Source organism: Symphalangus syndactylus, chromosome 15, assembly GCF_028878055.3.
Source record: "Symphalangus syndactylus isolate Jambi chromosome 15, NHGRI_mSymSyn1-v2.1_pri, whole genome shotgun sequence".
Taxonomy (NCBI): domain Eukaryota; kingdom Metazoa; phylum Chordata; class Mammalia; order Primates; family Hylobatidae; genus Symphalangus; species Symphalangus syndactylus.
The window spans coordinates 74,929,999-75,074,177 of NC_072437.2; the positions used below are offsets into that span (position 1 = coordinate 74,929,999).

General features: G+C 42.3%; 2 protein-coding genes, 4 long non-coding RNA genes and 1 pseudogene across 7 annotated transcripts in view; 4 read left to right on the plus strand and 3 right to left on the minus strand.

Annotated features, from left to right (window-relative positions):
* LOC129464003 (uncharacterized) overlaps positions 1 to 72 on the plus strand; it is a 4,184-nt gene extending 4,112 nt beyond the window's left edge. Inside the window, exon 3 of the long non-coding RNA XR_008651385.2 lies at positions 1 to 72. This exon is cut by the window's left edge and continues 47 nt beyond it. This is a non-coding gene — a long non-coding RNA (uncharacterized lncRNA).
* Positions 73 to 1,439: 1,367 nt separating this feature from the next.
* On the plus strand, positions 1,440 to 20,780 carry LOC129464001 (uncharacterized). The gene is made up of 4 exons (XR_010116002.1): positions 1,440 to 1,632; positions 3,432 to 3,496; positions 17,279 to 17,403; positions 18,299 to 20,780. It is a non-coding gene; the product is annotated as an uncharacterized lncRNA (long non-coding RNA).
* A 2,035-nt stretch (positions 20,781 to 22,815) lies between these two features.
* On the minus strand, positions 22,816 to 26,972 carry LOC129463994 (uncharacterized; annotated as a pseudogene).
* A 22,806-nt stretch (positions 26,973 to 49,778) lies between these two features.
* LOC129463987 (coxsackievirus and adenovirus receptor-like) lies at positions 49,779 to 88,801 on the plus strand. The gene is made up of 5 exons (XM_055244767.2): positions 49,779 to 49,925; positions 50,259 to 50,360; positions 64,036 to 64,168; positions 74,108 to 74,163; positions 87,256 to 88,801. Exon 5 carries the CDS (start codon positions 87,463 to 87,465, stop codon positions 88,459 to 88,461), a length of 999 nt encoding a protein of 332 aa, XP_055100742.1. The 5' UTR covers positions 49,779 to 49,925; positions 50,259 to 50,360; positions 64,036 to 64,168; positions 74,108 to 74,163; positions 87,256 to 87,462; the 3' UTR covers positions 88,462 to 88,801.
* Positions 88,802 to 90,901: 2,100 nt separating this feature from the next.
* LOC134732583 (uncharacterized) lies at positions 90,902 to 91,883 on the minus strand. Its single transcript, XM_063618510.1, has 2 exons — positions 91,535 to 91,883; positions 90,902 to 91,477 (listed from the first exon to the last, which is right to left on the minus strand). The coding sequence occupies exons 1-2, from the start codon at positions 91,881 to 91,883 to the stop codon at positions 90,954 to 90,956; spliced, it is 873 nt and encodes a 290-aa protein (XP_063474580.1). The 3' UTR covers positions 90,902 to 90,953.
* Positions 91,884 to 117,202: 25,319 nt separating this feature from the next.
* LOC129463997 (uncharacterized) lies at positions 117,203 to 123,987 on the plus strand. 2 transcript variants are annotated; one of them, XR_008651374.2, is made up of 5 exons: positions 117,203 to 117,374; positions 120,856 to 121,004; positions 121,125 to 121,236; positions 122,962 to 123,101; positions 123,318 to 123,987. It is a non-coding gene; the product is annotated as an uncharacterized lncRNA (long non-coding RNA). The 2 variants fall into 2 exon arrangements; XR_010115943.1 differs by having other exon boundaries at positions 117,208 to 117,374; positions 121,096 to 121,236.
* Positions 123,988 to 143,849: 19,862 nt separating this feature from the next.
* Positions 143,850 to 144,179, minus strand: part of LOC134732616 (uncharacterized) — a 744-nt gene continuing 414 nt past the window's right edge. Inside the window, exon 2 of the long non-coding RNA XR_010115944.1 lies at positions 143,850 to 144,163. This is a non-coding gene — a long non-coding RNA (uncharacterized lncRNA). The remainder of the gene's footprint in view (positions 144,164 to 144,179) is intronic.

A 144,179-nucleotide genomic window follows, 5' to 3' on the forward strand; every position in this document is an offset into this window, starting at 1 on the left:
ATGGCTCATTGGAGCCTCAAACCCCCAGGCTAGCATTCCTACCTCTGCCTTTCGAGTAGCTGGGACTACAGGTGAGCACCATGACACTCAGTGAATTTTGAATTTTTCGGTAGAGATGGGGCCTGGCTGTGTTGCCAGGGCTGGCCTTGAACTCCTGCACTCAAGGGATTTTCCTGCCTGGGGCTCCCAAAGTATTGATATTACAAACATAAGCTGTTGTGCCCACCCTCTCCGGTTCTTAACTTCCTGCCTCCCTCTTCCATATTTAAAGAACCCTTGTAATTACATGGGCTCACCCAGATACTCCAGGATAAGCTTGTTTCAAGGACAGCTGATAAGTAACATTAATTCCATCTGCACTCTTAATATCCGCCTTCCTCTGAAACTGCACAGTGTAACACAGGACATGAGCAATTGGGAGGGCGGGCATTACATTGGCCACCACAGTGACCAAAGTGATTGGTGGGGGACAGGTTAAAGATACAGGGAGGCCGGAGGAAGAACTGACAAGGGAGGTTCCAGAGAGGGCAGGAGAAGAGGAGATTCCCACAGGGGGATTAGGTTAGCACTTTCTTTTCTTTTTTTTCTAAGACAGGGTCTTGGTCTGTCACCCCTGTTGGAGTGCGGTGGCATGATCTTGGCTCACTGCAGCCTAGACTTCCCAGGCTTAAGGGATCCTCTCACCCCAGACTCCCAAGTAGCTGGAACTACAGCTCTGCACCACCACCTTTCCTGGCAAATTTTTTTCTTTTTTGGTAGACACAGGGTTTCACCATGTTCCCCAGGCTGGTCTCCCAACTCCTGGTCTCAAGTGATCCTCCTGCTTCTGCTTCCAAAATTGCTGGGATTATAGGCCTGGGTCACCATGCCTGGCCTCTGCTAGTTGTATATTCTCTAGAGTTGTCTTTATTTGTGCTCCTGTGTCCCTCATCATGCTGATCCCCTGTTACAATTAATACTTCTTTATGTTAAATTTTACATATGTATATATTTTTAATGAATTAATTTTTTTTGAGACTGGGTCTCACTCTGTTACCCAAGCTGGAGTGCAGAGGCACAATCTCAGCTCACTGCAACCTCTACTTCCTAGGTTCAAGCAATTCTCCTGTGTCAGCCTCCCAAGTAGCTGGGATTACAGATATGTCCCACCATGCCCGGCTAATTTTTGTGTTTTTTGTAGAGACGGTGGGGGGCGGGGGGGTTTGTCATGTTCTCCAGGCTGGTCTCAAACTCCTGAGCTCAAAGGGATCCACCCACCTTGGCCTCCCAAAGTGCTAGAATTACAGGTATGAGCCACTGCACCCATTCCAGTTTAAGCATTTGAGGGGTTTGTGTCTCCTGATTGGATTTGGGTGTAGGTTTGGTTATCCAAGGAGCAGTGCCCAGCTCCTTGCCAGTGGGACATGGAATGTTGGTGATTTCCAGGAAGTGACCTCACAGTGACTCAAGCTACCACATGTTGATTGTGATGAAATGCTAGCTGAGGCATATTCCCTGGGAGCTAAGGGGTGCTACACTTCACCACTGTGGCAGTAAAGATGACTCCGAAGAATGGCTTGGGATGGATCCTTTCAAATGAACTTAAGCAGGGGTCTCCAACCACAGGGCCACAGAGCTGGAGGTGAGCAGCAGGTGAGTGAGGGGAAACGTCATCTGTATTTACAGCCCCTCCCCATCACTCATACGACCACCTGAGCTCCATGTCCCGTCAGATCATCAGAGGCATCAGATTCTCATAGAAGCACGGACCCTGTCGTGATCTGCACGTGCAAGGAATCTAGGTTGCACACTCTTGATGAGAATCCAATGCCTGATGATCTGTCACTGTCTCCCATCACCCCTAGATGGGACAGTCTAGTTGCAGGAGAACAAGCTCAGGGATCCCACTGATTATACGTTGTGATGAGTTCTATAATTATATCATTATGTATTACAATGTAATAATAATAGAAATAGTGTATAATCTAGGTAATGCACTTGAATCATCCTGAAGCCATTCGCTCCGCCCCCAGTCTGTGGAAAAATTGTCTTCCACAAATTCACTCTGTTTTTTTTTTTTTTTGGTAGAGACATGGTGTTAATGTTGCCTAGGCTGATCTGAAATTGCTGGCTTCGAGCAATCCACCCTTCTGTGTTGGGATTCACTCAGGATGGTGGCAGAAGTATTAAAGGGAAATATTAGGGAGAGTTATGGGAAATAGTCACAAAACTTTTGGAAGGCCGAAGGGTTACAACCTAGCTTGTAATAATTGAACAGGCTGAAGGCAGCCAGTTCTTTTTTTTTGAGACGGAGTCTCGCTCTGTCGCCCAGGCTGGAGTGCAGTGGCGCAATCTCGGCTCACTGCAAGCTCCGCCTCCCAGGTTCACGCCATTCTCCTGCCTCAACCTCTCTGAGTAGCTGGGACTACAGGCGCCCGCCACCACGCCCGGCTAATTTTTTTTTTGTATTTTTTAGTAGAGACGGGGTTTCACCGTAGTCTCGATCTCCTGACCTCGTGATCCCACCCGCCTTGGCCTCCCGAAGTGCTGGGATTACAAGTGTGAGTCACTGCGCCCGGCCGAAGGCAGCCAGTTCTTACCTTAGAGCATTAGGTCATAGGGTAAATACTAGGGACAACAGAGGCTTCCTCAGTTAAGTCTGTTTACCCTACTTCCAGTAACTAACCTCTGAGCCAAATAGCTCTCTCAGTGGGAGGTCGACCAAGGATATTGCCCCCTAATGGTATTTACTTTGAACCGCTCTGCCTGAGCTTTAATCATTCTTAAAACTACTCTCTTCACCATGTTAATTATCCACAAGTGTGTTGACTCAGAGCTTCTGTTGTTAACTGTATACTAAATAAATGACTGGAGTGCAAGCTGCTCAAGGCCAGCCGCAGTGACAAACCTCTCGGTGTGCAGGTGGTCACACTCAGCTGGACTGGCAAAACAGAGTATCTGTGTTAGTGTACATTTTATTCATCTGTGGTTTGGGTCAGGGTTTGTGGGCAGACGCCCACAGCTAAGGCCCTCTTCTGAGGAGCCTTACCTCAATTGGTGCCCCGTGTGAGGAGAAATACACCACTTCTCAGCCTCCCAAAGTGCTGAAATGACAGGGATGAGCCACCTCACTCAACCAAGGCTGAGTTTCTTAAACCAAATAAAAATTAGGTGAGATTACTTGAGCCCAGGAGATCAAGGCTGCAGTGAGCCCTGATTGCACCGCTGCACTCCAGCCTAGGAGACAAAATGAGACTGTGTCAAAAAATAAAATAAAATAAAAATTAACCCTTTATCACATTCTAAGGAGCTCTTTCCCTTTTAAGTGTTCCCCAGCAGCCTTTGAATTTTGTTTCATTTTTACATACCCGTAAAAACTTTTAAGTACTGATGTCTGTCTGTGTCATTCCTCTTTTTTTTCTTTTTTTAAAATGTCTTTTTGTCCCTTCCAGCTGGATCTACCATGAAATACTTCAGAATCCAGGAAGAGAGACTGACTGGGCAACGTGTTATTCAGGTATTAAAAGACTTGGACAATAACTCAAAAATGATCAAATAATGGTGCATGCGTCAAGTGCAATGGGAAGCTCTTCTGGAGAGTGAGAGAAGCTTCCAGATAAGGTGACATTGAAGCTGAGTCCTGAAAGATGAGGAAGAGTTGTAATTTGAGAGTGGGGAGGGAAGGTGGTGGTAAAGGGTGGGGAATGGGCTGGGATGGAGTGAGCTGCCCAGGCAAGGAAACCAGCACTGGAAAGACCTGGACAATCAAGATGGCACATTTTGTTCAGGGAATGGTGAATTAACTGTGGCAGGAACGCTTTGCAGAGATACTAATTTGCTTGTACGGAATTTCTCCCTAGACCTCATTACAGTTTCTAATCTTTTGATGTTGTCATCCATCAATAGTTTGAAACAGTTATGATAATCAGAATAACAAGTGTAATATTTCACTAATCCTCACAAAAACACAGGTAGGTATCACAGTTATCTCCATTTATGAATGAAGTGATGAAGACTTGGGAATAAAGAGTGATTTGCCCAAGCTCACATGGATATTAAGACTGAGTCAGATGTTGGGTCTGGTCTCACTTTAAAGTGTTCATGAGCGCCATGTATTGTTTCTCCTATGCAGTTAAGCAGGTAGACAGGTAGAAGAAAAGCCTGTATATCTCTCTGCTCGCACACTTCCAACTGAATGTGCGTGTGGAGTTTCTACACCAAATTCTCCAATGCTCTGGATATTAACTAGGTATCCCCCAATTTTATTCTGATGCTACCTGGAGTTAGTGCAGACCGCACAGGTCAGGGGCTCAGTCCCACGAGGCTACCCTCACTTCAGATGCCAAAGGCAAGTCCTAGGTTTTCACCTGTACTTTTGACCAACCGGTTACAGATCAGGGGTTCCCATGACTCCCTTCATGGGTTTCATCATTTGCTAGAACAGCTTATGGAACTCAGAAGGACAGTTTATTTTCTTTTTTTCTGAGGGACAGAGTCTCATTTTGTTGCCAAGGTTGGTGTGCAGTGGTGCAATGATAGCTCACTGCAGCCTCGGCTGCCTGGGTTGAAGTGGTCCTCCCACCTCAGCCTCCCTGGTAGCTGAGACTATATGCTTGCACCAACATATCTGGCTAATTTATTTTATTTTTTGTGGAGATGAGGTCTTGTTATGTTGCCCAAGTTGGCCTCAGATTCCTGGGCTCAAGGGATCCTCCCACCTCAGCCTCCCAAAGTGCTAGGATTACAGATGTGAGTTCCTGCATCTGGCCAGTTCATTTCCTATTACTGGTTCGTGGTAAAGGATGTATCTCAGAAACAGCCAATGAAAGAGATGTATATGCTGGATGCAGTCGCTCATGCCTGTAGTCCCACCACTTTGGGAGGCCGAGGCGGGAGGATCCCTTACCTCAGGAGTTTGAGACCAGCCTGGGCAACATGGTGAAACCCTGTCTCTACAAAAATTTTTTTAAAAAATCAATGGGAGCAGTGGTGTGCACCTGTATTTCCAGCTACTAGGGAGGCCGAGGTGAGAGGATGCCTTGAGCTGGGGACGCTTAGGTTGCGTGAGCTGAGATTGTGCCATTGCACTCTAGCCTGCACAACAGAGCCAGATCCTGTCTTGAAAAAAAGAAAATAAAGATGCACAGGGCAAGGTATGTGGGGAGGGGCACAGAGCTTCCATGCCCTCTGTTGGGCACACCACCCTCCCAGCACCTCCTTGTGTTCAGTAACCCAGAAGCTCTGCAAACTGTTGGTTAGGGTGTTTATGGAGGAACAAATACACATGACCTTTTCAAGAGAACTTCAGCATCTCTCAGTTGGACTACAGATGATCCCACTGTAGGCATCAGATCTTGAAAACCCTATGCAAGAGGCTGTATTTTATGTCTTTATCCTGGTGCACCCAGCAGGAATGGGTGGCGTAGCATGGTGGGACAGCAAGAAATGGTCTGGAGGCACCGTTTCTCTCTCTAGAAAACTATTTCACACTACATTTTACTATAATCAAACTGATATACTGGGAGAGCTTGTTACTGAAATAACTCATGATGGATTTGGTAAAAATAAATATCTTACTCCTAAAATACTGGGAATCCAAGTGTATTTTCATGTGTACAATTCACTTAAAGTGATATTTACCCGTAAACGAATTGGCTTATATTAAATGTTAGGACGAGAACTACCTCCTTTCATTTGCTGTGGATATGCTTTCCACTTGGTTTTTCCTTTGGTTTAGTTTTTTAGGTCTATAGAAAAGCATCCCATAGAGCTATAGTGACAATATGCCTGTGTTGTGGGAATTTTAAGGAATCAGACCAATGGGGTTCAGGAGGATATTTATTATTTAGGTGCACCGGCCCAGTCAGATTAACATCCAAAAGACTGAGCTGCAAACAAAGAGCCAAGCTACCTTTTAAGTGTTTTGTGGTGGGAGATACGTGCAGGGGGAAGCGTGCTGCAGAAGCGAGAAACAAAGGCAGTTAATCAATTGAGGCATGCATCACATCACTTCTTATTTTCCAAGGAAAACATGTTTCACCACTTAGGCTTATCTGTCTTGTGACCTTGTAGCTGCATAGCAAGGGAAACAGGGTCCTCACAGAATGCCTGGGAAGGGAGGAGAGATAAGGTTCACTAACTACAGAAAAACAGGCAGTTAATTTTTAAAAGACTTTAGCTCTGTCTCTCAGGGGATTGGTTTCAACATGTAACTGAGTTTCTGCTGAATTTTTGATTTATAGACTTTTTAATTTCTTTTAATTTCCTATTTCACCTTTGGTGGAGATCTTAATTCTCTTCCTCTACTGTTTCTATTCCTCTGTTTCCCAGTACCTTCCACCAGTGGATATGGTATGTAAAGGTCAGTGTGTGGGGGCTGGGGATGCTGGTGTGACTTCATATGTGAATGCTGTCTCCCAGCAGCTGCCTGTGCAACCCTGGCTCCCTGGAGAAATTTCCTTCATCTGTCCTGTTTGGTATGATAGATAATATATGTCTTGCCTGAAAATCATTTTATGCTTTTTAATTGCTTTCAGAATTGGCTAAAACTAGCCATAACTAGAGGCAATTTAGTAGCTTCTGAAATCTATATAGATGTCTTGTTCATAGTCACACTTTTTTTTATTTTTTTATTTTATTTTATTTTAAATTTTATTATTATACTTTAAGTTTTAGGGTACATGTGCACAACGTGCAGGTTTGTTACATATGTATCCATGTGCCATGTTGGTGTGCTGCACCCATTAACTCGTCATTTAACATTAGGTATATCTCCTAATGCTATCCCTCCCCCCACCCCCCACCCCACAACAGTCCCCGGTGTGTGATGTTCCCCTTCTTGTGTCCATGAGTTCTCATTGTTCAATTCCCACCTGTGAGTGAGAACATGTGATGTTTGGTTTTTTGTCCTTGCGATAGTTTGCTGAGAATGATGGTTTCCAGCTTCATCCATGTCCCTACGAAGGACATGAACTCATCCTTTTTATGGCTGCATAGTATTCCATGGTGTATATGTGCCACATTTTCTTAATCCAGTCTATCATTGTTGGACATTGAGGTTGGTTCCAAGTCTTTGCTATTGTGAATAGTGCCACAATAAACATATGTGTGCATGTGTCTTTATAGCAGCATGTTTTATAATCCTTTGGGTATATACCCAGTAATGGGATGGCTGGGTCAAATGGTATTTCTAGTTCTAGATCCCTGAGGAATCGCCACACTGACTTCCACAATGGTTGAACTAGTTTACAGTCCCACCAACAGTGTAAAAGTGTTCCTATTTCTCCACATCCTCTCCAGCACCTGTTGTTTCCTGACTTTTTAATGATGGCCATTCTAACTGGTGTGAGATGGTATTTCATTGTGGTTTTGATTTGCATTTCTCTGATGGCCAGTGATGATGAGCATTTTTTCATATGTTTTTTGGCTGCATAAATGTCTTCTTTTGAGAGGCGTCTGTTCATATCCTTCGCCCACTTTTTGGTGGGGTTGTTTTTTTCTTGTAAATTTGTTTGAGTTCATTGTAGATTCTGGATATTAGCCCTTTGTCAGACGAGTAGGTTGCAAAAATTTTCTCCCATTCTGTAGGTTGCCTGTTCACTCTGATGGTAGTTTCTTTTGCTGTGCAGAAGCTCTTTAGTTTAATTAGATCCCATTTGTCAATTTTGGCTTTTGTTGCCATTGCTTTTGGTGTTTTAGACATGAAGTACTTGTCCATGCCTATGTCCTGAATGGTATTGCCTAGGTTTTCTTCTAGGGTTTTTATGGTTTTAGGTCTAACATTTAAGTCTTTAATCCATCTTGAATTAATTTTTGTATAAGGTGTAAGGAAGGGATCCAGTTTCAGCTTTCTACATATGGCTAGCCAGTTCTCCCAGCATCATTTATTAAATAGGAATCCTTTCCCCATTGCTTGTTTTTGTCAGGTTTGTCAAAGATCAGATAGTTGTAGATATGCGGCATTATTTCTCAGGGCTCTGTTCTGTTCCATTGGTCTATATCTCTGTTTTGGTACCAGTACCACACTGGTTTGGTTACTGTAGCCTTGTAGTATAGTTTGAAGTCAGGTAGCGTGATGCCTCCTGCTTTGTTCTTTTGGCTTAGGATTGACTTGGCAATGTGGGATCTTTTTTGGTTCCATATGAACTTTAAAGTAGTTTTTTCCAATTCTGTGAAGAAAGTCATTGGTAGCTTGATGGGGATGGCATTGAATCTATAAATTCCATTTTCACAATATTGATTCTACCTACCCATGAGCATGGAATGTTCTTCCATTTGTTTGTGTCCTCTTTTATGTCATTGAACAGTGGTTTGTAGTTCTTGAAGAGGTCCTTCATATCCCTTGTAAGCTGGATTCCTACGTATTTTATTCTCATAGTCACACATTTTAATAAATCTTCTGTTGTAGTAAGATGCCTGTATTAGAGATAGATTTGACCTAATGTGATTATTGAACTCCACAGTTAATCTCAAATTACATTGTATAAAGTTGCTAACATATTCAGTATTTTAGAAATATGTTCCAGCCTGGGCAACACACTGAGACCTCATCTCTACAAAAAATTTAAAAATTAGCCAGGCATGGTTGCAGGTACCTGTAGTCCAAGCTACTCTGGAGGCTGAGGCAGGAGGATTGTTTGAGCCCAGAAATTCGGGTCTGAAGTGAGTAGGGATCGTGCCACTGCACTCCAGCTTGGGTGACAGAGCGACACCCTGTCTCCAAAATACATGTATGCTCTATCTCAGAATTTCATAATAATAATGTGATAGTGGCTTATAATATGGCAGTAATTTTGAGAGTATTCCATGTATATGTTGTACTCATTTGTTGTAGAGATCCTGGTATTGCTAGGCCAGTTTTTCATAATCAGTCAGGTTTAAAGAGGTGATTTGTTCATAGTTACACAAGCAAGAAAGTATTAAAGCTGATTATCTGCAGAACTGTAGCCATGTTCACACACACAGAGTATTCTAAAAAAGCATTGTACATAAGGTGGTCATATGTATATCCGTCAAGGTTTCTGTGAAGCAGTGAAATGTTTTTAACAGTGTGTTTCTTTTCCTTCAGTACCATGCTCTTTTGGTTACTGTAGCCTTGTGTTATAGTTTCAAGTTGAATAACATGATACCTCCAGCTTTGTTCTTTTTGCTTAGGATTGTCTTGGCTGTACGGGATCTTTTTTGGTTCCACAGGAATTTTAGAGGTTTGTTATTTTTTTTCGAATTCTGTGAAGAGCAGTTTAATGGAAACAGCATTAAATCTATAAATTACTTTGGGCAGTAGGGCCACTCTCAGGGAAATGTCACTTCTGGGCATGGAGTTTCAGAGGCTGTATATTTGTGTGTTTGGATTGAAGACTGAGAGTACTTCTAAGGAAGGATACTTCAGAGTATGGCCACTATGTTTCCACTAGTATTTAATGTCATGTTTGTGATTGGATGTGAGCTCTGACTCTGTAGTGACCAAATGCGGTAGCAGCAGCTGAGGAGTTAATCCTGAATTTTAGGTGAGGTTGAAATTTCACATCCGACCATTGACAGTGCCTTGCAAGGAGTGCACTGTTGCTCTGCATGTATAGAGAGCCAATTTATGCTTTACCTCTGGCACTTTAAAGAGCACAAATGTCTAAAATCCGTTCACATTCTTAGAAGAAGCAAATTCACCATCATTGCTGAACATTTCTAGTAGCCTTTGCCCAAGTATTCAAAGTGGAGTGAGATAGTATTGACCTAGTCAGAATGCCGAGTACTGCTTATAAGACAGCCACCAGGCCGGGCGCAGTGGCTCACGCCTGTAATCCCAGCACTTTGGGAGGCCAAGGCGGGTGGATCACGAGGTCAGGAGATTGAGACCATTGTGGCTACCACAGTGAAACCCTGTCTCTACTAAAAATACAAAAAATTAGCCGGACATGGTGGCGGGTGCCTGTAGTCCCAGCTACTCGGGAGGCTGAGGCAGGAGAATGACGTGAACCCGGGAGGCAGAGCTTGAAGTGAGCAGAGATTGCGCCACTGCACTCCAGCCTGGGCGACAGAGTGAGACTCCGTCTCAAAAAAAAAAAAAAAAGAAAAAAAAAAAAGACAGCCACCATATCTTACCCACAGCAGGAGTTCCTGATGGGAACTGATTTTTGAAATTGAATTAGGAGGACCCTTGTCAAAGAGTGCTCTGTGCTTGAGCTACAATTCTTTAGGCAAAGCACAGCGTGGCTTCCCATTCAGTCTGTGCACTGTCTTCATACGATATGATGAATCACTTAGCATTTATTGGCCTCTGAAGCTCCATGCCCAGAAGTGGCATTTCTCTGGATTCAGAGCCTTTAAAAGCTTAGCAGAGTGCTAGATGAAGATGGGTCAGTAATTTATTAGACTTCTGGGCTATTTGGAGTTTCTTTGACTGTGGAGCAAATGTTGCTTAGAGCCCTGGACGATGATAAATGATGGTCTGATAGGAGCTTAATCTCAGAGAAAGTCTCTCTCACTTTGCTGAGCTGTATAATTTCTTTGGTGTAGGGCAAAGTTCTTAATATTTTATTTTTTGAGAGAGAGTCGAACTCTTGAAAATTTGATAAAAGCTTTGGACTACTGCAGTAGAAAAATGCACTTGCACATAATTTTTCATATGGTCCCTCATAAACCCTTCAGTCCATGGGCTCCAGATTAATAATTGCTACCATCGAATATGGATAATGCATATTGGAGGAACAGGTAGGCATCCTATGCCTAAGAGGCTTGTTGAATGATGCAGTTTCATGCCCTGCTTTTGGCTTTTCAGAGTGTACATTCCACTGATACTGGAGAGGTGGCAAAGGCTGTGTATTCATGGTCAAAGCAAGTCAAAGTTTGTGCTCGGGCAAAAGGCCTGAGAATTTTTCTCGTCTGTGGCATAGCCACATGGGTGATGTCTGGTGTTTTTCTATTTTATTACAAACATTGCCATGTAGCTTCTCTTTCTGTCACTGCATAGAAACCAGTCTTGTCAAGTTTATCCACAACCTCAATCTTTCCAAAGCTGACATTTTATTCTTCCTCTTCCGTGGCAGCTTAGCAGCATCTGACATAGTTCCTTCCCTGAAAGTCTTCTCAGTCTTGGCTTCCAGTAGGGTTTCCTGCTGCTTCTCTGCCCCTCTTCTCCTCAATCCTCTTTGTAGGCTTCTCCTAAACTGCCTGCATCATAAAGGTGGGGGTGTCTCAGGCCTTTGATCTGAGATCTTACTTCATCTCTATCTTCATTTATTCTTTAAATGGTTCCATTGCTGTGAAAATCTCCTGGATGCTGCTAATTCCAGTCCTGACCACTAAACTGAATTTTGACTCATACATCCAGCCACTTACTTGCAAACACCACTTGAGTGAATAAGCATCTCAAAATTGATTTGTCCAAATGAAGTTCATGGGTGCCATTTTTCTGAAGTGCCATTTGGGGTTCAAGTAGAGAGGTGACAAGTTACCATCTAAACATTTACAGAACACCCTTAACTTGATATATTTACCTTACTTTGACCATCGGATTTATCTGAAAATGCAGTCAGAGCTTCATCTCCAACATAGATCACCTTTGCATTGGCTTTCTCTGTTTTTGTTATTGTAGAGCGCATTGCGTTTTGCTTTTTTTTTTATCTGGTGTAAGGCAATAGCTTCCTCAAGGGTCTCTCTGCTTCCTCTTTCACCCATTCCTGTCATTCTTCCACTGGCAACTACAGTGACTTTTCAAGCTTTCATTTGCCTCCTAAAACCTATCGAGGGATTCTGACTGTTAGAATGAATAGGCTTCTTGCCATCTGTGGCCCTTCATTGGCTCCCTGCCTCCTACCCTAAGCTTCTGCACTATGTTGTAGCCAGGCTCAGTGATTTTCTTTCTGCTTTCTAAATATGTGAGGCTCTTCTCCTTCTTTGGGAGTAGAGGAGGATTATAGAGAAAATATGACACAAATTAATTAATTTTTACATGTGTGATTCGTTATCTGAATCAGATTACAAGCTCCTTGAGAGCAGAGACCCAGTTTAATGCTTTTTGTCTCCAACATCCGTGCCTTTGCCTCCAGCCTCCTCCTTTGCTGTGCGTGGGACAGTAACTTGTACTAATTCATTTGACACTTTCTTTTTTATCTTCTCCTTTACTCTCCTCCCCCCCTTTCCTCCCCTCCCCTCCCCTTCCCTCCCCTTCCTTCCCTTTCCCTCCTCTTCCCTCCTCTCCTCTGTTTCCCTCCTCCTTCCCCCTCCCTGCCCTCTCCTTTCCTCCCCTCCTCTTCAGTTTTCTTTTCTTTTGAGATGGAGTCTCTGTTGCCCAGGCTGGAGTTCAGTGGCATAATTTCAGTTCACTGCAAACTCCACCTCCTAGGTTCCAGTGATTCTCCTGCTTCAGCCTCCTGAGTAGCTGGGACTACAGGTGCAAGTCACCAGGCCTGGCTGATTTTTGTATTTTTAGTAGAGGCAAGGCTTCATGTTGGCTAGGTTGCTCTTGTACCTGTTAGGTAACATGGGCACAGTAAGATGGTGCCGGTTCCGGGTTCTTCACCCCCAGTTCCCGGTTCTCCACCCCGCGAGCCCACCAAGAGAAGGCCAATCAGGGAAGAACACCTCCTGCCTTTTACTCAAACCCCACCCCAAGCCAATCACCGATGCCCGCGTAGCCCCACTGAGTATAAAAACCCAGCACCTAAGCAGCTCACCCCTTCTTCCTTCCTTCTCCTCCTCCGTGTGGTGTCGCCTTGGTGCCTCCAGTAAAATCTCTTGACTGCGACCAGCGTGCCTTTGGTTTGAGCCCGATCTGGTCCGACTCTTTGAGTCGGTCCAACTCTTTCAGTACCAAGCTAGTGATCCGCCTACCTTGGCCTCCCAAAGTGCTAGGATTACAGGTATGAACCACCGCACCTGGCCTGACTTTTTGTTCTCCGAGCTGTCTATGTGTCAGGTTATGATTAAGTGCTCAGAGTTTAGTAGATATTAGATTTTGAGGTTGTTTCTCTCTTAGTTTAGAATACAAGCCATTGCAGGATGAGGATGGGAGTAAGGAGACACCTGTGGTGATAAATGAGAGGTGTATCTGTGCAGATTTCAACTTGGGTAGAACTTCATTGTTCTGATGAATTTTGGAAAGTATTATGAGCTAACATTATTGCTTTGGATTAGTAATTGACTAAGTAGTGCCTTAGTTGCTTGTGAGAGTAAATCTAATTTCCCAGAGTGCTAAATTCAGTCCTAGGCTGTAGCTGAGAGAATCAAACTTAATGGGAACTAGTGATATTCCTAATAGAGTAGGCAGCAAGCAAGGTAAACCTGTGCTTATCTTCCTCTCCCCCAATAAACATCGTCTACTAAGAGTTTTGTCTGAAATGCAGTAGAACAGTAAATCAAAGCACATTAAAGAGGGAAATATTACCCTTTTAGCAACAGATTGCTTTCAGATTTAAACACAACTACTGCAAAGTGTTAGGTGTGAGGTCACGTCTGTTCAGGTGTTAAACTTAGATGTGGAGAATATACTGTTAATCTTTGTTTCAAGGCTTTGTCCTCCCAAAAAACAAAACAAAACAAAACAAAAAACGCCATTTAAAGCAAGTCTTGCTAGGTCATCACCAAAAGCTAATGGGAGTGGAATTAGCTACCAGATATAAACATTGCATAGAAGCTTGGCTCTCAGAGTTTAGTAAGCAAGCTTAAGCATTTCCTGTAAATTTTAAGCGATTAATTATAAAAGAGCAGAGCAACTTGGCATCTTAGGTGGAGAGAAGATAATTGTATTCTGGTTAAAAATTGTAAGGGGCAGGCCGGGCGCGGTGGCTCCCGCTTGTAATCCCAGCACTTTGGGAGGCTGAGGCAGGTGGATCACGAGGTCAGGAGATCGAGACCACGGTGAAACCCCGTCTCTACTAAAAAATACAAAAAATTAGCTGGGCGTGGTGGCGGTCGCCTGTAGTCCCAGCTACTCGGAGAGGCTGAGGCAGGAGAATGGCATGAACCCGGGAGGCGGAGCTTGCAGTGAGCCGAGATCGCGCCACTGCACTCCGGGCTGGGCGACAGAGCAAGTCTCCATCTCAAAAAAAAAAAAAAAAAAAATTGTAAGGGGCTTATGGAAATGAGTGACATGGTGTTAGTTATTTTGAAAAGTAAAAGTGTATGTTCTCATTTTCTGCTAAAAAAATGTAATCAGAGGAGAAAAATATTCAATAAACAGGAGTTTTGTTTTTGTTTTTTGTTTTTTTTTTTTTTTCCTGTTAGAAGAGTGAAGACTGTGTACCCAGGACCTTTCCCCCCCACTACAATTTTTTAATTGTGGTAAAAATATATATAACATAAAATGTATTATCTTAGCCATTTTTAGTTTACCATTCAGTGGCAATAAATACATGTATAATGTTGCACAGCCATCACCATCATCTATCTCCATATCTCTTTTCATTTTGCAAAACTGAAATTCTGTACCCGTTAAACAATAACTTTCCATTCCCTTCTCCCCCAGCCTCTTTCTGTCTCTGATTTTGACTGTTTTAAGTATCTAATATAAATGGAATCATAAAGCATTTGTTTTTAGTGGTTGGCTTCTTGTACTCAGCATAATGTCTTCAAGTTTCATCCATGTGGTAGATGTGATGGGGTTTTCTTTCTTTTTAGGACAGTCCATTGTCTGTGTAGACCACATTTTGCTTATCCATTCATCTGTCCATGAATGCTTGGATTGCGTCCACATTTTAGATATTTGGAGTAATACAGCTATATATGAGGTGTACAAATAATCTCTTGAAGACCCTGCTTTCAGTTCTTTTGAGTATATACTGAGAAGTGCAATTGCTGGATCACATGGTAATTCTATTTTTAATTTGTTCAGGAAACAACATACTGTTTTCTGCAGTAGCTGTACCATTTTACATTCCCACTAACCATGCAGAAGGGTTCCAGTTTCTCCACATGCTTGCCAACACTTGTTATTTTCTATTTTTATTTTATTTTATAGATGCCATCCTAATGGGTGCGGAGTGGTATCTCAATGCAGTTTTGATTCGCATTTCCCTAATGACTAGTGATAATATCTTCTCGTGCTTATTGGTCATTTTCTATCTTCTCTGAAGAAATGCTTCTTTAAGTCCTTTGCTTATTTTTGAATTAAATTGTTGTTTGTTGTTGAGTTTTAGAAGTTCTTTATATATTCTGGATATTAATCACTTTATTTGCAAATATTTTCTCCCATTCTGTGGGTTGCATTTTTACTTTGTTGATAATGTATTTAGATGCACAAAATTTGTAATTTTCATGAAGTCCAGTTGTCTATTTTTAAAATTTTGTTGCCTGTGTTTTTGGTGTCAAATTCAAGAAATCATTGCCAAATGCAATGTTGTGAAGTTTTTGCCTTATCTTTTCTTCTAAGAGTTTCATACTTACAGGTTTTATATTTAAGTCTTTGATCGATTTTAACTTTGTATATGGTATTAGGTAAAGATCCAGTTTTATTCTTTTTCATGTTGATATTTAGTTTTCCCAATGCCATATGTTGAAAAAATGACTTTTTCCCTATTATATGGTCTTGGTGTTCTTGTTGAAAGTCATTTGACCATACATGTAAGCATACATTTCTAGGCTTTCTGTTCTATTTCATTCGTCTATATGTCTGTCTTTATGCCAGTATCACACTGTTTCGATTATTATAAGTCTAGTAAGCTTTGAAATCAGGAAGTGTGAATCTTCCAGCTTTGTTTTTTTTTTGCAAGATTGTTGCGGTTATTTGGGGTTCCTTGAGATCCCTTATGAATTTTGGAATAGATATTTCTATTTCTGCAAAAAATCATTGTGATTTTGATGGGAATTGTGTAAATCTGTAGATTGCTTTGGGTAGTATTGACATCGCAACAATATTGTCTTCCAATCCGTGAATGTGGGTTATGTCTCCATTTACTCATGTCTTCTTTATAGTGTTCATTATACAAGTCTTTCACCTCCTTGGTCAAATTAATTCCTAAATATTTTATTCTTTTTTTGGGAAACACTGTGGTGAGTAGCGAGCCAGGACTAGAGATCAGATTTCCCAACTATTCATTCCCACACCTTGACTGTTGCTTAGCCCAGCTGATTCACTAGACTCCAGTCACTAACCCCAAGTTTCTATCAGATGGGTCAATTTTAAATTATAGGGAAAAAAAACAGAAAAGAAAATTGGATAACTACTTTGTAGCAAGCTGGATTTTATTCATAGTTAGATTTATCTTTTCTTTGTATTTGCTTGTGTCTGTGAATTCTGTTTCGGTGGAAAGGACCTGTATTAAGTTTTGATCTAGTATCTTAGTAATCGACGTAATGAGATTTGGATTTGACTGGGAGATTAGCTGCTCCAGTAAATATGATGAACAAATAAAGGTAACTTTTCTCCTTCTGAAATTTCTAAAAACAATTTCCTCACTCAATTATTTTTTCAGTTTTCATGTTTCATTCACCATGTGAAAGGCTGTGGCCCCAGTGTTATGAGGAGCCCTTGTCTGAAGCAACTGCTGCTCATGGAACAGGCAGATCTCTGTACAGGAGCACTCATTTATAGAGAGCAGCCTTGTCATTGCTGTGAAGGAAAATGCTCAAACAAGGGGCTACTTAGGCTTTCCCAGAATTGCCCTTTCTTCGATTTTGTAATTAAATGGAAGAGGCAGTTACTCTGGGCTTAAACTAGAAAATCACGTCGTCTGAATTCTGTCTAACTTAACTGAGTCCTGCTGTGTTACTAATCCACATTAATATGGTCTTTTTCCATTAACATAGTTTCCCTGGATGCTGAACATGGAGCCTTACAGTTTCTAGAATGGCTTGGCAGAATTTCTCTCTGGGAATTGGTGAAGAAGTGTGAAGTATAGATCCAGGAAGGTGGAGGGTCCCCACACACAAAAAAAAAGTGCCCTCACAGAAGACTGTGCACTTAGTGTCATCATATACAATGGGCAGCACACACAGGCCCCTGCTATTCCTTTATGAAGGACAGGTTGGGAGGGTCCCTGGAGGTGGTGCTCGCTCACTGGCCACCAGCCTCTCCCCTGCTCTCTCTGCCTCCCTTATCATCCACACTCACCTTCATGGCGCAGGACACGTTGGCTTTGTTCTTTGACCTCATTTCATTCTGAATTTTTAAAGCTTGATATAACTAGTTTTACCCCTTCAATTTGAAAAGTTATTTTAGAAATTGATATAATTATTGCCACATTTTTCTTAGATGTTTAAGATCGTGGTCACCTGCTTTATTTGTAGACATTGCATAGAGATAAATGCTGGGGACGAGGGTGTTTGTTTTTAACCTTAATGTGTTTGTCTGATCTGTGAGTTCTAGGGGTTGTGGAAAAGGAAAGTGGTATAAAGTAAATGACACAGTGACAGAAGAATTCGACCTAAATAATGAGTTCCTGGAGTGTGAATGCTTCGGTGAAGAATATAGACCAAAAATTTATGATCAAGGTAAGGATATACAAATGGATAGTTTCCATTAGTTTTGGTTTTTAATTTAGTTTTCTACAAAATTGGAAGTAGGATTCTTTAAATTAAAAACAGAATAGACTTTTTCTAGTACTGTTGCTCTAGCTATAGAACCATGAGTAGGTAGGGGAGGGGAGGTATCCTGGAAGGGTATGAAATGAATATCAAAGAGACACTAATAAAGAAATCTAACCTTAAAAATAGTTTCAGAAGTGGTTGTCCACTAAAATTTTCAAACGTCCTTTTCACTTATATAGGAGCATAATTAATTAGAGAACATATTTTTAGCTCCTGTACTTTTAACACCATATTCATTAGTGTGGCAAAGCAGTCTTTACCTCCAATCCCCCGACTCCCGGGACAAAAAAAAAAATGTATCAGGGAAAGCACATCAAAAAACCCAACCACAATTAGCTATCTGAAAGCCATTTTGCAGAGATCTTAGCATTTCTTAGCAAATAATTTTGAGTTATTCTAGGGGCATTTAGAAATATCTACCTGTATTAGATTCACTATATTAGAATTCTATATTACGCCACTGTAGTCATGTATTCAATGCTAAGTTTTAAGGGTTAAATAAAGTATCATTGCCAGAATTCACCCTAATATCAACCTCCAAATGAGGGATTGATTTTATTGCCAGAACTGAGGTCCCCTAACTTCCACTCTAAGCAGTAACCTAAAAAGACCCTCATTTTACTTACACTTTGCATTTCACACATTTACAGAGTAGTTACTTGCTGGATTCGTGGACCCTTTGTTTTAGATTGTCAAGACAAGAAAACCTTTTTCATTAGACTTCTTAATGTTGTGCTGTAAAGCAAACACCTACACCTGTGTATGTCAATGATATAATGCCCACATGCTCTTCCACCAGGGGGGTCTGATGAGAATGCTGGGGATCACCAAAGAAGACTCGAGTCAGCTTTGTACAGCAGGAAGCTGAGGACTTCTTTCCGTAAGTTTCTTTTCACTTGTGAGTACAAAATATCTGAGACAGGTCCTCAATGTTTGGAAAGTTTATTTTGCCAAGGTTATGGACATGACAGCCTATGGAGTTCCTGAGGACATGCTCCCAAGATGGTTGGGGTACAGTTTGCTTTTATACATTGTTGCGAATTGTGAGACATCAATCAATATGTTTAAGATGTACATTGGTTTTGTCCAGAAAGGTGGGACAACTGGAAGCATGGGAGGGGGCTTCCAGGTCATAAGTAGATTAAGACAAATGGTTGCATTCTCTTGAGTCTCTGATTAGCCTTTTTCTGAATACACAATTTACATGTGAGAAGAGGGTAAAAGAATCTTCACTCATGCCTTAGTCTGGCTTAGTGAAATGATAGAGCAGAAGAAACAGTGAGATGTGCATTTGTCTCAGGTGAGCAGAGAGATGGCATTGTGCTCTGTTCATCCTTTGCCCACAAGGAAATTCCCTAAGGGCAAATGGTGAAGGAGGTATGTAGTTCCTTATCTTTGTAGCCATCTTATTTAGTAATAAATTGGGAGCAAGTTTGCTTGATGCAGTTCCCAGCTGTCTTCCCTTTGGATTAGTGAAGATTTATTTTATTTCCTTCTATAAACTTGCTCTGTGATTTAGTTAGTGTTAGTGTGATATTTGAGAATACAGTATTTGGGATTTGAAGATAATTAGCTAAGCTAGATAGAAATTCCTAAAATAAGTCTAAAATTAAACAAATACCTTTTCTTTATTATTGCTTCCTGGTCATTATTTCCTTGGCAATAACTTACTTTGTATTTAGAAACATGCACATAAGTTAGTTCCTTCTAGAATCGAGATTTTAAAAAAGTTTACACTTGAGGTTCTTTTAAACATGTTGGCATCATTTATTGAATTACACTTCATGTCCAAAACATAGCACTATATCAACACTCTCAGAACGCTGTTGCTTTTTAAAGACCCTGTTGTCAGTGAATTTACCTTTCAATAAATTGAATCAGGAAAGTATATAATTTACTTTTTCATGTAAAACTGTGTTTAAGTCTGGTTTATCAAGTTTGAAAACTTTGCTCAATAATTATTATAAGACTTTGAATGTGTGGCTCTAAAATGAGTTTATTTCACTGCTCTTGAATGGTCATAATGGCTGGAAAAGATACCTCACAGTAACATGTAGGAAGAATTTATTTTCCTGCTTCATAAGTTACGGTACTCAGTTTTAAATCCCATATGCCAGTTAAGTTAAAATTTGTCCTGCAAATTTTTAATTTTTTATAATGTCACTCAGTTCTCCAAACTAATTGAAAGATACTAACTTTTTAATTATTTAATGAAAACATTATAATTCTATATACTTGATGAGGTACAGTTTGATGTTTTGATACACATACACATTGTATCATGATCAAACAATTTAAGTGTAATGCCCTGTTCATGTGAGTTTGGCAAGTTTTAAAACTACTAAAACAATAGCCACTTTCTGCTAGACAAAGTTTTCTAATCCTGTCTAGTCCCATCTTCACCAGCAATTTTGTGTCAGTCATCTCCTTGGTCCCATGGGCCTAATTATGCCTGGATGTCTGTTCTAACCAAGCTGATTTTAAAAGGCAAGAAGAACGACTATCTGGAGAAAATGCCTGTTGGAATATACCAGGTAAGAATCATTTGAAAAATTCTAAAGGGGAGAATTCAGGTAGATGTCAGAGTGTACCTGGTAGATCCAGAGGCACTCCCGCTGGTCTTTATCTGGATGAGTTATAGGCTGCAGAGATAGCTGTAGAGCTAGTGCCAGGGAGTACTAAGGACACAGATGTGAATGCACACTCGAGATTGGCCAGCACAATCACTGAGCTGCTGTGTGGTGTGAGATGACAGCAATAAACAGAGGCATGGGGAGTAGGCAGTCAGGAAATACATTGATGAAATTAACTTATCTGGCGAGAAGAACAAGTGAACGCTTGTAATCATTGGGTAATGATTATGACAGACATTATTTATTGTATACCTCCTCTGAGCTACATGCTTTAAGCAAATCTTCAATTCTTAAAAGACTCATGGAGTGGTGGGTTGTTATTTCCATTTTTCGGATGGAAAAACTGCAGTTCAGAAAAGAAGCAAAAAGCCAGTGTCATAGAGCATGCATTTAAATTCAGAACTATATACCCAGCCTAGACTTTATATACTAAACAAAGCTCAAAAGCAAGATGCAAGGAATATGAATATATATATATATATATATGGCTGAGTGCAGTGGCTCACACCTGTAATCCCACCACTTTGGGAGGCTGAAGTTGAGGCGGAAAGACTGCTAGAGGCCAGGAGTTGGAGATGGAGTTGGGAAAAAGATAGCCAGTTTTGGTGGTGTGTGCCTACAGTGCCAGCTACTCCAGAGGCTTAGGTGGGCAAGAGTTCAAGGCTGCAGGGAGCTGTGATCACACCACTGCAATCCAGCCTGAGTGACGGAGTGACACCTCATCTCAAAAATAATTTAGATAAATAAATAGAGATGCAAGTGGAAAGGTGGAGGGGAGTATGGGGTGAATCCAGGCAGAAACCAGAGTCAGACCTAAAGGTGCCGTATGTGCTGATTTAAGCTCAGGAGCTGTGAGGGTCTCGGAAAGATCTTACATGGGGATTGACATGATCTAGTTGACCTACTAACAAAGCCCTAACTAGCAGGGATGGAGGGGATGGGCGGAAGGGAAAGAGAATAGTTGAAAAGCCCATCAGACAAATCCAGGGAGGAGAGAGCAGGGCCTTGCTGAGGCTTTGGGAGTGAGGATGGGGAGAGAGGCAGGTTAGGGTGAAATGACGTGAAACCATGTGGGTGGAGGTGTAGATGCTTCCACGTGCATAGTGGAGTCTTACACTGAGGGAGGAACAGGTGAGAGAAATGTGAAGGAATCAACAGGACTTGTGCCTCCCTGCATGTGTGGAGTGAGGGAGAGACCTTGGGGATGACTCCTGGGCTTCTAATGTGGGAGAGAGGATGTAGGGAACAGCCCTACAGGGTCTGTGGGTCTTTTTCTCCGTGTGCGGAGACAAGAGATCATAGAAATAAAGACACACGACAGAGATAGAAGAAAAGACAGCTGGGCCCGGGACCACTAGCACCAAGATGCGGAGACCGGTAGTGGCCCCGAATGCCTGGCTGCGCTGTTATTTATTGGATACAAAGCAAAAGGGGCAGGGTAAAGAGTGTGAGTCATCTCCAGTGATTGATAAGGTCACGTGAGTCACGTGTCCACCGGACAGGGGGCCCTTCCCTGTTAGGTAGCCGAGGTGGGGAGAGAGGACAGCTTACGTCATTATTTCTTGTATGCTCTCTTCAGAAAGATCAAAGACTTTAATACTTTCAGTAATTTTGCTACTACTGTCTAGAGGGCAGAGCCAGGTGTACAGAGTGGAACATGAAAGTGAAACAGGAGGGTGACCGCTGAAGCACAGCTTTACAGGGACACAGGCCTTCGGATAACTGCGGGTGGGCCTGACTGATATCAGGCCCTCCACAAGAGGTGGTGGAGTAGAGTCTTCTCTAACTCCTCTGGGGAAAGGGAGACTCCCTTTCCCGGTCTGCTAAGTAGTGGGTGCTTTTCCTTGGCACTGACGCTACCGCTAGACCACAGTCTGCTAGGTAATGGGCGCCTTCCCAGGCGCTGACGTTACCACTAGACCAAGGAGCCCTTTGATGGCCCTGTCTGGGCATAACGGAAGGCTCACACTCTTGTCTTCTGGTCACTTGTCACCGTGTCCCTTCAGTTCTTATCTCTGTATGGCCTGGTTTTTCCTAGGTTATGATTGTAGAGTGAAGATTATTATAATATTGGAATAAAGAGTAATTGCTACAAACTAATCATAATGATATTCATATATAATCGTATCTATGATCTACATCTAGTATAACTATTCTTATTTTATATATTTTCTTTATTATACTGGAATAGCTCGTGCCCTCGGTCTCTTGCCTGGGCACCTGGGTGGCTTGCTGCCCACAAGAGGATGACTGTGGTGCCTTGTGCTGAGACACAAGACCTTCTAGAATAGCAGAGGGTGCAGAAGAAGGTACAGGGTAACCTGGCTTTCCACCTAGTGAGTGTGAGGTGCCTGTGGGTTGTCCAGGGAAGGGATATGGGAGGTGGTTTTGTGCGTGGTTCTGAAGCTTCATTTAAGGAGCTGATGTGACCACCCATGGTGCATGCGCAGTGATGAGAAAGGAGGGCAGGGCTGCCTCATCAGGGGAACAGCATGGGCCCAAGGCTTCTACAACCCTGAGCTTTCCAAAGGTCTACGAGATCAGAAGCCTAAGTAGAAACCTTCAGCTTGTTAGAAAGAAACCAAAATACCAAGAAAACCATAACAATCCTGCAAAATACAGTTACATTTCAAAAGCAAAATTAGAAAGTGGTATTCAACCTCTCATTTCTACAGTGAAAATGTTTCATGAGATGTGAATGCTTTTTAATATACTTAATACGTCTGATGTGATGTAGGTGAGGCCCCCTCCAAAGACGTTGCTCCTAAAGTCTATGAAAGGAGGTAGGGTGTGAGAAGGTATCTTCTCCTTTAATGAGCTCCACACCCCACTTTCCACGGTCCCCAGGGCTCTCCTTTTTTTCAGGGTGCATTCCCCCTCTCTGGTATTTGCTCCATCCTGCCAGGCCCCTCACCCTTGCAGAGGGCATTCATGTGATGTTGCATGTAGTGTTTGTGGGTTTGCAGCACTTTGAAGTGCAGTTCCCTCAAGATCTGGTTCTGATGGACCTCATCTGGGGTTGTCCTCTTCGGTTCCCACAAGATCTGTTCCTGATGAGACTCATCTGCGTTCGCCTTTTCCCTCAGGTGTCTCACCGTGGCCTCCGTGCTGCTTGGTCTGGTCAGGCAGTTCTCACAAGATCTAGTTCTGATGAACCTCACCCTGGGGTCACCTCCCTGGGGTGTCCCTCTGTGGCCTCCATGCTTCTTGGTCTGGTGTGACAGTTCCCACAATATCTGGTTCCGATGAACCTCATCTGGGGTCACCTTTTCCCTCTGGTGTCCCACTGTGGACTCCGTGCAGCACTCTGGGTGCCCTCTCGCTGCCTGGGTGCCCTCTCGCTGCCTGCCTGCTCCTGGTCCTTCTGCCAACTCTAGGCAATGGCATCCCACGCTGTCTCCTGGCAAGTGTCCCCTCATCCTGCTGGAGTAGATCTCGGTGTTGTCACCCATTCGCCTGCCTCCACCCACCCTGCCCACTCCCCTCCCACCTCTCAGGATCTTATTTCACACCCCACCTCCTTCCAGTGCTTAACTCACCTGCCTGTGCTTCTCAGCACCTGCCTGGTCACTGGAACCGCCCCTGGACACCACCCAGAAAGGACTCACAGCCAAGTGGCAGGCCAAGAGGTAGTAGACATAAGATTGAAGCTCATCTTGGCCAATCATTCCCTAAAAGAGATTTTGTAAGGGGTCAGAAACCTCTCCCCACTTAAAAGCAGATGTCCAGAATCCAAACTCTGTGTGTATCTCAGAAAACTGGAGGTTTTCTATATCAGAGAAGATTCTGGCCAATGTGGCAGATATCACCAGTGTGATAATATAGGTGGAATAGCTCTCTCCCATTCTAAGTAACATAGTGACTTTAGAGTTTTTAAAAGTTTGGTGTAAACTACACATAAAATGTACCCTCTTAGGCATTCTTAAGTATATAGTACACTAGTGTTAAGTATATTCATGCTGTGTGAAACCAGTCTCCAGAACGTTTTCTTTCACACACATTGAACAACTCTCCATTTCCCTGTCTCTCCAGCCCCTGGCAGCCACCATTTTACCTTTTGTTCCTATGAATGACTCTTCTAGATGCTTAATGTAATACAGTTTACTTTAAAGGAACCAAAAGTATGCCTAGCGTTGAGAAATCAGCCACCCCCTGGATTTAGCAAGTACCTAAACACTGACTTTAAAGCCTGTGCTCTTCCCCACCATGTGTTCATTCGTTCATTTGGGACACAGGGTGCTTCCGGATGCGTTTGGGTGTCTGGGAGACAGTGTTGAATGTGTTTTACTATTGACTGGGTGTCTGTTCTCTATTAGTTTGTTGGAGTTTATTATTTTGAGAATTGTGTGTGCTACAAACATCTTTTCTCTCTTTGTGGCTTGCCTTTTTAGTCTCTTAATGCTGTCTCTTTGAGACCAAAAATTTAAATGCAGTCTAATGTATTAGCCTTTCCCTTTATGGTTACTGTTTCATAAATGCCATTCATGACCTCTTTTCCTAATTTGATGTCCTGAAGATATATTTCTGTGTTATCTTCTAGATCACTGCCATCCAATAAAAATCATGAAGTGAGACACATATTACCTAGACTAAATATTATCTAGTATCCACATAGAGAAAAGGGAATCCAATAAAGCTAAGTTTAATAATGTTTTATTTAACTCAGTATATACAAATTATTATAATTTCAAACTTTAAATTTAAAAGTTACCGAGATACCTAACATTGGTTTTTCCTGCTGTTTGACATTCCAATGCAAGTTTTACGCTTATTGGCGCATCTCAAGTATTCAGTAACCATGCATGGGCAGAGCAGTCATAGAATATTTATTGCTTTTACTGTATCATAGTAGACCTGTGTTCTACCTGATTTTTGAGTGTAGTGTGAAGTGGGAATCTCGCTTGATTTCTTTCTTTCTTTTTTTTTTTGAGTATCCAATGGACCCAGCACCAACTGCTTGAAGAGACAATCCTGTCCCCACTGTTCTGTCTGCTGCAGGAGTCTTAAAGGAAGTGTCCACGTGTGTGAGTCTCTTTCTGGTCCCAGTTCTGTGCCATTTGTCTACTTGTCTATGCTTTCACCACTCCTATCTTACTATAATTTTCATGATAAGTTCTGATTATCTGGAGGGAAAAATGTCTTTTTAGGAGAGTGTTGGCTAGCCTTGGCTTTTTGCATTTCCATATAAATTTCAGTTGTCAAGTTCCCAAAATATAGTGGGATTTTGATTGAGATTCTAGATGTTGCATCTAGATAACCAATGGAAGAGGGGCCTTTTTTAAGCATCATGAGTTCATGTGCTGCAGGCATCTGAGTGGGATCCGGACATGCTCTTGATTTGCAGACTCTGCTCCCCTCCCCATTGTGAGGTAGAAGCAGCTGATGAAAGAGGCTCAGCCCTTAGTGCTGTGATAAGAGCACAGTGGAGGGCCCCACCCCCTACTGCAGGAGACATTGCCCAAGGACAGAACATCCCTACCATGGTTCTAGAATCCTAGGGTGAAGACAAATAAATTCTGGGATAAGCCAGGCAGCAAAAACATAAACAAAACCCAAACTGAGTTTCCACCGATAGTGGGGGCCTTGTGCCCTGTGAGCTCTCAGGGGTCATTGTTCTTGCACTCACTTGAACCCAGGGCAGGACTTACCCTCCTTGAGAACAGGTTAGGTGCTTCCCACTCCTCACTCCCCTCTGCCTTCTCTGTCACTGGCCCTGTGGTTTGCTTTGTGGCTATAGACCGAGTTCCGTGGTGAAGCCAGGAACAAATGTAGAGGCTCATGCAGGCTGGCTGATGAGGCAGGGGAGGAAAGGAGCAGACTGTTTAGAGACAGAAAATTGTTAGAGGCATCTCTGTTCTCTGAAGAGGATTAACAGGATGGGAATAAAGGCAAAATACAGATGACAGTAGGGTGACCAGGACCTGGCTGTGGAAAAGAGCTCTTGTGACTTACTGAGGCTGAATGCTGTTTTGCCATCGTCTTGCATTTCCTTTGTCCACCAGGTCAGACTGCTGGGAATCCATAGTCCTGGCCATCCTGAACTGTACCAGAACTGCCCCAGGAGCAGGGAAACCATCTCCAAGATGAGATTTGTGAACCGTCAGGTCTGGTTGGGGATGGCAGGGCTGGGGGCTGGGGACTAGAGTACAGGTTACTAGAAAGAAGTAGGGCTAAGGAGGAGGGGTAGAGGCATAGGTAGAGGAGTCCCAGGAAACAGCTCTGGGACGACAGCATTTGCAAGCAGGGCTAGGAGGAGGAGTAGGGGGACAGACAGGAGAGTCACAGAAAAGAGTTCTGGGACCAGAGCGTTGGCAAGGAGGGCTAAGGGGAGGAATAGGGGAACAGATACGGGAATCACAGGGAAGAGTTCTGGGACCCAAGCGTTGACCAGTAGGGCTAGGAGGAGGGCTACGGTGATCGATAAGGGAGTTACCAGAAAGAGTTCTGGGCCCAGAGCTTTGACAAATGGATGGTTTGTAACGAATAGCAGAAGAGCAGGGCAGGTAGAGTATTAGGGTAGGGTAGTGGGGAGGGCAGGTATGAGCCACAGTGGGATAACAGGGCAGAAAACTGAAAAATCCACGTACTTCTGGAGAGGAGGAAGGGGCTTGGCAGATTGAAGAAGAGGGAGGGATTCGCGGGCACGAGAGTGGGATGGCTTACGAGATTGGGATGTATTAGGGCAGCATGGATTAGGAGGGTGTGGAATCATAAAACCAGGTGCTGGGTGGGGTGGAAATTGAGATATTGGAGGGAGCTTTCCTGTCATTTCTTCCAATGAGAATTCTAGTGAATCACTTCTCCCAGTGAGTCCAAATGAGTAAGTGGGATGTGCCCAGACCTACCCCAGCATTTATAACATGCCCACCCCTTGCATCATACCATGTCTGAATGCCCATTATGATGCCTATGTGCCCTTGTCTTTTGGTCTACGGAGAGGGTCCCACCAACCAGAGAAAGGATCCCAGTTTCTAGATGTAAGTGATCATGGGAAATAGCAAAGAGAAGAAATAGGGGCTGTAATATTCGTCTCTTTCCTGGGGATACTGTGTAGTTATGCCCCTCAGTAGGCAAAGTTTGATCAAAGGGCCAAGATGGAGTTAAGGGCTGGGGGCCTAGGACAGTGGTTCTGAAGCAGGACTTGGGAAAATAGGAAGAAGTCAGTGCCCCAGTCTTTCACTTACTGCGATTTTCAAAGCCCTTTCACATCATTTACACTGCTGCATGAATATATGTGATTAGAGGAGCGATGCTGTATTCATTGGATCAGTGAGGACACTGAAGACCAGAGAGGAGGCTGCCATAAACAGGCAGTGGGTGACAAAGCAAGTGGGATTAGAACTTGGGCCAAAAGGAGGGGCAGGTGGGAGGGAACCAAAAATAGCCCAGAATGCTGACCAGTGGCCTCCCCTCCTTCTGGCTGTCTCGACAGGATCCTACCTGCAGGGGGTGCTTCAGAGCACAGCTTTATTTTTCGTAGTAACCTCTTGATCCCTGTGCCCCTGTGGTTTTATGCCTTACTCTAAATGGGAACCATAAACATAGTTCTAAGGAGGCTGGGAGATCTGGACTGGGCGGAATTCACCCCAGTATGGCAAAGCGGCTGTGGCCAGACTACTTCTCTAGATTCCTCCTCACTGGACAGGGCATGTCTGAGGGAAAGGCCCCAGTCAGGGGCTTACAGGTAAAACCCATCTTCCTACCACAGAGCATCTGGGGGATGGAGCAGCTGTGGGCGCAGCTTCAGTGGATTTAAACTTTCCTGCCTGCCAGCTCTGAAGAGAGCAGCTGATCCTGACAAGTGGGATTCTTCCAGCACAGCGCACCAGCTCTGCTATGGGACAGACTGCCTCCTCAAGTGGGTCCCTGACCCCCAAGCCTCCAGACTGGGAGAGACCTCCCAACAGGGGTCAACAGACACCTCATACAGGAGAGCTCTGGCTGGCATCAGGCCAGTGCCCCTCTGAGATGAAGCATCCAGGGAAGGAGCAGGCAGCAATCTTTGCTGTTCTGCAGCCTCCACTGTTGATACCCAGGTGGACAGGGTCTAGAGTGGACCTCCAGCAAACTGCAGCAGACCTGCAGAAGAGGGGCCTGTTAGAAGAAAAATTAAGAAACAGAAAGCAACAATATCAACATCAACAACGACAACAAAAAAACCCCACACAGAAAACTCATCCAAAGGCCATCAGCATCAAAGATCAAAGGTAGATAAATCCATGAAGATGAGGATAAAACAGCGCAAAAACGCTGAAAATTCCAAAACCAAAGTGCCTCTTCTCCTCAAATGATCGCAGTTCCTCTCCAGCAAAGGCACAAAACTGGACAGAGAATGAGATTGACTAATTGACAGAAGTAGGCTTCAGAAGGTGGGAAATAACAGACTCCTCTGTGCTAAAGGAGCATGTACTAACCAAATGCAAGGAAGCTAAGAACCTGATGAAAGGTTACAAGAACTGCAATCTAGAATCACCAGTTTATAGAGGAATATAAATGACCTGGTGGAGCTGAAAAAACCCAGCAGAGGAACGTCATGAAGCATACACAAGTACCAATAGCCGAATCGATCAAGCGGAAGAAAGGATATCAGTGACTGAATATCACCTTACTGAAATAAGGCGTGAAGACAAGATTAGAGAAAAAAGAATGAAAAGGAATGAACAAAGTCTCCAAGAAATATGGGACTAAGTGAAAAGGCCAAACCTACGATTGATTGGTGTACCTGAAAGTGATGGGGAGAATGGAACCAAGTTGGAAAACACACTTCAGGATATTATACTGGAGAACTTCCCCAACCTAGCCAGACAGGCTAACATTTAAATTCAGGAAATAGAACCACTACTAAGATACTCCTTGAGAAGAGCAACCCCAAGTCACATAATCATCAGATTCTCCAAAGTTGAAATGAAGGATAAAATGTTAAGGGCAGCCAGAGAGAAAGGTCAGATTACCTACAAAGGGAAGTCCATCAGACTAACAGCAGATCTCTTTGCAGAAACACTACAAGCCAGAAGAGAATAGGGGCCAATATTCAACATTCTTAAAGAAAAGAATTTTCATCCTAGAATTTCACATCCAGCCAAACTAAGCTTCATAAGGAAAGGAGAAATGAAATCCTCTTTAAACAAGCAAGTGCTGAGGGATTTCGTCACCACCAGACCTGCCTTACAAGAACTTTTGAAGGAAGCACTAAATATAGAAAGGAAAAACTGGTACCAGCCACTGCAAAAACACACCAAAATATAAAGACCAAGGAGACTATGAAGAAACTACATCAACTAATGTTCAAAATAACCAGCTAGCATCATGATGACAGGATCAGATTCACACATAACAATATTAACCTTAAGTGTAAATGTGCTAAATGCCCCAATTAAAAGATACAGACTGGCAAATTGGGTAAAGGGTCAAGACCCATCGGTGTGTTGTATTCATTCAGGAGACCATCTCATGTACAAAGACAAACATAGGCTCAAAAGAAAGGGATCGGGGAATATTTACCAAGCAAATGGAAAGCAAAAAAAAGCAGGAGTTGCAATCCTAGTCTCTGCTAAAACAGACTTTAAACCAACAAAGATCAAAAAAGACAAAGTCATTACATAATTGTAAAGAGAAGAATGAAACAAGAAGAGGTAGCTGTCCTAAATATATATGCACCCACCCAATACAGGAGCACTCAGCTTCATAAAAGAAGTTTTTAGAGACCTACAAAGAGACTTAGACTCCCACACAGTAACAGTGGGAGGCTTTAACACCCCACTGTCAATATTAGGCAGATCAAGGAGACAGAATGTTAACAAGGATATTCAGGACTTGAACTCAGCTCTGAACCAAGCAGACCTAATAGACATCTACAGAACTCTCCACCCCAGATCAACAGAATATACATTCTTCTCAGAGCCGCATAAACTTATTCTAAAATTGACCACATAATTGGAAGTAAAACACTCTTCAGCAAATGAACAGAAATCATACACAGTCTCTCAGACCACAGTGCAATCAAATTAGAACTCACGGTTAAGAAACTCACTCAAAACCACAACCTGCTCCTGAATGACTACTGGGTAAATAACAAAATTAAGACAGAAATAAAGAAGTTATTTGAAACCAGTGAGAACAGACAATGTACCAGAATCTCTGGGACACAACTAAAGCAGTGTTAAGAGGGAAATCAGAAAGCTGGAAGATCAGATATTGACACCCTAACATCACAAATAAAAGAACTGGAGAAGCAAGAGCAAACAAATTCAAAAGCTAGCAGAAGACAAGAAATAACTAAGATCAGAGCAGAACTGAAGGAGACAGAGACACGAAAAACCCTTCAAAAAAAATCTGTGAATCCAGGAACTGGTATGTTGAAAAGATTAACAAAATAGACTGCTAGCTAGACTAATAAGAAAAGAGAGATGAATCAAATAGACACAAGAAAAAAATGATAAAGGGGATATCACCACTGATCCCATAGAAATACAAACTACCATCAGAGAATAAACACCTCAGGTGCAAATAAACTAGAAAATCTGGAAGAAATGGATAAATTCCTGTACAAATACACCCTCTCAAGACATGACCAGGGAGAAGTCGAATCCCTGAATAGACCAATAACAAGTTCTGAAATTGAGGCTGTAATTAATAGCCTAGAAACGAAAAAAAGCCCAGGACCAGTCAGATTTACAGCCAAATTCTACCAGAGGTACAAAGAGGAGCTGGTACCATTCCTTGTGAAACTATTCCAAACAGTGGAAAAAGAAAGACTCCTCCCTAACTCATTTTATGGGGCCAGCATCATCCTGATACCAAAACCTGTCAGACACAACAAAAAAAGAAAATCTCAGGCTGATATCCCTGATGAACACTGATGCAAAAATTGTCAATAAAATACTGCCAAAAAGAATCCAGCAGCACATCAAAAAGCTTATCCACCATGATGAAGTTGGCTGCATACCTGGGGTGCAAGGCTGGTTCAGTATATGCAAATCAATAAGCATAATCCATCACATAAACAGAACCAATGACAAAAACCACATGATTATCTCAATAGATGCAGAAAAGGCCTTTGATAAAACTCAACATTCCCTTGTGAAAAACTCTCAGTAAACTAGGTATTGATGAAACATACCTCAAAATAACAAGAGCTATTTAAAACAAACCCATAGCCAATATCACGAAGAATGGGCAAATGCTGGAAGCATTCCCTTTGAAAACTGGCACAAGACAAGGATGCCCTCTCTCATCATCCCTATTCACCATAGAATTGGAAGTTCTGGCCAGGGCAGTCAGGCAAGAGAAAGAAATAAAGGGTATTCAAATAGGAGAAGAGGAAGTCAAATTGTCTCTGTTTGCAGATGACATGATTATATATTTAGAAAACTTCATCATCTCAGCCCAAAAACTCCTTAAGCTGATAAGTAACGTCAGCAAAGTCTCACAAAATCAATATACAAAAATCTCAAGCATTCCTATGCCCCAATAATAGCAGAGAGCCAAATTATGAGTGAACTCCCATTCGCAATTGGTACAAAGAGAATAGAATACCTAGGAATACAACTTACAAGGGACATGAAGCACCTCTTCAAGGAGAATTACAAACAACTGCTCAAGTAAATAAAAGAGGACATAAACAAATGGAAAAACATTCCATGCTCATGGATAGGAAGAATCAATGTCGTGAAAATGGCCATACTGCCTAAAGTAATTTATAAATTCAATGCTATTCCCATTAAGCTACCATTGAGTCTCTTTGAAGAATTAGAGAAAAACTACTTTAAATTTCATATGGAACCAAAAAAGAGCTCTTATAGCCAAGACAGTCCTAAATAAAAAGAACAAAGCTGAAGGCATTGCACTACCTGACTTCAAACAATACTACAAGGCTACGGTAACCAAAGCAGCATGGTACTGGTACCAAAACAGATACATAGACCAATGGAACAAAACAGAGACCTCAGAAATAACACCACACATCTATAACCATCTGATCTTCAATAAACCTGACAAAAACAAGCAATGTGGAAAGAATTCCCTATTTAATAAATGGTGGTGGGAAAACTGGTTAGCCATAGGCAGAAAACAGAAACTGGACCGCTTCCTTACACCTTATACAGAAATGAACTCAAGATGGATTAAAGACTTAAATGTAAGATCCAAAACCAAAAAAAAAAAGAACCCTAGAGGTAAACCTAGGCAATACCATTCAGGGCATAGGCATGAGCAAAGACTTCATGACTAAAACAACAAAAGCAATTGCAACAAAAGCCAAAATTGGCAAATGGGAGCTCTCATCAGAGTGAACAGACAGCCTACAGAATGGGGGAAAGTTTTTTGCAATCTCCCTATCTGACAAAGGCCTAGTATCCAGAATCTACAAGGAACTTCAAATTTACAAGTAAAAACAAAAGCCCTATCAAAAAGTGAGTGAAGGATATCAACAGACACTTCTCAAAAGAAGACATTTATGTGGCCAACAAATGTGAAAAAAAGCTCATCATCACTGGTCATTAGAGAAATGCAAATCAAAACCACAATGAGATACCATCTCACACCAGTTAGAATAGCGATCATTAAAAAAAGTCAGGAAACAACAGATGCCGATGAGGCTGCAGAGATACAGGAACGCTTTTACACTGTTGGTGGGAGTGTAAATTAGTTCAACCATTGTGGAAGACAGTGGGGCGATTCCTCAAGGATATAGAACCACAAATACCATTTGACTCAGCAGTCCCATTACTGGGTTTATACCCAAAGGATTGTAAGTCGTTCTTCTACAAAAGATACATGCACACATATGTTTATTGCAGCACTATTTACAATAGCAAAGACTTGGAACCAACCAAATACCCATCCATGATAGACTGGATAAATAACATGGCATATATACACCATGGAATACTGCGCAGCCATAAAAAAGAATGAATTCACATCCTCAAGAAACTAACACAGGAACAGAAAACCAAACACTGCACGTCCTCACTCATAAGTGGGAGTTGAAGAATGAGAACACATGGACACGGAGGGGATCATCACACACCGGGGCCTGTTGCGGGTTGCGGGGCAAGGGGAGGGAGAGCATTAGGACAAATACCTAGTGAATGCGGGGCTTAGAACCCAGATGACAGGTTGGTAGGTTCAGCAAATCACCATGGCACATGTATACTTATGTAACAAACCTGCATGTTCTGCGCAGTATAAAAAAAAAAAGTATTCTGTATTCTTAAGGTTGCTTTTAATTGATATGTAATAATTGTGCATATTTATAGGATACAGTGTGATGTTTCCTTACATGTGTGCATTGCACGATAGATCAGCTATTTAGCAGATCTCTCACCTCAGTGTTTCCTTGTAGTGAAAACATAAAGTCTTTTCTTTGAGTTATTGTGAAATTTTTCTCATATATTTGGAGCATTATTCCTCTTTGTTATATGCATGGTTTGCATTTTGTCACCAAAGTTCATCACCTACATTCTAGTCCTTTTCATTCCTCAAGAATTAGCCCACTTCTGAAATCATTGGTGCAGACGTGCTCTTCTCTGACCCTCACCTCATGTCCTTAGAGTATAATCACTTAACTGCTCTCGCTTCACTGGGACCTCCAACTCACTGAACATTTTTGTTTTTTGAGACAGGGTTTCACTTTGTCACCCAGGCTGGAGTCAAGAATTGAGGTTTGGGAATCTCCCCCTAGGTTTTAGAGGATGTATGGAAACACCTGGTTGTCTAGGCAGAGGTTTGCTGCCGGGGCAGGGCCCTCGTTGAGAACCTCTGCTAGGGCAGTGTGGAAGGGAAATACGGGGTTGAAGCACCCACAAATAGTCCCCACTGGGGCACTGCTTAGTGGAGCTGTGAGAAGGCCACCATCCTCCAGAGCCCCGAATGGTACATCTCCCAACAGCATGCCCTGTGTGCCTGGAAAAGCTGCACACACTCAGCACTAACCCATAAAAGCAGCTGGGAGGGAGGCTGTACCGTGCAAAGCCACAGGGGCAGAGCTTCCCAAGACCATGGCAACTCTTGCATCAGTGTGACGTGGATGTGACACATGCAGTCAAAGGATATCATTTTGAATCTTTAAGATTTGAATGCCCCACTGGATTTTGGACTTGCATGGGGCCTGTAGCCCCTTGTTTTGGCCAATTTTTCCCATTTGGAATGGGGATATTTTCCCAATGCCTATACCCCCATTGTATCTAGGAAGTAACTAACTTGCTTTTGATTTTACAAGCTCACAGGTGGAAGGGACTTGCCTTGTCTCATAAAACTTTGGACTGTGGACTTCTGAGTTAATACTAAAATGAGTTAAGACTTTGGGGGACTGTTGGGAAGGCATGATTAGTTTTGACATGTGAGGACATGATATTTGGGAAGGGCCAGGGGTGAAATGATATGGTTTGGCTGTGTCCCCACCCAAATCTCATCTTGAATTGTAGCTTCCATGATTCCCATGTGTTGTGGGAGTGACCCGGTGGGAGATAATTGAATCATGGGGGTGGTTTTTTCCATACTGTTCTGGTAGTAAATAAGTCTCATGAGATTGATGGTTTTATAAGCGGTTTCCCCTTTTGCTTTGCTCCCGTGCTCTCTTGCCTGCTGCCATGTAAGAAGTGCCTTTCATGGCCAGGTGCAGTAGCTCACGCCTGTAATTCCAGCACTTTGGGAGGCCAAGGCAGGTGGATCACGAGGTCAGGAGATCGAGACCATGCCGGCTAACATGGTGAAACCCCGTCTCTACTAAAAATACAAAAAATTAGCTGGGCGTGGTGGCGGGCGCCTGTAGTCCCAGCTACTCGGAGAGGCTGAGGCAGGAGAATGGCGTGAACCTGGGAGGCAGAGCTTGCAGTGAGCCGAGATCGTGCCACTGCACTCCAGCCTGGGTGACAAAGCGAGACTCCGTCTCAAAAAAAGAGAATTTGAGACCAGCCTAGCCAACATGATGAAATCCTGTCTCTACTAAAAACAAAAAATTAGCCGAGCATGGTGGTGGGCGCCTGTAATCCCAGGTACTCAGGAGCCTGAGGCAGGAGAATTGCTTGAACCCTGGAGGTGGAGGTTGCAGTGAGCCAAGATTCTGCCACTCTGCTCGATCCTGGGTGAGAGAATAAGACTCCATCTTAAAAAAAAAAAAAAAAAAAAAGTGCCTTTCACCTTCCACCATGATTGTCAGGCCTTCTAAGCCGTGTGGAAATGTGAGTCCATTAAACCTCTTTTTCTTTATAAATTACCCAGTCTCAGGTATGTCTTTATTAGCAGAGCATGAGAACAGACTAATACAAGTTGTTAAACCATTTCACTGATGAGAATGGAGAGATTCATATCGGGATAATTTGCCCATCACCACAGTGGATAAGTGGCAGAACATGGGTGTTCCTTCCATTGGTTAGCCTGTAGATTTCATTAACATTGGAGGGGAGTAGAATTTATTTATAAATTTCCTAGTACAAATTTTATGGTCACTCTGAAGTTGAATTGGTACTTTATTGTGGAGTTGCCAGGTTATTTCACGCTACGCCTCCTGTGGCATGACCTTATAATGAAGTTGTTATTTATAAGAGTGTATCTCTGGATGTATGGAAAAGACATTTCTCAAGTCAGCCCAGAGGAAACAAACCATGGCCTGGTCTCTGACAGGGTTTGACATTTTCTCTTATCTCATCTCATATCTCATCTCATCATCTCATCTCATCTCATCTCATCTCAATCTCATCTCATATCTCTTCTTGTCTCTTTCCTTTTTTTTCCTCCTCTCCGTCTCCTTTTCCCTGTCCCCGTCCCTACCCCTGTCCCTCGAATCTGCTTCTGTCACATAGGCTGGAGTGCAGTGGTGCAGTCATGGCTCACTGCAACCTCTGCCTCCCAGGCTCAAGCCATCCTCCCACCTCAGCCTCCTGAGTAGCTGGGACTACAGATGCCCGCCACCACACCAAGCTATTTTATTTTTTGTATTTTTTGAGAGATGGGGGTTTCACTATGTTGCCCAGGCTAGATTTGAACTTCTGAGCTCAAGCAATTCACTTTCCTCAGCCTCCCAAAGTTTGAGGATTATAGGCTTGAGCCACTGTGCCCAGTCAGTTTGAGTTTTTCATACACGCTTTCTGAGGGATGTCATCCTTGACTGTGCAGCCTGTGGATGCTGATGGGGAGTAGCACAGTCTGAAACATGGTGTCCTTCAAAAAGTCGGTGCCCTTCAAGGATCTGGCTGTGAACATCACCAGGGAGGAGTGGGCCCTGCTGGACACAGCCATGAGGAAGCACAGAGACATGATGCTGGAGATCTTGTGTCCTATGGCATCTGTGGCTGAATCTGTCAACATTCATTTACTTCATCAAATACTACCCAGAATAGCTTCCCCACCTTCCACTCCCATCTCTGCCCTGGCTCCTTTGCAGTAGTCCCCACCTTACCTGCTTTAAATATGTTCCCAGATCCTCAGTGGATGCCTGAAATGAGAGAGTATCAAATCTTTTCTATGCTGTTTTTTCCTGTACATTCATACCTATGATAAGGTTTAAGTTAGGCACATGCAAGAGATTAACAATAAAAGTTAATAATACAATCAAATAATACAAAAATACACTGTAATAAAAGTTATGTAAATGTCTCAAAATATCTTATTGCATGATACTTAATTTTCAGACCACAGTTGTCCACAGGTAACTGAAGCCACAAAAGCAAAACCTTAGCTGAGGGAGGACCACTTTCCACCCCGATAGCACTTAGAGCTAACTGGACAGAATTTGCATATTTATTTACTTATGTGTAGTTTGTCATCTCATGAGAATGCCCGTTTCCTGACCACGAATTTATGTTTTTTTTTGCTACTCCATATCTAACACCCAGAACCATGCTGGACACTCAATGGATATTTGTTAAAAGGAGGAAAAACTTAAGTATTTACTAACAACTGTTTTGCTCTGTGAACCGTGGTGGAGTTTGACACCCCAGTAGTAAACATAGCAGAGACTGTTCCTCTAAAACAGACCTCTCGGGGTTCTGGTTGAGCTTATGCCTATTGGACATCTTTTGAAATTAAGATCCAATCCACTGTGGAAACAATCGCATCCTGGTTGTAGAAAAGAGAAGGTTTAACAGCCTGTCAGAGACAGTGTCCCAGGCTGGAGTACAGTGGCACAATCAGCTCACTGCAGCCTCAAATTTCTGGGCTCAAGTGATCCTCCTGCCTCAGCTTCCTGAGTAGCTGGGACTACAGACATACACCACTAGGCCTAACTAATTTTTTATTCTTTTAGAGACAAGGTCTCTATGTTGCCCAGACAGGCCTTGAACTCCTGGCCTCAAGTCACAGTCTCCCAAAGTGCTGCAGTTACAGGCAGGGGCCACCATGCCTGGCCATGCAGTCTGTCTTTAGCCCTGGGCGTGGGCATCAGCAAACAGCCCTCCAGTCTCTGAGCTCAAGGCCAGGTGCCCTTCCTGCTCTGGGAGGGGCCACCCATGTCTCTGGTATTCAGGGCGCTCTTCCTGGCATTGCCCTTTCATGTGTGCTGTGCCCCTCCCCTCCCTGCCCTTGAAGCTCAGGCACAGATCTCAACACAGAACGAAACATTCAGGCACATGTTTTCTGCAAACAGGTTGTCAGCTCTCCAGATCAGACGTGAGTGCCCAGAGCCAGGAGAGGAGAAGCGGAGGGAAGGAGGAGGCTGCCCCCATCCCGAGTGCAGGTGAGCTCCAGGTCCTGTGAGCTGGCGTGAAGAGCTGTCCAGGAGGGACAGGACTGGGGCCATGTCAACCTCAGGTGTCCTTGAGGGAGTGGCTTTTCCAACGTCATATTGAGGCCAATGTAAAAATGCCTGTCCAGTAGTGTCATAATTCTTCAAACATTTCCCTCTCTCTTCATCGAACCTTCAGCACGTTCCTTGGCCTCAGAGGGAGGCATGTTTGTTCTATGACTGGAGTTAAAGTTTACACAGTGCCCTTTGTTTATGGCCCTCCCTTTGTTGATTTTCCCTGTCTTAATCTCCCCAACATCTATCTTTTAGTTTTCCTTCTCATTTTAGTCTTAATAATATTCTCTAATTGTTGATGTCCTATAATGTTCTTCTGATCGCTGGTATATTCCTTTATTTCATGTCTTTACTCTTTGTTAAAGATCAGTATTTGAAACATACCCATGCATGTCTTGCTTGCTTTTATAAAATTTTCCTTCCTCTAATGTCTTCTGGCCTTGTTCCCTGGTCTTCTACCTTCTGGCCATGTGGCCTGGCCTTCTGCCCTCTGGTCTTCTGGCCTGGCCTTCTTCCTTCTGGTCTTCTGTTTTCTTGCCTGGTCTTCTGTTTTCTGTCCTTCTGCCTTCTGTCGTTTTGCCTTCTGGCCCTCTGCCTTCTGGCCTTCTGGCTTTTGTCCTTCCGGCCTTCTGCTCTTTTGTCGTTTGCCCTTCTGCACCTGACCTGGCCTTCTGCATTCTGGCCTCCTGGTTTATGGCCTTCTGCCCTCTGGTCTTCTTTTTTGGGGCCTTGTAGCCTTCTGCCTTCTGGCCTGGCCTGGCTTTCTGGCCTTCTGCCTTCCTCTCATCTGGCCTGGCCTTCTGGCTTTCTGGCTCTCCGGCCTGACCATCTACTATCTTTCGTTTGTGTTCTGGCTTCTTGCCTCGTCTTCTGTATTCTTGCCTGGTCTTCTGTATTTTGTTGCTGGCTACTGACCTTCTGGCCTTCATCCCTGGCTTTCTGGCCTTTTGCCTTCTGACCTTGTGGCCTGGCCTTCTGGCCTCTGGCCTTCTGCCTTTTGGCCTTCTCTCCTGGTCTTTGCCTTCTGAGATCTGGCCTTCCGCCTTCTGGATATCTGGCCGAGACTTTGGGCTTCTGCCTTCTTGCCCGGCCTTTGCTTGCTGGCCGTCTGGCCTTGTGCCTTCAGGAATTCTGACCTTTGGGACTGGCCTTATGTTTTCTGGCCCTCTTCTCTCTGGCCTTCTGCCCTCTGGCCTTCTGCCTATCTGGCCTGGCCTTTTGCCTTCTTGTCTTTTGTTTTCTGGCCTCTGACCTGCTGTCTTCTGACCTTCTGGCCTTCTGTCTTGGCCTCCTGGATTTCTTCCTTTGTCTTCTTTCTTCTGGCCTTCCTCCTCCTAACTTTCTGGCTTTCTGGTTTTTTGGCACTCTGGCTTGGCCTTCTTCCTTTTGGTATTCTCTCTTGTGGTCTGGTTTTCTGCCTTCTTGCCTCGCTTTCTGTTTTCTGGCTTTCTTCCTTTGTCTACTGTTTTCTGGCCTTCTTCCCTGGCCTTCTGCGTTCTTTCCTGGTGTTCTGTTTTCTGGCCTTCTGGCCTGCTGCCTACTGACCTTCTGCCATTCTTCCCTGGCCTTCTGCCTTCTGGCCTTCTGGCCTGATATTTTGCCTTCTGGCTATCTGGCCAGGCCTCCAGCCTGCTCACCTTCTTGCTTCCTTTCTACCCTTCTGCTTGCTGGTCTTCTAGCTTTCTACTTTCTGGCCTTCTGGCATGACCTTTCCTTTTCTGGACCTGTTCCTTCTGGCCTGGCCTTCTGGCTTTCTGCCTTCTGGCCATCTGGCCTGGCATGGCTTTCTGCCATCTGCCATTCTGGCCTGTGTCTTCTCTCCTGGTCTTCTGCCTTCTTGCCCTTTTCTGCCTTCTTGGCCTTCTGCCTTCTGGCCTTTTGGCCTGGCCTTCTGCCTTCTTGCCTTCTTGCCTTCTTGCCTTCTGGCTTTCTGCCTCGTGGCCTTTGGCCTTTTGTTCTGGTCCTCTTCTCTCTGGCCTGGCCTCTGGCCTTCTGGTTTCTGGCCTTCTGCTCATGTGGCCTGGCCTTCTGGCCTTCTGGCTTTGGCTTTCTTCTGTTTATGACTTTCTTCTGTATTTGGCTTTTTTCTGTCTTTGGTCTTCTTCTCTTTCTGGCCATCTGGCCTGATCTTCTGCCTCCTGGCCTTCTGCTTTCTTCCTTTTGGCCTCTGGCTTAATAGTGCTCTGGCCTGGCCTCCTCCCCTTGTTCTTCTGCCTTCTTGCCTTGTCTTTTGCTTTCTAGTCATCTGGCCTGCTGTTTTCTGGCCTTCTGTTTTTTGGCCTGGCCCTCTGTTTTCTGGCCTTCTGGTTCTGGCCTTCTGCCTTCTTTTGTTCTTCTGTCCTTCTTTCTTCTGGCCTTCAGGCTTTGGCACTGCAGCTTGGCCTTCTTCCTTTCAGCGTTTTGTTTTTTTGCCGGGCTTTCACCCTTCTTGCCTGGCCTTCTGCTTTCTGGCCTTCTGGTGTTCTTCCCTGGTCTTCTGCCTCTGGCCATCTGGCCTTCTGCCTTCTGGCTATCTGGCCAGGCCTTTGGCCTTCTTACTTCCTTCCTTCCTGGTCTCTGCTTCCTGGTCATCTGGCCTCCTGCCTTCTGGCCTGTTTCTCTGGCCTGGGCTTCTGTCCTCTGGCCATCTGACTTTTGCCTTCTGGACTTCTATCTTCTTGCCTTTGCCTCTCTGGTTCTCTGGCCTGGCCTTCTTTCTTCTGATCATCTGCTTTCTGGGCATCTGGCCTGCTGCCTTCTGGCCTTGTGTCCTGGCCTTCTGCCTTATTCCCTGGTCCTCTGCCTTCTTATTATTTGCCTTTCTGCTTTCTGACCTGGCCTCCTGCATTCTGGCCTTCTGCCCATTTGGCCCAGCCTTCTGACTTTGGCGTCCTGGCCTTCTGTCTTCCTGCCTCTGGCTTTCCGGCTCTGGCCTGTTCTTCTTTCTTCTGGCCTTCTGCCTTCTGGCCTCCTGGCTTTCTGGAACTCCGGGCATTCTTTTGTTCGGTGTTCTGTCCTCTTTCTGCTTTCTGTTCTGGCCTGACTTTCTGCTTTCTTGTCTTGCCTTACTTTCTGCTTTCTTGTCTTGTCTTCTGTTTTCTGGCCTTCTGGCCCACTGTCTTCTGGCCTTCTGGCCATATGGCCTGGCCTTCTGCCCTCTTGCCTTCTGGCTTGGCCTTCTGCTTTCTGGCGTTCTGTCCTGGTCTTCTGCCTTCTGGCCATCTGGCCTTCCGCCTTCATTTTTCTGGCTATCTAGCCAGGCCTTTGGCGTTTTCACTTCTTTCCTTCCTTCCTGGCCTTCTGCTTGCTTGTCTTCTGGCCTTCTGGCTTCTGGTTTGGCCTTCTGGCATTCTGGCCTTCTGGTCTGACCTGTTGTTTTCTGGCCCTCTTCCTTCTGGCCTGGCCTCCTGGCTTTCTGCCTTCTGGCCTTCTTGCCAAGCCTTCTGGCCTGGCCTTGTGCCTTCTGGCCATCTGGCCTAGCATTCTGCCTTCTAGCATGGCTCTCTGCCATCTGGCCTTCTGCCTTCTATTCTCGTCTTCTGCCATCTGGCCTTCTGCACTTGCTGCCTTCTGTCCTCTGGCCTGGTCTTCTGCCTTCTTTCCTGCTGGCCTTCTGTCTTTTGGCCTTCTGCATTCTGGCTTATCCCTCTGGCCTTCTGGCTTTCTGGTGCTCTGGCCTGGCCTTCTTTTTTTCTGGTATTCTGCCTTCTGATCTGGCCTTCTGCTTTCTGTCCATCTGTTCTTTCTCTCTGCCCTTCTGGCCTCAGGCCTTCTTCTTTCTGACCTTTCTAGACTGAGTCAGGGCTAGAGAGGGCTGTGGCATTACCTTTAAAGGTACATCATCCATGAATGTGCCCCCATACCCCATCCCCAGGCTATATCCCTTTGGGGAGAAAGAACGCTAAGCCCTCTCTATGAGGCTGCCCCAAGTCTTTCCTGGCTGAGCTCTCTCTGACTCCACTTCACCCCACTTTCTAGCCTTCCGTTCTGCCTTCTGGCCTTGCCTTCTGGTCACTGCTTTTTCTCCCTTTGGCTTTCTGCTTTTTTTGCCTCTGCCTTTCTGGCTTTCTTCCTTCTGGACTTCTGGCCTTCTCCCTTCTGGCCTGGACTTCTCCCTTCTGGCCTCTGGCCTGCCCTTCTGGTTTTCTGTGTTTTGGCCTTGTCTTCTCCCTTTGGGCCTTCTGCCTTTTGGCCTTCTGCCCCTCTACCTTCTGGCCTTCTGTCTTGGGCTTTTGCATTCTGGCTTTCATCCTGGTCTTTTCCCTTCTGGCCTCTGTCTTCTGTTCCTCTGGCCATCTGCCTTTCTGTTTTTTGCCTTCTGCCTTCTCTCCTTGCCTTCTGCCTTCTAGCCTTCTGCCTTCTGTCCTCTGGCCTTCTCCCTCCAGGCCTTCTATTTTTTTCCTTCTGGCCCTCTCTCTGGTGTTCTGGCATTCTGTCTTTTTGGTGTTCGGCCCTCTGGCCTGGCCTTTTGCCTCCTAACATTCTGGCCTTCTGGCCTGGCCTTCCCGCTCTTTCTTTTGGTGCAGTACCTGTTCAGGTCTTTTGCCTATTTTTTTTTTCACATTGGGTACTCTACACTTTTCTTACTGGTTAGTAGGTGTTCTTTATATATTCTGGATATTAGTTCTTTTTTTTTTTGAGATGGAGTCTTTCTCAGTTGCCCAGGCTGGAGTGCAGTGGCGTGATCTTGGCTCACTGCAAGCTCCGCCTCCCGGGTTCACGCCATTCTCCTGCCTCAGCCTCTCCGAGTAGCTGGGACTACAGGCGGCCACCACCATGCTCGGCTAATTTTTTTGTATTTTTAGTAGAGACGGGGTTTCACCATGGTCTCAATCTCCTGACCTCATGATCCACCCGCCTCGGCCTCCCAAAGTGCTGGGATTACAAGCATGAGCCACCTCGCCCAGCCTGGATATTAGTTCTTGATTGAAGATACTATTGCTAATATCTTCTCCATTCTGTGGGTGGCTCTGTCATTCTCTTAAGGGTGATATTTGTTGGACAGATATTCTCATTTGTAATATCATATATTTTATCTCTTTTTTCTTACAACAGAGTAGAATTTTCTCAAGGATATTTAAATGAAGAAAGCAGCATTTTCCACTGGATGAAGGGGTTTGAGCAGAGGAGGTGGGAATGTCAGGACCTTGGAGGACACAGGTCTCACCTGACCCTCAGGGATGTGTAAGAATCTGGGAACAGTGGGGAGGCTGCGGGAGTTTTGGGTGGGATAATCATGGAGGCTTTCTAAAGCCATGCTGTGGAGTTGGTCTTCCTTCCTGAAGTCCACAGAGAGCTGAAGTTTTGAGCAAGGGCTGTGAAGACCAGAGCTAGGGTTAGGAATATTAATTCAACAGCAAATGTCTGATGAGGTGAAGTGGATTCAGAGAGAGCCCAGCCTGGAAAGACTTGGGGCAGCCTCATAGATAGGGCTTGGCATTCTTTCTCCCCAAAGGGATAGCCTGGGGATGGGGTGTGGAGATGCATTCATGGATGATGTGTCTTTAAGGATAATGCCACAGCCCTCTAGCCTGACTCAGTCTAGAGCTGTCTTTCTGCTCTTATGTAAAAACTCATAGAACAAGCAGATGAGTCAGAGGTTCACAGGGCAGTCCTTCATCCACCAGTGCTCTGAGAGCATTGGAGGAGATGGGGCAAGCGTGCCAAACTCTTCTTGCTGATATCTAAACATCCCAAAACCCAGATAGGGACATGGAAATCATACATTTTATTTTGAAATATATTCTCACTCTTCTAAAAATATTTAAGGTGACTAACAAAATAATAAGAATAACATCTCTACTGTATCCTTAGGTCAGACACCACACTGGTCATTATGGTAGGAGACACACTTGGAGCTGTGCACAGAGAGGATGCCAAAAGCAGAGGCATGTGATGGAGAATAATGCAGGAGCTCAAAGAGCCTGTGGTGGGGAGTTGTATGTGTCCACCTGGCTAGGATGTAGCACCCAGTTACTCAATCCAACACTAATCTAAGTGTTGCTCTGAAGGGAATTTGTAGGTTGGGCTTACAACTACTATCAGTTGACTTAAGATGAGATTACCTTCAATAATCTGAATAGGCCTCATTTGATCAGTTAAAGGCCTAAAGAGTGGAATTGAGGTTTCTCTGAGGAAGAAGAAATTCTTCCCCCAGACTGCAGCATCATCAGCTCCTGTCTGAGCGCTTGCAACCTGCTGACCTGCCTGAAGATTTCAGAATTCGCCAACCCCACAATTTCATGAGCAGATACCTTAAAGTGAGTCTTTTTTTTTATTTCTATCTCTATCTCTATGTCTGTCTCTCTCTGTCTCCCTCTACCTCTACTACTACCTCTTCATCTCCATCTCTACCTCCATCTTCATCACCATCTCTATCATCTCTGTCTCCATGTGTATCTCTAAGTGTGCATCCATATCTCTGTCTACATATCTTGTTGGTCCTGTTTCTCTGGAGACCGCAAATGAGTACTTAAAGCCAAAGTCAGTGGGAGCAGCAAACAATGAGGACCAGCTCTCTGACCTTAGTGTCTTCTGTAGTTTCTCTCTCTTAGTCTGCTGTAGCTACAAAGACCCTCTTTCTAGTCTTCAAACATTCCAAGCATGTTGTAGCTGCCAGACCTTGACATTTGTTCCCTTCACTTGGAGAGCTCTTCCTGACAGTCTCAGCATCCACTTCATCTAGAGGTCTGCATAGAAGCCACCTCAGGGAGAAGTCTTCCCTGACGGCTCTAACCTCCAATATCCATCACCATCATCCTGTCTTTACTCAGTTTTCTTCCCAGTGCTTATCACTGCTGGCTAGTAGATAGCATTTATTTATTTATTTATTTATTTATAACCAGGCTGGAGTGCAGTGGCATTTTCTTGGCTCACCGCAGTCTCCCTTTCCCGAGTTCAAGTAATTCTCCTGCCTCAGCCTCCTGAGTAGCTGGGATTATAGGTGAGTGCCAACATGCCCAGCTAATTTATTTATTTATGTTTTTATTTTTGTTATACTTTAAGTTCTAGGGTACATGTGCACAACGTGCAGGTTTGTTACATATGTATACATGTGCCATGTTGGTGTGCTGCACCCATTAAGTCATCGTTTACATTAGGTATATCTCCTAATGCTTTCCCTCCACCCTACCCCCACCCCACCACTGGCCCTAGTGTGTGATGTTCCCCACCGTGTGTGCAAGTGTTCTCATTGTTCAATTCCAACCTATGAATGAGAACATGCAGTGTTTGGTTTTCTGTCCTTGTGATAGTTTGCTCAGAATGATGGTTTCCAGCTTCATCCGTGTCCCTACAAAGGACATGAACTCATCCTTTTTTATGGCTGCATAGTATTCCATGGTGTATATGTGCCACATTTTCTTAATCCAGTCTATCATTGTTGGACATTTGGGTTGGTTCCAAGTCTTTACTATTGTGAATAGCGCCGCAATAAACATACAAGTGCATATGTCTTTATAGCAGCATGATTTATAATCCTTTGGGTATATATACCCAGTAATGGGATGGCTGGGTCAAATGGTATTTCTGGTTCTAGATCCTTGAGGAATTGCCACACTGTCTTCCACAATGGTTGAACTAGTTTACAGACCCATCAACAGCGTAAAAGTGTTCCTATTTCTCCACATCCTCTCCAGCACCTGTTGTTTCCTGACTTTTTAATGATCGCCTTGCTAACTGGTGTGAGATGGTATCTCACTGTAGTTTTGATTTGCATTTCTCTGATGGCCAGTGATGATGAGCAGTTTTTCAAGTGTCTGCTGGCTACATAAATGTCTTCTTTTGAGAAGTGTCTGTTCATATCCTTTGTTCACTTTTTGATGGGGTGGTTTGATTTTTTCTTATAAATTTGTTTAAGTTCTTTGTAGATTCTGGGTTTTAGCCTTTTATCAGATGGGTAGATTGTAAAAATTTTCTCCCATTCTGTAGGTTGCCTGTTCACTCTGATGGTAGTTTCTTTTGCTGTGCAGAAGCTCTTTAGCTTAATTAGATCCCATTTGTCTATATTGGCTTTAGTTGCCATTGCTTTTGGTGTTTTAGTAATGAAGTACTTGCCCCTGCCTATGTCCTAAATGGTATTATCTAGGTTTTCTTCTAGAGTTTTTATGGTTTTAGGTCTAACATTTAAGTCCTTAATCCATCTTGAATTAATTTTTATATAAGGTGCAAGGAAGGCATCCAGTTTCAGCTTTCTACATATGGCTAGCCAGTTTTCCCAGCACTATTAAATAGGGAATCCTTTCCCCATTTCTTGTTTTTGTCAGGTTTGTCAAAGATCAAATGGTTGTAGATGTGTGGTATTATTTCTGAGGGCTCTGTTCTGTTCCATTGGTCTATATCTCTGTTTTGGTAGCAGTACCATGCTGTTTTGGTTACTGTAGCCTTGTAGTATAGTTTGAAGTCAGATAGCATCATGCCTCCAGCCTTTTTCTTTTGGCCTGTAGTTGTCTTGGCAATGAGGGCTCTCTTTTGGTTCCATATGAACTTTAAAGTAGTCTTTTCCAATTCTGCGAAGAAAGTTATTGGTAGCTTGATGGGGATAGCAATGAATCTATAAATTACCTTGGGCAGTATGGCCATTTTCACGGTATTGATTCTTCCTATCTATGAGCATGGAAAGTTTTTCCATTTGTTTGTGTCCTCTTTTATTTCATTGAGCAATGGTTTGTAGTTCTCCTTGAAGAGGTCCTTCACATCCTTTGTAAGTTGGATTCCTAGGTATTTTATTCTCTTTGAAGTAATTGTCAATGGGAATTCACTCATGATTTGGCTCTCTGTCTGTTCTTGGTGTTTAAGAATGCTTGTGATTTTTGCACATTGATTTTGTATCCTGAGACTTTGCTGAAGTTGCCTATCAGCTTAAGGAGATTTCGGGCTGAGACGATGGGGTTTTCTAAATATGTAATCATGTCATCTGCAAACAGGGACAATTTGACTTCCTCTTTTCCTAATTGAATGCCCTTTATTTCTTTCTCTTGCCTGATTTCCCTGGCCAGAACTTCCAACACATGTTGAATAGGAGTGGTGAGAGAGGGCATCCCTGTCTTGTGCCAGTTTTCAAAGGGAATGCTTCCAGTTTTTGCCCATTCAGTATGATATTGGCTGTGAGTTTGTCATAAATAGCTCTTAGTATTTTGAGATACATCCCATCAATACTTGTTTATTGAAAATTTTAAGCATGAAGGGTTGTTGAATTTTGTCAAAGGCCTTTTCTGCATATATTGAGATAATCGTGTGGGTTTTGTCTTTGATTCTGTTTATATGATGGATTACGTATATTTATTTGTGTATGTTGAACCAGACTTGCATCCCAGGAATGAAGCAAATGTGATCGTGGTGGATAAGCTTTTTGATGTGCTGCTGGATTCCATTTGCCAGTATTTTATTGAGGAGTTTTGCATCGATGTTCATCAGGGATATTGGTCTAAAATTCTCTTTTTTTGTTGTGTCTCTGCTAGGCTTTGATATCAGGATGATGCTGGCCTCATAAAATGAGTTAGAGAGGATTCCCTCTTTTTCTGTTGATTGGAATACTTTCAGAAGGAATGGTACCAGCTCCTCTTTGTACCTCAGGTAGAATTCGGCTGTGAATCTGTCTTGTCCTGGACTTTTTTTGGTTGGTAAGCTATTACTTATTGCTTCAATTTTAGAGCCTGTTATTGGTCTATTCAGGGATTCAACTTCTTCCTGGTTTCCTCCATGCTCTTCTCGTGATAGTTCTCACAAGAGCAGATAATTCTATAATGGGCTCTTTCCCTTTCACTTCTCTCTCTCCTGCCGCCTTTTGAAGAAGGTGCCTGCTTCCCTTTTTCCTTCTGCCATGATTGTAAGTTTCCTGAGGCCTCCCCAGCCATGTGTAACTGTGAATCAATTAAACCTCTTTACTTTATGAATTACCGAATCTCAGGTATACATATATATACATAAAATTTTCTTTATTCCACTCATCAGTTGGTGCACACTGGCTGATACCATATCTTTGCATATGTGAATTGTGCTGCAGTAAACAGGTATGTAGGTATCTTTTTGAGAGTACGATTTCTTGTATTTTGGGTAGGTATCCAGAAATGAGAATGCTGGATAGAATGGTAAGATCTACTTTAACAGAACTCTCCATAATGTTTTCCATAGACTTGTACTAATTTGTATCCCCACCAACAGTGTATAACTGTTCTTTTTTCACCACATCCACACCAACATCTGTTGTTTTTTTATTTTTAGTAGTGACCATTCTGGCTGAAGTGAGGTGATATCTCACTGTTGTTTTATTGTACATTTCCCTGATGATTAGTAATATTTAGCATGTTTTTATATTCTTGTTCACCATTTGTACATCTTCTTCTGAGAAATGTCTATTCATGTCATGTGCCCACTTTTTAATTATTTGTAATTTTCCTGCTGATTTGTTTGAGTTTCTGGTAGGTTATGGACAATTAATGCTTTGTTAGATTCATAATTTGCCCATATTTTCCCCATTGTATAGGTTGTTGGCTTACTTTGATGATTATTTCTTTTGCTGTGCTGAAGCTTTTTAGTTTCATTAGGTCTTATTTATTTTTATTTTTGTTGGTTTTGCTTTTAGGGCTCTCATCATAAATTATTTGCCTAGGCTAATATCTTCAGGTCTTAGGTTTAGGCCATTAATCCATCTTGAATTAATTTTTTTATATGGTGAGCGATAGAGATCCAGTTTTATTCTTCTATATGTGGCTATCTTTTTCTCCCAGCACCATTTATTGAATAACGTGTACCTTCTCCAGTGTATGTTTTTGTATCCTTTCTCAGAGATCATTTGGTTGTAAGTGGCTTTTTTTCTGAGTTGTCTATTCTGTTCCATTGATCTGTGTTATCTACTTTTATACCAGTACCATGATGTTTGTTACTGTGGCCTTAGAGTATAATTTGAAGTCAGGTAATGTGATGCCAACATGTTTGTTCCTTTTGCTTGGTATGTCTGTTGCTACTCAGGCTCTTTTGTGGTTCTACATGAATGGCAACTTTTTAAAATAACTCTGTGAAGAATGACATTGGTACTTTGGTAGAAATTGTATTGACTCTGTAGACTGCTTTGGGCACTATGGCATTTTCACAATATCAATGCTTTCGGTCCAGGAACATAGGATGTATGTTCATTTATTTGTATCATCTGTGATTTTCTTCAGTGGCGTTTTCCAGTTATCCTTTTATAGATCACTCACCTCCTTCATTAAGTATATTCCTAGGTATTTTACTGTTTCGCAGCCATTGTAAAAGGGATTGGATTCTTGATATGACTCTCAGCTTGGTTGTAGTTGGTGTATAGTGGTACTATACCTTAGTATTTGTATATTTTGTAACCTCTGAGACTTTACTAAATTTATTTATCAAATATAGGAGTGTTTAGGGTTTTCTAAGCATAAGATCATGTCATTGGTGAAGAGATAGTTTGACTTTCTCTTTTCCAGTTTGGATGCCCTTTATTTCTCTTGCCCAGTTGCTCTGCCTAGGACTTCCAAGTTTTATTCTTAATATGCATGAAAGTAAAATTAAAAGCGATTAATGATCAGTTTATTTCACATCTTTCTCTCATACAGAGATTAAATTAATTCAAAGTTCTATGTTAAAAACACAATATTAGACCCTGTCTTGTTCCAAAGGGAATTTCTAAGTTGTCTATAAATTATAGACGAATCAAGAATATAAGTGGAAAGTGTTTCCAAAAAATAAACATAAAAAGTATCGGTTAACACAGGGGTTTCCAATCCCCAGGTGACAGACCAGTACCAGTCCCTGGCCTGTTAGGACCTGGGCCACACAGGTTAGTGGTAGGTGAGCAAGTGAAGCTTCATCTGTTTACAGCCACTCTCTGTCACTCACATTACCACCGGAGCTCCTCCTTCTGTCAGATCAGTGGTGGCATTAGATTGTCATAAGAGTGTGACTTGAACCCTGTTGTAAGCTGCTTATGCAGGGGATCTAGATTGCTCACTCCTTATGAGAATCTAATGCTTTATGATCTGTCACCATCTCCTGTCACCCCCAAATCAGACCATCTAGTTGCAGGAAAACAAGCTGAGATCTCCCACTGATTCTACATTGTGGTGAGTTATATAATTATTTAATTATATATTAGTAATAATAGAAATGAAGTGCACAATGTATGTAATGTGCTTGAATCATGCTGGAACCATCCCCCACCTCAGGTCCACAGAAAAATTATCTTCCACAAAACCAGTCCCTTGTGCCAACATGACTGGAGAGAGCTGGGTTAACAGATGTGAGACCCCTTTGCCTTGTCTTGGATTAATGTGCCGATATACATTGTGTGAATGACATCTGATGGCGCCATCTTGCCCTGTAGATCATTTTAGGGACACCTCCAGTATTTCATGAAAATTAAAATTTTTTCTAGTGATGAACAAAATGATACCCAGAAACAGCTTTCTGAAGAGCAGAACACTGGAATATCACAAGATGAGATTCTGACTAATAAACAAAAGCAGACAGAAGTGGCTGAAAAGAAAATGAATTCTGAGGTATTTTCTTTAGTCATTTTCAAATGTTTTATATGTGTATGTATTTAAAAAAGCTTTATTTTGGAAAGTATAAAGGACTTTTAAATCACATATATCCATATATATGTGTGTGTGTATATATATATATATGTATACACACACACACACACACAAACACACCCTATATATCCTTGGTCATATATCTACATATGTACATATAGGATAAGGCCATGTTCTTAATTCAACTGCATTTGCCTGCAACAGTCGAGTAGTGACCTTCACAATGGTCTCAATCCAAAGGAAAAGCATTTGATATTTTTCGTAAGAATTGATGATCTTTCCTATATCAAAAATAAGTTTTGCTACTAACAACAGATTTGCTAGTTTTTGGACATTAGTTCTTCTTTTTAAAATATTAATAGAGAAGTCAGTTTGTTATTTTCACTAATAGGAAAGTAGGAAATGTATAGCTGGGTCAGAGGCCACATGGTGGATGTCATTATCCTTGCTTTTGAGGAGTGGAAGAGTTTGCTCGAAGTAGTTTCTCATTTCAATGCAAAGAGCTTTGAAAACAATGACATGCCATGATACACATTTAGTGATAATTTATTGATAAGTATTTTGTTCCCAGATGAATAGTTCAGTATGTTTCCCCTATTTCACACTTACTACTGTTTCAAATATTATAAAGAGGAAAGAAAAGTTATTGCAATGGCAAATAATCTCATGATTTCTAAGAAAAGCCTTGTAAGTTGTATCTTATTTACCATTTGTATTTTGAAATAAAAGGCTTCTTTTATATCTATATATTTACACCACAGAAGTAACTGTGATTTTATGGAGGATCACTAGCAGTAGCATCAGAAGACCTGGCAAAAATCCTGCACGTTGCATATATACGTGTGTGCGTGTGTGTGTATTCTAGATGGAGTCTTGCACTGTCACCCATGCTGGAGTGCAATGGCACAATCTCAGTTCACTGCAACTTCTGCCTCCCAGGTTCACATGATTCTCCTGCCTCAGCCTCCTGAAGTGCTGAGATTACAGGTGTGAGCCACTGATCCTGGCTGCATACATTTTTTGACTTCTCCTTGTAAGAATCATGATCTTAAATGAGTTCAGTGTTGTATGTAGAAGTGCAATGCTTAGATGCAGATGTGTACATTGTAGAAGGGTACAATGCTTAGATTTAACAGTTATGAATAAATGTAATTCTTATAACTGACTGTAAAAATATTAGAAAAGTAGTATATTGATAAAACATTCCTCAGAAAAAGGAACTTAAAGAACTTTGAGAAATTGCTTCTGTTCAAATATATGCATAGCTAAGGCTCTTACGATGGTGTGGTTTATAAGTTAGATATCAGAGTGTAAACCCAATTTAAAACATGTAGCCAAATGTGTTAATCTTCTATTTTATGCCTCTGGGTTTTTTGTAATTCAGAGAAAGGCTTTTCCAATTCTGAAATTCTTAAAAATCCTCTAGTGATTTATTTTTCATGGTCTTTAGATAAACATTTCAACTTTTTGCAATGTACACCCTTTTAGATTTGAAGTTTTGTCCAACTTTTTTCCAGTTAAATATCCACTATGGGAATTATTTCATTATACAAATATAAATGTCATTCTTTAATTTTAGAAGAAATCATGATATGTCATTCTATTGAGTGCTAACTAAAAGTTCACTTTGTTTACTTAGCTTTCTCTTAGTCATAAGGAAGAAAAAGATCTCTTGCATGAAAATAGCATGTTGGAGGAAGAAATTGCCATGCTAAGACTGGAACTAGATGAAATAAAACATCAGCATCAGCTAAGGGAAAATAAATTTTGGGAGGAAATTGAAAGTGTGAAAGAAAAGAATGATAAACTTCTAAAGGCTGTAAAATTGAATAAAGAAGCATTAAGAAAAATCAATAAGTACAGTGGACAGCTTAGCATTTTGAGAACTGGGAATGTCAGTTCTGAACTGAAGAATATAAGACACAGCTAGGAAACACTGGAAATGGAAATTCAATTATGTTATTGTAGACTGACTACTGCTCTACATGATTGTGATCAAAGTCAGATAGCTGAAAGGGACTTCTTTCCAGAGAACAAACATGAACAGTTTTATTTACAGGAGAAAATGAATTCTCATATATCTAACCTAAAAGATAACAGTGAGATTCTTTCTGAACAACTCTAATGCTGACAGTAAAATTAATAGCCTAAAAATTAAGCTCCATCCCACGGGATAAATTCTGAGAGAAAAGATGATGCAGGCCACCATCTTTTTTGTTCGGGCAACTTAGTCATTCCAGCGTGCGGGCTTTGGAGAGTACAAACGCAGCAGGGGTGGAAGAGATCCTGTGGCATAGCACAGCTGCTTTACCAAATCATGGCCAGACTGCTTCTGTAAGCAGGCCCCTGATCCTGTTCCTCGTCACTGGACAGGACCTCCCACCTGAGGCCTCCAGCTACCCCCATCAGTGTTCCCTGGCCAATGGAGATTTAAAACCTTCCTGGGACAGAGTTCCCAGAGAGAGGGGTGGGCCACCACCTTTGCTGTTTGGGCAAATAGCCCTTCTGGCCTGTGGGCTTTGGAGATCCCAGGCTGACCAGGGGTGGAAGTGGTACCTCAGCACAGCACAGCCACCCTGTGAAAACGTGGCCAGGCTCTTGTTTAAGTCAGTCCCCGACCACATTTCTAATCACTGGGTGGAGCCTTTCAACCAGGGTCTCCGGCCATCTTCACTGCTGTTCTCTGGCTGACAGAGGTTTCAGGCCTCCCTGAGTCAGGGCTCCCAGGGGGAGGACCAGACTGTCATCTTTGCTGTTTGGGCGACTCAGCCAGTTCAGTTTTAGAGTTTCAGAGTGTCTGAGGCGACCAGGGGCTGAAGTGAACCCCCAGCACAGCATAGCCACTTTACAAAAATGTGGCCAGACTTCTTTTTTAAGCAATTCCCTGTTCCTGTTCCTCCTGACTAGGCAAGACTTCTCAGCTTGCCTCCAGCCGCATCATACAGGGGTGTTCAGATTGGCAACAGGTTCATACCTCAGAGGTACAGAGCTCTCAGAGGAAAGGGCAGGCTATCATCTTTGCTTTTTCGCAGGCTTCACTGCTGATACCTTCAGCCACTGGAAAATACGAGGCAATTGGGGACTGGAGTGGACCCCCAGCATACCACAGCAGCCCCACAGAAAAGTGGCCAGACTGTTATGTGGGTGCCCGTTTCCATATCTCCTTGATGGGCAGGTCCTCGTGGCCTGGGTCTCCAGCCAGCCCCCAACTTGAGCTATCAAGCCAGTAGCAACTCAGCAATTCCCTGGACAGAGCTTCCAGGAGCAACAGAAATCCTCTCTGCCACTGCCTCTGCAGTGGAACTGCCCTTGCTACCCTCAGAATATCAAGGGAGCAAAGACCATAAGTGCCATATTGACACCTCCAACAAGCTGCAGTTGATGCAAGGAACAAGCCAGTCCATCTTCCACAGGTACAACACACCCCCTACTGCTCATCACCAGACAAGGAACCCTGGCTTGGGCCCACAGCACAGACCCTCCATCCTGGGGTGATTACATTAAATAACTGCTAACTTACACCTCTCTGGGGTGGAGCCCCCAGGAGAAAAGGAAAGTGGTGGAGCAGCAAGTCAGCTGATGTGGAGCCCAGAGGGCAGGGACAGCTATCTCTCTAGGCTCCACTTGCTCTTATGAGACACTTTATCCCAGCACTTAAGGAGTGCTGAGGTCAGACCAGCTCCATCTCATGTGTAAGATTGCCCAGCGCAGATCAGGTCTAACAGTACCCTTCTTAAAAAAGGGGACTTGCTTAAAAAAGAAGTCTGGCCACGTTTGTGTAGAGCAGTTGTGCTGTGCTGAGGATTCACTTTCGAGAGAGTTCTCCTCTGAGACCTGATCTCTGCTGGGCAGTTTTGCACATGAGATGCGGCTGGTCTGACCCTGGTACCCCTTAGTCTGCTTGCCTCTCCCAGGACCCCAGCCAGGCCACACCTGCTTATAGGGCACTCTCAGGTGCCCATAACATAGCTTCTGTACCAGTGGACCATGCCTGATCAGTGGAGAGCTGCAGCAAGGTGGCCTCTACAGCCACGCACCAGCCTGCACATTACGTCTCCATACTGCAGCCCTTTATATGGAAACCTCCTACATCACTTTGCTGTGTGTGTTTACAAAGGTGGTTTTTGTTGTACTTGCCCTAACAGCATATGAGAATGCAGCACACACCCCAACCCACACAAACTGCCACTGAAGACAAAGCCGTGGCAGGCACAGAACCAAAAACCCCACCCCTGCCAGCATCTCACCCTTGAGGTAATGCTATGCAGAGGAAAAGTGACCTTCTTATACCCTGAGCGACCACTGTTTCTTGGGGGGACTCAGAGAAGGCACCCAGACCTTCACTGGCCAGCCACCTACCCCAAACCAGCACTGCCTCCCGTGCAACAGCACATAGAGTCAGCAGGGGTCCCCTGGCCCACACCCCAGCTGTTTTGCCTCCACCACTGGGTGAACGCCCACAGGGAGGCAGGGACTTTTGCATCTGCTAGCATTCTGCCACAGCTGCTGCACTTTGGTCTCCTCAGTGCAGTGGACTCCAAACCTCGAGGAGCCAGAGAACAAAGTTGTGGCCCAATACAAGTTCCCCAGAGTTAAAGCACACAGTCCAGGAATTAGGAGCTGCACACTGGCCCCTTAAAATCCTCCAAAAACAAAGCCAGTTAGCTGAATCCACCTTACACCACAATCAAACCTTCAAGGTCATCAGATATAATAAAAGAAAAATACCCTGTCCAAAGGTCAGCAACCTCAAAGATTGAAGGTAGATAAGCCCATAAAGATGAGAAAAAGAATCTGTGCAAGAACACTGAAAACTCAAAAAGTCAGCATGCCTTCTTTTCTCCAAATGACTGCATCAACTCTCCAGCAAGTGTTCAGAACTGGGCTGAGGCTGAGATGTCTGAAATGATACAAGCAGAGTTCAGGATATGGGTAGGAACAAAGTTCACTGAGTGAAAGAAATTTGTTGTAATCCAATACAAGGAAGGTAAAAATCATTGTAAAACATTGCAGGAGCTAACAGACAAAATAGCGAGTATAGAGAAGAACATAACTGACCTGAGAGAGCTCTAAAGCACACTAGAAGAATTTTCATAATGCATTCACATAGTGATTATGTGTGATTGCATTATGAAAATTATTGTAGTATGTGTGGGCACCTGAGAGTGCCCTGTACGCTGGTGTGGCCAGGCTGGGAGAGGCAAGCAGACTAAGGAGGGCTGAGGTCAGACCAGCTCCATCTCATGTGCAAGACCACCCAACAGAATAGACCAAGAAGAGGAAAGAATCCCAGTCTTGAAAACTGGCTTTCTGAAATAAAAAAGGTAGATAAGAATGGGGGGAAAAAGAATGAAAAGGAATGAACAAAACATCCGAGAAATATGGGATTATATAAACGACCAAATCTATGACTGATTAATGTACCTGAAAGAGATGAGGAGAATGGAACCAACTTGGAAAACACATTTCAGAATATCATTCGTGAGAATGTCCCCAACCTAGCCAGACAGGCCAACATTCAACTTCAGGAAATCCAGAGAACCTCAGTAAGATATGCCACGAGAAGATCATCCCCAAGACACACAATCATCAGATTCTCCAAGGTCAAAATGTAAGAAAAAATGTTAAAGGCAGCTAGGGAGAAAGGCAATGTCACCTGCAAAGGGAAGTCCATCAGACTTAGCAGACCTCTCAGCTGAAACTATACAAGCCAGAAAAGATATTCAACATCTTAAATAAAACAAATTTCAACCCAGAATTTCATTTCCAGCAAAATTAAGCATCGTAAGTGAAGGAGAAACAAGATCCTTTTCAGACAAGCAAATGCTGAGGGAATTCATTATCACCAGATCTACCTTACAAGAGCTCCTGGAGGAAGCACTAAATATGGAAAGACCATCACCAGCCACTACAAAAACGCACTAAAGTACACAGACCAGTGATGCTAAAAACCAACCACATACACAAGTCTGCAAAATAACCAGCTGACAGCATGACGACAGGATCAAATCCACACATACCATTACTAACCTTAAATGGAAATGGGCTAAATGCTCCAGTTGAAAGACACGGGGTGGGGGCAAGCTGCATAAAGAACCAAGACCCACTGGAGTATGCCATCTTCAAGAAACCCATCTCACATGCAGTTCCATACATGGGCTCAAAATAAAGGAATGGAGAAAAATATTTCAAGGAAATGGAAAACAGAAAAGAGCAGGTGTTGCACTCCTAGTTTCTGACAAACAGACTATACCAATAAAGATAAAAAAAAAAAAAATAAGACAGAGGGCCGGGCGCGGTGGCTCACGCCTGTAATCCCAGCACTTTTGGAGGCCGAGACGGGTGGATCACAAGATCAGGAGATCTAGACCATCCTGGCTAACACGGTGAAACACCGTCTCTACTAAAAGAATACAAAAAATTAGCCAGGCGTGGTGGCGGGCACCTGTAGTCCCAGCTACTTAGGAGGCTGAGGCAGGAGAATGGCATGATCCCAGGAGATGGAGCTTGCAGTGAGCCAAGATCACACCATTGCACTGCAGCCTGGGTGAGACAGTGAGAATCCGTCTCAAAAAAAAAAAAAAAAAAAAAAAAAGCAATACAGAGAAGGAGATTACAAAGGTGGTCCTGACTTTTGATAAATCTCATTATTGCTTGATACCAACCTGGGCTATCTTTATTGCCCAAGCCAATAGGATAATGTGCTGAGGTTAGGGAGCTTCTCCCCTGCAGAGAATCCCTGATCTCCCAAAATTTGGTTGAGATGTAAGGTTGATTTTGCTATACAACTCCTTTTCTGAAGTTTTACTTATTTCCAACAAGGAAGGCAAGTTTTCCTGCTTCCATGACGATGGAGAGCAGGCACCTCCTTTCCTGAGTTTCAGCTTGCTTCTGACAGGGAAGGTGAGTGTAAGTTTTTTCCAGCTTCTAAGATGGCAGAGAACACTCACCAGCCTGAGCCTTGTTTCCAGGTAAGTAGCTGAATTAGAGTTTTGTCTTAAAATTTTTCCTTAATGACTAAAATTTAAGATTACTCACCAGCTGCTTTTAATTTCTCCTTACCATTAGAACACTCAGTAATCATATGAATTGTGCATTTGTTTGTCTTGCTTAACTCTTTTTGTTTGTTTATGTTTGGGGTTTTGTTGTTGCTGTTTCACTTTTCTCCCATCTCTTCCTGACTTGGTCAAATCCAAAGAATGCTCCAAATTGTGGGGAACAAGTCTTCTGAATTGGCTAAAACTCATGTGGCTGCAAAAACAAAACAAAATGAAACAAAAAATTCCAGTTAGCAGAAATGATTTTTTTAACTTTTTTTTTTCTTTATATAAGTTGTCGCATCTTTTGCTAGCCAAGGCCAAACTGAAGGAGTAGTTGTGGCGACCCAATGTTAAGACTCTGCCCTGTTCACTACAGAAACCTGAATTTGGTTCCTAAGTCTAGTTCTTTCTGTTTGATATTTGTGTTACTGTTAAAATATCAGCAGTTTGTCCCAGCTATGATGTGGTAGTAAAAGATTCAAAAGGATTTTCTTTACAAGTTCTATGATTAAAAGCTTAATTAAAAGCAAATTTCTTTTTTTAAAATTATACTTTAAGTTCTGGGGTACATGTGCAGAACATGCAGGTTTGTTACATACGTATACACATGCCATGGTGGCTTGCTGCATCTACCAACCCATGATCTAATGCCATCCCTTTTCTAGCCCCCCACCCCGACAGGCCCCTGTGTGTGATGTTTCCCTTCCTGTGTCCGTGTGTTCTCATTGTTCAGCTCCTACTTATGAGTGAGAACATGTGGTGTTTGGTTTTCTGTTCTTGTGTTAGTTTGCTGAGAATGATGGTTTCCAGCTTCATCCATGTCCCTGCAAAGGATATGAACTCATCCTTTTTTATGACTGCATAGTATTCCATGGTGTATATATGCCACATTTTCTTTATCCAGTCTATCATTGGTTGGCATTTGGGTTGGTTCCAAGTCTTTGCTGTTGTGAACACTGCTGCAATAAACATACGTGTGCATGTGTCTTTATATTAGAATGATTTATATTTTTTTGAGTATATACACTGTAATGGGATTGCTGGGTCAAATGGTATTTCTAGTTGTAGATCCCTGAGAAATCATCACACTGTCTTCCATGATGGTTGAACTGATTTATACTCCCACCAACAGTGTAAAAGTTTCCTATTTCTCCCCATCCTCTCCAGCATCTGTTGTTTCCTGATTTTTTAATGATGGCCATTCTAAGTGGCGTAAGATTGTATCTCATTGTGGTTTTGAATTCCATTTCGCTAATGACCAGTGTTTTGCTTCACGTGTTCGTTGGCTGCATAAATGTCTCCTTTGGGAAGTTTCTGTTCATATCTTTTGCCCACTTCTTGATGGGGTTGTTTGTTTTTTTCTTGTAAATTTGTTTAAGTTTTTATAGATCCTGCATATTAGCCCTTTGTCAGATGGATAGACTGCAACAATTTTCTCCCATTCTCAGGGTTGCCTGTTCACTCTGATGATAGTTTCTTTTGCTCTGCAGACACTCTTTAGTTTAATTAGATCCCATTTGTGAATTTTGGCTTTTGTTGCCATTGCTTTTGGTGTTCTAGTGATGAAGTCTTTGCCCATGCCTATGTCCTGAATGGTAGTGCCTAATGCAATGATATTTCTGTGCCTGAATGCCATATCTCCCAAAGTAATTTATAGAATCAGTGCTATCTCCATCAAGCTACCATTGACTTTCTTCCCACAATTAGAAACACTACTTTAAATTTCATATGGAACCAAAAAAGAGCTCACATAGCCAAGACAATATTAAGCAAAAAGAACAAAGCTGGAGGCATCACAGTACCTAACTTCAAACTATTCCACAAGGCTACAGTAACCAAAACAGCATGGTACTGGTACCAAACCAGATATATAGACAAATGGAACAGAACAGAGGCCTCAGAAATGACACCGCACATCTAAAACCATCTGATATTTGACAAACCTGACAAAAACAAGCAATGGGGAAAGGATCCCTTATTCAATAAATGGTGTTGGGAAAAGTGGCTAGCCATATTCAGAAAACTGAAACTGGGCCACTTCCTTACACTTTATACCAAAATTAACTTAAGATGGATTGAAGAGTTAAACTTAAGACCTAAAGCCATAAAAAACCTAGAAGAAAACCTAGGCCACCAACCTCAGGGGAAATGTACTTGTAGTGAAATGCATGGTACAAACACATATTCCCTGCTTCCTTAAGTGGGTGAGGTTGGTGGCTGGTCCACCTGCTCCAGGCTGATCCTTGCAGACATGGCTCGTTGCTCTTTGAGCCAGCTTGGCCTTGCCCGACATGCACAAGCCTCAGTGCAACAACTGTGCTACAAATGGAGCCACACAGAAAATGACCAGCAGGCTCAGAAGCAGGGTGTGTGCTGCCTTTGGGGCTCCAGTCCATGCCTCAGGGCTCATATGGCACTGTGGGCTTCTTGGTTGCTAAGAGGCAGACCACAGGCCATCTTGACAAGGACTTTATGTTCAAGTGCAGAAAGCAGCCAGGATTACAACCTAGGGGACTCAGCCTTCTGTGACCCTGGCCAGACTTAGAATTTGGCCCCAGGCATGACAAGCTCACTTGGAGCAGCATGTCAGTACCTGGGGCCTGTGCATGCCAGGCAAAGCCAAGATGGCTCAAGGAGCAACCAGCCACCTCTGCAAGGGTGCGCCTAGAGCAGCTGGACCAGCCACCAATCTCACCCACTCAACGAAGCCGGGATGGCCAGGTTCCCACAGCCTGAGTTGCTGCCACCTGATGGCTGATGCAGCAGAGGCCTGAGGAAAAGCAGATGGCACTGTGGCCCTACCTTTAGGGTAGAAGAACTGATGTACCATGTCCAGCAGCGAGTGATGTTGGTGGCTGGTCCACCTGCTCCTGGCACACCCTTGCAGAGGTGGCTGGTTGCTCTTTGAGCCAGCTTGGCCTTGCCCAGCATGCACAAGTATCAGTGCAACAACTGTGCTACAAATGGAACCACACAGAGGACATTAGAGGCAGGCTCAGAAGCAGGGTGTGCGCTGCATTTGGGGCTCCAGTCCATGCCTCAGGGCTCGTGTGGCACTGTGGGCTTCTTGGTTGCAAAGAGGCAGACCACAGGCCATCTTGAGGGGGACTTTATGTTCAAGTGCAGAAAGCAGTCAGGATTACCACCCAGGGGACTCTGCCTTCTGTGGCCCTGACCGGACATAGAATTTGTCCTAACGCAGGACAAGCTCACTCAGAGCAGCTTGTCAGTAGCTGGAGCCTATGCATGAAAGGCAAAGCCAAGCTGGCTCAAAGAGCAACCAGCCACCTCTGCAAGGGTGTGTCTGTAGCAGGTGGACCAGCCACCAACCTCACCCACTCAAGGAAGCAGGGATGGCCAGATTCCAACAACCTGAGTGGCTGCCTCCTGATGGCTGATGGGACAGAGGCCTGAGGAAAAGCAGATGGCACTGGGACCCTACCTCTAGGGTAGAAGAACTGATGTACCCTGACCAGCAGCGAGAGATGGTGGCTTGTCCACCTGCTCCTGGCACACCCTTGCAGAGGTGGCTGGTTGCTCTTTGAGCCAGCTTGGCCTTGCCGAGCGTGCACAAGCCTCAGAGCGACAACATTCCTACAAATGAAGCCATATAGAGGAAACGAGCAGCAGGATCAGGAGCAGGGTGTGCGCTGCCTTTCGGGCTCCAGTCCATGCCTCAGGGCTCGTGTGGCACTATGGGCTTCTTGGTTGCAAAGAGGCAGACCACAGACCATCTTGAGGAGGACTTTATGTTCAAGTGCAGAAAGCAGTCAGGATTACCACCCAGGGGACTCTGCCTTCTGTGGCCCTGACCGGACTTAGAATTTGACCTAACACAGGACAAGCTCACTCACAGCAGCCTGTCAGTAGCTGGAGCCTATGCATGAAAGGCAAGGCCAAGCTGGCTCAAAGAGCAACTGGCCACCTCTGCAAGCATGCTCCGGGAACAGATGGAGCAGCCAGCAACCTCAGCTACTTGAGGGAAGCAGGGATGGCCAGATTCCCACAGCCTGTGTGGCTGCCTCCTGATGGCTGCTGGAGCAGAGGCCTGAGGAAAAGCAGAAGGCACTGGGACCCTACCTCTAGGGTAGAAGAACTGATGTACCCTTACCAGCAGCAAGTGAGGTTGGTGGCTGGTCCACCAGCTCCCGGCACAGCCTTGCAGAGTTGGTTGGTTTCTCTTTGAGCCAGCTTGGCCTTGCCTGGCATGCACAAGCTTCAGTGCAACATCTGTGCTACGTATGGAGCCACAGAGAGGAAATGAGCAGCAGGATCAGGAGCAGAGTGTTCGCTGCCTTTGGGGCTCCAGTCCACACCTCAGGGCTCGTGTGGCACTGCGGGCTTCTTGGTTGCCAAGAGGCCGACCACAGGCCGTCTTGAGGAGGACTTTATGTTCAAGTGCAGAAAGCAGTCAGGATTACCACCCAGGGGACTCGGCCTTCTGTGGCCCTGGTGAGACTTAGAATTTGGCCCCAGGCAGGACAAGCTCACTGGGAGCAGCGTGTCAGCAGCTGGGGCCTGTGCATGCCAGGCAAGGCCAAGCTGACTCAAAGAGCAAGCAGCCACCTCTGCAAGCATGCTCCTGGTGCAGTTGGACCAGCCTTTAACCTCACCCACTCAAAGAAGCATGGATGGCCAGGTTCCCACAGCCTGAGTGGCTGCCTCCTGATGGCTGATGGAGCAGAGTCCTGAGGAAAAGCAGATGGCACTGCTTTGTAATGCCCTTCTTTGTCTCTTTTGATCTTTTCCATTTAAAGTCTGTTTTATCAGAGACTAGGATTGCAACCCATGCCTTTTGTTTGTTTGTTTGTTTTTGTTTTTGTTTTTGCTTGGTAAATATTCCTCCATCCCTTTATTTTGAGCCGGTGTGTGTCTTTGCACGTGAGGTGGGTCTCCTGAATACAGCACACCAATGGGTCTCGAGTCTTTTTCCAACTTGCCAGTCTGTGTCTTTAAACTGGGGCATTTAGCCCATTTACATTTAAGGTTAATATTGTTACATGTGAAATTTATCCTGTCATGATGTTGCTAGCTGTTTATTTTTCCCATTAGTTAATGCAGTTTCTTTATAGTGTCGATGGTCTCTACAATTTGGTATGTTTTTGTGGTGGCTCATACTGTTTGTCCGTTTCCATGTTTAGTGCTTCCTTCAGGAGCTATTGTAAGGCAAGAATGTAGATTTATTTCTTGTAAGGCAAATATGTGGATTTCTATCTGGGTGCTGTATTCTATGGCCTCTACCCCAAGAATCATTACTTTTTAAAATGCAATTCAAATTAGCATAAAACATTTACAGCCTAGGTAAAGGCTTATGGCATTAGAATCCTTATTTATAGGATTATTTTGTGTTTTTTTGAGATATGGTCTTTGTCTGTCATCCAGGCAGAAGTGCAGTGGCTTGGTCATAATTCACTGCAGCCCTGAACTCTGAGTCTAAGCCATCCTTGTGCCTTAGTCTCCCAACCAGTTGGATCTACAAGCATAAGTCACCATACCTGGCTAATTTTTAATTTTTTTTTTTGGTCGAGATTATGTTATCACTATGTTGCTCTGGCTGGTTTCAAATTCCTGGCCTCAAGTAATCTTTCTGCCACAGCCTCCTAAAGTGCTAGGATTACAGGCATGAGCCACCATGTCTAGCAGAGAGTATTACATTATTTTCAAAGTCTTATTCTAAGAGCCATTTATTGACTTTGGCCTAAATAACTCAATATTATATCTCTGAAACTTTTTTTGACAAATTTTGGGGCATGATGATGAGAGAAAGGGGTTTGAAACTTTCTAATAAGAGTTAACTTAGAGCCATTTAAGGAGGAACAAACAAATTATCAGAAAAATAAAAGAAAGATCAAGTGCAAAATTTCTGTGGCAAAGATGATAGTAAAGAATATATGTTTGTGACTTGTGGTGACTTTTACTTTGTTCTTGAATTTCTGAGTAATTTAAGGGTTACCATTTAAAGAATCTACATTATAGATAACATTTTATTGCAAGTAAATGTATTTCAAAATTTGTTATTGGTTTTGTATAAGATTATTCTCAGCCTACTTTATTTTCAAGCTATATTATTTTATTAATGTAGTTTGACGGTCTTACAGCAGAGCTGGAAGCTGTATCTTCAAAATATGTCTGTTTGACTCAAAACAATCAAGGTATTCAACAGGAGTTATTATGTATGAAAAAAATACAACAGGAATGTAAAAAACTTGAGGAGGCTAAAAAGATGTTGGAAGAAGTAATATTAAATCTTAAAAAACATATGGAAAGTACACATTAGTGAAGACACATTAGTGAAGACACATTGGTGAAGTACAAAAATATAAATTGGATCTAGAAGAAAGGGCAATGCAGGCAATGGAAAAATTAGTAGAAATCCCTTTACAGGTTAGTTTGCAAAATCAGGTAAGTTTATTTATAATGTGCTTTCATTTATTTTACTGCAAATTATAATTTGGAGATATATATATATATATATAATGTTTCATCTGCTTCTCTTATAGTAGTTTGCCTTGTAGAGTTCTAGCAAAAAGGTGGCATCTGTTTTTACTTTCATACATTTAAATTTCCATCATTATAACAAAATTGATTTTTCACAGTAATGATTCTCAGTGTGGAGTCATTTGATTATTAAGACCCATTGGCATAAGATTACATCCTTTGCCTATAAAAATCCTGGAAGAAACCTAGGAAATATTCATCTGGACACTGCACTTGGCAATGAATTTATGGGTAAGTCCTCAAAAGCAATTGCCAGAAAAATGAAAATTAAAAAGTATGATTTAATTAAACTAAAGAGCTTCATCTGCACAGCATGAGAAACTCTCAAGGGATTGAACAGACAGCCTACAGAATGGAAGAAAATATTCACACACTATGCATACAGCAAAGGCCTATTATCCAGAATCCATAAGAGACTTAGACAAATCAATAAGCAAAAAATAAATAACCCCATTAAAAATGGGCAAAAACATGAACAGTTGGGCTGGGCGCGGTGGCTCACGCTTGTAATCCCAGCACTTTGGGAGGCCGAGGCGTGTGGATCACGAGGTCAGGAGATCGAGACCACGGTGAAACCCCGTCTCTACTAAAAATACAAAAAAATTAGCCGGGCGTGGTGGCGGGCGCCTGTAGTCCCAGCTACTCGGAGAGGCTGAGGCAGGAGAATGGCGTGAACCCGGGAGGCGGAGCTTGCAGTGAGCCGAGACTGCGCCACTGCACTCCAGCCTGGGCGACAGAGCGAGACTCCGTTTCAAAAAAAAAAAAAAAAAACATGAACAGTTTTCAAAAGAACACATATGTGGCCAACAAACATGTTAACACATGCATACCATCACTAATCATCAGAGAAATGCAAAACAAAACATCAGTGAAATACCATCTCACACCAGTTAGAATGACTTCTGTTAAAAAGGAAAAATAATAAAAATATTTAAATATTTGATATTAAAATGTCATTTAGATTGAGATAAATTAATTTGTCATTATCATTAATTCTCAAAACACGGATATTTAAGAATAACCTTACTTCACATGTAATAACACAACAAATACCTTAAAAACTAAAAGCTGGGGCCTGGCACGGTGTCTTAAGTCTGTAATCCTAGCACTTTGGGAAGCTGAGGTGGGCCTATCATGAGGTCAGGAGTTTGAGACAAGATTGGCCAACATGGTTAAACCCCGTCTCTACTAAAAATACAAAAATTAGTTGGGCAAGGTGGTGGGCACCTGTAATCCCAGCTACTCAGGAGGCTGAGGCAGGAGAATCATTGGAATCTGGGAGGCAGAGGTGGCTGCAGTGAGCTGAGATCATGCCATTGCACTCCAGCCTGGGCAACAGAGCAAAAGTCCATCTCAAAAAATAAATAAATAAATAAAATTAAATGAATAAAAACAAATAAATAGAAGCTGGAAGTTCTATGAAAACGTTAATTCATATACCATTTAAAAAAAATGTTCATGGTTTCCCTAGAGATTTCAATACCTATTCTAGCTTATTACAGTAACCCATAATTTGTATTATACCAACTATGCTACAAAAACCTTAAAATGTATATTTCTGTTTCCTCTCTCCTTTATACTATTTATTTCATGCATTATAGTCTCAAATATTATGAATTCCATAATATAAAGTTACTTTTTTAAAAAAATTAGACAATTGTCTTTAGAGCAATGTAAAATAATTGGGTTATATATCTTTATATCTTCTCTGGCACTATTTATTTCTTTGTGTAGTTTCAACCTTCATCTGCCTCCATATTCCTTTTGCCTCAAGAAATGATTTTGACATTTATTTTAGTGCAGACCTGTTAGCAAGGGAATCTTCCAGTGTTAATCTGAAAATGTCATTTAATTGTTATTTTTGCTGTATTACAGTTAATGGGTATAAGATTGGGGGTTGACTTTTCTTCAGTTATTTAAGAATTTGTATCATTGGTTTCTGACTTGTAGAATTGCTGACAAGCAGTTCATTATAATGTTTGTTTCTGTTTATCTCTCTACACAGTGTTTCTATTTTTTCTGTGACTGAATTCAAGATTTATGCTAATCGATTTTCAGCAGTTTGACTAGTGTGATTATTCTAGCATTCTTTAAATTTTGTATTAATCTTGCTTGGAGATTTTGAGGTTATTTGGTCTCCTTAGTCATCTTTTTCAAACTTGTCTTCTCTCACATTCTGTTTTTACTCTCCTTCTGGAATTCCAATTAATTGTATTTTAGTTAATTTCATTTTACCAGAGAATTCTTGGATTCACTGGAGTATTTTATTTGCTTGGTTCATTGGTTTATTTGGTTTTTCTCTTTCCTCCCTTTGTGCTACCATTCAAATAATTTGTATTGACCTAGGATAAAATTTACTGCTTCTTTCTTTAACTCTGATGACCAGTCTGCTGATCAGCTTGCTGATGTAATTCTTCATCTCTGTTCTCATGCTTTCACTTATTTCTAGCTTTTGCCTTTTACTGTTCCCATCTTTGCTGAAATTCCTCATTTTTCCATACATGTTGTCTTTTTTAAACTAGATCCTTTAACATTTTGATCATTATTATTTTAAATTACTTGCATTTAGTTCCAACATCTGAATTATCTCTGAATTTGATTCTGTTGACTTTTTATCTTTTGAAAATATTATAACTCATAATTCAAATTTCTAACTTGCTTTTATGTGTCTCCCAATTTCTAAAAAATGCAAATCATCTGATGTAGAAAAACAGTAGATCATGAGATAATTATTTACGTCGATATTGTTTTATATTTCTGTTTCATTTTGGTTTGTGTCATGCTATTAGTGTGGGCAGGAACAAAGGTTGGTTTTTGCTGCCGTGTCTGAAACATTCAGTGAACAATGTAACTTTAGATTTCTCCAGCAGTAGGCTGCGATATGATGTGCCTTGTGTGGGGCCTTAGACTCTGGAGAGCATATGCCAATGATCCTGTTCCACAGTTAGCTTTCAGTAGTCCTTACCACCTATGTTATAGAGAGGGTCTCTCTCCACTTTCTTGTTCCTCTCTAAATGTAGAACATCATTTTTTTGTGTGTGTGTGACTAGGCAGAAAATTCAGATTGGAGACAGAGTGATGATTCTTGTTATTTTTAAGCCAGTTGCATCATTGGACACTCAGAGAAGGAGTATTTTTAACACTTCCTGATTCTTATTGTAGTGGGAGTCAAACTGTCACTTAACTGTGTTGTTTTTTGCAGAAGAAATAATACCTTGCCCTCCTCCCACCTCAGTGGCAGAAAACTTCTGATTTATATCATTGCAAGTTTTCAACCCCATAATAAGGACAAACTCTTTTATTTCTCCTTCCATAGGAACAATGCACCTTTGTCTGTGGTCACTGGATGGAGATTTTTCAACCCTTTACCACAGTAGCATGACTCTGCATTAGTGCAAAATCCTGGGCCCCAAAACAATCCTTGTTCCTCTCCTGATGGAGAAGTATTTTTCCTGCATCCTTCCCCCAGAAGCAGTGATCCTTTGCCTGGTCTCAGGTGGGGTAGGGTAGGGTATGAGAGGTTTCTTAACCTTCTCTGAAAGATGATGTGTTTTGTTTCTTCTTATCTCCCAGAAACAGTAGACTTTTGCATGAGTTCATGGACCCAGATGCTTTTTTGCCACAGCAAATTAAGGGTTTTGATTCTTAGGAGAGAAGCAAATGTTCATGTAGTCAATTTTTTTCTTATTTATTTTATGCTTTGTTTTCTTATTTCAGTAATGATGAGTTCAATATGATCACTATTTTCCACTTACGCCACTTGCAACTCTAATATTTTGTTTTTGTTAGTCCCCCTTTGATAGTTCAGCACTAAATCAAATGCAGATAATCATCAGTTGTGTGAATAAGGTGTTTTTAATTGAGAACAAAATTGTTGACATAGACACAAATTTGAATATTATCCTACTTAGCACAATATGTCGCTGGTTCAAAATGTTAAATCCTCTTTAGGCTGAACAAAGAATGGTTCTTGAAACTATTGTCCCTTTTTGACAAATAAAATAAAACCCAATGCTTTTAATCTCATGGATAGATTGTTAAAATAATTACATACCTGATCTTCATTTTATGTTCTCTCTCTTCAAGATATTCCTTCAAAAATACTTTGACTGATTAGTCTCTTTTGAATTATGTTAGACTCTGTATTTTCTCCACAAGCTCAACAGGGTAAATCCTGCCTTTACATTTCTTATAAAAATTCTCTTTTTTTTTTCAAATCTTAGTTGAGCTGAAAGATTTCCACCAAATGTCTTCTATGCCACAAAGCCTTATTTTACTTATCCCCCCTGTCCTCCTTGCTTAAGCTCATTTAGGAATTTTTTAATTAAAACATTCATGCAATACTGTTTTTTAAAAAATCTGAACATGTAGTATTTTCAATTTGAATACAAAATAGTGCTCTAACTTGAAAACAAGTTTTAGAAACAAATGTTTCTAGAAGGAGAATCAACAGTGTCATAAATATCATAATCCAATTTTCCTGTTTGTACTAAACCATTAGCAAATATTTATTGAGAAATTGCTATCTGCCTGAAAGTATAATGCTTTGATGCACATTATATCATAAAAACTAGGTACTATTATTAGTAGTATCTTAAGAGTATAAATATTGAGTCTTAGAGATGTTAAGCAATGTGCCCAAATAGCATAGGGAAAGTTGGAATTCTGAAATTCTGACTATGCTGTATGTATGATAGGAGAATCAATGCTTGTCAAATGTAACTGTTAAGTCATTGTGGGGATATGGAGGCCTCTGATTGCTAGGGTCAATACACTTAAGCAGATCATGTCACTACTTAGTTAAATCTATTTCATTAAAGCAAAATTCCATAAAGATTATTGGCACCAAAACCATTATTTTTCCTTCCTTCCTTCTCTCTTTATCTCCTCCTTTCTTTCTTTCTTTCTTTCTTTCTTTCTTTCTTTCTTTCTTTCTTTCTTTCTTCTTTCTTCTTTCTTTCTCTTTCTTTTTCTTTCTTTCTTCTTTCTCTCTCTTTCTTTCTTTCTTTCTTTCTTTCTTTCTTCTCTTTCTTTCCTTCTTTCTGTCTTTCTTTGAGACAGGGTCTCAGTCTGTTGCCCAAGCTAGAGTGCAGTGGCATAATCATGGCTTACTGCAGCCCCAGCTTCCCCAGGCTCAGGTGATCCTCCCAACTCATCCTCCTGAGTAGGTGGGACTACAGGCAAGCCACTACGCCTGGCTAAATTTTTTTTTTTTTTAAAGATTGGGTTTCACCATATTTCCAAGCCTGGTCTGCAACTCCTCAGCTCAAGCAATCCACCTGCCTTTGCCTCCCGAAATATTGGGATTCCAGGTGTAAGCCACATGCCTGGCAAAAAATATTATTTAACAAGTTCAATTTAACTATTAGATTTTGGACAATGAGGGATAGAATTTTCTACATCATAATTCATCTTGTGTTCTTTATTTAAAGTAATATATAAGGATTTCAATTCAATTCAAATATATTTATTAGCAAATTACATTTAAAGTAATATATAAGGATTTCAATTCAATTCAAATATATTAGCAAATTAAATGTCTTTTTCAGGATTACAAACTTTTGTTGAAGACATAAATGTTAAATGATGTCACTAATTTTAATTAGATTAACAGAAAGGTATTCTGGTGTTTAATAACAGTAACAGAATGGGCTATTAATATTATTTTCTTTCCCTTTCTCTCTTTCTCCTTTTTAAAATATTTTACTTTTTTTTTTTTTTTTTTTTTTTGAGACAGAGTCTCGCTCTGTCGCCCAGGCTGGAGTGCAGTGGCGCAATCTCGGCTCACTGCAAGCTCCGCCTCCCGGGTTCACGCCATTCTCCTGCCTCAGCCTCTCTGAGTAGCTGGGACTACAGGCGCCTGCCACCACGCCCGGCTAATTTTTTGTATTTTTAGTAGAGACGGGGTTTCACCGTGGTCTCGATCTCCTGACCTCGTGATCTACCCACCTCGGCCTCCCAAAGTGCTGGGATTACAAGCATGAGCCACTGCGCCTGGCCTTAAAATATTTTACTTTTTTTTTTTTTTTTTTTTTTTGATTTCAGTCTCTCGTTTGCTTCTTTTTTTTTTTATTTTTTTTTATTTTTTTTATTTTTTTATTATACTTTAGGGTTTTAGGGTACATGTGCACAATGTGCAGGTTTGTTACATATGTATCCATGTGCAATGTTGATTTCCTGCACCCATTAACTCGTCATTTAGCATTAGGTGTATCTCCTAATGCTGTCCCTCCCCCCTCCCCCCACCCCACAACAGTCCCCGGAGCATGATGTTCCCCTTCCTGTGTCCATGAGTTCTCATCGTTCAATTCCCACCTATGAGTGAGAACATGCGGTGTTTGGTTTTTTGTCCTTGCGATAGTTTACTGAGAATGATGTTTTCCAGTTTCATCCATGTCCCTACAAAGGACATGAACTCATCATGTTTTATGGCTGCATAGTATTCCATGGTGTATATGTGCCACATTTTCTTAATCCAGTCTATCGTTGTTGGACATTTGGGTTGGTTCCAACTCTTTGCTATTGTGAATAGTGCCGCAATAAACATACGTGTGCATGTGTCTTTATAGCAGCATGATTTATAGTCCTTTGGGTATATACCCAGTAATGGGATGGCTGGGTCAAATGACATTTCTAGTTCTAGATCCCTGAGGAATCGCCACACTGACTTCCACAATGGTTGAACTAGTTTACAGTCCCACCAACAGTGTAAAAGTGTTCCTATTTCTCCACATCCTCTCCAGCACCTGTTGTTTCCTGCTTTTTTAATGATGGCCATTCTAACTGGTGTGAGATGGTATCTCACTGTGGTTTTGATTTGCATTTCTCTGATGGCCAGTGATGAGGAGCATTTCTTCATGTGTTTTTTGGCTGCATAAATGTCTTCTTTTGAGAAGTGTCTGTTCATGTCCTCTGCCCACTTTTTGATGGGGTTGTTTGTTTTTTTCTTGTAAATTTGTTTGAGTTCATTGTAGATTCTGGATATTAGCCCTTTGTCAGATGAGTAGGTTGCAAAAATTTTCTCCCATTGTGTAGGTTGCCTGTTCACTCTGATGATAGTTTCTTTTGCTGTGCAGAAGCTCTTTAGTTTAATGAGATCCCATTTGTCGATTTTGGCTTTTGTTGCCATTGCTTTTGGTGTTTTAGACATGAAGTCCTTGCCCACGCCTATGTCCTGAATGGTATTGCCTAGGTTTAGGCTCTTTGGAATCCTGTAGATAGGGTTTTGAGAATTAGACAAAACACTCACAGAAACTGCTAGCCCTAGGATGAAATATATTGTTACTGTGCTTTGGGATTAAAATAAGTAACTACAGTTTATAGAACTTTTATACTGATACGCAGACACTAAACAGGGAAAAGGTTTGGATGAGAAGCTCCGCTATGCAACCAAGAATCTCAGCCACTCATTTCTGTAGGAGCTGCAGGACCTCCCTGTAAAGAGAGGTTATGGAGTCTGTAGCTTCAAGAAAGATGCTTAAAACCCTTCAGAGTTTCTCCACTTTTCCCAGAGTTTCCCCAAAAAGGTTATGACACTTTATAAGATGCTTCACTTGTGAAAAACTAATATCAAAGTCTTCTTGTAATTTATATTTAAGGATAAATCTTTATTCCATGTTCAATTTATTTAGCTTCCCCGTAGCTAATATTTCATGCTGAACACATTTTAAATGCTGTAAATGTAGATAATATAATTTATGGCTCATTAATGTCTCTTTAGTAGTTTAGAGAAAATGTCAAAAGAAATTGTCCCAGAATAAGCTTCTTGATTTGTAAAGTTCTACGTCATTGACTCAAGTTTGTATGGCATCTCAAAATATAAATATAGACATCTCAGATCATATATTTGAAATAGCAAATTCCCGTTAGAAAAGAATGGTACTTAACTAGATAAAAATAACAGGTCACCATTATTTGAATTGTCTCCTATTAATTTTTGTTTTGTTGTGTTACACGTGTTTTACTTATGGGGGATATACATAACTTCCACTATTTTCAGAATTATTGTATGCAGTCAGTATGAGAATGCAATTGAAGTTTCCTTGATGCTTTTTCACACTTCTATTACTAGAAATAAGAATACAGTAATATTGGCAAAGAAAATTGACCAGTTCAATAAAATTTTTTAGTAAATCTGATTGAAAATAGACATTGCTTATGGCTTTCTGACATCAATATTGTTATGTCCTAGACAACCTAATCTGAAATTAAGGCTTCAAAATTCTAATTATGTGCAAATGTGTAAAATATCATCACCTAACGCTATATAATATATTCTATTTCTATACTGTGATGGCAGGTTTATAATTCTGGAAAGATATACAGAACATAAAATTTACCTTGTTAATCACTTTAAGTGCACAGTTTTGTGGCATTAAGTATATTTGCACTATTGTGCAACAGTCACCACCATAGACCTCCAGAACTTGTCTTCTTCTCCAACTAAAACGCTGTACTCATTGAACACTCAACTTCCCCTTCCTCTCCCTCTCCCTCCCCCTAGCAATCACCATTCTACTTTCTGTCTCTACAAATTTCACTGAGTAACTCATAGAAGTGCCGTGATAGAATGTTTGAATTTCTCTGACTGGCTTATTTCACTTAGCATGTCTTCAAGTTTCATCTATTTCATAGCATGTGTGAGAATATATTTTAAGGCTGAATATTATTATGTTGCGTATATACCACATTTTGTTTAACCACTCATCCATCAATATTCACATGGGCTGCTCCCTCCCTTTGATTATTGTGAATAATATTGCTAATGGACATGCTGCACAAACATCTGTTTGGTCCCTGCACTCATTTATTTTGGATATGGATTTGCATTTTAATACAAAGGAGAAATTATACAGCTTTTTAAAAGTGTCCAAATAAAAAGGAGCACAACATCAGTAAAATATTATAAAGTAGATTGGGGGAAAAACAGAGAAGGAATTGAACCAAAAGTCAATAAGCTGCATAAGAGAGTTTCAAGAGGAGGAAAAAATTGACAATATAAACAGAATTAAAGAGCAATAGGTTGATATTTAGAAAATTGTCGCATGTACTCATACGTCGCCTGTGAACTGATACTTACATTATTTTATTATTCCAAGTTTCCGAAAGTAAGTGCAATATGAGAGTTTCATGATGCTAAATAAACTGAAACATGATATATATTTTGATACGTTGTCCTTGAGAGCAGGCTGAGTGGTAATTAGTGCAATTTTAAATTATGATATGATAATGCAGTCAATCTGCCAAACTGAAAAAAAAGTATATATACAATATGTATACATTTCTCGCAAAACCCAGTTTTATCATACAATTAAATTATGATTTAAAACCTGACAATTAATGGAAGAAAAAATAAAACAACATTTGCATTAATATTACCATAATTTTGATATTATTGTAAATATCAAAATATGTAGTACTTAGAGATAAACCTGCAAAAACGAGAAACATTTGAAAACTACAAAACTACAAAATATTGCTAAAATAAATGAGACCTAAATAAATGGAATTTATGAGTCATAAATCTCAATACTGTTAAGATGTCTACTCTTCCCACATTGATCTATTACAATTCCAATCAAATCACAGCTGGATTTCTTATTTTAGAAATAGAGAAACTAAAATTCTGAAATGTACATTGATGGGTAGAAGGTCTATAATGGCAAATTACTTTGAAAGAAACAGTTACTTTGAAACCAGGTGCTGTTGGAGAATTAGCACCTGGATTCAAGACTTATAAAGTTACAGTAATACCTAAGACAATGTAGTACAAATATAGATATACACACGTATATCAGCTATCAGCTAATTTTTGATAAAGTTCTTAGACCATTCATGGACATAACATTTTCAACAAATGCTTCTGAAACAATTAGATATTCCAGTGTGTATTTGTGTGTATGTGTGAAGCTCAATACTTCACACCTGAGAGGTATGAGTGTGCATTACGAAGGAGAACTGGGAAGCTTTGAGAGTATTGGATATGCTCATTGTCCCCTTCATGGTGATTGTTTAATGGGCACATGTATATAACAAATTAATCTCATTTACACTTTAAATATTGGAAGTGTGTTTTATGTTCATTAGACATGAATAAGGCTGTAAAATGTTATCAAAATATTCATTTACTATGCTTTTATTCATTTTCCTCTCTCTCTCTCTATAAACCAGATAGAAAATGCAGTTGAAAGATATTTCATACAGGAAAAAAAGAAGTATGAATACAGGTGAGAGATATTACTGAGATTTTTTTTTCAGTGCAATCCTGGTCTTTTCTGACTAGCAATATTTTTATGTGCAGAAGTAGTAGAAAAGATAAATATTTTGTACAGCAGAAAAATGCATCATTTCTGTGCCATGGAAGAGATAACTCAAAAAGATTACAGCTTCTGGCTATGTTGGATACTAACCAGTATTGTAACTAACCAACGGTCCGACCTTAACATTGGCTGTAAATCTCCTTTAATGTTCCTTGCAATGATTTGAACCTATTACTGGAACCCTCATCGCTTACTGAGTTGAATAACATTGTTGGTATGTGTTTATCTTATATTTGCAGTAGAGTCATAATTTTACTTCTTAGAAAATTATACATTAAAGAAAAAAAGACACATGAAATTGTGTATTGTTTAATGTTTCAACTGTGATATCACTCCATATGCATATTCAAATTCTTATTTGATAAAGGACAGCAAATACAGAAAGAATTATTTTGATAAAAGAGAACACAAAACTGTTGAAAGGTATTGAAGCTGAGCTGGAGAGTCACCAAGGCTGGCGCTAAAGCTGGCAAGGTCGGAGGGTTTCCTGCCTGGGCGGCACAACTTGAGCTCGCCCTGCGTCAGGAGTGGTGGAAACTGCAGACCCAGCTGGGCCCCGAGGTCTCTGCCTCAGCCTCCCACCCGCCAGGAGCTGCGCTGAGGTCCCAGGTAGGCGACCCTGGCGGGACGCCTCTGAGCGAAGGCGGCCCATGTGCGGGACAGCAGCAGGAGACCAGGGTCCAGGGACCCACCTCCCGCTGCGGGAACCTCGAGCCTCCCCTGGCACCCCAGCTTGGTCCGCCTGGCCTCCGGAGCCCGGTGTGCATCCTGGTCATGGGGACGCCCACCAGGTGCCCGGGAGTCCCCCTCGGCCACAGCCTGCGGCTCTGCCGGCCCTCACGCCTGGTGCGGGGACTCCAGCCCCGCCGCCTCTGCTCCCGCCAGGCTTGGACCTGTCCTCCTCCTGGGCGCCCGGCAGTAGGGGCGATGCACACTGCCCGCTGCCCTGCACAGCCTTTCACCGCACATCACCTCTCGCCCCTCCGCCCCGGGCCAGGACCTTCCTGGCCGCACAGAACCCACCTTCCTTCCCGCTGCAGAGCTGCTCCGCTTCCCCCACCCACAGGGAAAAACGGCAGATCTCCAACCAAACAGAAATCTGTGTGTGACGACTCTGTTTGGATACTGCCAGTTCCCACATTTTCTTCCGGGAGTTTTCTTGGCAGAAGGTGCCGGATGTTTGATGTGTCACCAGCGATGAGGCTGAAAAGTGACAGGCTTTCCGCGACAAAGATGACCTTCCCTTATTCAAAACTCAGCAATCTCCACGGCACACAAAGGACTTAGGACAAGATGACCGAGCTGGAGTGCTCGCCCCAAAATGCAGGCCTGGAGTGGGTCACCTCCTTAGGGCAGGCCCAGGCTTGTCCTGGCTGCCCCGGCGCCTTTCTTCTCACTCCCACCCAATGCAGGGGACCCCACAAACTCGGCTGTTAGGGCTCCCTGCGCCTCCCTCCACAGAAGCTGCCTCCTGCTCGGCAAGCTTGGGCCTCCTGGGGCGTCCTGGGCTGAGAGGGAAAGACGCCAGCTCCGCAAGCCAGGGAGGGAACACCGCCACATTGTTACACGGACACACCACCACACTGTCACATGTACAGACACACGGAGACATTACCACACGGACACACCGTCACACGGTCACATGGACACACTGGCACATTCACATGGACGGACACACAGACATACGGAGAAATCACCACACGGACACACCACCACACTATCGCAGGGACACACAGACACACGGAGACATCACCAAACCGTCAAATGGACAGACACACAGAGACATCACCACATGGACACACCATCACACTACCACAGGGACACACAGACACACAAGAGACATCACTACACTGTCGCATGGACACACCATCACACTCTCACACAAACACAAACACACTGCCACATGGACACTGCCACACACAGACACACCGGCACACTGTCACATGGACACACCTCCACACTGTCAGGTACCACCACACAGACACTGCTATGTGGACACAAAGACACACAGACACTGTCACACGGATACACAAACACACACGGAGACATCACCATGCAGATACGTGAACACACCACCACATGGACATAGCACCACACAGACACTCTGCCACACGGACACACCACCACACAGAAATGCGGACACACTGCCACACAGAGACACCACCACGTCGTTGCCACACTTTCATGTGTCAGCTGGCGGTGTGGGCCCCACGACTCTGGGCTCTAACAGAGAAATTACTTAGGCATATACTGAAGGAAAATAATTTTTTTTTTTTTCTGAGATGTAGTCTCGCTCTGTCCCCCCGGGCTGGAGTGCAGTGGCGCGATCTCGGCTCACTGCAAGCTCCGCCTCCCGGGTTCACGCCACTCTCCCGCCTCAGCCTCCGGAGTAGCTGGGACTACAGGCACCGGCCACCAAGCCCTGCCAACTTTTTGTGTGTTTTTAGTAGAGACGGGGTTTCGCCTTGCTAGCCAGGATGGTCTCGATCTCCTGACCTCGTGATCTGCCCGCCTTGGCCTCCCAAAGTGCTGGGACTACAGGCTTGAGCCACCGCGCCTGGCCAAGAATTTCCATCTCCTGTGTCATTGCTTTGGCAGTGGAAATGCGTGTGGCCTCTAGAGTGGGTCCCAAGGTCATGAAGGCCTGTGGGGTGGAGGGGAAGGTCTCTGTTTCCAGGCTGGAATGGAGGAAGACGTGGCGACTGAGGGGCTGCATGTCCTCCTCGCAGCAGGCCCCTGAGGACCTTTATCCTCCTGAGCTGCGAATGTCCCTCAGGGGTCTCTAAAGCCCTGGGTGGGGCCCTTATAGGCCTTAGGAGCTCTGGCCAATTAGTGGTCAATAAAACGCAGAGGCGAACACCATAGAACAGGTCCAGGAGAATTTTGCAAAAGCTCTGAGGATGCCCTTTTTTGCTCTCCCACTGCAAAATTGTTTTAAAAAGGAAAAAATCTAGCAATGTCCTGGGAAAGTCAATACTGAGTGTCAGCGCGGGATACTGCCGCTGATAGGATCCCGGCGTCCTGGCCAAAAGTGGCCTCAGGGACCGCATCTCCGCGCACCATGGCAGCAAACGCCAGCGGTTTGTGGGCGGATGGTGTCCCTGCGGCCATCCCTGCTCCTGAGTGCGGAAGGACAGACAGGAGCGGGGACTTCTGGGTGTTCCTGGTGTCAGCCAGCTTGACGCCGTTGTTCCTCCTTGAAGTCCGGGATTTGGAGAAGCACCTGGTTCCTGATGGAGGCCGTGGGCCTTTTGGTCCGGACTTAACAGGCAGCGGCGCCAGCCTAGTTCTCAGCCCCGCCCCCAATGGGCGCCGCCTTCCATCAGGCCAAAGACTTTCCTCCAAACTGCCCTTCTTGGGGCCGTGAAGCAGCATCCTGGGCCTCCCCTGGGGCCTGTGGCGCTGGCAGCAGCTCCACGTTGAGGTCGCCTGCAGCCCGCACGGCGGAGCGCTGGAGGTCCCTGAGCCCGGCGTGGGGAGGCCAATCCGCAGGTGCTGGGCGCCCGGTGCCGGCCGCAGTCTCAAAAGCGCCTGGAGGTGACATCCAGGAGCACCACCACGCCGCCTGCAGGGAGACCCACGGCGAGGCGCTCCCCCTAAAGCGGCCAAGGAAGAAGCAGAGGGGCAGGAAGGCGTCCCAGACATAGGGGTGATCTCAGGCCTCGCGCCCAGACCAAGTTCCTGGCCTCCGGGAGGTCTTTTTATGATTTCTTCCATATTATTATTTTTATTATTATTAACTTTTCAAGATGGATTAAAGACTTAAATGTTAGACCTAAAACCATAAAATCCCTAGAAGAAAACCTAGGTAATACCATTCAGGACATAGGCATGGGCAAGGACTTCATGTCTAAATCACCAAAAGCAATGGCAACAAAAGCCCAAAATTGACAAATGGGATATAATTAAACTAAAGAGCTTCTGCAGAGCAAAAGAAATTACCATCAGAGTGAAGAGGCAACTTACAGAATGGGAGAAAATTTTTGCAATCTACCCATCTGACAAAGCGCTAATATCCAGAATCTACAAAGAACTTAAACAAATGTACAAGAAAAAATCAAACAATCCCATTAAAAAGTGGGCAAAGGATATGAACAGACACTTCTCAAAAGAAGACATTTATGCAGCCAACAGACGCATGAAAACATGTTCATCATCACTGGCCATCAGAGAAATGCAAACCAAAATCACAATCCAGGAGGTCTTGCCACAGACGATCTGGGCTTTCTGGGCAATGTCCAGCATGAGCTGGAGCTTCTGGGACGCGGTCAAGAGGCCCTTTGGAGATTCCACGGCTTCAGATCCCTACTGCCTGATGCTCCACTGTGTCTGCCAGCCTCTGGCGTTTTGCTGAGGGGTAAACTCGGAATGTCTAGAAATAAGAACACTGGGATGGCCCAGTCGTGCCCCAGGCATTCCCGCACACGGTGGTGGCAAAGGCAGGCACGCAGGCAGAGTGCCCAGTCGGCTTGGTGAGAGTCCTTTACAGGTTAGTGACAGACTTGGTCCCACGCTTTTGTCCTCTCATGTTTTCAGTTAACCTGAGGACACCCAGGGGCTCCTCCATCTCCACCGTGTTCTCCTCGAGCTGAAGCCCCAAATCCCCCATTTTCTCCTCAAATGGCTCACAGAGCCACTTCTGCAGGCAGGAGAACCGCAGTGGGCTCAGTGGCTGAGCAGGGAAGCCACATCTGAAGGAACTGCCGGGTGACTATGGCCGTGAGACAACCAAAGCAGACTTTCTCTGGCTTGCTGTGCTACATCGATTTTGTTTTCATATTTTAAAAGAAGCAGAAGGGAGGTCCTAGGAAATTTGCCCAATGCAGATGCTGACAAGAGTGGTGACGTGAAAAAGATTACCCAGAAGGAAAACAAGAGCTATTTTCTACACATCTGAAATCTGTGTAGGCTTTTGGAAAAGTGAAACTAGATGCAAAGCACAATGATATAATTCTGGCAATTTCCACTGACAGAATTCAGTCAATCTGAATCTAAGGATTATAAGGAAAATGGCACTCCAAGAAGCACCTATTAACATCACTCAGCTGCTGTGAAATAGGCTTACAGGCAACATGGAGTGTCAATTATCCAATGTTTAAAGTCGGTGATACAGATTGGACTACAATCTCTAAGGCTCATAAAGTCTTCTTTAAAAGATTGACAGATGATTTATCTCATATGTAGACAATGATTCTCAGCAGTTAACTAGCACAACTTGCTAATATCAATTGCTTGAGAAAATCAGATAATTGCTTGGGAAAATTAGGACATTGCTTGAGGAAGTTAAGTAATTAAATAAATTACTTTTTTTAAGAATAGTTTAATATTTTGGCAAGTAGACTTTAAAATAGATTGGCAATATTTTAAAGCCTACTTTTAAAGAAGTAGCAATATAACATGTTTAATTATGAAAAATAATAATGTTGGAAACAATTCAATTTTCTATCACAGATAATTTCACAAATATAGAAATACCATCTCAATAATTAGAAGAAGTAGCAGCAATTTCTGTTTATGCAAGTTACTCCTAGTCCATTTATTTGGTTTTAAATAATGTTTTTAAAATATGTTTTCAAACAAGGCTAATCATAAATAATAGAATATATTTTACAATAGTTGAAGGTAACAAAAAATAAGTGCCATTTAAAAAATTGTATTAGATTGCTTAAAAATATTGTGGGTACATAGTATGTGTATGTATCTGTGGGGTCCATGAGATGTTTTGATACAGGCATGCAATGTGAAATGAGCACATCATGGGGAATGGGGTATCCCTCCCCTCAAGCATTTATCCTTCAAGTTATAAAAAACTCAATTACAGTCTTAGTTATTTCAAAATGTACAATTAAATTATTATTGAATATAGTCACCCTATTGTGCTATAAAATAGTAGGTCTTATTAACTCTCTATTTTTATACCCATTAACCATCCCCACCTTCCCACAACCCCCCGCCACTACCTTTCCCAGCCTCTGATAACCATCCTTATATTCTCTATGTCCATGAGTTTGTTTTGATTTTAGATTCACAAATAAGTGAGAACATGTAACATTTGTCTTTCTGTGCCTGGCTTATTTCACTTAACATAATGATCCGTAATGTTCCATCAGTGTTACTGACAGTGACTGGATCTTGTTCTTTGTTATGGCTGAATAGTCCTCCGTTGTGTATATGTACGCATTTTCTTTATCCATTCATCTGTTGATGGACACTAAGGTTTCTTCCAAATCTTAGTTTTGTAAACAGTGCTGCAACAAATACGGGAGTGCAGATATGTATTTGACATACTGATTTCCTTTATTTTTGGTATACACCCAGCAGTATGATTGCTAGATCATATGGTAGCTCAAGTTTTAGTTTATTGAGCAACCTCCAAACTGTTCACCTTAGTGGTTTTGCTAATTTACATTCCCAGGAGCAGTGTACAAGTGTTCCCTTTTCTCTGCATCCCTGCTAGCATTTGTTATTGCCTGTCTTTTGCATGCAAGTCATATAAACTGTGGTGAGATGATACCTCATTGTGGTTTTGACTTGAATTTCTCTGATGATCGGTGATATTGAGCACCTTTTCTTATACCTGTTTGCCATTTGTGGTCTTCTTTTGAGAAATATCTATTCAAATCTTTTGCCCCTTTTTTTAACCAGGTTATTAGGTTGTTTCTTAAAGAGTTGTCTGAGCTTTTTATATATTCTGATTATTAATCCTTTGTCAGATGAGTAGTTTGCAAATATTTTCTCCCATTCTGTGGATTGTCTCTTAACTTTGTTGATTGTATCATTTTCTGTACAGAAGCTTTTTAACTTAATGTGATCCATTTGTCCATTTTTGCATTGATTGCCTGTGCTTGTGGGGCATTGCTCAAGATATTTTTGCCCAGACCAATGTCCTGGAGATTTTCGCCAAAGTTTTTTTGTACTAGTTTTATAGTTCGAGGTCTTAGCTTTACATCTTTAATCAACTTTGATTTTACTTTTGAATTTGGTGATAGATACTAGTCTGTTTTCATTCTTCTGCATATGGATATCCAGTTTTTTCAACACCATTCCCCACCAGTGTATGTTCTTGGCACCTTTGTCAAAAATCAGTTCACTGTAGGTATGTAGATTTGTTACTGGGTTCTCTATTCTGTTCCATTGATCTATGGGTCTGTTTTTATGCCAGTACCATGCTCTTTTGGTTACTAAAATTCTGTAGTATAATATGAAGTCAGATAATATAATTCCTCCAGTTTTATTTATTTATTTATTTTTGCTTAGGATAGTATTATTTCTTATACTGAAAGCATTCTATGTTATTTATTATTAGCCTAATTTTGTAGTTTTACAATGCTATCCTCTTTTACAAAGCTATGATCAACTCAAAGTCCAGATCAGGGTCAATTGTAGCTATTTGCAAAAGTAGCAATATTCTGGCCGGGTGTGGTGGCTCATGCCTATAATCCCAGCACTTTGGGAGGCCAAGACAGGTGGATCACCTGAGGTCAGAGGTTCAAGACCAGCCTGGCCAACATGGTGAAACCCTGTCTCCAATAAAAATACAAAAATTAGTCGGGGATGATGGCAGATGCGTGTAATCCCAGCTACTCAGGAGGCTGAGGCAGGAAAATCACTTGAACACATGAGGTGGAGGTTGCAGTGAGCCCAGAATGCACCATTGCACTCCAGCCTGGGTAACCAAGCATGACTCCACTCAAAAAGAAAAAAAAAAAAAAAAAGCACTATACTGTGTAATTATTGACAGCATAATTCACTATTATGTGGATCAGAGAGCAGAGGATTCTGAATGCATGAACATATCTTTAACATTTCAATACATTACTCATAATTACTAATGAACTAAAGAGAAACCAAGAAATTATGGTGATAATTATATTGACCTGGAGAAATGTAGTCACAAAAGAACAGTAAGATGAGAAATGTGTTAACACAGTCTATAAGGGCATGCAAGAATAAAAATAGGGGAGAAAACAGGAGAGTTTTTCAAGAGTTTTCTGGTCATGTAAGTCAATTTGTATCGGTTAATTTTTAAAAGGTTTATTTACATGCAATAAACTGCACATACTTCAATTGTACATTTTGATAATTCTTGGCATTTGTAGCTCTACAAAACCAACAACATATTAAAATAGCAAACATATCCATTACCTTTACCACCAAAGTTTCGTTGTGCTTTTTCTACTCAATTTTTCCTGCCTATCCCCATTCCATCCACAGGCAACCACTGATCCACTTCCAGTCACTGTCCATAAGCTTTTATTTCCAAATACATATAATCATAGGGTATGTATACTTTCTGATCACTCAGCATCACTATTTTTGAGATTTATTCATGTTGTTACATCTATCAATTGTTCTGTTCTTACTAGGGAGTATTATTTCATTATATACATATGCCACAGTAAGTTTATAAGTCACAAATTCACCTGTCCATGGATATTTGGACTGTTTTCGGGTTTTGGCTGTTGCAAGTAAAGCTGCTATGAAGATTCATGTAAAATCCTTTGAATGGGCCTGTGCTTTTAGGTTTTCATCTCTACTGGAAGTGGAATAGATAGCTATATGGCTATCATGTCTGTAATATGCAAACACAAAGCCTGACAAAACTGAGTTCTAAAGTGGAAACTCCACTGGAGAACCTTGACTCCACCCTGGCTTTTGAGATATCTCCTATGTCTGGTGCAATGATTGGTCCTGGGGTAGCCACATGACCTAAGGAGGACCATGTTTAAACTTCTAAGTTTTCACTGAGATTAACATGCATTTTAGAAGCCCCTTTTCCCCTACGCCCCCAGCTGCAAATGCTTTCAGGGATCACATTATGTTGTAACATTTGGTTACAGTGTTTCCTAAACTTTGCGGATAAAAATTGTTCAAGTAGGTAAAAATGGAGCACACAAAGAAAAAAGGAGTCCAGAAATATCAAATAAAGAAAGGGCCTCCATAAAATCATTTGAACTTATGATTAATTCATTAGTCATTAAAACAAGTTTAGTGTACAAAGAATCATGCCCCCAACCACCCTTTATTCTTTCACCAGGTTTAAGTTACATTTTTTTTAACTTGCAAACAAAAGATTTGTCATTAACTTAGACATGAAAATCCCTTGTCTCCAAGAGCAATCATTCAACTCTGTCCCTCTCATTGTTACAATAATATGTTCACTTCATTCTGCATACACCTGCTCTTTGCCCTTGTCTCCCTGTTCTATTCTGTTAAAGTTATATCCAGACTTTTATTTCATTTTATATCAAAGAAACTGTATACATGTTTTTAATCTTAGAAAAATTTCTGGGTAATTTTTTTGTCTCATATTCTATTTTAAGCCACCCAAGAAGCATTATTTTTTCATTTAGCATTTTAACTTTTCTAACCCAGGTCTTTTATAGTAGATATTTTGTCTTTTTCTAAATGCTCTGCTTCAATTTACATTTTAAATCTAATTTTAAAAAGTGTATGTTTTGAATATTAGCATCATGCATCTCAGGCCTAAATATCCCTTGATAACAAATATTGTCTTTTTTTCTCTACATTTTTCACATATTTCAATAGGGAGCTATATTGCCTGCCACAATAAAAGTTTTTGTCAGTATAACATAACACATAGGCAAAATATTGTTTCCAAGTGATTGATGATGTAGTGCCTTCAGTCTAGTCCCAGTCCCTCAATGTAATCATCATCCCTAAATCTAATGAAATGTGAAATAAATATTTCATTTGGTTTCTAAAATTCAGCAGACAAGTATATAGCCTGTCACATATAGCCTGTAACGCCAACATATAAAAATTAAAGCAGTTCCTTCTCCACTCCCACTGCTTCAGTTGACTAGCCTTAAAAAATAATAATAATAAAAAAATAAAAGCAAAATTGTTCCTTTAGTTATCTTTGAAATCTAATGGAAATACTATCAGAAAAGCGCTTATGTATAAGGAGGGCCTCTATAAAATATAGACTCTTAACTAGAAAAGTAGATTTATATGATAGTTAAATTTAAAACACAATTATATATAGTACCTTCACAAATGCCCCAGTACTTATTTCAGAATGCATGATGTAATTGACTAAACCATTTAGGGCTAGACCTCTGAAATAAAAGGCATTCACACTTTGTGATTCCTGGGGAAAATATTATTCAAAATAGAAACATGCAGAACTTTACCTGATCATGATAAAAAAAATGTTCCTACTTGTTGTTAATATGCCACAGCTTTTACAAGGTCAGCAAAAAGAGATTATCCCATAATATAAGCTGATGGCCAAAATTATCTGCCTTACTTTAGTTACCATAATATCTATTAAGTGGAAATTTCTTCTGAAAGAAAACAGATGCATTTTTCTCAGAAATGTCTTTAGATGAAGATCTAGCACATCTGTTTTTCTCACTTTTTAAAATGTTGATTTTATTGATAAATATATATAGGGTACAGTACATGTAAATATTGTGAAATGGACAAATTAGGCTAACGTATCTTTCACCTCAGATATTTATAACATTATGGTGAAATGTTTAAAATGTACTAATTTTAGAACTTTTAAGATATGCACTACATTATGAGTAACTGCAGTCACTTTGCTGTGTACCATATCACCAGAATGTATTTCTCCTAACTGAAGCATTATCCCATTCAATATTTCTCCTTTTTCCACCCCTGCCCCCTGCCCTGCTCTGCCTCTGATAAACCACCATTCTACTCTTAACTTCTATGAATGCACATTTTTGGATTTCACATATAAGTGATATTATGAGATATTTGTCTTTCTGTATCTGGCTTGTTTTACTTAGTATAATGTCCTGTAAATTCATCCATGTTTTTGCAAATGACAGAATTTCATTCATTTATAAAGATAAGTGGTATATTTGTATGCATCCTACATATACTTTTAACTTTCCCCAGCTTTATTGAGATATAATTTATACACTGTGTAATTCACTCATTTAAAGTACAAACTTCAAATTCTTTTAGTGTATTAACTGGATGGACAAATAATCATCATAATATAATTTTAGAACATTTTAATTCTCCTTAAAAGAGATTTGCACCCATTAGCAATCTTTCCCCATTTTCTCCAGCCTTTTTTAAACCCTCCCTAGTCTAGGCAACCACTCATCTACTTTCTGACTATGAATTTGCCTATTCTGGACATTTTACATAAATGGAATCATAATAACACATAGTCACTTTACTCACATCTTTCTCAACATATTTTTAATATTCATCCATTTTGGAGCATGCATTAACAGTTTTTTACCTTTTCTTGCTAAATAAGATTCTATTTTACGGACACACCACATTTTATTTATCCACTCCCCAGCTGATGAACATTTCTGTTGTTTTCTACTTTGTGTTGCTATAAACATTTGTGTACTACTGTTTGTGTAGCATTTGCTTTATTTTCTTTTTGGTAAACACATAGGAATGGAATTGCTGGGTCATGTGATAACTCTATGTTTAACCATTTGAAGAACTGCCGGACTGTTTTACATTTTAAAGTCTCACCAGTGGTATAGAAGGGTTCCAATTTTTCCACATATTTTTATCCATTCTTCAGTTGATAAGCACTTAGGTTGTTTCTAATTCATGGGTATTATGAATAATGCTGCAATGAACATGAAATTGCAGATGTCTTTTTTTGACATACTGATTGAAATTCGTTTGGACATATATCCAGAAGTGGGATTTATGGATCATAGGGTAAATATATTTATAATTTCTTTGAGGAAGCTTCATACTGTTTTCCAAGATGGTTTTACTAATTTCCATTCCTACCAACAGTGTACAGGATTTCTTTTTCTCCATAGCCTCATCAACACTTATCTTCCATCTTTTTTTATAATAGCCCTAGCAAAATGTGTGAGGTGATATCTCATTGTGGCTTTGATTTGCATTTCTCTGATAATTAGAAATGTTTATGATTTTTTCATGTACCTGTTGGCCTTTTGTATGCCTTAGGAAATGTCTATTCTGGTTCTTTGCTTATTTTTTTTTAATAAGCATAGTTTTATTCTTATTTTTGAGTAGGTTGAGTTACTTATATATTATTATATGAGCCCCTTATCTGATGTATGGTTTTAAAATGTTATCCCATTTGTGGGTTCTCTTCATTCTATTATCGCTTCTTTTCCTGTGGAAAAGCTTTTTAGTTTTATGCAATCTCATTCGTGTGTTTTTGCTTTTGTTTCCTGTGCTTTTGGAATAACCTACAGAAAATCATAGCTCAAACCAATGTCATACAGTCTTCTATATTTCCTTGTAGTAGTTTTACATTTAAGTCTTTAATTTTGATTTGATGCTTGTATAAAGAGCAGAAGAAAAGTCAAATTTTATTCTTCTGTATGTGGATAGTCAGTTTTTTCTACACCATTTATTGAAAATAATTTTCTTTCTTCATTGTGTATTTTTAGTTATTTTATCAAAAAATCAATTGACCACAGACACATGGATTTATTTACGGGTTCTATATCCCTTTGCACTGTTCTACATGTCTGCTTTTATGCCACTGCTGTGTTGTTTTAATTATGATAGCTTTGTAATGTAGTTTGGAATCGGGTAGTCTGATGCCTCCAGCTTTGTTCTTTTTGTTCAAAATTGCTTTGGTTAGTCAGGGTCTTTTGTGGTTCCATACAAATTTTAGCAGTGATTTTTCTACTTCTGGGAATTTGATAGTGGTTGCATTTAATCTGTAGATTGCTTTGGGTAGCATTGACACTTTTACAATACTAATTTTTGAATCCATCAATAAAGGATGTTTCTCCATTTATTTATGCCATTTTAATTTTTTCATCAATGTGCTATAGTTTTCAGTGTGCAAATCTTTCACATTCTTGATTAAATTTACTCCTAAGTCTTTTATATATTTTATATCTGTTTTGATTCTATTATAAATTGAATTGCCTTATTAATTTATTTTTCAGGTAATAGTTTCTCATTAATGTATAGAAACAATAATGCTATCTGTATGCTGATTTTGTAACTATTAACTTTATTGAATTTCTTTACCAGCTTTAACCGTTTATTTTGGTGGAGTCTTTAAGATTTTCTCTATCTTGAGTGCGCAAGGCGCGGGGAGCCTAGGACCGGAGCGAGAGCGGCCTACCTGCTGCCGCCGCCCACTGCAAGGCGGCCACCATGGCGCTCCTGCTGCGCTTCGTGCTCCTGTGCTGAGTCGCGGATTTCACCAGAAGTTTGAGTATCACTACTCCTGAGCAGATGATTGAAAAAGCCAAAGGGGAAACTGCCTATGGGCCATGCAAATTTACGCTTAGTCCCGAAGACCAGGGACCACTGGACATCGAGTGGCTGATATCACCAGATGATAATCAGAAGGTGGATCAAGTGATTATTTTATATTCTGGAGACAAAATTTATGATGACTACTATCCAGATCTGAAAGGCCGAGTATATTTTAAGAGTAATGATCTCAAATCTGGTGATGTATCAATAAATGTAACGAATTTACAGCTGTCAGATATTGGCACAGATCAGTGCAAAGTGAAAAAAGCTCCTGGTGTCGCAAATAAGAAGATTCAGCTGGTAGTTCTTGGTAAGCCTTTAGGTACAAGATGTTACGTTGATGGATCAGAAGAAATTGGAAGTGACTTTAAACTAAAATGCGAACCAAAAGAAGGTTCACTTCCATTACAGTATGAATGGCAAAAATTGTCTGACTCACAAAAAATGCCCACTTCATGGTTAGCAGAAATGACTTCGTCTGTTATATCTGTAAAAAATGCTTCTTCTGAGTACTCTGTGACATACAGCTGTACAGTCAGAAGCAGAGTGGGCTCTGATCAGTGCCTGTTGCGTGTAGACGTTGTCCCTCCTTCAAATAAAGCTGGACTAATTGCAGGAGCCATTATAGGAACTTTGCTTGCTCTAGTGCTCATTGGTCTTGTCATCTTTTGCTGTCGTAAAAAGCGCAGAGAAGAAAAATATGAAAAGGAAGTTCATCACGATATCAGGGAAGATGTGCCGCCTCCAAAGAGCCGTACCTCCACTGCCAGAAGCTACATAGGCAGTAATCATTCATCCCTGGGATCCATGCCTCCTTCCAACATGGAAGGATATTCCAAGACTCAGTATAACCAAGTACCAAGTGAAGACTTTGAACCCACTCCTCAGAGTCCGACTGTCCCACCCGCTAAGGTAGCTGCCCCTAATCTAAGTCGAATGGGCGTGATTCCTGTGATGATTCCCGCACAGAGCTAGGATGGGTCTATAGTATAGAGCCTCCATACGTCTCATCTGTGCTCTCCATGTTCCTTTCCTTTTTTTGATATATGAAAACCTATTCTGGTCTAAATTTTGTTACTAGCCTCAAAATATATCAAAAAATAAGTTAATCAGGAACTGTAAGGAATATATTTTTAAAAATTTTTGTTTGGTTATATCGAAATAGTTACAGGCATTAAAGTTAGTAAAGACAAGTTTACCATCTGAAAAAGCTGGATTTTCTTTAAGAGGTTGATTATAAAGGTTTCTAAATTTATCAGTACCTAAGTAAGATGTAGTACTTTGAGTATGAAATCATAAGTGAAGAAATTGGTGAACTTACTTGCATACCAAGTTGATACTTGAATAACCATCTGAAAGTGGTACTTGATAATTTTTACCAGTATTCTTAGGATGTGTATCTAATTTATGGCCCACCAGTCTCCCCCAAATTAGTACAGAAACATCCATGACAAAATTACACATGTATGTTTGTACTTGTTTTCACAGCTCCTTGGAAAACTCCGTGTTAGGAATATCTCTAAAAACATAGAAAACACTACAGTGGTTTAGAAATTACTAATTTTACTTATAAGTCGTTCATAAACCTTGTCTATGAAATGACTTCTTAAATATTTAGTTGATAGACTGCTACAGGTAATAGGGACTTAGCAAGCTCTTTTATTATATGCCAAAGGAGCATCTATCAGATTAAGTTAGAACATTTGCTGTCAGCCACATATTGAGATGACACTAGGTGCAATAGCAGGGATAGATTTTGTTAGTGAGTGGTCTCATGCCTTGAAATCTGTGGTGGTCTTTAAAATGGTGGCCAGCCAGATCAAGGATGTAGTATCTCATAGTTCCCAACTAAATACTGGCTTTCCATTTTAGGTGATATTTCTCTTATTAGAAAAACATTATAACTCATTTATTGTTTGGCAATTATAGATTGAAATTTCCTAATTCTAAATTTTAAGTGGTTCTTCGGTTTCAGTGCTTTATGTTGTTTGTTGTTGTTTTTGGATGGCATTACATATTATATATTCTAGAAACATGTAATCCTAAATTTACCCTCTTGAATCCCTGGATGATATTTTTATCATAAATGTAGAATAATCAAATACATTTTAAGCAAGTAAGTGTCCTCCATCAATTCTGTATTCCAGACTTGGCAGGATGTACAGTTGCTGTTGTGTGATCAAACATGTCTCTGTTTAGTTCCAGCAAATCAAGCTGAGCTTCGAAAATGTTTTGAGTCTTAGTTTTGTGAGAGTGATTTATTCTTAAAAAAAAAAAAAAGAAAAAAACAAAAATAAAAAGAAAAAAAAAGATAAGTAATAGGAGTAAAGGGACTACTCCTCTTGCCAAATGTGCTAAATATCATTTTAGGAGAAGAAAGTGAACTTATTGTATTTCCCTTAAGGTTGTGAGGGAGTGTGGATACAGTAGAATGAGCCAACAGTTTCTTTATAATAAATACGGTCTGCAATAAATTATTTCACTAGCTCTAAAACCTTTCCCTCGATTTTAGTAAGGAGTTGGTTTCTGTTAATATCTTGGGTGCTGTGGTGGTAAATGCTACATTATAAACGGTGGCATGTATTTACAGTTAGAGTATTGTGCGTACACTTTTTAATGGGAAACTTAAGCTGAATGTGTAATGGATTTGTGTATAGTTTTGCATATTTGGAAGCATTTTAAAAATAGGTTTTAACCTTACATAAAATTACTTTTATACTTGTGTTAACATTTTCTTCTGTGCCTTTTGGGTAATTTAATTTCTGTTACGAATTTCTGGTGCCTATGAGCTAGCTATCACCTACCTGAGAGGTGCCTAGAGGTGAAGGTACTGTTTCTAAAAACACATCACTGTGACACCTTTCTATCCTCACATTTTCAAGCTTGCCTCTTTTCTGTTCTTTGTGGATATAACTTAAGCGATTGTGTTATTCATAAAGATTTAGAAATTTCAATATTCCCAACACTCTATGTTTCTGATTTTATAACAGTAGCCATTTTTGAATGTCAGATGTTTGGCCTCTTTTATATGAATAAAGGTTATTTATAAAACATTATAAAAATAAGTAAACAGAACATTAATAATAAAAAAGATTTTCTGTATCTTAAGATTGTATTTTCAGTAAACAGAAACAATCTTACGTCTTCCTTCCCTGTATGGATTTCTTTTATTTCTTTGTCTTGTGTAATTGTTCTGGCTAGGCAATTACGCATAATGTTTTCAGCATTTGTAATTTTACATCAAATTCATCCATTGTAACACATTGATTGCTACTTTTCAACTTGTTAACCTGGACATTTGTCACTAGTCTTCCTCCAGTGCGGGAGTCCATGGCGCGGTGTGGGCCCTACTGGGCCACAGTCCAGCGCACGGCTGGGCGCAGGTTTTCTCCTGCAAGGGTCTGCGGCTCTGCGGAGCAGGAGTTCTCCAGCGCCTTAGTCCAGGGTGAGGCAAGGGTGGGGCTCCTTCAGCAGCTCAGTCCAGGGCGCAGCCCTGCGAGGGTCCTCCTGTGCAGGAGTACACGATGCTGCGGGGTCCTACTGTGACTTAGTCCAGGACGCCAGGGGACTGGGTCTTCTGGTGCCATAGTCCAGGATGCGAGGGGCTGGGTCCTCTGGTGCCTTAGTCCAGGACGCAGGGAGGCTGGGTCCTCTGGTGCCATAGTCCAGAGTGCAGCGGAACAGGAGTCCTGCGGAGCAGTAGTCCAGGGCGCGCTGGGGTGTGGATCCTCAGGTGCCGCAGTCCAGAGCGCAACAGGGCGGGATTCCTGCCTTGCTGTATCCAGGGTGCAGCGGGGCGGGGGTTCTCTTGTGCAGGAGTCCAGGACGTGGTGGAGCGGGAGTCCTCCGTGTAGGAGTCCTCTGGTGCTGGAGTCCAGAGCACAGTGAGGCTGGGTCCTCCCGTGCCATAGTGTAGGGCATGGCGGGACAGGGATCCTGCCCTGCGATAGTCCAGTGCTTGAGTCCGCAGGAAGGCATTGGTCCTCCAATGCTGGAGTTCACGGCGTGGTGGGGTCGAGGTCCTTCCGTGACTTACTCCAGGGCGTACCAGGGCGGGGGTCCACAGTTGCCATAGTGAGGACCTCGGAAGAGGGTGGTTCCTGCCTTGCTGTAGTCCGGGGAGCAGGGGGCAGGGGTCCTGTCTTGTCAGAGTCTCTGGCGCGGGGTGGGGGTGGGGTGGGGGTTTTCCTATGTGATAGCCCATGGGGCGGTGAAGTCAGGTCCTCCCGTGCCTTTGTCCAAGGCACAAGGGGGCGAAGGTCTTCTGTGGTGGAGTCCGAGTAGCGGCGGGACGGGGGTCTTCCAGTGCCATATTCCAGGGTACGGTGGAGTGGGGGACCTGTCCTGCAGTGATCCAGGGCATGCGGGAGTGGTGGTCCTCCTGTGCCATAGTCCATCGCGCAGCGGGGCGGGGGTCACCTCGTCCTGCAGTCACCATGCACGAGGCCCGGGTCCTGCTGTGCCTCAGTCCAGTGCGCGGTGGGACGGCGGTCCTGCTGTGCTGTAGTGCAGGACGCGGTGGGACAGGGGTAGCCCAGAGAGCGCCGTGGCAGGGGGTCCTCCAGTGCTGGAATCCAGTGCATGGCAGGTCAGGGGTCTTACCGTGCGGAAGTCCGTGGCAAGGGTCCTCCCGTGCCATAGTCTAGGGGGCGACGGGGCAGGGTTCTCTAGTGCAGGTGTCCAGGGTGTGGCGGGGCAGGAGTCCTCTGGTGCAGGAGTCCAGAACGTAGCCGAGGAATCCTCCAATGCCAGAGTCCAGGGCTCTGCGGGGCCGGGTTTCCCCATGCCAGAGTGTAGGGCGCGTTCAGGAGAGGGTCTTGGCGTGCAGTAGTCCAGAGTGCGGTGGGGCAGGGGTAGTCCAGACCTCCACGGTGGGGGTCCCTCTGTGCAGGAGCCTAGTGCCCGGCGGATCGGGGTCCCTCCATGCTGTAGTCCAGGGCACGGCAAGGTGTGGGTCCTCTGCTGCCCTATCCAGGGGACGGCGAGTCAGAGGTTCTCCCGTGTCTCGGTCTAGGGCCTGGCAGGACTGGGGTGCTGGAGTCCACGCGGTAGCCCAAGTTGCCACAGGACTAGGTCCTCTGAAACCACAGTCCAGGACGCTGAGGGGCAGGAGTAGTTCAGGGCGAGCCAGGGCCCAGGTCTTCGGGAGCCAGAGTCCAGCGTGTGGAGGGGTGGGGGTTCTGCAGTGATGCAGTCCAGGACACTGCGAGGCGGGACGGGGCGGGGCGGAGATCCTCAGGTGCCTTAGTCCAGGGCTGAGCCGCGGGAGAGGTCCTTCAGTAGCATAGCCTAGGGCACGGCGTTGCAGGGGTCCTCCAGTGCCTGAGGCCGCGGCAGGTCGTGGGTCCCACTGTGCTCTAGTTCAGGGTGCAGCAGGTCCGGGGTCCTCTCCTGCCTCAGTCTAGGGCGCTGGAGAGCGGGGATCCTCTGGTGCCAGAGTCAATGGATCCACGGGTCGGGGTCCCCCCATGTGTTAGCCCTGGGAGGGGAGAGGCGGGGGTCCTCCTTTGCCCTAGTCCAAGGCATTGTGAGGCCTGACTCCTGCATTCTTAACTGTGCCTCTGCCCCCGCGGGGGAGAACTGCACCATCTCATGCAAGCCTAACAGAGCAGCTGTCCTTAAAAGATTCCCAGTTGAATGTGGTTTGGAGCAGGCCTGAGAAGTGTGCCCTTAGATGGCTTCAAGGGCTCTGGGCAGTGTTTAAGGAATCCAGCTGACCTCAGTTACTCCAAGCCCTTTTCCACTCAGCAGAACTTCTGGCCACGGGGTCCCCTATCTGCCGGGCCCTTCTATCATCCCAGATCCCCACAGGGTGGACTCCCTCTCATCCTCACAATCGCAGCTCAGGCCTTATTCATCACCGCATTCCTAGCACCAGGCCTGGCCCATGAGAAATGGGTCAGATTAAGAGCTAAATGTGTTTTCATGGTCACTTGTTTTCTTCAGGCCTCCTTTCTTTGTGCCAACATCTTCGGGTTTCTGGTTAAAGTTTTCAGCAGCTGCATGCAGTTCCATTTTTCTTACCAGGTAAGAGACATAGCTTCATGAAAACAAAGGCAGAATGCTTGTGACTGGAGAACTCCCAGTCCTCTCCCTGCATAGGAAAACTGGACTTCTCCGGAAGACTCAAGCTCCTGGGCAAATCTCTAGGGCCACTTAATTGGGCTCTCCCCCACCTTTGTTTCTGGTTTTGGAGGGGCCAAGGTTGGGAATCCTTTCTGAGTCTCTACACACAGAGCCCTTCTTTGGTGGGAGTGTCTTGACATATACCAGGATTCTCGTTGACCTTTTGGAGCCTTCAAGAATCCTGAGCAGCTTTGGCTTCTGTTCCTGGAATAGAGGTCACTGAACTGCTCTGGAGCTGGAGTTCCTGTTCAAATTTTCATCACTGTTACTAAACCTTTACATAGCATGCGATTTCTTTCCGGCAGGCTCATGGTCACTTAGGTTTGCTTGTATGTAGATGGAGGGTCTGCATCCTCATTCAGGTAACACCCTCAGCCTTTCATGCTGAGATTGGCCATTTTATTTGTAACTCACTGTACAATCCATTCGCTCTTCCAGTGTCCCTTAGAAGGATGCAGAGTGTTCTGTAGAATGCCATAGAGACCTGGGTTTAGGGAAAATATTTGACCAAAAGTCCACCAACTCACATGAGTATCTCCCCACAACCTGTACAGTGCTAGTCTCTGGGTATATAGTAAATGAAACCGTGCCTGAGCAGATGTTACAAACACCCTCCCCTGAGAGACTCCAGGGCTGCTTTATTCAAGCAAAACGGTGTGCTCTAATAAGCTCAGAGCTGAGAGAAACAAGTTTTCATTCCAGCTTTCTCAAAAACTCCCTTTGTGACTTTAGACCTAATAATAATAACACTACCTAGGTAGTGAACACCTCTGTGCCAAGAAATATCATGATCATTGCCTGAGCTGTAATTCTCACAGTAGACCTACAGGATAGCTGCTATTACTGCTTATGACACAGATGGGCAACCTGAGGCTCAGATGGAGTTAAGTGGCTTAACTGGTAGCAATACAGCCAGGATTTGAACCCAGGGCTGCCTGATCACCAAATAAAATTGTACTCAACATGATGCACTTAACTTTTCTGGCCTCATTTCTCTCACCTGTAAAAATGCAGGTTTCAGATGTTTGTAATATTTTACCTGTGGTTGAAAGAGTTACCAGCTGTTCCTTGATCGCCCATGGTAAGACCCTTGAGCCTCTGAATATAATTATAGAAAACATTTGGAGAGGGATAGAGAGAGAAAGATCATGCCTTCTTTGATAATGTCAAATTTTCAGTGCACGAAGCCATACATAGTGCAGTTTTCTAGCTTCCCTTTCACACATGGCATTGAAGAGAGTAAATTAAGCAACTCAACTAACACTGGGAATGCAGCAGAAGTAATCGAGTTCAGTGCTGGGAGACAGTTGCCATGATACTCCAACATGGACACCAGGATCACAGTTGATGACTATGCCCTCCCTTGAAGATGGTGGCTTGCCTCTCTTTCTGTAAGCACATGTCATGTCATAACAATATTAAACAATTAAAAGTAATGTCCCCATCTGCTTCTACACTGCCTTTGAATTATTATTTTAGATCTGCCAAAATAAATTGCAAACTCATTAACAAGAAAGGGGGTGGGGGGTGCATGCATCCCTGCCTTCCTGAGTAGTCTATTCACCCAAAGACAAAAGGGTGACCAGCCTCCATCTGGGATATTCAAAGACACAGTCACCCTACCATGCAGCCTGAGGCTGGTGAAGGTCCAATCCCCTTTTTAAGAAGCTTGTTGGATGAGCTGTTTAAACATACAAACACAAAGGAAAGGCACAGCCGGTGTGAGCGAGGCTGATAAGATGGGCATTTTGTCTGCTTCAAGGTTAGAATGGAACTTGTCTATCAAAATGTGGTTAACTGACCTCCACAATGCTGCAGTCCAGCTAAATCCTGCAAATATTCATCCACCATTTACTATAGATAAAACAATAATGTGCTGTGGGGAATCCAATTACACACACACACACATACACACAAAGGTGCACACACACATGCATGCACACACACTGCTCCTGCTGTCTCAGAGCTTCCTCTGACTCCCTTTCACTTATGAAACTGATTATGGAATAGTGTATGAAAGACTTGCCTGAATGAATCTCATATTTCCCAAGTGTTTTCTATCCCAGTGATTGGAACTTTTATTCATTTATACCATTGTCCAAAAGGAAAATACAGGAGGTTTTCCTAAGACCATCCTCTGTCTTATCCCTCATATCATATCCCCAAACATCACCAAGCCCTGCCCACTTTTACCTACTCGGTTTCTCTCCGGTTGCTCTGTTTTCTCCATATGCACTAGTGATACCTTGCTACATGAAGACCACCAGCAGCAGCTGGGACAACCAGCACCCTGTGGAACTGCATAGGGTGCATAGAATACATCCTCCCTTCAGTGGGCTTGGGTCAGCTTAGGTCATGGGCTACCTGGGCTGATAGCAGTTTCCACAGAAATGCCTCAAGATGATAGAATACTCCAAATCTCTTTGCATGGGGCATGGTGTGGCTATCTGAGAAAATCCTGGCTTTTATAGGAAGGAGAAAGAAGAATGCTTCTTGAGGGGAAGAAACCAACAGGAATGTGCCTCAGGGAAATGTCACCAGAGGAGAGTGAGTTGTAATGAGTATTTTGGCAGATTGCATGTTTCTTGTGGTTCTTGGGTTCCTTGGCCCTGCACAGACCTACCATTTACTCATTTGACAAATATTTGAGTAGTAGACCCCAGGGTCCAATAGTGAGCAAAAATGCACAGAATTTCTTCTGTAGTGGAGCTGAGAGTCTAACAGAAAGAGCTGACATTAGTCACAGAATTATGTAATAAGGGAAAGTTCAGCAGACCCAGGGGTGCTGCAAGAGCCTGGGAAGGCGGACTGACCCCAAGAGGGAGGCAGGAAAGTCTGCCCCCAGGAAGCAGCACTTGAGCTAAAATCAGGGAGAAAACTAGGCAAAGACACAGCATTCAGGAGGAGGTAGAAGCTGGCCCATGGGGATGGTGGTGTGGAGAGGTGAACAAATACCCAGGTCTTGGATTTATTGTTGAGCTGCTGAATGAACCAGGGCTGGCTCTTGCCCAACCTCTGCACTTCTTGTTTTGCAAGGTTATAATTTTTTTTTTATTTAAAAGCTAGTATGAATTGGGATCTGTTGCTTTTCTGAGACCCTGTCCTGTGAGGTAGGCAGGGAGCCTCACTGTACTCTGGGGAAGCTAAAGATGGAGAAGAGTTTTAGAGTGTCTGGAGAAGAGGCCCTTTAATAGATCCTTTAAGAAGAGGGTGCTACCGCTAGATTGCCCAGATTCATTTTCTGGCTTTGTGACCTTGGGCTCTCTGTGTCTGTTTTCCAATCTGAAAAATGGAACAATGATAGTATCTGCCTCTGCCTGCAAGACCCTGACCTATCAGACCAACTACCTTTTCACTAGAACTCTCTTCCTGCACTGTACCCCAACCGGACCCTCATTAACACTGAAAATGGGCATGTTTTCCTTTTCTAGATTTTGCTCAAGACATTTCCCTCATCGAAATTAACTTTGATCCATCTCCCCCTGTTGGAATCCAACCCATTCTCCAGAAATCAGTTCAAATTTTATCACCAGAAAGCCTCTCTCAATTACAGCAAGCCTCTTTTATACTTTGTGCCATTTCTGCCATGATTTCTTATGTTTTTCTTATTTGCTACATATTGGTATAGGTACATATGATCTCCACTTCCACTCAAATATGAAGTTACTACGGGCAGTCCCTATGGGTATAGTCATTTCCCAAGAGTCCTGGGCAGAGGGTCTCCCTCTTGCACCCAGGCTGGAGTTCAGTGGTGCAACCAGAGCTTACTGCAGCCTCTACCTCCTGGTTTCAAATGATCCTCTCACCTTAGCCTTTCCAGTAGCTGGTACTAAAAGGCGAGCACCACCATGCTTGGCTAATTTTCATATTTTTCATAGAGGCGGGGTTCCACCATGTTGCCTTGCTTTGTCTCAAAGTTCTGAGCTCAAGCAATCCACCTGCCTCAGCCTCTCAACGTCCTGGAATGACAGCATGGGCTACCACACCTGGCCACATGCCGAATACTTTAGAGTCATATATGCCTGACACTTCCAGGGCATGCAGAACTGCCTTGCTTACTTTTCTTTTGACTCAGTTTATAAATTTTCTTAATTTAAATTTAAATTTCAACATGTATACATCTTTGAAATAAATAAAATAATCTCTTTGAATGTTTGGCATAATGTAGAATAAATTGACAAATGGATATCTTTACTTCATTTTCCATCTCAAAATGTGGTACAAATAGGCTCCCCTAAAGTGATCCCAATTATTACATAGCCATCTTGCTGTGGCTAATGTAGAGTGCTTTTGAAATATCACTTGCATGAAGGGCACATCCAAAAAACATTTAAGTGAAGATAATACTAGATTCTTGAAAGTATCTAGACATTTAAGAGCAGGCGGGAATGATGTTAATTAACAGTAACCATGTCGAGGGGCTGGCTTTTGCCCTTCCCTAATAAGCATGAAGAGCATAGAAACTCAGCAAATTTGCTCTTATTTTCTTCATTATTTGGTTGTTGAATCAGTAAGTGCTTTCCACAGGGGTCATCTTGTTAGTCATCTTGTCGTTTTGCTGTGTCCCATCTTCATCCTTGCAATTTTTCCTTTCTCCCATTTTGGCATGTATTGAGAGGAGCATTATGCTGATGGAATGCCCTGTCCTGAATTGCCGTCTGATTAGAACTTCCCTCAATTTTTAAAATGCTTCTTGACATGGTTTGGAATTGTGCATCCCCCACCCCCAATCTCATGTGGAATTGTAATTGCCAGTGTTGAAGGACGGGCTTGCTGGAAGGTGACTGCATCATAGAGGTGCTTTCTAATGGTTCAGCCTCATCCCCCTCATGCTGTCTGATGATAAAGTTCTCCTAGATCTGCTTGTTTAAAAAGTGTGTAGCACCTCCCTTGACTCCTTTCAGCCATGTGAATATGTGCTTGCTTCCTTTTCACCTTCTGCCATGATTGTAAGTTTCCTGAGGCCTCCCTATAAGCATAAATCTGTACAGCCCACAGAACTGTGAGCCAATTCAATCCCTTTTCTCATGTATGTCTTTATAGCAGCGTGAGAACAGATTAATACACTCCTCCTCAGAAAGCATTCAATTTAGCTGTGTCTAAAGTATGCCAGGTGTCCTAGGGTATTATCTTAGCCAATAATTCTTCCTCTTCAGCAAGATCTATTTGCCTATGACAGCTTGACCTACAGTCCCTACCATACTTGTCAGTAACAAGTAGCCCATAATATCTGAAAGGACTTCATTGAAATCACAGACGTTCTTTAGTTCTTTATTAGCAGGCATTAGGGAAGCACATCAACTTTCTTATTTAATAAGGTGCCTGTTGCTTTGAAAAACTGCTCAAAAGAAGATAGGAGAGGCTTACTTAAAGATATCACTATAGGCGTGGCATGCTGGTTCACACCTGTAATCCTAGTACTTTGGGAGGCTGAAGAGAGAGGATCGCTTGAGTCCAGAAGGTCAATAACAGCCTAGGTGACATGGAAAAGCCCCATCTCTACAAAACAAAACAAAGTACAAAAATATTTAGGCATGGTGGCATGTGCTTGTACTCCCAGTTACTCAAGAGACTGAGGTGGGAGAATCACTGAGCCCAAGGAGGTTGAGGCTGCAGTGAGCCATGATCATGCTGCTGCATTCCAATCTGGGTGACAGAGCAAGAGCCTGTCTCAAAACAAACAAACAAACAAAAAAAACTATCACTATACTATCTATAACTATTCTTTATTAGAATAACTACGTTTTTTTCAACAGTGGAAACTCAAAACAGACAAAATTGTTGTACCTCAAGGTGAGTTGTCATAGTTAATTCCTTTGCTTGCAACTGCCCAATAAATGGTTGAGGACTCACTTCACCCATAAATAAGAAAGGTGAACAGCACAGGGGGCCTGCAGATGCCTTTTGAAGGGCCCTATTTTTCTCTTCCTTAAGTTGCAATTTGTGTATTTCTCTAGATGGACACATCATAGAAACTGTCATCCTAGATCACAGCCTGGAGAGAGAGATACAGGTGTCATGCTTACATCTGCAGAGTTGGAACAAGCCCAGAAAAATCAAGACGATTAAGCAGAGAGCTTCCATACTGGAGATAAACCAGCTGTGTAAAAAATCACGTTTATTGAACAAAAAAAGCATTGCACCATTGAAATAACTGCTTTAACTAAGAAGTAAAGGAACTGATGCCCCAGGAGAGCACAGAGAGCCACAGAGACAGGAGCTGCATTTCAAACAAGGTCATTGCTGTTGTCCCCACTCTGAGTTAAGTGTCTCTGCTTCACCCTTCCTTACCAAAGTTCTGCTTGATCATCCTTTTGTTTTGCTTTCCTTTTTCTGTACTTCACTTCTTTGAGAAAATATAAACCAAAACCTTACATAAAACAGGAATTGAGCTTTTGACAATGTTAGCCATTGAAACAACCAAACAAAAAGGTTTCTATTATTTCTTGTCTCTGTGCTACCCAGTACAGTAGCCAATAGCCACAGATGACTATTAAAATTAAAATTAATTCAAATAAAACAAAATTTACAATTTAGCTGGTCAGTTGTACTAGCCACATCTCAATTACTCAATAGCCACATGTGGCTAGTGGCTACTGAACTGGCCAGCACAAATGTAGAACATTGTCATCATCATAGTTCTCTAGGCCATGGAAAAATTACTGAACTCAATTTCTAGTGTGCACATTTATTTGCATATCTAGGAGCTTTCTGTCCCTGTGTTGAGATGCCTAGCCAGCTTCCTGATTGACCTCCTGATATTTCTGCAAATGTGGACTAAGAGGCCAGGATTCCTCAGGGACCAGGTGACTCAGGTTATAGGATTCCTCAGGGCCCAGGTGACTCAGGTTATTCAGAAATTATATTTGGACTAGCAGTCCTCTGCTTGATTTGGGATGCAAAAGGGGACTTCTCTTCCTAATCACTAAAGTAGCTTTTCAAGGTCCCCCTCTCATCACGGTAAGAGTCTCATTTCTTGAGACTCTTATTTCTTTCCATGACTTACGTTATGTTTTGGAGAGAGTGGATTCAGACAGAACAGCTGGCTCTGTGCTGGTTTTCTAGGGGTCAACCCCTTTGTCATTGGCAAGTCTGCCTCTCTACGTGATGTACATTGTGTCCCACTACTGGTGATAGGAGCTTAGCAATTGATTGACTGTTAGGTTATTTTCAAAGCTCAATATTCACAATGATCTAAAAGACACCCACATAACAACAAGGACAGACAGGGCTCTCATAACCTGCAAAAGACAAGGTGCAAATTTCTTCTTTCCATCCCAGCAACAAATCAACAACTCAGCCAGCACTTAAGTTGGGGTAAAAATTAAAAGAGAATGTATCAAGGATAGATAAAAGAACAAAAAAGCTATTGCAGCTGTCTTCTCCATGACACAGGCCTGTGATTTGGATTTTAATGTTTTCATCTACTTTCTGCTTTTGTATTTCTGTTATTATTTTTTTCACTATCTCTTATTTGTAGATACAAATTTTTCATATTTAAAAGCAAATATAATCTTTAAAAGGAGAAACATTCTTTTTTTTTAATTGCACAAAATACTGAAGGTGAGATCCACTGATTGCAATGCAATGGGACAATATCTCTGGAAGCGATTTTATCCAAACAAATCAATAGCTTTGAAACAATTCACAACCTTGGACCTAATACCTCTACTTCTAGGAAGCTAGCCTATGAAGGTTTCTGCTGAAGGATGTTTATCGCAGTATTATTTATAATGCAAAAAAGCCAAAGAGGAGACCTGAAATGTTTCAAAGATGAAAATGATTTGATAAAATCATTTTTTTTTTTGAGACAAGGTCTCGCTCTGTTGCCCAGGCTGGGGTGCAGTGGTGCAATCTCGGTTCACCACAACCTCCACCTCCCAGGTTCAAGCACTTCTCCTGCCTCAGCCTCCCAAGTAGCTGGAAATACAGGCACACCCCACCATGCCTGGCTATTTTTTTGTATTTTAGTAGAGATGCAGTTTCACCGTGTTGCCTAGGCTGGTCTCAAACTCCTGAGCTCAGGCAATCCACCTGCCTCGGACTCCCAAAATGCTGGGATTACAGGCGTGAGCCACTGTGCCTGGTGATAAACAACATATTTAAACTCTAAAATGTTATGCAAGCACTCCAGGCATGCTTTGGAAAAACAATCCTACAAAAGATGCTTATGTTATTACATAGACTAAGAGACCACGATTCTCCAGGACACTTACTTTGTTAAGTGCCTGAAGTACAATACAATGCTGTATATAAAATGTGACCTCAAGTCAGGCCCCAGTCTTTTCATCTGGAAAATTCTGTTTATTATACTACCCTTCCCCTTTTTAGGTTTTCTGTAGGAGTTAAATAAAATACGCTTTGTCAATTGCTTAACACAATGCTCAACATAGGTAGGGGAGCTATAAATGTCAGCTATTGTCCTATGTGCCAAAAAACCACATACACACACACACACACAAAGACACACATGGAGGGAGAGGAAGTAAAGATTAGGAAGCAGCACATAATGTATGGGTAAGCAATGGGACCACTAGTGTTTTTCATTTTCTTCTTTATACTGCTTACATTTTCAGTGTTATACAATGAGCATGTATTCTGTAATCAGAAGAAGGTGGTATAAACCTCACCTTAATATAATAAAACAAAATTACTGGCCAGTCACAGTGTCTCATGCCTGTAATCCTAGCACTTTGGAAGGCTGAGACTGGTAAATCTCTTGAGCTCAGGAATGTGAGACCAGCCTGAGCTCAGTGAGACAGTGAGACCTCGTCTCTGGAAAAAATACAAAAATTAGCCAACAATAGTGGTGTATACCTGTAGTCCTAAGTTACCTGGGAAGCTGAGGTGGGAGGGTGGCTTGAGCCCAGGAAGTGGCTGCACCACTGCACTCCAGCCTGGGTGAAAAAGCCAGACCCAGTCTCATACAAAAGTAAAAACAAACAAACAAACAAAAAAGTTATTACTTAAATCTCACATGCTGTCTTGGAGCCGTCAGTGTTGAGGGATTCAAGAGACTGGAGAGACCAATGGGTGAGACAGGAGGATTTTATTAAAGTGACCACTTGCCCAGTGGATTTGCATCCAAAAGGCTGAGCCCAGAAAAGAGATGGGGCCTGGTTTTTAAGCATGCAGCTGTGCAAAACTTACAGGGCGGGCTTAGCAAGCTTACAGAAGCAGAATAAAGGCAGTTAATTAAACAGTGACAGGTGTACGACTCAAACATGCCTGGTGACCTCTGCTGGGCCACCCAGCAGGCTTTCAGCAAACACTTATTATTTTAGGCTTGCTCAGGCATGTCTTTTGACTTTCTCAGGTTCACACAGATGGAAAACAGGAACTTAAAAAATACTAATAAACTTAAAGAAATAGTTACAAAAATAGTTATGAGAGCAGAGCAAAGAAATATTGGCCTGGGAAAGAATCTCAAAGGGGGAAGCTGATAAGAAAAACCTGTTTTTCTCGTCCCTGTTCCTGGAGTCCATTTCTTCTGGGCTCTCCTTGGCCTTGTATATAAAGTTACCTTAATCCTAGCAGGGCTTTGGAGTGAGTCAGCCTGGAACAGGCAGGAACTTAGGTTTTTCTCTTTTTAATTTCTGCTTCAGTAGGCCAGGGTTCTGATTGTCACTGCTGAGAAAGTAAAGTGTGTTCAGGCTGCCCATGGTTCTGGGCTCCCCCAGGTCTCTGAGGAGGGCTGTGCCCTCCATCACAGAGAATATCAGGACACTAGCCTGTTCCTAGTTATACTTACACACTCCTCTCATGTTGTCTATGGAGTGGACGCTGCAGGGAGGGTGACATCCTAGTTAGTCCTAAGAGCCAGACTGCCTGAAGCTCACTGTAACAAGCTCCCCACTGCCTTGGGGAAGAAGGAAGTGTGTCTCTGTAAACCTCCCACCTGGGTCAAAGGGAGGCCACTCTCTCTGCTGCCTCTCCCGAACCTTGGCCTTCTGTGCTCCTAATGAACCTCTCACCCCCTGCCTACAGGCCTGGAATCACAAGACCATGATGACCTCTGGCCACCCCGGAATCCAGAGCTTTCCCTTTACAAAGGGGAAACTGAGACCTGGAGCAGGGCTGATGTTCAGCCAGCACACAAGAGAATGGCCGAATTGGTGGTAAATTACTGAAATAGTTCCACTGTGGATGGAAAGGGGCCGCTACCCTGAGCATCTCTACCGCCCACCTCATCCCTTCCTCCAGGACCCTGGGTCAGCACCAGGAGTGTCAAAGTGGCCAGGATTGGCTGGAGCCCATGCTAACGGCTCTGCCAGCCCTTCTCCCCACCAGAGAGGGCAGGGGGATTCAGGCCATCTAGAGGTAGCACTGTGACCGTGTCTGCAGTAGCCAATCGTTGTGTGCCATGGTCCCTGACTTTGTTGATAAGGGCATCAGCCTACATCCCTCTGGTACTCAGTGATAAGCATTTAAAATCTTCTTAAAGAAAAAATTTAAAAAGCTTTCAAAATACACGACTTAACATATGAGGCTGCATAAACATCTCTAGCAGTTGTCCAACTGGTGCTTCTGGTTCTGCCTCCCCAGAGAGTGGATGACCTGGGCCACCCTCCACCACTGCCCTGTAAGGCCATGGGACACACAGCCCATCAGTTCTCTTCATGTGGTCATCCCCTGTTAGATGGGAGAAAATACACCTGCCTCATTTTTGTACCTTCTGTGTGAACATTCCACGACAGAGCTTCACTAAATGTGTGATGAAGAACTGAATGAATGAATGAATGTGAGAGAAAATGAATAAACGGCTCAGATCCTGAGCTGCAAGGCTGTGTCTGAGGATGGTGGGTAGAGGAGGGTCTGTTTTTCTTGCCTTTAAGTCATTACTTGTCACTTTGGGGCAGGAGCACAGCCTTTGAATGCAGACCAACCAGACTTTAATTGTGGCTTTACTAGTTGTGATTGTGTGACCTTGTGCAAGTTACTTAAACCGTCTGTGCCTTTTTCTTTATATGTAAAATGGAGATAATAAGATGTCAAAGGACTGTGGTAAGAATTAAATGATTTTAAAAAATCGCAGTTCGTATTAAGTCCTCAATAGATTGGGTTTAGCATGATGAGTGCATGTGTTTCTGGAGCAATGCTCATCTTGGGCTGGTACCTACACAGAGAAAGACTCTGGCCTCTTCTCATCCACATGTATCTGTTTTATGCCTGGCTCCCATTCCCAGATCCTTGGAAGATCCATATTGCTGAAACAATGAAGGGTGATAGGCACCTCAGGACAACTAAGCTGCTCCCCAAACATCTTCCCCCTCCCAAACGCTCCTGTGGTCTTTAGCATTTAACAGGAATCTCTGGACACTCTCAAGGGGTGATCCTCTCATGGAAGGCCAGTGGGGAGGAGGCTGCGGGAAAGGTCAGGCACTGTGCACTTCCCTGACAGCTGCAAATGGTTCTGTTTCCAAGCCCATGGGTCGCTACAAATAAGGCAAGTTATATGACATAATAATGTGATTCTTTGGTGCCTCAGTCCACACTGGCACTTTAGTACTCCTAGAGTGGATTGCATGGTGGTCTGTCAAAAGATATGTCTACCTGGAACATGTGAATGTGCCTTATTTGGAAAACAATCTGCAGATGTAATTAAATCCAGCACCTTGAGATGATTAGGATGGGCCCTAAATCCAATGACAAGTATCTTTATAAGAAAAGTGGCAGGTAGGGCACAGTGGCTCACACATATAATCCCACTGAGGGAGGTCAAGGTGAGAGGATCACTTGAACTCCAGGCTTTCAAGACCTGCCTGGGCAACATGGTGAGACCCTGTCTCTCCAAAATGTATATAAAATATAATAGCCAGCCACGATGGCACCTGCCTGTAGTCCCAGCTATCAGCTACTCAGGAGGCTGAGGTGAGAGGGTAGCTTGAATCTGGGAGGTTGAGGCTTCAGTAAGCTGTGATCATGACACTGCCGTCCAGCCTGGGTGGGCCCATGGGCCCTCCACAACCTGCGCTAGAAGAGCTGGGCCCTGTCTCTGGGCACCATGCGGCCTCTGAGGTGAGGCTGAGTGCCAATTTCTGCCCTCCTGCAGCTGGGGACCAACACCCTGATTTAGGCGTCGAGGAGGCTTCTGGCCCAAGGGTCTAGGCTGCTGGTGGCGCTGGCAGGGTCGGAGTTTGCCACAGCTGCTGCTGAGCGCCTTGTGCAGGTTACCACTGCAGCTGAACCTACAGCAGAGGCAGGCAGAGCTGGTCCCAGACATCCTGGGTGTCCCTGAGTGGATGGCCCTTTCACCCTAGAGTCAGCTCTTTCTTGTAGGCGCCCAGATCAGGGTGTGCAGGCGCTGGGCACAGGGCAGCCGCCAGGAAATGGCTGAGCTGCCGGTTCCCGCCCTCCTGTAGCTGAGGCCCGACCACCTGAATTGGCCGCTGGGCGGCGTCTGGCCCTGGAGTCCACCTGGCTGGTGTAAAAGCATGGTCTGGGGTTGCCACCAAGGCTGCTCCGCGCGCCATGTGCAGGTGGCTGCTGCAGCTGAGCCCATGACGGAGGCTGGCAAGGCGTTTCCCAGGCAGCCTCAGGGTCATTGAGTGGACCACTATCCCACCCTAGGGTCCGCTGTTCCTTTGCCTGAGCCCAGAGTTCCAGGTCGCGGGCACTGGGAACTGTGCAGCCAAGGAGACTGGGCCGAGGGCAAAGGTTTCTGCCCTGCTGCAGCTGCGGGGCTGACTGCCTGAATTAGGCGCTGAGGAGGCGTTGTCCCCGATGTCAGGGCTCTGGTGCAGGCAAAGCGCCGGGTTGCTCTGCTGCTGTCGCGCCCTTGTACAGGTGGCAGCTGCAGCTGAGCTCTCAGTAGAGGCCGGCAGGGTTGGTCCCAGAAAGCCTGAGGATCGCGGTGTGAACCACCCTCCCAGCCTAGGGTGCACTCTTCCTTGGTCCGCGCCCAGAGCTCGGGGTTTCGGGCGCTGGGCCCAGTGCAGCTGCCCAGAATAGGCTGTGCGGCTGGTTCCCGCCCTGGCAAGGCATCCAGCCATGGAATCTGCACTGCTGTTGGGCGCAGGCAAGTTCGGAGGAGGGGGGTGTGGTTTCCACCATTGCTAACGGGCGCCACCTGGCGGTGGTAACTGCAGCTGAGCCGCTGGCAGGGCTGGTCCCAGACACCCTGAGGGTCGCTGAGTGCACCACCCTACCACCCTGGGGTCTGCTGTTCCTTAGACTGCTCCCAGGACGTGGGGTGCGAGCGCTGGACACTGAGAAGCCTCCAGGATGGGGCTAAGCGGCCGATTCCCGCCTTGCTGCAGCTGCAGTCTGAATTAGGCGCCACCGCAGTATCTGGCCCTGGGATTCGTGCTACTGGTGGTATGGACAGATATGGGGGCTGCCACAGCTGCTATGGGGCTGAGCAGCCGATTCCCGCCCTCTTGCAGCAATGGGACCGACCACCTGACTTAGGTGGCTTGGAGGCGTCCGGCCCTGGGGTCTTTGCTGCTGGTGTCTGAGGGCAGGGTCAGGGCTGCCACTACTACTGCCGTGCGCCATGCGCAGGGGCCAGCTGCAGCTGAGTCCAAGGCACATGCTGGCAGGGCTGGTCTGAGGCTGCCCAAGGGTGGGTGGGTGCACCACCCTTCCACCCTAGGGTCCGTTATTCCTAGACCAGCGCCCAGATTGAGGGGTCGTGGGCGTTGGACACTGTGCAGCCATGAGGATCTGGTTGGGCGCAGATTCCTGCCCTCCTGTGGCTGAGAGGCCAACCTCCTAACACGCGCTGCAGTGACCTCTGGCTCTGCGGTCCGCGTTCCTGCTGGAGCTGGCGGAGACCAGAGCTGCCACCGCTGCTGCTTCCAGGAGTGTGCAGGTGGCAGCTGCCGCTGAGCCCGCGGCGGAGGATGGCAGGGCTTTTTCCAGAAGGCTTGAGGGTCCCCGAGTGCACCGCCCTCCCATCCTAAGGTCCAGTCTTCCTTGCCCCCGCCCAGAGAGTGGGATTACAGGCGTTGAACACAGTGCAGGCGCTGGGATGGGGTTGAGCTGCAGGTTTCCCCCCTCTGGCTGCTGGGGGGCCGACCGCCTGAGTTAGGGCACGCGGCGGCTTTTGGTCATGGGGTCTGCACTGCCAGTGGCCTGCACAGGGTTGGGGGCTGCCACAGCTGCTATAGTTCACCGTGTGCACGTGGCAGCCGCCCCTGAGCTCATCGCTGAGGCTGCAGGGCTCGTCCGGTCCCAGGCGGCTTGAGGGTCATTTGCCCGCTCCCAGAGCACCGGGCGGGGGGCGCTGGGCACTGTGCAGCCTCCAGGAATCCGCTGAAGGGCGGGTTCCAGCTCTCCTGCAGCTGTGGGCCGACTGCCTGACTTTGGCCACTAGGGTTTCGGGGCCGCTGGTGTCGGCGGGCAGAGTCCGGGTTTGCCACCGCTGCCCACAGGCTCACCATGGCCTGATTAAATGCTCGCACTGCTCATACATCCACTTTTAAAAATCGGGTTGAACATGAGAACATAATCATTCGTATTTTATCCATTTGCATGTATTCAATAACATCCTTTCCCTGTTCTCGTCTCTGCTTTACGCCTTTTTTCTTTAAAGAATGACTGTTTCCATGTTTTATATCCACAGAACTTCTGTTTTTTCCTGTTGGAGCCCAAGGAGCAAGGGCAGAATGAGGAACATGATGTTTCTTACAGTTACTCAGGAGGCTGCAGCACAGAAATTGCAAGAAATGTCAGTCATAAATTGTCCAAGTGCATTTTAAATTGATGGTTATTAAAATCCTTCTTTATCTATAGGGGATCTAAAAAATTAAACAACTCATAATTTAAACACAGTTGCCAGGTAGCCTGATTCAAAAATCAGGAGAGGCTCCGTGGTCAGAAGTCTCCTAGTGCTCACCTTGGTGAGGGTCTAGTTGCCTAAAGCGTTGGTGTAATGACATCATTCAACACAAGCAAAACACAACTCCCTTAGTTGTCCAAAAAATCAAGAAATAGAAAAAAAAAGGAGAATAAAATATTGACAGGAGAGAAAAATGAAGAGTTAGTTGGAGATTTGAAGAAGGCGAAATGGACAAAAAGTAAATTTAGCAATTAGAATTTAAAGCCAGTGGATAATTAAGTTGAATAATTTATTCTTATGTCCATGTATTTTGGTTTTAAAGTTTTGATTAATACTCAACACTAATTTCTAACAAATTAGAATATTTTCACATTGTCTATTTTTACCAGTGAGCTTGTAATAAAAATCCACTAGTAATCTTAGTACACCAAAAGAAGCCCATAGAATAAACTAATTTTTAAAGAGTCACATTTTATTCAATGTCTATTTATACATGTTACTAGCAATAAACTCTTTTATCTTTAATTTTGAGAAGTTTTACAAATACAGAAAAGTAGAATGACTAATAGAGCCGGTAGCCAGGACACAGATTTGGAAAAATAGGTCTAATTGGTTGTTACACTGTGCTTATGTCATACAGTTCACTTATTTTTATCAAATAAAAATCAGAATTTATAAAATGTTAATTAAAAGGAAAACATTCTGAGTTAAAGTTTAGTCCCATGTTTCTTCCTCCAAATCTTTTTGTTCTACACTAACAGGTCAGGATAAGTATGGATGGGGAGGCTGGAAAAGCGGCATCCTTCCCCATGTGGTTCCCAGAGCCATCTTCTCCAAGCAGGACTTGGAGAACATCCTTCTCCATCCAGGACCTGAAGGATGTCCTTCTCCACCCAGGATTTGGGAGGTGTCTTATCCACCCAGGACTTGAGGGGGGTCCTATTCCATTCACGAGTGGGGGAAATTCTTCTTCATCTGGACTTGGGGGGCATCCTTCTCCATTTAAGTCTTGTGGGGCATCTTTCTCCATCCAGGATTGGGGTCTGTCCTTCTCCATATAGGACTTGGGGGGCATCCTTCTCCATTCGGGACTGGGGGTTGTCCTTCTCCATGTAGGACTGGGGGCATCCTTCTCCATTCAGGAATTGGAGGGCATCCTTCTCTGTGCAGGACTTGGCGAACCATCTTTCTCCATCAGGACTTGGGGGATGTATTTTTCCATCCAGTAACTAGAGCCTGGCAAGCCTGTAACCCACTCGGGGAGGACAGAGGCCTTCTCCATCCAGGACTGGGGAGGGGCATCCTTCTCCATTCAGGAATTGGGGGGCATCCTTCTTCATCCAGGACTTGAAGGACCATCTTTCTCCATCCAGGACTTGGGGGACATCCTTTATCATCCAGTAACTAGGGGGCATCTGTCTCCATCCAGGACTGAGGGGGGCATCTTTCTCCATCTAGGACTGGGGGGCATCCTTCTCCATCCAGTATGGGGGGTCATCCTCCTCCATCCAGGACTTGGGGGTCATCCTCCTCCATCCAGGACCTGAGGGATGTCCTTTTCTGCACTTACCTGGATGGCAGCCTTTCCTGTGCAGTCATTCAGAAAGTCAGGCTGACACATGTTGTCGTCTTGAACTCTGGCATCTCATCTCTATTCTAGGTGAATCCCTTCATGTTTATAGTGATTTACCATTAAATCACTGTGCCGTTTTTTTCCTAAAATATATGGGGTGTGTTTTTTGTTCTGACTTCTGTTAGTCCTTTGGTCCCTAGCTCCAGTTTTTTTGTAATTTCTTTTGCAACCTAATATGTGTTCCATTTAGTAAGTATTACCTATACTAGAAAATGACATATATTCATCATTTGTTGTGATTTTAAAATCTTTTATAAACACATAACATCTTTGTCTATTTCCCATTTAAATTCAGAAGTATGAGTTCCAGCGTCCCTCTCTAGACCTGCTGTTCCTGTTAGTTTCTTTGTATGTCCTGGAGGCGAGGCCAGCGTTGGACTTGACGTTGCTTCACCTACTCGGTTCTATGGTCCCTCCATGTGCAGTGTCTATCCTGTTGTTTATTATTTCTTCCTTAAATTTTATTTGAACTAAAATTAATTTTGTGGTAGCAGCTTGCTTTCTGTGAATACTTACTTAAAATTTTTATTCCCATTATTTTTCTTTCTTTAATTTGAAAGTGCTGCTTTGTTACTGATAATTTTCTATTTTAATATATGAGGTTAATCCCTCTACGTTTGGTAGGAAAAAGTGAGATATTTGAACTTATTTCTATCGTTTGATTTTGGATTTTGTATCCCAAAGCTTTATTGTCAATTCTCTTTTCCTTTTTTCAGATTTCTTTTCTTTTCCTTTTTTTGGGGAGGGGGGGAATGGAGTTTTGCTCTCGTTGCCTAGGCTGGAGTGCAACGGGGTGGTCTCGGCTCACCACAACCTCCGCCTCTCAGGTTCAAGCGATTCTTCTGCCATAGCCTCCGACTGGCTGGGATTACAAACATGTGCCACCACACCTGGCTAATTTTGTATTTTTAGTACAGACAGAGTTTCTCCATGTTGGTCGGGCTGGTCTCGAACTCCCGACCTCAGGTGATCCACCCACCTTGGTCTCCCAAAGTGCTGGGATTACAGGCATGAGCCACTGTGCCCGGACTTCCAGATTTATTTTCAATCAATGTTTCATTTTCCACTTCCTTCCTTTGCTGGCTTTTAGGTTTTCCAGACTATTTACCTTCATTTAGTGTCAAAAATTCTTTTGGGAACTTTTGAGTTGTCAACCAATATTGTAAGCACATTGGATATTGCTGTTTTTCTCCTGGTGCTCTGGTTATAATCTCTCCTATTAACACCTGGTAGTCCTATTGTTGTAGTTATTTTTTTCTATTAATTTCTGAGATATAAGAATTAGAATTGTCAAATTGTGGATTTATGCATTTATCCTTTTAATTCAATAACTTTTGCTTCGTGTATTTTGTTATTTTTCTTAGGTGCATACATGCTTATTAGGTTTTCTAAGCAAATTGACTCATTAGCATAAAACATCCTTCTTTATCCCTTTTGATGCTTGTCTTTCTTGTAGTCTGTCTTATCTGCCATTAATACACTGGCTGCAGTTTTTGATAACAAAGATTTGCATGGTGTATATTTGTCCATCTTTTCAGTTTGAATCTATTTGTATCTTTATCTCATAAGTGTATTTCTTTTTAAAAGCTGATATTGAGGTTTCCTTTTTACCTACTTTGAAAGTCTCTGTTCTGCCTTCCTGGTCTTCTTCTGGATTATTGTAGTTTTCATTTGTTTGTTTCTTTTATGGGGTTTTCTTTTTTTTTTTTAGTATGGATTTTGTATCTTGTGTTTTTTTTTTAACTATGACTCTGTTTTATTTATTTTTAGTGAGTTCTTTAGAAATTAAAATAAAAATACTTAAAGTATATTAAATATCATAACATTGTATATAAAATATAAAAACCTTACCTTACCCTCCTCCTTCCTCTCATCTTTTGTGCCATGTTGTCATAGATTTTCTTCTGCACATGTTGTAATTCCTGGAGGATGTCGTTAAAACAGTAACTTCCCCTCCACATGTTTACTATTTTTGGCACACTTTCATCTTTTCTGAGAACTAGAGTTTCCAACTGTTATCATTTCTCTTCAACCTGAACAGCTTTCTTTTGCATTTATTTTTTTTGGGTGTGATGGCAACACATTCTCTCAGACTTTCCTTAATTGAAAATGTACTTTTCTCAACTTCAGTTCTGAGGGCGGCTTCAGCAAGTTCAGAATTCTAGGGACACCTTCGACTTTGAACAGCATGAAGTCTCTGCTCAGCAGTGCTCTAGGCACCATCTAACATATTATTATATCTAGTTGTGTCAAATCTGTCATCGGCCATGGAACCCTTTGACAGGTGCTTCTTGTTGCTTCAGTTCTAAGTATTTCATAGTCTTCAGAGATATGAAGAAGTAGCAGTGCTAGCAACAGTACCAGTAAAACCAGGATAGGCCCTAAAATAATTAAGAAGCCATTGCATGCACACACATGAACGTTTGACTTCAGCTAAAATGCTTTCAAGTGTACTATTTTATCTTTACACAAGGTTATAATACAAATTAAAATTTTAAAATTTGCCCTACTAGATTTCCTTCTCAGTCACATTTTAACTTTTAAACAGCTAATCACTCCCATCTACAGATTAAGGTGTATATGCCACCAAAACCTTTGGCCACCTTAAAAATTTCCTTTAAAGTTTAAACTAACCTGCATTTCTTCAAGCATGAATTCTGAGTCCTGAAATTAAGGGACAATACACCGTAAGACAACTTCAAACAGGCAGACCTGTTATCCTAAACTAGGGGTTTTAATTGACCACAACAAGCAAGCATGCAGCTTACTGCTTGAAAGGGTCTTGCCTCACTCAAGCTGGAGTGCAGTGGCCTTTGAAGCTTACTACAGCCTCAAACTTCTGGGCCCAAGTGATCCTCAGCCTCCCAATGGTCTTTGTAGACCGCCTGATGGAGTCTCATGGCACAAGAAGATTAAAACAATGTCTCCAATTTTAATAAATTTTTGCAATCCAAAAAAAAAAAAAAAATTTTAAAAATATTTTCACTTTATATATGTGAAAACTGCAGCTCAAAGAATTTAACAGACATGACTAAAATCCCATAACTAGGTAAAGATGGTCAAATCTGGAGCCCACATGTCTCGGTCCCCCCACACCCTGTTACAGAGAGTGCGAGGCTTCACCAGGAAGCTCTTTCGGCTCAAGGATTAGCTCTGGGGAAGTGCAGCAGGCAGGCCTGCTTTGCATCCTTTTTCCAGCAGAAATCCTATGTTTGTTTCAAGTTTCTAGTTCTTTTTGTTTTGCTTTGTTTCTTACCAGCATGGCTCTGGGAGTTATTTACACAATTTAATTTTAAAAGAGACAGTCCCCATCACTAAGCTTCCTTGGAAATTTATCATGCAAAAAAATAAAAATAATAAATGCTGGTAGATGCGAAACTTCTGCAAAATTATTTTATATATATAATTGTAACTAAATAAATATGTGTATTACAGTAATAATTTATTACTGTAATTTTCTTGCCAGATTTGAAGGCAATTTTTTAAAGCTCTCCACATGTGCTTTACTGTGGACCAAACACTGGCAGCTTCAGGTGTACAATCTGCTGGCAAACCCTTCTTACTTAGTTCCTTCACTTGAAGAATGTGAGCATGCACTGCTTATGTGCCTGGCAAGCATGCAAACCACTCAGGAGAAGGACAGTGGCCACTCAGGTCATCAGGTGAACTTGTGACGTGGCCATCAAGAGTCTGCACGTGAGCTCCAGAGAATGAAATTCCCACTATCAACCTATTTTCCATTTCCACCCAATGCCCTGCCCCTGCTCCAAATCAAGGTCTCTGCCTCTTAGAAATGCTTGATTTTCAGTATTGCTAAACAGGGGTCAAAGAACAAACTGAACAAAGAAACAAATAAAGCCTTTAACACAGTGAGCAAAGACACAGCACCCACCCCTTCCCCGGGCCCTGCAACAGCTCCAGAGCTGCACAGCTGCTCCCAGAGCCTGAGCACGGACCTGAGCTCTGGTGCACGGATCTCACCAATGCATTTCTTCCCTCTGTGTCAAAAAAGCATCCAGAAATTGGATTCATTTACTTGGGACATAAAATAATGTATACCTATAGTTTTGTCCCAGAACTGTTTAAACTGGCATGCTGCCTGCCACAATACAGTCCTCCCCCTGAATCAGGAGCTCAGATGGGGGAAGCCAGCAGGGCTGGAGGCCTGGGAGTCACAGGTGCTTGGAGGGGAGAGAAAAGCACCACAGAGGGCCAGGCAGGCCCTGCCTACAAGTCACATTTTTAGGGGTCTAGTGGTCTGCGCAGGCTGGGAGATGATCTCTAAAGGGAAGGCAATATTGCCCCACATCTCCCACCACCAAACAGAAAGTGCAGGTGGTCAGTCCCAGGGCTCACCTGCCCTTTGCCAGGGTCATGAGCTAGGCCCAGTCTGCGCCCTCCACACAACCATCAAGGGGACTGCCTGCCAGCCTGGGACAACTGCACCAGGCCCTGATGCCCTGGGAAGAACAGGGTTGCATTTAACAGAAACAGCTAAACCTGCAGGGATGAGCTTGCCTTTCCCCAGGGCCATGGGATGGTTTATAGAAAGTTCTACCCATCAGGACGAGACCTCACATGGCACCATCAGAGGAATTGACACCATGCCACAGAGGGAGGAAGAGGGCACGTGCCATAGGTCTGCTGGTCACAGCACACACACGCTCCTGAGAACTTCAGAACCAGCAGTGTGGCTCAGGTGCCAGGTCAGGATGTGGGAGGACACAGCGTCTGGGTGAATCTGTCACCTTTGCTAGCTGCCTTGTCCCACCAGGTAGAAGATGTGGCAATGGGAGCACAGCGGCAGGAAGCCCAGTGTCCCCCAACCTTCCACCTCACACCCAGGACCTCTGAGGTGCATCTATATCCTGCACATCTAGGCTCTGAAAAGCAGGAGGTCCTGGTTTCCACAGCTGTGGGGCTTCTAGACAGGACAGAGCCAGGTTCTCTGAAAAAACAAGCTCTGGGTGCTGCTTTGTCCTCAGGCTGCTCCTCCATGGGACCTGCGGGCAGAAAAATGTGTACCACCTGGACCATGGTGTCAGCAGAAGCAGGGCTGTGCTGCCTGGGGAAGGAGGGGCTCTACGCAAGCGCCTCTCAGTACACAACATTTGATGGTATGTGGACAAGTGAGGGAGCCCTAGACGAAGGACTCTGTGGTGAGCAAGACTCAGGACCCCTTGGGGTGAGGGCCTGGGTTACACCACCAGGGGGTCACCCAGACCCTCAGCAGAAGGTGGAGGGGGTGGTGATCATTACCTTTGCGACCCTGAAATAGATGGCAGCCACAGGACATAGGGTTCATTGAACTCAACTTGTGTAACTATTGCCCAGGAAAAGGCCCAGAATTTAATAAAGATGAGGCCCCTGGCAGTGCAGTGTTGGATGGGGCCCACCCCCTGGGGCACACCTGAACCTCCCCCAGGGCCTTGGCTGTGAGCTTTGATTATAGACACACGTATGCCATGGCCCCTTCAGACTGCTCCCTTCACCTCTGAAAAACCAGACAGGATGCTTCTGTTCCTGGAAATGTGAATGCCCTTCACGTGTTCTTTACTTTGACTATAAACTCAACTGCAACCAAAATATAGACTCCCACACAATAATAATGGGCGTCTTTAACACCCCACTGTGAACATTAGGCAGATCAATGAGTCAGAAACTTAACAAGGATATCCAGGAATTGAACTCAGCTCTGCACCAAGCAGACCTAACAGACATCTACAGAACTCTCCACCAAAATGAACAGAATATACATTCTTCTTAGCACCACACAGCACTTATTCCAAAATTGACCACATAGTTGGAAGTAAAGCTCTCCTCAGCAAATGTAAAAGAACAGAAATTATAACAAACTGTCTCTCAGACCACAGTGCAATCAAATTAGAACTGAGGATTAAGAAACTCACTCAGAACCGCTCAACTACATGGAAACTGAACAATCGGCTCCTGAATGACTACTGGGTACATAACGAAATGAAGACAGAAATAAAGATGTTCTTTGAAACCAATGAGAACAAAGACACAACATACCATAATCTCTGGGACACATTTAAAGCAGTGTGTAGAGGGAAATTGATAGCACTAAATGCCCACAAGAGAAAGCAGGAAAGATCCAAAATTGATACCCTAACATCACAATTAAAAGAACTAGAAAAGCAAGAGCAAACACATTCAAAAGCAAGCAGAAGACAAGAAATAAGTAAGATCAGAGCAGAACTGAAGGAAATAGAGACACAAAAAACCCTTAAAAAAATCAATGAATCCAGGAGCTCGTTTTTTGAAAAGGTCAACAAAATTGATAGACTGCTAGCAAGACTAATAAAGAAGAAAACAGAGAAGAATCAAATAGATGCAATAAAAAATGATAAAGGGTATATCACCACTGATCCCACAGAAATACCAACTACCATCAGAGAATACTATAAACACCTCTACGCAAATAAACTAGAAAATCTAGAAGAAATGGATAAATTCCTTGACACATACACCTTCCCAAGACTAAACCAGGAAGAAGTTGAATCTCTGAATAGACCAATAACAGGCTCTGAAATTGAGGCAATAATTAATAGCCTCTCTCTGGGAATGGGCAGGCCTGGGTCCAGTCCACAGGGCCCCTCGCGGGCCCTGACGCAGGATGGAGTTGAGGTGGGGGCAGCACTGGACCCCAGGGCCCCGGCCTGCCTCCTGGGGAGCCCGGTGACCCAGGCAGCCCTGGTGAGGCTGTGGGTGTCTGGGCCATAGCGAGGCCCCCGGGCTCCCACAGGACAGATGCGGACAGTGAGGCTGGGGAGGCCCTGCTGCCCTCCGGACTGTCCCTCCAGCCCCCAGCTTTCTGTGGTTCTCTGGACCCCCTCTGCAGAGGAGCAGGGGAGCCCACCCTGGATCCTGGGACGCCGAGCTTGAGGGACCCCAGAGCTCTAGCGAGGCTGCTTCCTTTGCGGATGGTGAAGCTGAGGTCCAGAGGAGGGCAGGGGCAGGTCCCGGGCGCTCCCTAGGCAAAGGGAGCTGATCTCGGGGAGGGGGTCACAGGGAGCGCTCCTGCGACTTCTAGGGCCCGAAAGCTGGGGAGGATGAGAGGGCCTTTCGTCGTCCCCTGGGGCTGGGCAGAGGCTCAGTCTGTGCCGCAACCCAAAGCTGCTTCTTGCAAGTCGGAGCTGCGGTCCCTTTAAGAGGGGGTGGAGCTTCAACCTGGCACGAGGGACGCTGCCGGCATGCAGGTCCCTACGGAAGCTGAGGCTGCACTTCCTGCGAGGCCCCTATAGCAGCAGCGCCTTGGTCAGAGCGAGCTTCGGAGAAGCGGTGGTGGGTTCCATGTGATGGTGGAGTAGGAGGCAGCTCTCCGCGGTAAGTGGCGGGGGCGTGGACCCCACCGGGAACCCACCCAGCTCCTTCCCTGCATCTCCCTGTTTTCGTGCCCTCACTTCTTCGTGGGCATCTGGGCCCGAGTCCTCCGCGTGGGGGCGGTGGTGGGGTCCTGGCTACTGCAGCGTCCGCACCCCGGCCGGCCGGGAAGGCTATGCCAGTGTCCGACCCGCATCCAGCGTATAGGAGCGCCCTGGCCCAGAGCTGGCGGTGAAACGCGGGACCTAGGTCCCTCCGAGCCCCAGGGGCCTCTGAGCTGGAGTCTAGGATTATTTTTGATGCCTCAGCACCTTTAAAAACAGACCTCGCTAGAGCAAGGGACATCTGTAGTTTCAGTTCTTTGAGGAGTCTCCAGCTATTTAGCTGTTTTCCATGGTGTGTATCTTAATTTTTCATTTCCACCTACAGTGTATGAGTTTCCCTTTCTCCAACACCACACCCGCATTCCTATTATTTTTGGTTTGGGGTTTCTTTTGTTTTTGTTTTTGTTTTGAGACGGAGTCTTGCTCTGTCTTCCAGGCTGGAGTGCAGTGGCGCCATCTCGGCCGACTGCAACCTCTGCCTGGTTTTAAGCAAGTCTCCTGTCTCAGCCTCCTGAGTAGCTGGGACTACAGGCGCTGGCCACCATGCCCAGCTAATTTTTGTATTTTTAGTAGAGATGGGGTTTCACGATATTGGTCACGCTGGTCTCAAACTCCTGACCTCAGATGATCTACCTGCCTCGGCCTCGCAAAGTGCAGAGATTACAGGCATGAGACACCGTTCCCAGCCCCTCCTATTTTTTAAAAAAAAATCTAGAAATATTCAATAAGTGTGAGGTTATCTGTGTGTGGTTTTGAATTACAGTTTTCTAATGAATAGTTTATTTTTAGGACCTTATCTCTTATTTGTTGTTCGATTTTATGGCTGTGCAGAATTGTCCATGTTCTTTGCAAAATATTAGATTGGATGTTTTGCTACTTTGTAGTGTTTTTTGTGTACATGTTAGATGACAACTCCTCGTGAATTACGTGATTGCCTGAAATTTTTGCCTAATCTATAGGATGCTTTTTAATTTGGAAAGTAGTTTTCTTTGATGTGCAGAAACTTTTCATGTTGACGTAGACCCATATATTTATTTTTGCATTTCATGCATATAGTTTTTGTCACCCATATAAGAAAATATGTATCAGTGACAAAGCATTTAATTGTCAATGAGGTTTTTCTTCCAGGGTGTTTATTTTCCTCTTTGCAAAGGTGAGCAGAGATTCAAGTGACCCAAAATATATGCTCATCCTGTGTTTTAGTTAAAAACATTTTGTGGTTTATGGTCTTTTGTTTTGCCTTCAATTTGGGAGAGGGGGTGTTCATTTTCATACATCGTGTAAAATAAGTCCTATTTCTCGCTTCTGCATCTGGATATCATTTTTCTCAAAGGTATTCATTCTCTGCCTTCCACATTGCAGTGTTCTTTATCAAAGTCAGTTGATTGTGTCCATATTTGTGTTGATCATGTTCTTGTCCTCCCTGTTTTTGTCCATAGTTTATGCAAGTATCATATATCAGCTGTATAACTACAACTTGGCAGCGTAATTCGGTATTGAGGATTGTGGGTCTTCACTTTGTATTTCTTAGGATTCCTTTAGATATTCATTGCTTTTGTGGTTCCCTGTGATTTTTAGCAATACATATTTATTTCTGTTAACTTTTTTTCACAACATAAAGGTCCATAATTAGAGGTACACTTTCATACATATAGATTGGGTAATGATCAAATCAGGGTACTTAGGATCTCTATTTGCTCATCCAGGCATTTTTTTTTTTTTTTTTTTTTTTTGTGGGGAGAACATTCAAAATTCTCCCTTCTTGCTCTAGAAAAATATGATATTGTTAACTCCAGTCACCAGGCTGAGGAGGAGAACCTCAGATTTATTCCTTTAATGTTAAGATAACTTCGTTTCCATAATCAATCCTTCCCCATTCCCCCTCTATCTCCCAAACTCTAGTAAGCAATATTGTGCTTTCTACTTCATTAAGATAAACATCTTAAGATTTCACATGAGTGGTATCATGCCGTGTTTGTCTTTCTAGGCCTAGCTCATTACATTTAACATAATGGTTTCCAGGTTCATCTGTGTTGCTCTAAATGACACTGTTTCATTATTTTGATGGCTGAAGAATATTTCCTGGTGTTTGTTTATGAGAGTTTCTTGATCTCTTTATCTGTGGATGAACAGGTAGGTTGAGTTTATACCCAGTAATGGGACTGCTAGATGATATGGCATTTGTTTTTTTCCTATTCTTTGCAAGACCTCTAACTATTTTTATAGTGTTAATACTAATTTATGTTTCCACAAACAGTTCCCCTTTCTGGAAATTCATACCAGGAATTGTCTTTTTAAATATTTTGATCTTTTTGTAATGTTCATTCTATTGGAGTGAGATAAGACCTGAGTGTGGTTTTGATCTGCATTTTTCTCATGAGTAGTAATGTTAACCACGTTTTTGTAGACATTGTGTCAATTTCCTGTCTTCTTTGGAAAATTATCTAATCCAGTTATTTGCCCAGTTTTTGTCTGGCAATTGTGCTGTTGTTTTGTTATTTTTTTGCCAGCTGGTAGTATGACTGGCTTGTACCTTTTCAAAAATAATCCCTTATCCCAAACTTGTAATTTTTAGTGTGCGTTTTTATTTTGTTTATTGTTTCCTTTGTTGGGCACAAATGCTTCAGCTTGACGTGGTCCCACATGTGTGTAATTTCTTGGTGGCTGTGCTGTTGGTTACTAATCAAGAAAAAACAAAATCACTACCAAAGCAGTTCATTGTCAATAATTTTTTTCCCTTGTATTTTTGTTTACTTTTTGCGAACCCTGAGCATACATCCAAGTTGTCCTAAATATACGCACACCCAAGGTTGTCTTTATAGGAGCTTTATGGTTGCAAGTTTTGTGTATAATCTTCAATCATTTTGAGTTGATTATTGTGTATCTAGTACCATAAGAGTCCTGTATTATTCTTTTGCATATGGATATCTAGTTTTGGAAATCTTCCCCGTTGTGTCATTTTGGTGGTGTTTTGAAAAATGTGTTCATTCCATATAAATTTTTGTTTATTATTGAGCACATTCATTTTGCTCACTGGTCTGTGTTTCTCTGTGTTATGTCAGTAACATATGGGTTTGTTAACTATGGATTTTCATTTAATTAGAACTCAGGGAATGTGATGCATCCCATATGGTTTGTATTTTTCAGAATAGCTTTGAAAATTCAGGGTGTTTCACATTTCCACATAAATTTTGGCATTGTTTCTTTATATTTCTTAAAACACTATTTGTCATATACTAAATGTATACAATTAGAAGGTACAAGGAAGATTTTGATACATGTATATGTTGAGTAATGATAAAATCAGGTTATTTAGCATCTCTTCCTCTCATATAGTTATATTTTTGAGTGGTAACAACATTCAGAATCTTTCCTTCTAGCTACTTTGAAACATATGATACACTTGTGTTAAGGCTAGTCACCCTGCTGTGGAATAGAAGACCAGAATTGGTCACTCTCATCTGAGAGTAACTTTGTACCCCATCACTGATTCCTTCTGAGACCACCTTCACTTCCCCAGCAGCCTCTGGTAAGCCCTATTGAACTTTATACTTGTAGAAGATAAAGCTTTTTTCAGTCTACATACCTGAGATCACGTGGCATGGGACTTTCTCTACCAGGCTTATTCTTCGGACCTCGTGTTCTTCAGGTTTCTTCACGTGGCTGCAGATGGCAGGATTTCCCAAAGGTTTATGGCTGAAACATATTCCGTGGTGTATCTGTACAGCAGTTTCCTCATCCCTGCAGCTGTGTTTGAACAGGTAGGTTGGTTCTCTACGTTGGCCACAGTTAAGAGTGCTTTAGTACCTATGGGAAGGCAAATAGCTCTCTTCAACCTAGGGACTTCAACTGTTTTAAATGTGGAACCAGTGGTGGGGCTGTTAGCTGACATGATAGTTGTACTGTGAATTTTTTCAGAAACCTCTAGCTGTTTTTCATAGTGTGTATACTAATTTACATACCCACCAATACTGTTTAAGAGTTACCTTTCTGTAAGTCTACACTGGATGTCACCTTCAAAAATTTGTGTTTTGTTTTTGGTAGCACTCATTCTGAGTGGAATGAGACAGAATCTTAGTGTGGTTTTCATGGACTTTTTTTGTGAGGTTTAGTGATGTCGAGAAAGTTATTTGAGAAATTCCCACATTGCTTTCCATGGCGTCTGAACTAGTTTGCATTTCCACCAACAGCAGACAAGCATCCCTCCTCCTCTGCCTTGCTGGTGTTCATTCTTGTGGTCTGTGTCATAGTTGTCATTCATCAGAATGTGTGAAATACTATCTCATGGGCCTTTTGCTTTGCATTTCTCTGATGATTCCTGAGGTAAAGAAATGTTGTCTTGTCTGTTGGTTGCTGTAAACCTTCTTTTGAGATGCATATTTTCATGCCCCTTACCCTTTCTTCATTGAGTTTTTGTTTTTCTGATTTATTTGCTTAATGTATTTGAGGTAGATCCTGGATATTAGACTTCATCAGATGCGTATGTGGGAACATTTTCTCCCATTGTGTAGGCTGTCTGTTTACTGTGTTGGTAATTTCTTCTGCTGTGCAGCAGCTCTTTTGTATATTAGGCCCCACTTGTGAATAATTGTTTTAGTTGCACTTGCTTTTGGGGACTTAGGCATAGCCATGCTCTGCCAAATCCTCTGTCAAGAAGGGTATTTCCAAGTTCTCTTGCAGGCTTTTCATAGTTTGAGGTCTTGCGTTTACATCTTTCATTCATCTTGAGTTGATTTCTGTACAGGGTGAGACACGGGCCCACTGTTTTTCTTCTGCAACTGGCTAGCAGTTTATCCTGGCACCATCTATTGAGTGGAGGGAGTCCTTTCTCCAAAGCTTACTTTTGTGGATTTTTTTGAAGATCAGATGGTGTTAGGGGTGTGGGTTTATGTCTGGGTCCTCTAATCTGTTCCACTGCTCTGTGTGAAATGGGATCCCTAGCTTTTCAATGAAATTTAAAATCGGGAAGTGTGACACAACCAATGTAGTTTGGACTTCTCAGGATTGCTTTAGAAATTCAGGGTGTTTTGTGGTCTGCATGAATTTTAGCATTGCATATTTGCATATTTTTTAAAAGGTTGGCCATATAGTAAAGGTATACAATGGGGAGAGTTAGAGTGGGGCATTTTGGTTAATGCAGACACAGAGGAATGTTAAAATCAGGATATTTAAAGTCTCTGTTATCACAAACAGTTGTTAATTTCTTTATGGTGAAAACATCTGGAATCTTCTTTTCCAGATTTTGTGAAAAAGGTGTGATGTTTTGTTAACCTCTGGTCACTGTGCTGTGGAACAGAGATGAACAATTCATTCCTCTCATCTAAGTGTAATTTTGTACCTATTTCTGATCCCTGCCCATGCCCCTGCTTCCCTCCAATCTCTGGAAACCACTGTTGTGCTCTCTAGATCTATTGCAATAAAGCATTTTATTCTGGGTTCTACATGAGTGAGATGTGGCAATGTTTTTCTTTCTCTACCTGGCTTAGGTCATTTACCATGCTGTCCTCCGGGTTCAACAGTATGGCTCCAAATGATGAAATTTCATTTTGATTTTCTGGCTGAAGACTATTCTGTTTGTGTGCGTCCCCCACAGTTACTTTATCCCTTCACATCTGTGGATGGGCAGGTAAGTTTATTCCTTATCTTGGCGATTGTGAATAGTGCTGCAGTCCACATAGGATGGCTGATACCTCTTGCATAAACTGATTTCTTTTGCACTGAAAGTATACTTAGTAGTAGAATTGTTAGATGAAGTGGTAGTTGTAGGTTTAATTTTTGGAGGAACCTCCAACTGGTTTCTGTAGTATGTATACTAATTAACATTCTTTTTTTTTTTGGACAGAGTCTCGCTCTGTTGCCCAGGCTGGAGTGCAGTGGCACGATCTCAGCTCTATGCAAGCTCTGCTTCCTGGGTTCATGCTATTCTCCTGCCTCAGCCTCCTGAGTAGCTGGGATTACAGGCACCACCACCATGTCCGGCTAATTTTCTGTATTTTTCGTAGAGACGGGGTTTCACCGTGTTAGCCAGGATGGTCTCGATCTCCTGACCTCGTGATCTGCCGGCCTCGGCCTCCCAAAGTGCTGGGATTACAGGCGAGAGCCACCATGCCCGACTGTATACTAATTAACATTCTTACCAAACGAGTTCTTCTCTGGAAATTTCCACCAGCATTTGTGTCTCTTTTAATATATTTTATCAGTTTGATAACATCCATTTGAATTATAGTGAGATGATATGTGTGTTGTATTGATTTATATCTTTCTCATGGTTTGTGATGTTATTCAAGTTTTAAAACTTGTTTTCAATGTTATGTCTTTTTTGTAGAAATGTCTATTCAGGTTTTGTTTGGTTATTAGTTTCTCTTTTGTGTTTTTGCTAGTAAGTAGTGTTAGTTGCTTAGACATTTTGAAAACAGCCTTTTATCAGATGTATGTTTGTCAAAACGTTTCTTGTACAATGAAACATAGATGGAAATGTTCTGTGCAATAAAAACAGCAGTGGTAACAGAGGAGATGTAGGCTCTGAGTGTCTCACTGGAGACTGAAGTCCACAGATATGCAACAAAGCCTTTGTCTCCCTGATGTTTTTGCCTCCTGCTGGTCATGTGCTTTCACACATCAAGAGAGGACATTTAACATTTGAGCCACAGCGTCATTTGCTCTTGTCTGATGGGTGAGATTTTTGCTGGCGTAGTCCATATTGTCATATGTTCTTGGGGCCCACAGGATTATTCTTGGTCATCTAAGATGTTACTGACATCTTATCACCTTAAGATGTTGCTGACTTAATCACCTTCAACTGACTCCTGTTCATTCTTCGAAATAAGCAAACACATGTTGTTTCAGTGATCCTTTCAGTTGGTGATTTGCCTGGTGCATTGCTGTGTGAGGTCATCTCCCGTCAAATGACCCACAGGTGTTAACAGTCTGTGAACAAACAGTTTACAGGAGGGACCAACCATGTGTGGACATGGGGTGGGTCATTTCAAAGTGAGGTAGTCAACCTGTACCCTAGACTGGCACAGACAGAAGCCACAATCCTTTAGAGAGAAAAAAATTACAAAGTATAAATATCCTTTGTTAAGAGAAACAGAGACCATTTTCAGAGGGCATAATAGTATTAAAATGTGTTCTCATTGTTCAGCCCCCACTTATGAGTGAGAACATGCAGTGTTTGGTTTTCTGTTCCTGTGTTAGCTTGCTGAGGATAATGGCTTCCCGCTTCATCCCTGTCCCTGCAGAGGACCTGATCTCATACCTTTTTATGGCTGTGTAGTATTCCATGATGTATATGTAGTACATTTTCTTTTTCCAGTCTTATCATTGATGGGCATATGGGTTGGTTCCAAGTCTTTACCATTGAGAATAGTGCTGCTATAAACATACGTAGAGCAGATGGTGCTCAAAGCAAGATGAGCTCCAAGCTTGATGGAGCTCAGAGCAGATGGAGCTCCAGGTGAGATGGAGCTCCAATTAATATGAAGCTTGGAGCAGATGTTGCTCAGAGTGTGATGGAGCTCCAAGCCTATGGTCTCAGAGCAAGATGGAGCTCTGAGCAAAATGGAGCTCAGAGCAGATGGTGCTCAGAGCAAGATGGAGTTTGGAGTGATTGGAGCTCTGAGAAAGATGGAGCTTGGAGCAAATGGAGCTCTGAGTAAATGGAGCTCTGAGCAAAATGGAGCTCAGTGTGATGGGAGCTCTAAGCAAGATGGAGCTTGGAGCAGATGGAGCTTCAAGCAGATGGTGCTCAGAGCAAGATGGAGCTTGGAGTGATTGGATCTCTGAACCAGATGGAGCTCGGATCAGATAGACCTCTGAGCAAGAAGGAGCTCCAAACAAAATGGAACTTGGAGCAGAAGTTGCTGGTGTAAGATGGAGCTCAGAGCAGATGGTGCTCAGAGCAAGAGGGAGCTCAGAGTGATTGGCATTCTGAACATTGCTCTGAGTGATTGGAGCTCTTAGCAAGATGCAGCTCAGAGCAGATAGAGCTCTGAGCAAAAAAGGAGCTCTAAGCAAGATGGAGTTTGGAGGAGATGTTGCTTGGTTTTAGTTGGAGCTCAGAGCAAAATGGAGCCCACAGTGATTACAGCTCCAAGCAAGGTGGAGCTCAGAGCACATGTAGCTCAGAGTAAGATGAGCTCTGACCACATGGTGCTCAGAGCAAAATGGAGCTAGAAGTGATTGGAGCTCCCAGCAAGATGGGGCTCAAAGTAGATGGATCTCTGACTAGATGGAGCTCTGAGTAAGATGAATGTCTATGCAGATGTTGCTCACAGCAAGACAGTGCTTGGAGCGATTGGCACTTCGAGCAAGATGGAGCTTGGAGCAGATAGAGCTTGGAGCAAGAAGGAGCTCCAAGCACGATGGAGCTTGCAGCAGGTGCTTCTCAGTGTAAGATGGAGCTCAGAGAAGATGATGTTCAGAGCAAGATTGAGCTCAGGGTGATTGGCACTCCAAATATTGCTCTGAGCCCATTGGAGCTCTGAGCAAGAAGGTGGGAAGTGAGCAAGAAGGTGAAGAAGTGATACAATCCCACAGAACATTACAAGTTTAGCAGAAGCTATTATTAAATGTAAAGAGAAGAATGCCCCAGAATTCTATGTGGATTGTCAGGGGACAATACTCATTTCTGTAATCAGGCATACTTTCTTTGAAAAAGTTTATCATATCAAACCTCACAAGGACAACCAGAACTCTGTGATATCCACTCTACAAACCTCAGACCCCTATAATGTAGTAAAGATGACAGCCAAGATAGAAAGACAGAAACACACTGCTTGATGACCAGTCTTTGGAAGTTGAGACGGCAAATATGGATTTACTCAGATTATTTTCCTGTTAGCACCTCCAGATGTAATTTTGACGGTACTTTGAATTGGGCTGTGACACAGTGGGGAAACATAAACTGCTGACACTGGACTTCAGCAGTACAGTAACAGCCATGTGCAAGGCCATTGAAAATGACTGGTGGTTACATTGCCACGTGTTTTTCTGCATGGCATCATTATCTTAACTATGGACTTTATATGTTTTCACAGCAAGATGTTTCTAGTATTTAGAAATGGACCTTATGCATCGTATACTTCATAAGAGCTTGGAAAGCTCTCACCCAGGTATTACCAAATGCCAGACATCTCTCTGTGTAGGCCATTTTCTGCCACAGCCAGAATTCATTCTGGGTGCCATGCTGTTCTTGGCTGCTAAGGAAGTGATGTGGGAGAGCCAGGTGTCTCTCGCTGTCTGTAAGTCTATGGGAAACAGAACACTGAAAGGCACTAAGTTTATTGCCACGTTTAGAGGAACTTGTCAAGGCAACACAAGAGTGTTGTAGTCCTATGTGGCCAACAGTAACCTGAGTTTTTACAGCAGTTATTGCATAATGATCACAGTCACATTCAAGTTCACTTTCTAAATCTTAGATTCTACAAAAACTCTGTCTGATAATGTCCTATAGACCTTTCGGTAGCTAAAATCAATGAGTTTGAAAAATAATTTGAATTTGGCTTGCTCACGTTTTCAGCAGAATGCACTTGTGAGTCCTGCTCTGTCACTGTATTTTACATGTGTGGCTGTCCCTCTTGCTGTGTTGGAAGTCAAAGTTCCAGAATGTTAACTTCTACAAATACCTATGTATAGAGCGAAGAGAAAACTCTTCAAGTCAAAAGAGTTTATGTTGTTTCAGGGCAGCTCTCTAGCCTTGGATTTGAAACTATAATATTTGTTACACAGAGAGAAGATGGTTCTTTTTTGTATTTTATTTTTAATTTTTGTGGGTACATAGTATTTATGGAGTACATGAGATGTTTTGATACGGGCATGCAATGTGGAAAAAAAGCACATCATAGAGAATGGGGTATCCCCTCAGTGATTCTTTGAGTTACAAACATTCCAATTACACTCTTTATGTTATTTTCAAATATATGATTAAGTTATTATTAACTGTAGTCACCCAGGTTTGCTATCAAATAGTAGGTTCTTATTATATATTATTTCTTTTTTGTTTTTTGTATCCATTAACAATTCCTGCCTCTCCCTCACTCTCTCACTACCCTTCCCAGCCTCTGGTAATCATCCTTCTACTATGTCCATGAATTTGTTTTTTTTTTTTTGATCCCGGAAATAAGTGAGAACATGTGATGTTTGTATTTCTGTGCCTGGCTTATTTTTCTTGACATAATAATCTTCAGTTCCATCCATGTTGTTGCAAATGACAGGCTTTCATTTATATGGCTGAATAGTACTCCACTGTGTATATGTACCACATTTTCTTCCTTCATCTGTTGATGGACACTTAGGTTGCTTTCAAATATTAGTAATTGTAAACAGTGCTGCAGCAAACCTAGGTGTGCAGAAATCTCTTTGATATACTCATTTCCTTTCTTTTGGGTATATACCAAGCAGTGGGATTTTTGGATCATATGGTGGTATATCTGTTTTTTTCAGGAAACTCCAAACTGTCCAAGGAGATAGTTCTGTTGTGATCACTTCATTGAGAAATTTAACTTATGAGCAGTTGAAAGGAATGCAAGTTGCTGGAAAATCAGAATGAAGAGTGCAAAATGACCAAGCTACGATGTATTGTCATTATTCACTCTGATGTGAAAAAGGCAGTGAATTTAATAGAAAATAACTTTGCAGAGTAAAATCTCAGGTGTGTTTTTTTAGTGCCACAGTCTTGGATGATGGGTTCCCAGAAGCTCTCAACATCTCTTCTTAATTGGAGAAAGTGTTAAGCCCCAAAGTAGCTGGAGCAGTACATCTTCAGTTTTTGACAAGAAAGCAGGAACTTGATTACTTTGAGTGCTATTCATTAGTTTCTGCTTTCATTGAGAATGCAACAAAAGCCAACTAGCCTGCTGCTAACTCCTTGCTGGACATCTTCTGCCACTGTCACAGGAACTGTGATCTCACTGGACAATTAACTAGGGAGGCTTTAACCTGGAATGACGGCTGCACAAATGATCTTCAAAGCATTTTAGCCACCAGAGGAATTCTCTTCAAATACCCAAAGTCCATCAGTATCCTGAATCATGCTGGATTTTGAATAATTCTTAACGAGCCATGTAAAGGGGGCTCTCTGGCCTTGAAATAGTGATGTTTTTTGTACAGAGAGGAGAATGCAGAATGGTCAGACTACCATGCACTCTTAAATTTGATTTCAAGAAATTACAGGAAAACTTTCCAAAGTTCCGTCTCACAGAATTTATTTTTATAAAGAATTCCAAGATAAGTTTAGTTTTATGGAAGATTTTTTTTTTCTTTTTTTTTTTTATTTATGTATATCTACTTTTATTATACTTTAGGGTTTTAGGGTACATGTGCACAATGTGCAGGTTTGTTACATATGTATCCATGTGCCATGTTGATTTCCTGCACCCATTAACTCGTCATTTAGCATTAGGTGTATCTCCTAATGCTGTCCCTCCCCCCTCCCCCCACCCCACAACAGTCCCCGGAGCGTGATGTTCCCCTTCCTGTGTCCATGAGTTCTCATTGTTCAATTCCCACCTATGAGTGAGAACATGCGGTGTTTGGTTTTTTGTCCTTGCGATAGTTTACTGAGAATGATGTTTTCCAGTTTCATCCATGTACCTACAAAGGACACGAACTCATCATTTTTTATGGCTGCATAGTATTCCATGGTGTATATGTGCCACATTTTCTTAATCCAGTCTATCGTTGTTGGACATTTGGGTTGGTTCCAACTCTTTGCTATTGTGGATAGTGCCGCAATAAACATACGTGTGCATGTGTCTTTATAGCAGCATGATTTATAGTCCTTTGGGTATATACCCAGTAATGGGATGGCTGGGTCAAATGGTATTTCTAGTTCCAGATCCCTGAGGAATCGCCACACTGACTTCCACAATGGTTGAACTAGTTTACAGTCCCACCAACAGTGTAAAAGTGTTCCTATTTCTCCACATCCTCTCCAGCACCTGTTGTTTCCTGATTTTTTAATGATGGCCATTCTAACTGGTGTGAGATGGTATCTCACTGTGGTTTTGATTTGCATTTCTCTGATGGCCAGTGATGAGGAGCATTTCTTCATGTGTTTTTTGGCTGCATAAATGTCTTCTTTTGAGAAGTGTCTGTTCATGTCCTCTGCCCACTTTTTGATGGGGTTGTTTGTTTTTTTCTTGTAAATTTGTTTGAGTTCATTGTAGATTCTGGATATTAGCCCTTTGTCAGATGAGTAGGTTGCAAAAATTTTCTCCCATTCTGTAGGTTGCCTGTTCACTCTGATGATAGTTTCTTTTGCTGTGCAGAAGCTCTTTAGTTTAATGAGATCCCATTTGTTGATTTTGGCTTTTGTTGCCATTGCTTTTGGTGTTTTAGACATGAAGTCCTTGCCCACGCCTATGTCCTGAATGGTATTGCCTAGGTTTTCTTGTAGGATTTTAATGGTTTTAGGTCTAACATATAAGTCTTTAATCCATCTTGAATTAATTTTTGTATAAGGTGTAAGGAAGGGATCCAGTTGCAGCTTTCTACATATGGCTAGCCAGTTTTCCCAGCACCATTTATTAAATAGGGAATCCTTTCCCCATTTCTTGTTTTTGTCAGGTTTGTCAAAGATCAGATAGTTGTAGCTATGCGGCATCATTTCTGAGGGCTCTGTTCTGTTCCATTGATCTATGTCTCTGTGGTGGTACCAGTACCATGCTGTTTTGGTTACTGTAGCCTTGTAGTATAGTTTAAAGTCAGGTAGCGTGATGCCTCCAGCTTTGTTCTTTTGGATTAGGATTGACTTGGCGATGCGGGCTCTTTTTTGGTTCCATATGAACTTTAAAGTAGTTTTTTCCAATTCTGTGAAGAAAGTCATTGGTAGCTTGATGGGGATGGCATTGAATCTATAAATTACCTTGGGCAGTATGGCCATTTTCACGATATTGATTCTTCCAACCCATGAGCATGGAATGTTCTTCCATTTGTTTGTATCCTCTTTTATTTCATTGAGCAGTGGTTTGTAGTTCTCCTTGAAGAGGTCCTTCACATCCCTGGTAAGTTGGATTCCTAGGTATTTTATTCTCTTTGAAGCAATTGTGAATGGGAGTTCACTCATGATTTGGCTCTCTGTTTGTCTGTTATTGGTGTACAAGAATGCTTGTGATTTTTGTACATTAATTTTGTATCCTGAGACTTTGCTGAAGTTGCTAATCAGCTTAAGGAGATTTTGGGCTGAGACAATGGGGTTTTCTAGATATACAATCATGTCATCTGCAAACAGGGACAATTTGACTTCCTCTTTTCCTAATTGAATACCCTTTATTTCCTTCTCCTGCCTGATTGCTCTGGCCAGAACTTCCAGCACTATGTTGAATAGGAGCGGTGAGAGAGGGCATCCCTGTCTTGTGCCAGTTTTCAGAGGGAATGCTTCCAGTTTTTGCCCATTTAGTATGATATTGGCTGTGGGTTTGTTGTAGATAGCTCTTATTATTTTGAGATACGTCCCATCAATACCTAATTTATTGAGAGTTTTTAGCATGAAGGGTTGTTGAATTTTGTCAAAGGCCTTTTCTGCATCTATTGAGATAATCATGTGGTTTTTGTCTTTGGTTCTGTTTATATGCTGGACTACATTTATTGATTTGCGTATGTTGAACCAGCCTTGCATCCCAGGGATGAAGCCCACTTGATCATGGTGGATAAGCTTTTTGATGTGCTGCTGGATTCGGTTTGCCAGTATTTTATTGAGGATTTTTGCATCAATGTTCATCAAGGATATTGGTCTGAAATTCTCTTTTTTGGTTATGTCTCTGCCAGGTTTTGGTATCAGGACGATGCTGGCTTCGTAAAATGTGTTAGGGAGGATTCCCTCTTTTTCTATCGATTGGAATAGTTTCAGAAGGAATGGTACCAGTTCCTCCTTGTACCTCTGGTAGAATTCAGCTGTGAATCCATCAGGTCCTGGACTCTTTTTGGTTGGTAAGCTATTGATTATTGCCACAATTTCAGAACCTGTTATTGGTCTATTCAGAGATTCAACTTCTTCCTGGTTTAGTCTTGGGAGGGTGTATTTGTCGAGGAATTTATCCATTTCTTCTAGATTTTCTAGTTTATTTGCATAGAGGTGTTTGTAGTATTCTCTGATGGTAGATTGTATTTCTGTGGGATCGGTGGTGATATCCCCTTTTTCGTTTTTTATTGCATCTATTTGATTCTTCTCTCTTTTCTTCTTTATTAGTCTTGCTAGCGGTCCATCAATTTTGTTGATCTTTTCAAACAACCAGCTCCTGGATTCATTAATTTTTTGAAGGGTTTTTTGTGTCTCTATTTCCTTCAGTTCTGCTCTGATTTTAGTTATTTCTAGCCTTCTGCTAGCTTTTGAATGTGTTTGCTCTTGCTTTTCTAGTTCTTTTAATTGTGATGTTAGGGTGTCAATTTTGGATCTTTCCTGCTTTCTCTTGTGGGCATTTAGTGCTATAAATTTCCCTCTACACACTGCTTTGAACGTGTCCCAGAGATTCTGGTATGTTGTGTCTTTGTTCTCGTTGGTTTCAAAGAACATCTTTATTTCTGCCTTCATTTCATTATGTACCCAATAGTCATTCAGGAGCAGGTTGTTCAGTTTCCATGTAGTTGAGCGGTTTTGACTGAGTTTCTTAATCCTGAGTTCTAGTTTGATTGCACTGTGGTCTGAGAGACAGTTTGTTATAATCTCTGTTCTTTTACATTTGCTGAGAAGAGCTTTACTTCCAACTATGTGGTCAATTTTGGAATAGGTGTGGTGTGGTGCTGAAAAAAATGTATATTCTGTTGATTTGGGGTGGAGAGTTCTGTAGATGTCTATTAGGTCCACTTTATGTAGAGCTGAGTTCAATTCCTGGATATCCTTGTTAACTTTCTGTCTCGTTGATCTGTCTAATGCTGACAGTGGGGTGTTAAAATCTCCCATTATTATTGTGTGGGAGTTTAAGTCCCTTTGTAGGTCACTGAGGACTTGCTTTATGAATCTGGGTGCTCCTGTGTTGGGTGCATATATATTTAGGATAGTTAGCTCTTCTTGTTGAATTGATCCCTTTACCATTATGTAATGGCCTTCTTTGTCTCTTTTGATCTTTGTTGGTTTAAAGTCTATTTTATCAGAGACTAGGATTGCAACTCCTGCCTTTTTTTGTTTTCCAGTTGCTTGATAGATCTTCCTCCATCCCTTTATTTTGAGTCTATGTGTGTCTCTGCACGTGAGATGGGTTTCCTGAATACAGCACACTGATGGGTCCTGACTCCTTATCCAGTTTGCCAGTCTGTGTCTTTTGATTGGAGCATTTAGCCCATTTACATTTAACGTTAATATTGTTATGTGTGAATCTGATCCTGTCATTATGATGTTAGTTGGTTATTTTGCTCGTTAGTTGCTATAGTTTCTTCCTAGCCTCGATGGTCTTTACAATTTGGCATGTTTTTGCAGGGGCTGGTACCGGTTGTTCCTTTCCATGTTTAGTGCTTCCTTCAGGAGCTCTTTTAGGGCAGGCCTGGTGGTGACAAAATCACTCAGCGTTTGCTTGTCTGTAAAGTATTTTATTTCTCCTTCACTTATGAAGCTTAGTTTGGCGGGATAGGAAATTCTGGGTTGAAAATTCTTTTCTTTAAGAATGTTGAATATCGGCCCCCACTCTCTTCTGGCTTGTAGAGTTTCTGCTGAGTGATCAGCTGTTAGTCTGATGGGCTTCCCTTTGTGGGTAACCCGACCTTTCTCTCTGGCTGCCCTTAACATTTTTTCCTTCATTTCAACTTTGGTGAATCTGACAATTATGTGTCTTGGAGTTGCCCTTCTCGAGGAGTATCTTTGTGGCGTTCTCTGTATTTCCTGAATCTGAATGCTGGCCTGCCTTGCTAGATTGGGGAAGTTCTCCTGGACAATATCTTGCAGAGTGTTTTCCAACTTGGTTCCATTCTCCCCATCATTTTCAGGTACACCAATCAGACGTAGGTTTGGTCTTTTCACATAGTCCCAAATTTCTTGGAGGCTTTGTTCATTTCTTTTTATTCTTTTTTCTCTAAACTTCCCTTCTCTCTTCATTTCATTCATTTCATCTTCTATCAGCGATACCCTTTCTTCCAGTTGATCGCATCTGCTACTGAGGCTTCTGCATTCTTCGCGTAGTTCTCGAAACTTGGCTTTCAGCTCCATCATCTCCTTTAAGCCCTTCTCTCCATTGGTTATTCTAGTTATCCATTCTTCTAATTTTTTTTCAAAGTTTTTAACTTCTTTGCTATTGTTTTGAATTTCCTCTCGTAGCTCAGAGTAGTTTGATCGTCTGAAGCCTTCTCTCAACTCATCAAAGTCATCCTCCATCCAGCTTTGTTCCGTTGCTGGTGAGGAACTGCGTTCCTTTGGAGGAGGAGACGTGCTCTGTTCTTTAGAGTTTCCAGTTTTTTTGGTCTGTTTTTTCCCCATCTTTGTGGTTTTGTCTACTTTTTGTCTTCGATGATGGTGATGTACAGATGGGTTTTTGGTGTGGATGTCCTTTCTGTTTGTTAATTTTCCTTCTACCAGACAAGACCCTCAGCTGCAGGTCTGTTGGAGTTTACTAGACGTCCACTCCAGACCCTGTTTGGCTGGGTGTCAGCACCGGTGGCTGCAGAACAGCGGATTTTCGTGAGACCACAAATTCAGCTGTCTGATTGTTCCTCTGAAAGTTTTGTCTCAGAGGAGTACCCGGTTGAATGAGGTGTCAGTCTGTCCCTACTGGGGGGGTGCCTCCCAGTTAGGCTGCTCAGGGGTGAGGGACCCACTTTAGGAGGCAGTCTGTCCGTTCTCAGATCTCCAGCTGCGTGCTGGGAGAACCACTACTCTCTTCAAAGCTGTCAGTCAGACAGGGACATTTAAGGCTGTGGAGGTTCTCGCTGAGTTTTTGGTTGTCTGTGCCCTGCCCCCAGAGGTGGAGCCTACAGAGGCAGGCAGGCCTCCTTGAGCTGTGGTGAGCTCCACCCAGTTTGAGCTTCCTGGCTGCTTTGTTTACCTAAGCAAGCCTGGGCAATGGCGGGCGCCCCTCCCCCAGCCTTGTTGCCGCCTTGCAGCGTGATCTCAGACTGCTGTGCTAGCAATCAGCAAGACTCTGTGGGCACAGGACCCTCCGAGCCAGGTGCGGGACACAATCTCCTAGTGAGCCGTTTTCCAGGCCCGTTGGAAAAGCGCAGTATTAGGACGGGACTGACCCGATATTCCAGGTGCCGTCTGTTTCCCCTTTCTTTGACTAGGAAAGGGAACTCCCTGACCCCTTGCGCTTCCCCAGTGAAGCAATGCCTCGCCCTGCTTCGGCTCGCGCACAGTGCGCTTCACCGACTGTCCTGAACCCACTGTTAGGCACTCCCTAGTGAGATGAAACCGGTACCTCAAGCAGAAATGCAGAAATCACCCGTCTTCTGTGTCGCTGGGGCTGGGAGCTGGAGACCGGAGCTGTTCCTATTCGGCCATCTTGGCTCCACCCTCCGGAAATGCTCTATGGAAGATTTTTATGTGGTTTTTACTCACTCTTCATCTCAGACATCAACAGATGATTACATCACTTATTTAGCTAGTAAATTTATTAATATAAAACTCAGAGACATTCCAATATCCACATTAGGCATAGATTCAATGTCAGCTATGACAATTGAAAATAAGCTGTTTTGTGATTTAAAGGTTTAAATTTCTCTAACCAAACTGCTTGATCCAGATGCAGCACTGCAAATATTAATATCTGTTCTGTAAGAACAATCAAATAAGACTTAAGAGGAAAAGGAATGGCCACAATCCACCTGAAATTTTTTTTTAAAAAGTGTGCAGCCTACTAAATCAGAATGAAAACAGAAGTACAAGATTATAAACAAAATGCAATCAAACTTTTCTTAAGCTTACCTAAAGTTATTTTATCTGAAAATTTTAAGCAACTTTGTTCAACATTAAATTGACAATCTAAACTAACAAGTCTTTTGAATTTATGTATGGTAGTAAACATTCTCTCTATTAACTTTATTACCTAAGGCTAAACCTAAAATTTTTAAGCAAAATTAGAAAAATAGTCTTCACTTATCAAAAAATAAAGTTTGTTACATTTAGTATTTTCCCGATAAAATTGGTCATTCTTGGTTTTTTGTTTGGAGAATCTGTGCAAAATTTCACTAAAAATAAATTAGCACTAGAAATTATTTCTAAATACCAAAAAAAAATGAAGAATGGTTTCACAAAGAAAAAAAGAAAACTTGCTTAATTAGCAGAGTATCATCTCTGTGATTTTTGTGATTATTTGATCAGTGTCCTGAGATGGATACAATGGCAAATAATGACAAAATTAAAATAAGCATGCAGATTTTTTTAAATTAAGTGCCAAAAAATAATGGGTCGTGCAAAGCCCTTAAAAACATGGTGGCCTAATTCTAAAGTTTTTTGCTACTATGCTACATCACACCCAACGTCAGTTAAGTGCTCATTCTGTGACAGGTAGTACATTACGTTTTAGCAAACTACACAAGACCCCTATGTGATAATATGCTTCAGGGTTGTAAGGTTGGGTGCATTTACTAGTCTTGAATTTTCTGGGAGTATACAAACCCAATATTAGTCTAGATGCCCAAAAATCTATTTAGACATCATCATGGTAGAGTAGAGAGTAATCTTGACCACGGGAGGCTGTGTTGTGGCATTTATTTTGAAATTGTTTTTTCTTGCCTTTTAATTGTTTTGTGAGTTTTATAATGTACAGAATATTTTTAAATTATTATATATATAAACTGATTAGTCTTCATTTTAAACTTATGCCTCTGGGGTCTTACTTGGATTTCACCTAACAATATTATACACATATTTGCAATAATTTCTCTTATACTGCTTTTAACTCATTTAATTTTTCAACTTTTTAAGAATAACAAAAGTGATATTAATTGTAAAAATGCTGAAGTGACATATGAATTTATGCAGTGCATGTGTATTTTTTATTTTACCAATGAGATGGGAGAAATGCTGTCTTATATTTTAACATACATTTTGGCCATTACACAGATGAAGCAGCTTTTCATTTGTTAATACATAATGCGTACTTTTTCTTCTGTGCAATTCCTCTTTATATTCTTTGCTCATTTTCCCACTGGGATTTGCAAGTTCTTTATTATTTGATAATCTCTATACATTCTGAATATCCATTTTTTGTTATATATACCATGTAAATATTTTCTTCTAATTTGTTATTTGTCTTTTAATGGTATTTATCAATTGTTTGCTAAAAATGAGTTTGTTTAGTTAGTAAAATTTGTCTGTCTTTTACTTCATGATATTTGTATTTCATGTCATGAGGAAAAGGCATGAATATTTTAAAAACTTCCTTGTAGTATTAATTCATTTTTTATTTCATTCTTTATTTGAAATTTATAGTTTATTTCTTCAAATTCCAAATAATAACCAACTTTCTCAAAGCAATGCTTCTTTCTACTGATTTCAAACATTACATTTGTCTTCTCTGAAGTTCTTGTCTATTTGATACCTGACTGTCACACTACTGCTGTGGATGTGCTTTGTAGCATCACAGTACTGCAGGGTTATAAGATTATCTAATAGCCAATAGAAGCAGACTTCTACTCACTGTCGTTCTTTTTTCTTTTGGAGAATAAAGTTAGCTATTTTTATCTGGGTTCTCAATTTTTTTTTTTTCTTTTTGAGATGAAGTTTTGCTCTCCCACCCAGGCTAGAGTGCAGTGGCACGATCTTGGCTCACTGCAATCTCTGCCTCCCAGGTTCAGTTGATTCTCATGCCTCAGCCTCCTGAGTAGCCAAGATTACAGGCATCCATCACCATGCCTGGCTAATTTTTTTATTTTTAGTAGAGACAGGGCTTCACCATCTTGGCCAGGCTGGTCTTGAACTCCTGACCTCGTGTTGCAACCACTTCTGATTCCCAAAGTCGTGGGATTACAGGCGTGAGCCACCGCACCTAGCCGAGTTCTCAGTTTTGTATAAACTTTAAAGTAGATTATCAAATCACATACCAATTACCATCTGATTGAAATTTCAATGTTTTTATATATGTTTCGAGACTAAAGCTATCTCTATTCTTTCAGCACTTCAGATGTTTATCTTTCAATTCAAAATGTATTCTAAATTTTATTTTGATGTTTCTTTGTGAATTATTTAGAAGTTTGTTGTTTGATTTCCAAACACTTGTGTGTTTACTAAGTATCTTATTGATATTCATTCTTTTCTTTTTGAATTTGTATTTTAGGTTTGGGGGTATATGTGCAGCTTTGTTATGTAGGTAAATTGCATGTTGCTGGGGTTTCATGGAAAAAATAATTTAGTCACTGAGGTAGTGAGCATAGTACCTGATAGGCACAAGTAATTTTTCAATCCTCACCAATTTTCCACCCTCTGCCCTCACACAGGCCCTGGTATCTATTGGTCCCTGTTTTGGCCCATGTGGAGCCAATGTTTATCTCTCATTTATAGGTGATAATATATACTTTCTTTTTCTGTTTTTGTGTTAATTTGCTTAATTTGTGGGATGTACCCTCCAGCTACATCCATTTTGTTGCAAAAGCCATAATTTTATTGTTTTTTTGTTGCTATGCGGTATTTCATGGTGTATATGTACCAATTCTTTTTCTTTTTGAGATAGAGTCTCACTCTGACACCCAGGCTGGAGTGCTGTGGCATAATCTGGGCCCACTGCAAACTTCGCCTCCCAGGTTCAAGCTATTCTGCCACCTCAGCTTCCCAAGCTGGGTCTACAGGCATGCACCACCACGCCTGGCTAATTTTTGTATTTTTAGTAGAGATGGTGTTTCACCATGTTGGCCAGGCTTTTCTCAAATTCCTAATATCAAATGGTCCACCCATCTCGGCCTCCCAAAGTGCTGGGAATACAGGTATGAGCAACCACGTCAAGCGGTACACATTTTTTTTCTAGTCCACCACTGATGAGCCTCTAGGTTGGTTCCATGTTTTTGCTACTGTGAATAGTGCTGTGATAATCATACAAGTACATGTGTCATTTGGTAGAACAATTTATATTTCTTTGTGTATGTACCCAGTAATGAGATTGCTGCACCAAATGGTAGTTCTATTTAAGTTTTTTGAGAAATCTTCAAACTGCTTTATACAATGGCTGAATTAATTTACATTCCCAACAGAAGTGTATAAGATTTCCCTTTTCTCTGCAACCTCAGCAATATCTGTTATTTTCTGACTTTTTATTAGTAGCCATTGTGATTGGTATGAAATGGTATCTCATTGTGGTTTTCATTTGCGTTTCTCTAACCATTAGTGATTTTTAAAATGGAGCATTTTTCATATTCTTGTTGACAGCATGTATGTCTTTTTTGAGAAGTGTCTGTTCTTGTCCTTTGCCCATTTTTCAATGAGGTTGTTTAGTTTTTGCTTAAAAATTTTTTTAAGTTCCTTACAGGTTCTGGAGATGAGACGTTTGTCAGATCCATAGTTTGCAAATATTTTCTCCCATTTTGTTGGTTGTCTGTTTACTCTGCTGATAGTTTCTTTTGTTGAACATAATCTCCTTAGTATACTTAGGTCCCACTTGTCTATTTATGTTTTTGTTGCAATAGCTATTGGAAACTTGATCATAAAATCCTTGTTTTTTATTTTATTTTATTTTATTGTTATACTTTAGGTTTTAGGGTACATGTGCACAATGTGCAGGTTTGTTACATATGTATCCATGTGCTGTGTTGGTTTGCTGCACCCATTAACTCGTCATTTAGCATTAGGTATATCTCCTAATGCTGTCCCTCCCCACTCCCCCCAACCCACAACAGTCCCCCGAGTGTGATGTTCCCCTTCCACTGTCCATGAGTTCTCACTGTTCAATTCCCACCTATGAGTGAGAACATGCAGTGTTTGGTTTTTTGTCCTTGTGATAGTTTACTGAGAATGATGTTTTCCAGTTTCATCCATGTCCCTACAAAGGACATGAACTCATCATTTTTTATGGCTGCATAGTATTCCATGGTGTATATGTGCCACATTTTCTTAATCCAGTCTATCGTTGTCGGACATTTGGGTTGGTTCCAAGTCTTTGCTATTGTGAATAGTGCCGCAATAAACATACGTGTGCATGTGTCTTTATAGCAGCATGATTTATAGTCCTTTGGGTATATACCCAGTAATGGGATGGCTGGGTCAAATGGTATTTCTAGTTCCAGATCCCTGAGGAATCGCCACACTGACTTCCACAATGGTTGAACTAGTTTACAGTCCCACCAACAGTGTAAAAGTGTTCCTATTTCTCCACATCCTTTCCAGCACCTGTTGTTTCCTGACTTTTTAATGATGGCCATTCTAACTGGTGTGAGATGGTATCTCATTGTGGTTTTGATTTGCATTTCTCTGATGGCCAGTGATGATGAGCATTTTTTCATGTGTTTTTTGGCTGCATCAATGTCTTCTTTTGAGAAGTGTCTGTTCATGTCCTTTACCCACTTTTTGATGGGGTTGTTTTTTTTTTCTTGTAAATTTGTTTGAGTTCATTATAGATTCTGGATATTAGCCCTTTGTCAGATGAGTAGGTTGTGTTATTGCCTATGTCCAGAATATTATGTTCTGGGCTTTTGTCTAGGGTTTTTATAGTTTTAGGTTTTACATTTAGGTCTTTATCCGTCTTAAGTCGATTTTTTTAATATGTTGGGAGGAAGTTGTCCATTTTAAATCTTCTGAATATGGCTAACCAGTTATCCTAGTACCATTCATTGAATAGGGAGTCCGTTCCCATTGCTTCTAATTATAGACTTTGTCAAAGATCAGATGGTTGTAGGAGTGCAGCCTACAACCTTCTCTAATCGGTTCCATTGGCTTTTTTGTCATGGTTTTTGTACCAGACCTATGATGTTTTGGTTACTATATCCTTGGAATATAGTTTGTGAACCCCCAAAATCTGAGACAGGTCTCAGTTAATTTACAAAGTTGACATTGCCCAGCTAGCCATATATAGAAAGCTGAAACTGGATCCCTTCCTTACACCTTATAGAAAAATTAATTCAAGTTGGATTAAAGACTTAAATGTTAGACCCCAAACCATAAAAACCCTAGAAGAAAACCTAGGCAATACCATTCAGGACATAGGCATGGGCAGGGACTTCATGTCTAAAAACACCAAAAGCAATGGCAACAAAAGCCAAAATTGGCAAATGGGATCTAATTAAAGAGCTTCTGCACAGCAAAAGAAACCACCATCAGAGTGAACAGGCAACCTACAGAATGGGAGGAAATTTTTGCAATCTACTCATCTGACAAAGGGCTAATATCCAGAATCTACAATGAACTCAAATTTACCAGAAAAAAACAAACAACCCCATCAACAAGTGGGCAAAGGATATGAACAGACACTTCTCAAAAGAAGACATTTATGCAGCCAAAAGACACATGAAAAAATGTTCATCATCACTGGCCGTCAGAGAAATGCAAATCAAAACCACAGTGAGATACCATCTCACACCAGTTAGAATGGTGATCATTAAAAAGTCAGGAAATAACAGGTGCTGGAGAGGATGTGGAGAAATAGGAACACTTTTACACTGTTGGTGGGACTGTAAACTAGTTCAACCATTGTGGAAGTCAGTGTGGCAATTCTTCAGGGATCTGGAACTAGAAATACCATTTGACCCAGCCATCCCATTACTGGGTATATACCCAAAGGATTATAAATCATGCTGCTAAAAAGACACATGCACACGTATGTTTATTGCGGCACTATTCACAATAGCAAAGAGTTGGAACCAACCCAAATGTCCAACAATGATAGACTGGATTAAGAAAATGTGGCACATATACACCATGGAATATTATGCAGCCATAAAATTGATGAGTTCATGTCCTTTTTAGGGACATGGATGAAGCTGGAAACCATCATTCTCAGCAAACTATCACAAGGACAAAAAACCAAACACGACATGTTCTCACTCATAGGTGGGAATTGAACAAAAAGAACACTTGGACACAGGAAGGAGAACGTCACACATTGGGTCTGTTGTGGGGTGGGGGGAGGGGGGAGGGATAGCATTATGAGATATACCTAATGTAAATGAGGAGTTAATGGGTGCAGCACACAAACATGGCACATGTATACATATGTAACAAACCTGCACGTTGTGCACATGTACCCTAGAACTTAAAGTGTAACTATATATATATATATATATATATATATATATATATATATATGGCTGATCAGAAAAAGGAAGGAGAATTCAACAACACAGCAAAAAGATTATACATCACGATTAAGTGGGAATTATCTCTGGCATGCAAGGCTGGTTTAACATATGTAAATCAATCAATGTGATATATCACCTTAACAAAATGAAAGATAAAACCATATGGTCACCTGAATTGATGCAGAAAAAGCATTTAACAAAGTTTAGCAACCTTTCTTGATAAAACCTCTTAATAGTTTATGTATAAAAGGAAAGTTCCTCAACATAATAAAGACCATTTATGAGAAACCCATGGCCTACATCACAGTCAGTGGGGAACAACTAAAAGCTTTTCTACTAAGATTGAGTACAAGATAGGGATGCCTAGTCTCATCACTTTTATTCAACATAGTACTTGCAAGAGCAATCTGATGAGAAAAAAAAAGCAACTAAAGAAGTAAAATTATCTCTATTTGCAGATGACAAGACCTTTTATGTAAAAAACTCCAAACGTTCCACAAAAAACTCTGAGAACTACTAAATCAACTCAGTTAAGCTGCAAAGTATAAACTCAACATATAAAAATCAGTTGCATTTCTATATACAACTAACCTACCTGACAAATCAAGAAAACAATCTCATTTACAATAGCATCAAAGAAAAACATATACTTAGGAATGAATTTAACCAAGAAGATGGAAGATGTGTACACTTGAAAACCATAAAACATTGATGAAAGAAATTTAGACATGAACAAATGAAAAGATATCCTATGTTTATGGATCAGAAGAATTAATATTGTTAAAATGTTCACACTACCCAAAGCAAATATACAGATTTAGCACAATCCTCATCAAAGTTCTGATGGCATTCTTCACAGAACAGAGAAAAACAATGCTGGCCAGGCGTTGTGGTTCATGCCTGTAATCCCAGCACTTTGGGAGGCCAAGGCAGGTGGATCTCGAGGTCAGGAGTTGGAGACCAGCCTGGCCAACATAGTGAAACCCTGTCTCTACGAAAACTACAAAAATTAGCCAGATATAGTGGCATGTGCCTGTAGTCCCAGCTACTCGGGAGGCTGAGGCAGGAGAATTGCTTGAATCCGGGAAGTGGAGGTTGCAGTGAGCCAAGATTGTGCCACTGCACTCCAACTTGGGCAACAGAGTGAGACTTCATCTCAAAAAAAAAAAAAACAAAATCCTGAAACTCATATGGAACCACAAAAAACCCCAAACAGCCAACAGATTACTGTGAAAGAAAAAGTTGTAGGCATCACACCTCTTGATTTAAAATTGTATTACAAAGCTATAGTAATCAAAACAGTATGATACTGGCATAAAAACAAAAAATATAAACCAATGGAACGGAACAGAGACCTTGGAAATAAATCCAAACATATACTGTCAACTAATTTTTGACAAGGGCAAACAAGACAACACAATGGAAAGAAAAATAGTCTCTTCAATAATAATGCTGGGAAAACTGGATTTTCACATGCAAAAGAATAAAAATGGACCCTGATCATACACCATACACAAAAATCATCTCAAAACAGATACAAGACCCAAATAAAACCTGAAACTGTAAAACTCCTAGAAGAGAACATAGGGGTAAAGCCTCTTGACATTGGCCTTAGCAATTATTTTTTGGATATCACACCACAAGCCAGGCTACAAATGGAACATAAACAAGGAGGACTGCATCAAACTAAAAAGCTTCTGCACAGCAAAGGAAACAACCAACAAAATGAAAGGAGAACCTACAGACTGGAAGAAATATTTGCAGATCACATATCTGATAAAGTGTTAATGTCCAAAAATCAGTAAAGAACTCTTTTAATAACAGAAAAACAACCCAGTTGAAAAATGAGCCAAATAGGAAATGACCAATAGCAAATGGGGAGACGTACATTAAAAAAATACAAAGTAGCAGACATATAGGATGATCAAGTTAGAGATCTGATGTACATCATGAGGGCTATAGTTAATAAAAATGTATTGTCTTTGAGATTTTTGTTAAATAAGTAGATTTTAGCTGTTCCTGTCACACACAAAAAAATACAACTATGTGAGATGGTAGATATGTTAATTTGCTTCACTATGGTAACCAGTTTACTGTCTATGTTTATCCTTAAGGTCATGTGGTCAACCTCAAATATATAAAATAAAATTTAAAGAAGAAAAGTTTGTCTTCAATCCAGAAAGAACCACTATTACCATTTTTTGGTATTCCATTCCAAAATATTCCATGAATATACACTTGTTCAATCAAATTTAATGTTAGACTTTATACTTGAACATTCAAAGCACTTAAGAAATTATAGAAAAGTGTCTGTGTGACTCCCTGTCTGCAGAGCACAGGCTGCATCTCCACTAACACACACACCACCAGTACTTTATACAGAGTCCTTGTTCACCTTTAGTCTGATGCCGTGGGTGAGCCTGAGTTGTCCTGTGGTCTGCATTCCTGACCAGGTGTCTTTCTCACCCACTGGTTTCAACAAAGATGTTACTGGGTTGTAGAAGGCTGGGATGGAAACAGGATACCAAGTTCACATGAAGACAGTATCTGAAAAGAGAGGTAA

Excerpts from the sequence above, each read along its gene's own strand:
- LOC134732583 (XM_063618510.1), bottom strand. The coding sequence starts at position 91,883 with ATGGACTATGGCACAGGAGGACCACCACTCCCGCATGCCCTGGATCAC. Across the intron at positions 91,478-91,534 it reads AACTGTGGACCCCCGCCCTG|CATTGGAGGACCAATGCCTT; the intron begins GTACGCCCTGGA and ends CGTGAACTCCAG.
- LOC129463987 (XM_055244767.2), top strand. The coding sequence starts at position 87,463 with ATGATTGAAAAAGCCAAAGGGGAAACTGCCTATGGGCCATGCAAATTT.